Here is a 144,179-nt window from a genome sequence, read left to right as displayed (position 1 = left end):
CATCTCAGTAACTACAGTCTTTTTCAAATTTATCTTTTTGCCCCAACTTCTCTCTAACTTTATTTGACATCACAGTGCTAAATAATAGATGTGAAACTTCTACATCTATACTGAAAAAATGTGTCAAAATAAAGTTGTATAACGCCTCCAGCTATCATTATAACTGAGGAGCAGAGGACATTCCACAGTGTTTGGAGAAAGACTGCTGTGAGACATGCACATTTCGACAGTGGTCACCTCTTACAATGGGGATATTTCTGCACTTTCCAAGTTTTCTACAACCAGAATAAGTATGATGTATTTCAAGAAGTAGCTATTTCTCAACTATTTTTAATAAAATGATATGTCAAGTTAAGACACATTTAATGACGGTGGGCAATGCTGATAGTAAGAGGTGGCCCTAACACCCTCATGCATCCGGCCTCCCTGGGAAATGATTGGCACATTACTTTTAAATGATCACTTTCGTTGGTGTAGTGATATCACATCCCAGATGGCTTACAAGGAAAATCTTTTTAAATGTGGACACAATTTCATAAACAAAAAGAAATGATAATTACTATATCATTTATGATCTTGAATAATTCGAAAAAATTATGTTTTAGTCAACTTTGCTTCGCTATGACCAAATGACAACCTGACAAGAACAATGTAGAGGAGGAAAAGTTTATCTCAGCTCATAGTTTCAGAGGTTCAGCTCATTGTTGGCTAACTCCAGAGCTTTGGACCAAGGTGAAGTAAGACATCATGGTGGAAGGGTGATGGTGGGAGGAAGGGTGGTGGTGGGAGGGAGGAAGGGTGGTGGTGGTGGGAGGAAGGGTGGTGGCGGAGGAAGGGAGCTGAGGACATAGCACAACCAGAATCTGGAAGCAGAGAGAGCTATGCTCACCAAAGACAAACATGAACTCCAAAGGCATGGTGACCCGCTTCCTCAGCCAACACTTGCATCCCAGTTAATCTATATCAGTGAATCAATCTGCTGATCAGGTTTCAGCTCTCATAGTCTAATCGTTTCACCTCTGAAAATTCTTGCACTGTCTCACACATGAGCTTTTGGGGGACACCTCCTATCTAAACCATAACACTGTAAAGTATCTCAAAGTGATAAATGATTAAGTAAGTTAAAATATACCCATATCACGACTACCATTAAATCAGTACAAGTTAAATTTATAAAGAGTTTTCGTGCTGTGAATTGTATAAGAAATTGTCCAATTCCCATCATCTGGCTTCAGTGATTTTTAACACATTACCAAACTTACTAATCCATATTACCACTTACTATGACACTCTCATATTTTTTTGAGGCAATACTCTGACAACACATCATTGCATCTATCAATTCTCCAGTATATGACTTCTCAGGACATTATAGCAATATCAATAGACCACGTAAAAATTAATAATAATTCCTTAACAAAATCAAATATCTAGTCAATCTTCCAAATAATTCATTTCATGGCCTGGCAAATCACACATAATATTGAGAAAATGCCAGAAGTTAATCTGCATATTATCCAAATACATAAAAGAGATCATATGTGGGTCTCCTTAAATCAAATATCTGTAATTTCATTTTTCCATAAGCACCCCCCACCCCCAGAAGGACTTTTTATTCACGCATTTCCAGGCTGCCACATTTCTGACCTGGAGTCACACCCACAGCTGGGTACATGGGTGTGTCCATGGGGGTCCAGGAGGGGGCCAACCAAACCCACCTCCAGCTGGGGTCTCCCAAATTAGTGTTGTCCTCAAAACATCACACTTGTATTTGTTAAATAAGCAAATATGGGTATTTCCAACATTCTTGTGAAAATTTTTTCCCAAATGTCATGGATCTAGCGCAGCAAAATGTCTAGTAACACTTATTTCTATTGTTGAGATGATGCTTTCCAATTTATTTATTGAATGCCTTATTCACATTTAAAAAGCCAGAGCCAACACATCCCCTGCCACACTCAGCTCTTGTGAGACCGGAAGCATCCGTGCTTCCCAAGCATCTCCCCAAGTAGCTGAAGCCCAGTGAGCTCACCAGGAATGGAAGCAATTATGGAGCTTTGTGCCATGTTTATCTCTGGAGATAGAAGAATACATGGCATTGCCTTCCCACCTTGGAGGAAGAGACTGAGTAAATTTTATTCATTTTCTCTATTTGACCACAAATCTGAACATTACCATTTAAAGTTATTAAACTATATGACCTAATTATAAGCACGATTTAAATACTTGGATTTTCTTTCCTAAGCCCGTGGCCTTCCTACTTACATCCTTCTAACTCTTTCCAATCCTCCTTGTTCCTCAGTTACTCAAGAATTATTTGCTTGTTGTACATTGCATCCAAGTAGAAAATCTACCATATTATGTGTCTTCAAAATGAAATTAAAAGGCAGATGACTAAATAAAATTAATAAGGAGTGACTGGAAAATTTTTAAACCATTCTCCAGGTTTCTTCAACATCAACCCAAGTGATAAATGTTACTTCCTAATTATTAGTCATTTTAAGGAAAGATTTCTAGAGCTTCATATTGACATGCATCTGGCTACCCTGTGTCATATTGAAGAATATGAAATCTAAGGCACCTGGGATGCTGAGTTTGGATCTTATAAAAAGCCACGATTGTAACATAAGTAGGAAATAAAGTTTGTGTGCAGCTTCCTCTTTACCAGGTTGGTATAGAACCTCCTCTTGTGGTTTGGAGAGTAGTTTCCCCAAAAGCTACTGTTAATGCAGAAATGCTTGAAGGTCAAATGACTGGATTGTGATCGTTGTGACCTACTTAGTCCACCTCACTTTGAATGGACTGGGTGTGAGCAGGTGGGAGGACCTGGAGGAGGTGGGTCACTGGGAGCATGACCTGGAAGGGTCAATTTTTGGAGGGGCCTTCCCTTTCCCTCTGCTTTCTGACACCCACATCCAAGCAGCCTTCTTCCACTGGGTCCTTCCACCATCATGTGCTGCCCCACCTGGGGCCAGAGTAATGGATTCAGCCCTTTACGGACTGAGACCTCTGAAACTGTGAGCCCCAAATAAACTTTCCCTCCTCTAAGTTGTTCTTCTGGGGTATTTTGGTCACAGTGATTACAAAAAAAGACAAAAGAAAAAAGCACACTTCCAGTAAGCCATTCTCCTCTCCAGGACCTTTGACTCAACAGTGGTTGTGTAAGACGTTGCCACCTATTAAACACACTGTATTTGGATTATGAAGCAAGTCATGTCAAATGTAATTCATAAGACACTAGTGGTTCATAAATATGCTTTTTAAATACAAATTTAAAATTAGTATTTAAAAAGCATGTTCTTAACAATGCTTATAAATGGGAAAAAGGACTTACTAGCCAGCTATCTTCAGAAAGCATATGTGCTATAAATTATTTAATAAGAAATAGCTCCAAGGAGATAGGATTCACAATAAGTCCCCACAGGTGATGTGCACATGTGCATGAATGGTATGGGTATGCGTCTAACAGCGGAGGGAAAGAGGTGTTTAGCACAACCTCTTAGTTGAAAGAAGGAATGCATGGTTTGAAACTTGTGTGTTGTTTCATGCAACAAATATTGATTAAGTGTCCTTCAGGTCAAACACCTTTTTGGAGTAGAATGTGTGACTCCCCTATCTTCATACCACCCCACAAGGACACTGACTCCTGGATGGGCTGCCATTTGCCTTTGGAGGTGAGGGGTAGTATGTCTTGTGTTTACTCTTTATTTTTCCAAATTGCTCCATTGTATTCAACTAATTAAAAGCCTCTTTCAAACAACACCCAAGTAGACAAAAAAGGAACAAAACAAGGATCAAAAACTTGAGAGACTTTGTCAAAATTACAGAGTTAGCAGTTAGCAAAGGGAAGATTTGCTCCTCAGCCATCTGGCACTACGCAGCAGATGAACACACACACTTTGGACAGGCAGACAATTCTAGAAGAGAGTAAGGAAGCCATCACAGGGAGCGAAGCATGGCTAGTTCCTCCTCCTCATCAGGCGGGGAAGGAACCTACTCCCCTTCTACGGGAGGAAGTGAATGAGGGGCAGAGAGGAAAACATGTTGCCCAAATTCAGGTCCCTGCACAGAAAAACACGAGCCTGAGTTTTAAGGTTCCCCCCAACAGCACATACTTATTTTGTTGGACACTGATGCCCAGATGTGCACCAGAACCATGTGAGAGGCAAGGTTCAGTTTTGTGAATTCTTCCTAAAAGCAGGAATACATATTTTCTTTAGCCTCCTTGTCTATCATACCTGATTATGTTGAGTTAACTTCATACTTAAGACAGAGAAAGCTTTAGAAAATCCAAATGAGCTTTCTTGACCTGCCACATATAGGAAAGAAAACTCATGGTGCCTGTGGGTCTTCTCAACGTCTGCCCCCACCGTACATTGCGTTCAGATAACGTCTCCCTCCAAAGCCCAGCAGAGCACACTGACTCTCCCTTAGGACCCAATAGCTATGTTTAAGTCATCTCTCCCTCTTCAGAGGTCCAAAAGTGTGTGTGTGTTATTCCTCATTTCTCTAATTTTCATCAATATTTCCTACACTAAATTTCATACACAAGTCTGATTTCTTCTCTAAAGTCACACACACCCCACAATACATAAATAAGTGTTTTGGGCGATTCCATTACAATGGAAAAATAGTAAAATTGTTATTGTGATGTGTAAAATATGGGGATGTTCTATTGATCTTGCATTTATTCCCCATAATTCTGGCATTGGTTTCTCATCAACAACTATCCAGCTAACTATGAAGTCTCCAAGAGACAAAAAGAAAAACAAAAGCTGCTATCCCTACCAAGGAAGAACTCCCAGAGTCCCACATCCCAACATTTGGTACCATTAAAGTGGTCTCCACAAAATATACTGCATGAAAGACTTAAATGAAAAATAGTAATAACTACACAATTATAAAGTAATGAGGAGGGGTTATATCCAAAATTTTATAGTTCACTCCCATATTCCAGGGCTAAATGGAGGCTCTACCTGAACCCTATGAGTTTTCTCCTCCCTTGAGACAAAGTTACAAAGGCACTGTAGGAATCCAGCATGCGGCAGAACATCACACAGAACTGCTTCCCAAAGGCTCTCAGGTACACAGGGACAGGCTGCTGATGTTGTAAAATTCAGAAAAACACAGAACCTCATATGCCCCGATTTAACCATCCTACATGACTAGGGAAAATGGGGTTCATGCAAGGTGTTGCTTGATCAGTGTCTGCACCGACCTTCTCCATCACTGGCCAGCGGGCCAATGCAAGTTCTTTTTAGCACACTTGGTATCACATGCACACATACCACACATGGCACCTAAAATTGCCATTCAACTTTTTCTAAAATAAATAAGAACAAGTCAAAACCAAAGATTGTCAAGGAAAATTAACATGTTGTCATAATTAGGTGGTACTTATTTCAAGTTCCTTTTGGAAATTTTCCATAAACCAAAAGTAGGTTGAATCCCAAGATGAGATCCATGTTTTTCCCAAATTGATGATGCACAGGTGTAGCTACAGCCAGAGGGACTGGGTATCTTGCTGATGCAGCCAATCCCCCAGGAGTTCTATATTACACTCAGTGCCAAGTATTTCTCCACACCATTCCCAGAAATCCCCAGCAGCCCTCAGGAAAAAAAAATCACATAGCCTCTATCCAGTGAAAACATGAGCCAAACAATTAAGCATAGGATAGTAAATTTCTCTTCATTTCATTGCAAATTGAATGTAAATTTTTAGATTATCTAATAGATTAAATTCTTATTTGCATCCTTATTTTATCACCATGAATTTTGCCATTATCATTAGTATAATATGCTCTGGCATAGTTCTGCCAATATCAAAAAGCATAAAACTAAGAGCATATATCCTCTAAAATTAAAAATAAAGTTGCAATTACAATCCATCACTACAAATTCTGCCTCTTGTAAGAATGCACAATAGACTGGAACGATGTTAGTACACTTCAGTTCACTGTCCCCACTTTGCAGAGTCCTGTCAAGGCAGTATTCCATCAACATGGAGATCTGGGAGGAGGATGGAGAGAGAGAGAAATCATTCCCATGGCTTCTGTGACAGAAGGTAAGCAATCATACCTGCCCTTTGCTTGCAAGTATTTGTTGTTCCTTATTTGTGTGTGCATGTATGTGTTGAGCATATCAATGCATTTTCTACATATAATCCACACCTCCTTGTCCTCCAAATCTTGCAGAAGATTTGCAGGAGGGACCAGTCCATCAGTCACTCCCATAAGCTCTTCTGCAACACCAAAGAAGGTAGCCAAACGCAGAAGTTGCAACAGGCGTGGTCATCTGGGGTTGAAAAGCAAGACTTGAAGTAGCTCATAGAAGACTGCATTTCTAGACAGTGATCCAGAAGGATTAACAAGGGGAAAGATCTGAAGGGCCCTGCGGTGACACCGGGAAAGGTGCAGAAAGGAGATAAGTACAACTATTTAGAAAAAGGAGAAAAGTTACATGGTTCAAACCCTCCTGTGGAACCACCATGATTTTCACCACTTCTAATATTGCAATCGCCACCATTAGTACCATTATTATGCACAGTGGGACTGTACTGGGACACATTCAAAGCAAACACATGGAGGAAATGGGTTCTGAAAAGAAGGACTAATAAAAACAAGGCTAAAAAGCAGGAGGAGGCCTGGAAACCCCCAGTGACAGTGTCAGATCTTCACCTGTAGGTGACAGGAGCCATACGGGTTTTAGGCTGTAGATAAGGAGATGAAAGGGATGTTTCACAACTATTATTGGTGTGAGGTCAGGAGGAATTGGGGAGGGACAATGAAGCAACCTCACTCAAACAAGCAGGTGTGTTCATGCTAGTGCAAGACAGATTTTTTATCAATTTTCTACTTCAGTTTTGAAAAAGACAAATGGATGTTGACAAATCGAATCAAAGAAAATATGGAGCATCAGGATACAAAATATGTCCATAGTGCTTTTTTTTTTTTTAATCAAACAACTTAGAGACAGAACTGCCCTCACTAATTAAATGTTCATTCTCAACGCGTTCCATGCCGTCATTTGGAAATACCCAGCATAGACCGATATCTTCCCATTGGTGGAGTTTTCTGATCAATGATGTACTCAAGGAACTTCTCCCCAAACACAGTAGAGAAGTTGGAGTCAGCGCCATAGTACAACTGAGACCTGGGAGGGAAGCCCAGCAACGGTGCCCACACAGATGGGAGCAGAGCTTCTCCGAGATCAGCACGGCACACCCACACAGGCTGGAAGGAGCTGATAAACTGCGGAGCCCAAGATGCCAACGCTGGCAGGCCACGTTTCTCCCAGTTGGCTGTGACCCAGCTGGCACAGCAGGTGGCCCAGAGCTAAGATTTCTGCTGAGATCCCACAGACCAGGAAGCACCTTCTTATGCCAGAGCCCGGGCTCACCTACTTGCACTAGTACCTCCATTCTCCAAAGTGACCCACCAATGCTCCTCGCCTAGCCCAGCAAGGGGGCCATCCCACTGCCACCTGACTGCATCCCTTCAATTGTTAAAAAGGGAGTAAGCCATTTTTTAAATTAATTCCAAAAAATAATCAGTCATTTACACCGTCATCTCACTACATGGAGGACTTAAGTCAGCTTTCAGACCTATGCATAAGAAAGAAGGCAATAATAAATAAGTTGGGGACTTTAAGGAGAGAGAAGTCAAGGGGGGATTAGATGATGGCAATAAAGGTCATTAGAAGGTGGCTTCGGGTGTCAGAGTGCAGGGAGCATCAAGGCTCGGGCTCCTGGAGCAGCCTTGACAGTAAAGCCGTAGAAGTAGGAGACCTGGGAGGCAGGCTGAGGGGTCTCCGACCTGCCCTCAATGTGGGTTGCTGGAGCCCCCCCCCCCACACACACACACACAGAGGAATTGCAGAATCCACGCTCCTAGGACCAGGGAGCCCAGCAGCAGAGGCTTTGCTGCTGCTCACAGGTAAGCGGGATGAAGTGGATTTTCACTTTTCACAGGATGTCACTGGCCACCCAGTGAGGTCCACAAAGGGGAATTTAAGCTTAAAAATGTGCAAGTTTCACTTTGAACCTCTTGGCAATCAAGACAAAGTAAAAAGAAATATAAAACTTCAACAGTGTTTCTCAATTCTTATCTGCTTAAAGCTGTTCTGTTGGATCTTGACGGAAGTGTCACACACACACACACACACACACACACACACACACACACACAGTGTTAAGAAATGTTGACACATACAGGATTAAAACAAAAATTTTTTTTTTTTCATAACTGTGCTGACTGCATACAAAGGTACAGAAAGTTTTCCTGTGTACCAGTTACTGGACTTGTTCAGAGAAGCATTATGCAGGGCATAGTTTAAAAATAACATACAAACATCCAGGAAATCTGTAGGATTGCTCAGATATAAAGAGCCACAGGGCCCCACGAGGACATGCTGTGTAGAGTGCAGGGTCCATGACACCAGCCCTGCCACAAACATCCTGATGGGGTTGCTTTGACAGCATCTTCACATGCGTATGATAAAGGAAAGTTGTAAACGTCATTTAAACGAAAAGGTCAAAGCTTATTGTCTGACTATCCCAACATGTGGCTCTCTAGTGGTCTCACTGGATCTAAGAGTAAAATTTGTAACAGTAGAAAGAATAGATTTTTGTATATATGTCAACTAATCTTGAAGGAATGTTCCAAACTCAGGAAGTTCGTTGAGTTCAAGTTCCTTGGGAAAAGCTTACGGATAATTACACTGCCTGGCAAGAAGAGAAGGGCTCATATTTTGAGCACAAAATAAAGACTAGGATTTTAATCCTCTATTAAAAGTATTTATGGCCAAGTAGAAAACTAACACTGCATGCAGGCAGATCGACGCAAGGTTGGCAGAGAGGGTCCCGTTTTCTCAGTAAAAAGTACTTCATGCACTTCTTCTCCAAGTTCTGCTCTACAGAGCATATAAATAAATATCTCATCCTAGAGAATTTTTAAAGCAGGTATCACAAATTACTTCAACCATTTAAAACTTTTTCAATGTTGCACCCAAAGGACATTTAATTTTAACAAAGAAAGCTTTCTGATATATCTCAAAAAAAAATTGGATAAAAAAAATTTAATCCCAAGTAAATAAAAGAGTTAACTTCCTCCTATATCTAGGGTTTTAGCTCTATGCCAGTTATATTTGGAGAATGTCTGCCAAAAATAATGACTAGGTTCAGAGGAGTGGCTCTTAGGCGGTTCTTACCAATACATCTTTAAGAGCAGGACCACTCATCTAGGAGGTTTGTTCGGGTTTTGACAAGGACACCTCCCCTCCAGCGCTAGAAGGAGCCCCCTTTCATTCTCATATCAATAAAGCATTCAGCATCCAGAGCAGTGACGGGCCCTTAAGAAACAGGACAAAAAAGAAAGGAACCAAACATAGACCCACTTGCAGGGTCCAGGTGGGCACTGGTGTCCCACCTAATAGGAAGCCCACATGAACCCAGAGCCAGTAGTCAGAACCAGGACCCATCACGTACCTCTGCTGGGGACACCAGGAAGCTGTGTCCCTGCTCCCAACGTCCGTCCCACAAGGTGAAAAGGCATTATGCACTTCCCCAGACTAAGCCCAGCCATCTCTCAGGTTCTGTACAACTGCCGCAGTTTTGGCCCCTCTTCTATCAGAGTACCTGCATTATTATATTAGGAATCAAAAAATGACCACAAAAATAACCAAAAATTGATGCAGATGTCTGTAGCCAAAGACAGCAGACAATGATACTGGTGTTCAGAAGTGGTTTTTGCAAGTTGATACACTGAAATGTACCCTGAGACTTTCTTTGTTTTTGATAAGGCCCTTGCACTGCTGTCTGTCCAAGGTGCTATGCATCATTTCAAGTTTAGATTCCAGTCTTCCAACACCTTTTTAAAAGCAATCATGCACAATGCTCTGGGAGCCTATGTGCTTCTGAAAAAGGAGACACTGCTATACTGAGACTCTCCAGCGAACAAACTGCTACCCTTATACCATGCCGTCTTCTTTATCACACACAAATGCATTCTGCTCAAAATAAGCCAATCCAATGGTAAATCCATTTGGTATTCTGCCAGGTAAGGTCAAACAGAAGCAGGGGTCATTCTTCCCAGATACAAAGAGCTAAAGTTGAAGTTAGGTAAATAAATATTGGTTGGGATCCAGCCTTGGGCTCGAATCCAGGCTCCACCCACATATCACACTGGTTGTTATGCTTAAAGAATATAAGGTGTTTAGCATCATTTGGCCCAGAGTAACTCCTTGACAAATTGTAATTATTTTATCTGCAATACATTCAGGAAGTGAGAGAACTTTGATGGCTAATGTACTACAATAGCTGTTCCAGACATCCATCCACCTACCCCCTCTGCCCCCCCCCACAAATATATATGTATATTTATTAACATGCCAGTTAATTCTCATACTTCCCTAAAGTAGTGTTATTTACTCATTTTGCCTAAACAAGCTCATGGATTTGGAAAAGTTCCAGGGATTTATAAATACACTCTCTGGGCATGAACCCTGACTTTACCTAACCCCCAAACCTGTGCTCTTACCATCACAGAACACTGTGGCTATAGCCTGGAGCTATCATGTCCAATATGGGAGCCACTAGCCAAGGTGATGCTTTAAATTCCAATTCTAGTTAAGTTAGATTAAATGTCTTGCTCCTCAATTGCACCAGCCACACTTTAAGGGCCCAAAAGCCCATGTAGCTTGTATGCACCCTATTGGACAGTGGAGGTACAGAACTATTCTATTAGTTCAGAAGGTTCTAGTGGGCAGCACCAGCCCAGGTACAAGGACCAACAGAAGGGACTGTTTTTTCATTGTTGTTGTTGTTTTTTTCTTTTAAACAAGCCAAGAAAGCACTGGTATCTGGTAAGCTAAAGGCATGAGGAATGATGGTAAGTGACCATTCTGTGGCCCCCAGTAATGCTGCCATAGTCACTGTGAGCGTAATTGAGGACACGTCCAGACCTCCAGCTTTAGATCAATACTCTGCAGGAAAGGGAAGCAGTGAGACTCCTAGAAGTTGCTGTTATCTGCCTAATTAGCATGCTTCTACCAGCTCAGAGGTTTCCTTCAATTGAACATGCATCTCCATTTTCTTAGTTAACTGCTTCTACAAAAGAGAAAATGTGCGTGGGCTAGAGAGACCAAGGCTCTGGGAACCTTGGGGCAGGCGCAGGCCAGTACCAACTCCTCTGCTAGCCTATGTAGGCTGCTCTTTTCCTTTGGTCTTGCTTTGATGCCCTTTTTTGCTTTTTCTGCTTAAGACAATAGTGGAAAGGTTAGAGCATTTCAATGAGTTTCCTTCTGAAGAGCTCAGTTTACCCAACTTTATTTTTAAATGGATTATTCTATTTTTATTCATTTGTTTATTTAAGAAATATTTACCTATTACCTATTCTGTGCTTGGTACTTGCCTGGATGCTGAAGAAGGTGAATAAAAATAAACTGGGGGTGGGATGTGGTGGTACACACCTGTAAACTCAGTGATTTCAGAAGCTGAGACAGGAGGATCATGAGTTCAAGGCCAGCTGGGGCCACTTAGCAAGACCCCCACCAACTTACCAAGACCCCAACTCAAAATACTAAATAAAAAGAACTGGAGATGCAACTCAGTGATAAAGTGCCTGTGGGTTAAATCCCCAGTAGCAAATAAACACATTAATTAAATAAACTGGGTCCCTAACATGGCATCTGCAGTTTCCCTCTTCCTAGGATATTTATCTTTTAGCATACAAATGGAATTAATAGATACGAAATATTTTGACTGACATAATGCAGCAATTAATGACACATCCCACATACAAATTAATCATCACCGGGATGTAAAGTTATCACTTCTCATTTTCTTTCTTCTGCCTTATTATTCTTCTGCCTTATACTGAAATCTCTGTAAATATTACGCTTATTCTCAGACTGTGGATATAAAGTCCTTTTTTTCTCAAAGATAGGAAAGAGAACACTAGGTTCAACTGTTTGCTAATGTATACACTGATGGAGATCCTAGAAACAGGAATGGTGTCTGACAGAACAAGAGCTGCACAGTCAAGTTCTCTTTAAGAGCTATTGGAATAGAGATAGAGACCTCATCTCAGAACGAGGCTCAGCTCTAAACATAGCGTGGGTCAGTGGGGAGTCAGCCAAGGAGCAGAGTGGGGTCGGGGTGGACATCGCAGAGGAAGGGATAGAGATAAGCAAGACTGTGGCTAAATCAGCCTGGCAGAACCCTGCTGCAGGCAGGCCAGGGAGGGTAAGGGGTGAAGAACTGGATCTAAAGTTATGTTCAGATCTTTGAAAGCCTGTTTTCTAGGTCACTGCATTTAAATTATGAACAAGGGTGAGATTGCCGAAGCTGGATGACAAAGTAGGCAGACTCTAAAGTTCAGAATTCTTTCTTTTCATTCAAATTAGTTAATAACAATTCTTTAAAAATCCAAGTCTACAAAAAGCCAATGTGATTGAACACAGCTTCCTGGTCTATAAAGGGAATTCACCTGCCTCCTATGTCTTCCCTGTGGCCTAAAGATGAGCAACAACCATTGTTGTCTGGGCACCAAGAAACCATGCTGTGTCTAAATGCACTATAATAGAAAATTCCTCTGGAAAAACATCACAAGTCAACCCACAACAGTAAAGTGATATTAAAGAGACAGAGAAAGAATAATGTCAGTAATTTCATTTTTATGTAACGCTGATCTCTATAGCACGAAAAAGCAAATTGTCTAAGTATTTTCTGAAAAAATGAGGAAAATAAAAGAAACATGCTAAGCAAAAGCTAGCCCCATTAAGGAGATTTAGAACAGGAGCTGCTAATTCTAATGACATCCCTTCAAGGTCTCCATTATCTTGAGTTTAGTTCTAAGAGGTAAGAAAGTAAGAAGATTACACTGAAATAGGAAATCAAGTAACTATCCTACATTTCTTTCTTTCATGGGACCTCACTTAATCACACCAAATGCAGCCATCAAAAGGAGAACATTTTGGTATGGGGAGAAAATTCATCTATAGATAAAGGTGAGTGTATAGTTTGGAGAGAGAGACTATTAGTTATCTGAAAAATGCAGAACTTATGTTGTGTAAAACATAGCAACTAAAAGAGTTCCACCAGATCTCTTTCATTAATGATCTAATTATACTCTCAGTTTTTCTTTTATTAAAAAAAAACTTATTTTTTATTTTTCCTCTAAAAACTCTTGGTCATACATTTGTGGTTTTCAGTCAATACTTTGCCTCCTTATTCTCAAATTCACCAAACTTTAAATCGACTTTTAAAACTTCTTTCCATCAAATAACTGAGTTTTTAAATTCTTTCTTCCTCTGACCAATTAAACCTTTTGTTCCCAAATAGTTCCTACCACAGAACTTCGTACTTGTGTAGCCTTCCGGTCATAATCTCCAGTATTGTTTTCAAATAGCTCAAGTACAGTATCTATTTTTTCCCAAAAAGAATTCATAATCCATTTGAAGACAGACAGACATATATACATGGTGGTAACACCATGAACCAGCAAATGACACATTCACCAAAGGTCACCGAGATCCCCAGGGAAGTCTTTTTTAAGAGATACATGTAATTGGGTGCTAAATTAAAGGACCTCCTTCCACACAAACAAAAATAGAAACGATCCTGGAGGGCCAGAAGCAGCCAAGACAGCAGAGTATGGTGTTACTTAAGATAGTGGTAAACCAGTTTGGCTACAGGAAAGATTTTTCTCAACTATTAATCATTGAGCTTCACCCACACTCTGTAGAATCACCTCCCTCCGTGATTTAAGTATACTCAACAGAATTTGTCAGAGAAAATGTTTCTAAACAATATTTCCACATTTCAGAACCTCCACCATGCAGGTGGGAAGCACACAAAGACCTCATGTGCTGCACTTGAGAGTCACGGTGGGGAAACGCCCCACCAGGGTGAGCGACTTAGTACAAGGACCTTCCTTCCCAGCTCCCAACAGTTGCCTCATCCTGGCAATGACCCAGTGTCACCTTTAGCCCTTTGTAAGGCACAGATTAATATCTCCACTAATAAAAACAGATGAGGCGGCAAGGTTTGGAGAGGAGGCTGTAAATGGAGAGGCAAGTTTCTCAACCTGGTCTTGGGTCACCCTCATGCTCTGCCACAAACTCCTTCCTCAGTGAAGATCAGAGACACGGTCAGCCTCAGCAGGTTCCTCCCTAACACGTACACCCCAGGCTGTAGTGCAGAGCTGAGCCAGTCCTCCTGACTTATCACCAGTGAAGTAAAAATACCATGCTTCACTTACACCATACTGTCACTGTGTCCATCTCCTTGGCCAATGACATGCCCCATTCATGTCATTATTTAAAAAAGAAAAAAATGGATTGCCAAAATTCCCCACCATTGTAAGGGGAATGCAAGTTCCCCTGACTTGTAAGTAGTCAAGTTTTTTTTTAAATATCCGAAAATGTAAATGTAAGTACATTTCTACCTAGCAACTTGTTCTATTATTATCTTTTATACATGCAAAAGACCGTTTTTTGCATATTTCTTCCATTATGTTCAATATGCTGCAGTTCACAGCAGTTGTAGTTAGGGAACCACTCAAGTCTGCTACTTGGCAAAATGATTAAATAACCTCAGGTTTTTGAAAGACTCACCCAGCACACATTAGATTTCCTTGGATCTAAGCTTTTCTGGATTTTTTTTTTTTTAAGTGCTGGGGATGGAACCCAGGACCTCCTACATGTAAGAGCCATACCACTCTGCTCCATCCTCAGCACCTTGGTTTTTACCTTGTGGTCTACACAGCAAGGTCAACTCTCCACATAACACACCAAGTCATCCCTAGAGTCAATCTGGTCTGTATCTCCAAAGCACCGCTGGACATCAACAGTCAAGGTTGGTCACCCTCGGAAAATCTATGAAATAATTTAAGAGTGAGAAAGAGAATGGTGGATGCCTAATTAAAGTTTGAACGTTTCTGTTTCATAGCTTTCTTGAAGAGTAATCACATAGCAGAGCCCGATTTTCAAAGGGGATCATTAATTTTCTTTAATTTTAAACTAAATCTCAAAGTATATTCCATTCATATGCAGAACAGGATAAATGGAAGATCAAAAAAGCAATAATGCAGACCTCACCAGTGCCCAGCCCCTGAGGGAGGCACTGCACTGCATTTTTTATGTTAGCCAACCTTTTGCTTTTAGTATTCATGAAAACTTAGCAAATAATCACGCTGAATTGATTTCAGGGACATCTATCCTTTGCTTCCTGCCTGATTCACGAAGCTCAAGCACAGTTATCTGACTCAGAATGCCCTTTCATTCCATCTTTAGTAAAAGCAACTATACTCAACAAGTAAATGAGCAACCTGACAAAAATCTCCCATCCCCAAGTCTCACTCGCCTCACTATTCATCGTCCTCTATCTACACAGGGCTCTTGTTCTTCAAAGCAAGCTCTGGGGCTATGGAGAAAACTTTAGGTGCAATGCACAGAAACCACTTCACTTGTTAGACAAGAGGATATTTAAGGTGCTGAAAAATGGAAAGTTAATGCAGTAAACTATTCAGTCTCAGTAAATCAGCTTTAAGCTTAACATCTTAAAGGTCCTGTCGGACATCATGCTCCATCCTTGTATCCTTCATGAGTTTCACGATGACTCGCTGAGAAAAACAATACATTACAATGCAACATTGAACCACGGCTATTTATTTTCACTTTATAAGACAGACAGCTAAGAGATAACTTTTTCAAAGGAAGGCAAAAGACAATCAAATGTCATGGGCTCAAGATAAGCCAGCTGGCACTATCCACCATGCCAGGCAGGCTACCAATTTATAATTCAAATGTTGGAATGTTTATCATTAGAACGTCCAACTTCCTGGAGCAAACATCTATTGTTTGCCAGTGATAGAAGCCAAAATGTTATTATCTTCTGCTTAGGGGTTGCAAAAGGATAAAAGACTAAGTAACAAATCTTCAACAGACTCCCCATTTGTCCATGAAGGGTTTCACAATGGGGTGGCCACTTGCAAATAAATATGTGCTGTGATATGAGGTTAGGGTGTGAGATTTTATTTACTTCCGTGGCCAAGAGGCCTAGGATTCCTTTGACCAAAATTATTCTTCTAAGGTACAATTCTCTGGAGTTCCTTTTCTAAAATGGGAATGTTTATGCATTACTTGGTATGATTCATGGTGTACCATGTTAACAAGTATTGACCCGAGATCACTCACCAGAGCGGGAACTACACAATACAAATATTCAGGAGACAGAGTGCTTGTAAGTTTTGTAGTTCAGGATACTAAGGTGGGAGCACCAGGTGAACTGTTGCTCCTGGTTCTTGGGCAGCCAAGGCAGACTTCGAGAATATATAACTTGGAGCAAGGACACTCAAAGTGGATGATTGAAAAAAATTAAAACTTCTGTCATGCTTGGCCCATTTTTGAATTTTGTCCCACCCTATAATAATCATAAAATTAGAATTTCTACAAAACTGATTAACTGCAAGATTAAAAGGGAAGTATCATTCGCAGTGAAAAGAATGACCCCAGGTGGGAAATAAGGAGACCAAAAGAAAACAGCATGTCAGGCAATTGGAAAGAAAAATCCAGGAAATTCAACACTCACTGTTAATTTTCGCATGAATCCCTTATATTGTTTTCTTTTTTCCTCTCTCCAGCCAGCTGTGCTTTTTAATAGGACAATTATTTGCTATTCAGATGTATTCCAATTATTTCTTTATGAAAGGAAACTTCCATAGGATTATCAAGTTTGTCCTCACTTTTGATTGCCTCCTGCGGCATCCACAATGTGGTTTTGATTAGACTGACGTTATTCATGGTTATTAGTATCAACCACTTTAACAAGTGAAGATGTGGGTTGTGGATAGCTTCAATTCAAGCAGAGACAAGGGAACTAAATAAACTTGTTATGAATTGGAAACCAGCTACGGAGTAGGCCTAGGAAGGAGGAATTCCCAGAGGTCCAGACGCAGGAGGAGTAAGGTCACCTGATCTTTGTGGTCAGTCTCAGTGAGGTGCAGCACGAACACCTCCATTGAGATTGGTGTGTTCAATGCCAGCAAAGCCCCCAGTGGCTCATCAGCTGTGAGCACTCACAAGGAGCTGTCACCTTTATTATCACTGAAGAAGCAAAAATACTGTTTTCAATGTGATGTAACTGGAGGCGCTGATCTACTCAATAGATTTTTTTAGTGTAAATTACTCATTTTTGGTGAGCAGCACTCTTGAGTTTCATGTTTGTGTATGTTTTGTTTCTTAACGGCAGAATTCCTTATCAGCTAAGTATAATCAATGATAAAGATGCCTGATGACTTCACCCTGTCTTCAAAACTTAACTAATGCTGTCACATTTGTTCCTCATCATTCTCTTTGAATAGGATTACTTCCGCATGTGTAAAAGTGACTTACCCAGCTCCCTGCATTTTTACGTCTTCTTTAAATAAGACCTCAAGTCCCTAATGTAAACAGTGCAATGATCCTACGCTAATTAGAGCATGTGTGATATATCCATTATTCATCCCATTCTCTAGATAAATCCTGGGTTTTCTATTTTTAAAAGCATCCTGGAAAAGTCAGGTTGATTCGTCACAGGCCCTCTGTGCTTACCCGAAAAGCAGAAAACGACTTCTCACCACATATAATGGTGCAGTTTTCAAATCTCATTTTCCTTGACATTTTGGACCCACTGATCTGCTGTCCACCCTTTGCTTGCTGAGGAGACTCTTTGGGGCTGTTTGCAATCCCCTTAGCCTCCAGCCTCCCAAGAGCAGGACATGCAAGGCCCTCGCCCCCTTCCCAGCCCCTGTCCCTCAAGCTTCCCCCACGTCCAACTTTCTAATTCCTCTTAAACCTGTAAGGAAGCCCATCCTTAATTTAGTCTCAGTTACCTCCTGTGTGTGCCTGAAAATCCAATCTGTCTTGACAGCTCATCTTTCACCCAACTCTAGGGCCACATCTTTATCTTCCTATCACATAAATTTTCCAGAAAAAAAGAATGAGGTTGTCATTTCTAAGAGAACCACAGACCCACTGATTAGCTCCCCATGTGCGGTATCTTGCTGCAGCCCTCTGGGAAATGGTAGCAAACCAGTCAAACAGAGGCAGCAAAATCCAGTTTTGCAAGCAATTGGATGATGCTTTTGTCAGCAGTTGCCCTATTTTTTGATCAAAATTATTAAAGGTTCACAGGTGACAGTCCTTACGAATTTTTTTCACATGGGCCACATGCCCTGACACTCCATGTATCCTCTCCCTGACCTTACAATCAAGAATCCAGCATAAAAATATGGTCTTTTACATAGAACAGCAAGCTCAGGGTTACATTAACAAGAAAGCCTTCTAATTCTATCATAAATTAGAGACAGCTCTTAAGAGCATAAACTGCTGCCACCCCGTTCCTGGGAAGGATCAAGTGATCCTTTCTACCACCTCTCATCATCAGGAGCCAGAACTTGAGCAGTAACCCACAGGAGTTAAGGGCAGCCTGTGGATGGACCTGCAAAGGTTGCAATGCGTGCCTTTTCTGCAGAGTTGCACTCCTCCCAACGTAAGTCAGGAAAGGGCCTCAATGGGCACAATTTGTCATAAACGATCCCTTTCAATGTCCACCGAATTCTAGTCACAAACATTTACCGAGTAGGTGCTCAGGACTCGGAAATCAATGTGCCGAAGCCCCTGCAAGGTGCAGGCTCTCAAGGAGGGGTTGCCATCCCAGCCCCCTAATTCAGTAGCACTGTCACCTGCTCTTCTGTTTCAGGTGGAAACAATAGTACCTGGACCAGAGGCAGGGCTGTTCTAGGGTCGAACAGCTCATAAACTTGATATTACATTCTCTACCTCTGGAGGCCCTCGTGAGAACTGAGTGAATGTTGCATATAAACAGAGACGCCAATCTCCGACACACAGCACACACTCAGAATGCTGATCCTCGTCTTTCCTGTTATTTCCCAGTGTCATGAAGCCAGTGCACGTTTAAGCAAAACTCAATCCCAGGAACGGCAAGCAAGCATTCGGAGAGGTGCTGGGAGGCTGATATTCAGTGCCTCCACTCTGCCTGCCCGAGATCGAGGGTAGTGATAAAGGTGAAGCAGCCCTGGAACTGACAAAGACAAAATGAGCCCCATGGTCCAGCAGCAGACAAGAAGGGGGGGGGACAACAGTGTCCAGAGGAGGAGGCAAGAAAAGCATGCTGGGCGGGCAGGAGGAAGAGCCCAGCCTTGCTGGAGGACAGGGAGGGCGGATGAGTTGGGAGTCCACACAGTGTCCTCTTATCACACCATGTGGGGCTTTTTTTGGGGTGGGGAGGTAATGGGACACAGGCGAGTAACACAGGCCGGTCATTTTCAATCTGGAGAACTAAAGGGATCACAGTTGCACGTGGAGGGACCCTTTGGGAAACTCTGCAATGGCCCCGACAAGGCACCAAGGCAGCGGGGCCTGAGACACTTACTGCCAAGGAGGGCACCCAGGTTCCCCGATGTCCCGCCGGAGACAGACACTGGCACACCAGGCTCCCCCATGTCCCCAGTGGGCAGCCGGAGACAGACACTGGCACATAGGCCTGAGTCAGAAGGCCAGGCTTCTCTCTCTGTGACCCGGGACAGCACGGAGTCACTTTAGAGTTCCTGTCCTATGAAGGGAGTGTGGATGGACAGACGCACCCTGGGAGGTGGCCAGGCCTGAAGCGTGCTGTGTGGGGCACGTTTGGATCTGCTAAAGCCTGCACAGGAGAACTCACATTGCCTCCAAAGTCACACGCTTCCCCAGAATGATGGGTGACTGCCTCCAGGGATGGGGTGGGATGACAGGATGGCGGGTTAGCAGGCAGTGGCTTTTCTCACAGCTCCATGCAAACTACTTCTCTGGGAGGTGAGGGAAAGAGGAAAGCACTCCACTGGTGTTCAGTACTGGACAGAGAGCCTTGAAGTCTGGGTACCTGGGGTGCATCAGACAAGCTCAAGAACAGAACTGGAGCTGGGCTCAGGACGGGAGGGCGGGAGGGGAATACGAGGTCTGAAAAAATCTGAGTCTTGGCGTGGGAACCCCAAGATCAGAAGGGCAGCCCACCCGGCCCGACTCAGAGGCTATCCAGCCCAGCACACTGGTACACAAAAGCCACAGTTTGCAGCCCTGCACGGGAACCCCAGATGGAAACACTTTGTACCTGCCTGAGACAGTGGCAGGAACTCAGGCCGGGAACTTAGATCCCCGAGTTCCTGGCTGAAACCTGTACGTGAATCTGGCAAATCCAACCAGGAGATCTCAAGTGAGCTTAGCAAATCAGGAGAGTCTCTGGCTTGAGACCATGTTGCCTGGGGGTACAGATCAGAGAGGCCAGAGAAAGCTGCTCCCCTCCCACACTCCGCGGAACAGGCGGCTGGCAGCCTGCAGGTCCAGCGGCAGGGAGAAAGTGAACCTGGGGGAGAGATTGGGCCCAATCTTTAGAAGCCAAAAAACAGTGTCCCCCAAAAAGCAGAACGAGTGAAGGACCAACTCCTGCTTCCCGGGGTGACGCTCTGCAGGGAGTAGGGGGATTCAGTCCTAAAAGCACAGCCATTCACTAACACCCCAAGCTCCCCACATAATTAAACCAGGGGCAACACCAGACCCAATGCGACCCATGGGAGCTTCCCTTGCAACAACTCATCGCACAGAACCCAGAGACCAGCCCCAGGAAGTCAAGCTGGAGCCTCCTCCACAGCCTCCCCCCATCCGGCTGCGAGGGGAGCCGAGAGAAGGTAAGGCAGTTTGACCCAGACAGTGGGCAGAAACAATTTTGCTATATTTTGTTAGGTCTTGACTTGTTTTTCAATGTGTACTGATTGGAAAATGATGGACATTTATAGATTTGTACATATCTGTTTCCGCTTTTAGTTAGCTAATTTTTCATGCTCTGTATTTTGTTTTGTTTTGTTTTGTTTTTTGGAAATTTAGGTTTTATAAGTATATTTTGTATTGAGTTTCCATTGACTCTTTCACAACTGTTTTCCTTTGTTTCTACTTCTCTCTTTTCTTGACAGACAAATCCTATTGTTCTTTCATTCTTTAATTCTTTTATTTACATATTTTTGTTCTCTTATAAACACGCTGCCTCTGTGTATGCCCCACTAACCTCTTGAGTCTACAAACCCTTCTCTACTGCCCCATCTTCTTATCCACTTAGAGAGCTGTCTTTAATTGGATACTTATAATATTCATATATATTTCTTTTTCTCATTTATACCATTTTATTTGAAGGCAGTTATTTTTGATGGATCAATATTTGAGGACTAAGATATTTGATTAGTATATATCAATGTTGTTGAAAACTTATGCTTCTGTATTTTTCCTTTTTTCTTTTTTATTCTCTATTTTTATTGATTTGATTTTTGGATTCATTTTCTCCCACTTATCAGTTTTCATCAACTGTCTTTCTCTTATCTGCCACTGACAGCCAATCTCTATTGTTCTCTCCTCCACTCTTTACTTTAACCTCTTTTTTTCCTCCTCCTTTATAATCATTACATTCTACATCACTTCTGTCTTATCCCTGGTCATCATGCAAAATTATGAAGTCTTATGTAAACTTACTGTTTTTAACATGAGCAAAACTGATCATATCATTTCTGAGTATTGTAACAACATTGTAGATTTCATTGTAAGAGCTATTTGGTTTAATGTGATAAATTGTTTGTATCTGTTGTTATTATTGTCTGTCTCCCAGCAGAAACCTTCAGGGGCATTAATTCCAAAAGATAAAAACTCTACTGGCTCAAAATCAACTGACAGATGGGTAGACATACAAACAACATCAAAGGTCAAGGGTACAAATCACTTCAAACAAACCAAAACGTGTGAAAAACAGATTCTATTGACAACAATGAAGAAATGTCAGAAGGAATTTAGAATGTTGATAGTTAAATTGATCTTTGAGGTAAAAGATATAAAGGAGAAAATACAGGAAGCAAAAGATCACTTCAATAAAGAGATTCTGAAAAAAAAATCAGAAATCCTCAAAATGAAGGAATCAATTAACTAAATCAAAAATTTATTGGACAGTATTACCAGCAGACTAGATCAGTTAGAAGTCAGTGTCAGGCAATGAACAAATATATAATCTTAAAAATAAAGTTAACCATTAAAAAAAAAGATGTTAACAGACCATGAACAAAACCTTCCAAGAAATGTGGGATAAAATGAAAACAAAGTTAAGATTTGTCCAGTCAGACAAAGACTTGGAGATATAAACCAAAGGAATGCATAATCTTTTCAATGAAATAATTTCTGAAAATTTCCCAAACTTTAATATGAAATTGAAAATCAAATATAGGAAGCATGCAGGACCACAAATCTACAAAATTACAACTGACTCACACCAAAGCACATTATTATGAAAATGCCTAACATGCAGATTATGGGCAGAATTCTAAAGGCCGCCAGAGGAAAATCTCAAGTCACATTTAAAGGGAAACCAGTTTGGATCTCAGCTCATATTTCAACCCAGACCTTTAAAGTTCAGAAATTGCAATAACATATCAAATTGTAAAAGAAAAATGGATGTCAACCAAGAGACTATACCCTGCAAAATTAAACTTCAGATTTGACAATGAAATAAAAACATTCCCTGATAAAGTTAAATGAATTCACAGCTAAAAAGCCTGCACTATAAAACATTCACAACAAAATATTTCATGAAGAAACAAAAAATAGAAATAAAGCCAACAAAGGAAGGAATTACACTAGAAGAAGAGTCAATCAAAAGAAGGTTTTTCAAATTAAAAGCCAGAAAGAATTCAAAATGACAGGCAAAAAAGAAATTAATTTCACAACAATAACATTGAATGTAAATGGCCTAAAATCATCAATCAAAACACGCAGATTGGCAGACTAGATTAAAAAACAAGACCCAATAATATGCTGTCTCCAAGAAACTCACCCCAAAGGCAAAGACAGCCACAGACTGAAGGTAAGGTAAGGGAAAAAAAACTTACCACTCACATGGATTTCATAAACAAGCAGGAGTTTTTAATCCTCATATCTGATACAGTGGACTTCAAGTCAAAATTTTTCAGAAGGGACAAGGAAGGCTATTTTATACGGCTTAAGGGAATAATATATAACAATCAAATATTTAAGCCCCAAGCAATGGAGCATCTACGTACAAACCTTCAAAATCTGAAGAATCAAATAGATCACAACACAATAATACTGAGTGACTTCAACATACCTCTCTCACCAATTGAATAGATCTTCAAAATAAAAACTAACTAAAGAGCTATAGAACTAAAATATATAATTAATAACTTAGATTTGACATATATAGACTATTTCATCCATCAACGAATGAATATACTTTTTTCTAGTAGCACATAACATTCTCAAAAATACACCATATCTTAGGCCGCAAAGCAGCTAATAAAAAAATAGAGATAATGCCTTGCATTTTATCAAATTATAATGGAATAAAATTAGAAATCAATGATAAAATTTAAAATAAAAAAGAAGATGCTTTAATACCTGGAGACTAAATAATACACTATTGAGTGACCAATGGATAGCTGAAGAAGTCAGGAATGCAATAAAGAAGTGCTTAGAGGTAAACGAAACTACTGACACAGTGTATCAGAATATCTCTGGGACACTCTGACAGCAGTGCTAAGAGGAAAGTCCAGTGCATTGAGCTCATTCATTTAAAGGATAGAAAAATCACCAAATAAATAACTTTTCATCTCAAAGCCCTAGAATAAAGAAGTCCACCAAAAGCAGGAGACGGGAAATAATTAAAATCAGAGCCAAAACTAATAAAATTGAAACAAAAATTCAAAATAATGATGAAACAAAAAGCTGGTTCTTTGAAAAAAGAACAAAATGGATAAACCCTTAGCCAATTAATGAAGAAAAAGAAAACCCAAATTACCGAAATTCATGATGAAAAAGGAAATACCACCATGGACACCACTATAATACAGACAATAATCGAAGCTACTTTGAAAATCTGTACTCTAATACAATACAAAGTCTTGAAGACATCAACAAATTTCTAGAGACATATGACCTACCCAAATTGAATCAAGAGAACATAGAAAATTTAAATAGATCAGGTTCAAGCAATGAAATTAAAGATGCCATCAGAAGCCTACCAACAAAGAAAAGCCCAGAACCAGGTGGATTCTCAGCTGAGTTCTACAAGACCCTCAAAAGAACAACTTACACCAACATTCCTCAAATTATTCCATGAAACAGGATAAGAGGGAAACCTTCGAAGCTCATTCTATGTGTTAGTATCACCAAGATGCCAGAAATAGACAAAGATACATCCAGGAAAGTTAACTTTAGACCAATATCCCTGATAAACATTGAATTCAATAAACTACTGGCAAAATGCACACAAAAATGTATTTAAAAAATGGTGCACCGACAAAGAAAGGAACTACACTAGAAGAAGATCGTCAATCAGGTACATTCTAGAGATGCAAGGTTGGCTCAACGTACGGAAATATATAAATGTAATTCATCACATCAATAGACTTAAAGACAAGAATCATGATTATCTCAATAGATGCAGAAAAGCATTTAACAAAATTTGGCATCTAGTCCTATTCAAAACACTAAGGGCTGGGGATATAGCTCAGTTGGTAGAGTGCTTGCCTTGCATGCACAAGGCCCTGGGTTCAATCCCCAGCACCACAAAAAAAAAAAAAAAAAAAAAAAAAAAAAAAGAGAAGAAAACTAGGGAGAGTAGGAATATACTTCAACATTATAAAAGCTATATATGTTAAACCTAAGGCCAACCTCATTCTAAATGGAGAAAATTGAAAGCATTCCCTGTAAAAACTGGAATGAGGGTGCCCTCTTTCACTGCTCTTATTCAACATAGTCCTTGAAACCCAAGCCAGAGCAATTAGACAAAAGAAAAAAAATTAAAGGAGTACAAATAGGAAAAGAGCTCAAACGATCCCTATTTGCTGACATTGTGATTATATATAGAGAGAGAAGACAAAAAAACTACTAGAAAGCAGTTAGAATTCATAAATGAATTTAGCAAAGTAGAAGAGTATAAAAATCAATACCAATAAATCAATTACATTCTTATACACCAATGATACATCAGCTGAAAGAGAAATCAGGAAAACTCCTTCACAATAGCCTCAAAAAATAAAAAATAACACGGGGATCAATCTAACAGAAGGTGAAAGACCTCTACAACGAAAGCTATAGAGCACCAAATAAGGAAATTGAAGACGGACTTAGAAAAATGGAAAGATCCCCCATGTACTTGGATAGGCAGAATATTGCCTAAATGTTCATACTACCAAAAGTGCTATAAATATTTAATTCAATTCCTATTAAAATCTCAATTACATTTTTCATAGAAAAATAAAGAGCAATCATGAAATTCATTGGAAAAATAAGAGACCCACCCAGAATAGCCAAAGCAATCCTTAGTGAAAAAAGTGAGGCAGGAGTATCACAATGTGAGACCTTATATTGCAAAGCTACAGTAACAAAAACAGCAGCATGGTATTGGCACAAACAGACATGAAGACCAATGGAACAGAATAGAAGGCACAGACACCCACATAAATACAGTTACCTCATATGAGATAAGCCGCCATAAACATACATTGGAGACAGCCTCCCTTCAACAAATGTGCTGGGGAAACTGGAAATCCATATATAGTAGAATGAAACTAAACTCCCATCTCCCGCCCTGCACAAAACTCAAAGTGGCTTAGAGACCTAGACACTAGACCAGAGACCCTGCATGAACTAGAAGAAAAAGTATGCCCAACCCTACATCATATTGGCTTAGGAACCAACTTCCTCAACAAGACTCCTAAAATGCAAGTAGTGCAATTCTCGGACTATTCCCTGAGGACCTTAAAAGAGCACACTATAGGGATACGGCCACATCAATGATTATAGCGGCACAATTCACAATAGCTAGACTGTGGAACCAACCTAGATGCCCTTCAATTGATGAATGGATAAAAAAAATGTGGCATCTATACACAATGGAGTATTATGCAGCACTAAGAAATGACAAAATCATAGAATTTGCAGGGAAATGGATGGCATTAGAGCAGATTATGCCAAGTGAAGCTAGCCAAGCCCTAAAAAACAAATGCCAAATGTCTTCTTTGATATAAAGAGAGCAACTAAGAACAGAACAGGAAGGAAGAGCATGAGGAAAAGACTAACAGTAAACAAAGACGAATGGGGGGAGAGAAAGGGAGAGAGAATGGAAATGGTAGGAGACCTTCAATGATACATAAAATTATAAGAGGTTATGAGGGGCAAGGAGGAGGGGAAAAAAAGGAGAGAATTGAACAACAGCAGGGGAGGTAGAGAGGGAAAATGGGAGGGGAGGGGAGGGGAGGAGAGGGGGGATAGTAGGGGATAGGAAAGGTAGCAGAATACAACAGTCACTAATATGCCATTATGTAATAATGTGAGTATGTAACAGATGTGATTCTGCAATCTGTATTTGGGGTACAAATGGAGTTCAAAACCCAATTGAGTCTAATGTATGAAAGATGATATATCATGAGCTCTGTAATGTTTTGATCAATTAAAAAAAATCAATAAATGAGAAGGTATCAAATTAAAAAAGCTTCTTCACTGCAAAGGAAACAATCAATGTGAAAAGAGAGCCTCCAGAATGGGAGAAAATCTTTACTACCTACACCTCAGAACATTAATCTCCAGGTCATACAAAGAACTCAAAAACTTAACACCAAAAAAAGTAACCCAATCAATAAATGGGCAAAGGGATTGAACAGACACTTCACAGAAGAAATACAAATGGTCATAAAATATATGAAAAAAATTGTTCCAGATCTCTAGCAATTAGAGAAATGTAAATTTAAACTATGTTGAGACTCTACCTCTCTCCACAGTCAGAATAGCAATTATAAAAAATACAAGTAACAATAAATGCTGTTTAGGATGTAGGGAGAAAGGTACTCTTGTACATTGCTGGTGAGAGTGAAAATTGGTGCAACCACTCTGGAAAGCAGGGTGGAGATTCTTCAGAAAACTTGTAATGGAACCACCGTTTGACCCAGCTTGGTGTATGCCCAAAGGACTTACTGTAGTATACTCAGTATACTACAGTGATGCAGCCATATCAATCTTTATAGCAGCTCAATTCACAATAGCCAAACTATGGAACCAACCTAGGCATCCTTCAACAACAGATGAATGGAAAAAGAAACTGATATAAAAACACAATAGGATATTACTCAGCCATAAAGAATGAAATGATGGCGTTTGCTGGTAAATGGGTGGAATTGGGGACTATCATGCTAAGTGAAATAAGCCAATCCCAAAGAATCAAAGGCTAAATAGTTTTCTCTCATATGTGGATGCTAATTCACAATTGTGGGAGCTAGGGAAAATAGATGTACTTTGGATTAGATGGAGGGGAATAATGGGAGACATGTAAAGAGGGGAGGGTGGTGGTGAGGGGAATAGGAAAGGCAGTAGGATTCATTAGACAGTTTTCCCAGCCTTGTATTTGCATGCACAACCAGAGTAACTCTGCACCATGTACAACCACAGGAGATCCTGATTAAAGAAAGTTTTACTCCATGTATGTATAATATGCCAAAATATATTCTACTGTCATGTATAACTAAAAAGAACAATTTTTTTAAAAAAGTTAGGGGGTTCACACTGCTCCAGTGCTAGCAGAGTCTCTCCTGTCAAGCCAGAAACAAGTTTCTTGAAAGCAACCCCTTTCATAAAAGGCTCTCTTGCTTATCTTTCATTTCTTTCTGAAAGGAAAGGATACACCTTTGGCTAAGGAGCTGCCTGCCCCTGCTTGGCCATGCCTTGGGCTTGGTGTCATGCACCTGTGTGGGGGCACAGGCTGTTCCTGCAGGATCTCCCTTCCCTGGGTCATTTCCTAATTTCTGATCAAGCCTGTCAGCAGGGGACAGTGAGCACTGGACAGCGCAGCCATGTGTGGACTGGGTGAAGAAAGCCTGTGGACAGTGACTGGCCAGCTGTTGGGGAACAACACAGCACTGTGTCCTCAGCACTGTGCCAAGCCACAGGCCTTCAAATGACAAGAGTGCATCCTTCAGAAAACCACCCTTCATGGCTCGTTGTGCTTAGAGATCTTTAAATGATCATTCCTCCCTATTTTTGTGCTTCTGAAATACCACCAAAAATGCTCAAAGAAATCATTTTGGGATAGAACACCAATAATGGATATTCTGAGGTGTGACGGCAAACAGAGATGCTTTTCATGACTCAAAAAAAAAAAAATCAGCTTGTCAACCTGGCTCTCCCTGCAGCACTGACCTGCTCGTCTCTTAGCTTACATCCACTTGTCATTTCTCTGCTCAGGAGGCTGGAGCTGGGCATCCACAGCACTGTCCAGGGCTCCCTCGTCACCTGGGTTCCTGTGAGATGTCATCAGGGGCAGGCAGCAGCAGAAGCCAGGCCTGGATGGCGGGGGAGACCATTGTCTCTCTCCTCTCCCCCTCCCCATCCTGGCCACCCTGTCCACAGCAGTCTCTCTGGAAGCCCCTCTTCTGGGCCCTCTCCTCTGAGGTCCCAGCACAGGCTGGGTAACTCCTCGTCCTCCTTGGTGGTCCAGCCCTCAGGGAAGCCCTGGCCAGGAGCCTCTCTCTATGGTTTCAATGACCTGAGCAGAATCCCACCAACCTCAGCTGTGGCTGGGGCACCCGTACAGGTTTCTGCAGCCTCTGGGGGGCCACGGGTTGAATTACCACCAAAAAATGCTCAAAGAAGTCCAGCACTGGTGCGTCAGACCCTGCAAACACCCACTGCTTCGTTTTTTCCCCTGGGGTCTGTAGTGGCAGCAGCTGCATGGTGGTCCCAGCGCTGGGTCACCTTACCCCCCACTTTCTGTTCCTTCAGCTCTGCCAGTATTACTTTAGCTCTTCACTGGAGTCAATCTCCGTCAGGTGGAATGTCTAGGTTTCTGTTGGTTATAAAGCACCCTGACTTACGCAGCACTCAGCCCCAGCAGTGGCCCCAGGAAATATCCTTCAGAGCTGTGCTTTTAGTGCTCAGCCGAAGTCCTCTTAGAGACTGAACAATCTCTTTACTAGATATCTATTTTCCACTGCTAGTAAACTGTGGCTTTAAGTGGCATTGTAGTGACTTAGTTCACCTCTGGGATCTCAAAAAATATGTTCTACTGAAGGTCTGGCTTTTGGAAACCCAGTGGCTACCTCACTTAACTATAACCTTTAGTAATCATGGTTTAAAAGATTTGGGATAAGGGGTGCAGTTACTTCTGCTGCTCTACCGACACAGAAAGAAAGCTCAGGGTTTAATTTCTCAAAGAACAATCAGCAAAGCAGAGGTTCTGTTGCAGGATAGCTCTAACCAACAGAAAGAAACCAAAGTACCTCACATCCTATAGCCAGGGTGTATGTTGAGCTGAAAATCATGCTATAAATTAACTGGCAGAACAGAGTTGTGGGGAGGGGGTACACCGTGAGCCATGGGGACCTTTGGCAGTGATCTGCCAACTATCCTTTCCCCAGGAAAAACACAAGAACAGCAGAGTAAATCATTACCTGCTCCATCTAGCTGGAGGATCTCAAGGCCTAGGAGCAGAGATGGACGGGAGTGCTGACTTAGTCAGGGTCAGGCAGAACCCCTGCACCCACCAGCGTCCTTCCACGGGAAGAGACCATCTCCTCTCAGCCTGGACCTAGAACACTGCTGCTGGTGTGCACCGTCAGCCCTTCCCTGTTCTTCCTGAAAGGACCCAAGGAAGAGTGCCTCTGAGTGCCTGTCCCCCGGGGAAGACAGACCAGCCAGATCTTTGGGTTGCACCAGAGGCTTGCTCTACGTGGACCATGTTGTCTAGGGAATGTCACTGTAACCTGCTGTCAGAGAGGACAATGAAGATCTGAGCCAACAATGGCACTGGCCCGGTCCCTCCCCTGGAGGTCCAGGGACACACACTGCAGGGTTTCTGCAGTTCCTGGAAGTGGAGTCAATTACACACACTCAGCCACCACCGCAATGCTCCCACATCTTGCCGAAGCAAGAACCACAGTGCCTGCCACCAAACAGAAACACAAAGCAGTCGCATGCGTTTGGGGAAATGAGAACTTAATCACACCATGAAACGTCGTGAAGACTTGAAGGGTGAAGTCCAGCAAGTAAGGTCACATCCTATTTAATTCACCTCACTGGCCCAGGCAGAGTGGATCATCATGTAAAAATAAGGGATCATGTGCCTTCCTAGGAGGGTGCATTTTTTTGTAACTGGTGTAGCATGGAAGTTTATTTATAGAGAAAAGGCTCTGTATGGAATCCTAGTAGCCAAAAAGGGCAGGCGCGGTGTCGGCCTGCGGCTTTCAGACTCACGTGTGCTCCTGTGACGGGCTCCGACACTCGCACTCAGTCTTTCCCAGACTGCTGTGTTGTGTCTTGCTGTGAATTTTGTTACTGTTGGAACCAGGGGAAATCAGGAAGTCCGGGAGGGAGGGAACCTGTGTTCGGCTCATTCCCACACCGTCTCTGGGGCGGCTACATCTGTGATCCAAGCGTGTACAGTGGCCCCCAGCAGCCACGACTGGACACTTGGCCCCTTTGCTGTGATCCCAGTGCTGGCCAGGAGAGGCCTCCTCTCAGGCCACAGCACTGACTGCCAGCTCAGGGCACTTTATGGCACTTGCAGTCCCTCCACCAGGGTGGCTGGGGAGTTTTGCAAAACCACTGTCCCCCCTTTTGCCCCCTGAACTGACGTTCTCCGTCTCTGGGCTACACCACCCCCCCTACCTATTTTGATCCCTGATGCAGCCACCACTTTTCAACTTTCTTAAGTTCCCTGTTCCAAGTGCATAATGTCATGTGCCTTTTTCTGATTGGGTGAGGTTTCAGCCCGAGTCCACTTTCCACCCGTCTTCGTGGGATGACACACACATTCCTCCCCAGCCCACGTCTGCTGCCCTGTGCCTCCTGCTGCCCGCGCAGGGCTGGGAGTGAATTCTTATAGCATCTTCCCCCCAGTGTCACGTTTGTTCATTTCAAGTAGAAAGGAAATTGCAAAAATGCTCTGGTCAGAGAAAAACACTGGACTTGGGCCTTACTGCCCCTGTGATGGAAGACATCCTTAGTATCTTCCAGGTGTCACTGCAAGGAGCTATTTCCTCTGTCATTGCTGTCATTGATATTTCACCTGCCCAAGGGCGGGAACTTGTCTGCACATCCATTTGTGCCTCCACCCCACATTTCCAAGGGTCTGTTAACAGTACTGAGTAGGAGACGGAAAGTGTTTGTCCACAGAGCAGTGTCCCCCATCAAATAACTCCCTTCCCAGAGCAGCCCCCAAGGGGTGGTGCTGGGCTGCCCCCCAGACAGGTGCAGAGGCCAGGTCAGCTGGGGAGGGGGGCCTTCCCAGGAGGCTGAAGCACTCGGGCAGAGCCCGGCTCCTTGAGACCCGAGCACACGGCACTTCTGCTGTAAGTGTACACACTGTAAATAACACCGATACCTGTGTTCTGTACGTCAATTAGTGCTCTTGTGTTTCAGAGTGCAGACAAGCTGGACACCATGGGAAGGCACGAAAAGGCAGGATCGTTTTAGTGGTGTCTGAAAGGCTTTTTCAAATATCCTCCTGAAGCACAACTGGTATTTCACTTTAAGAATCTAATAAATATTTTAGAATGGCATTTCATTTGTTTTACAATGACATTTGGTATTAGAATGAAAGAGCTAGAAAAAGAAATATAAAAAGGTTCCCTCCACCCTTCACAGGAGTCCTTATATTTAGAGACCAAACTGATTTATAATGTTCATAAGAGTCACTTTAAATCACTGCCCACTGCAGTCGGGCTGACGCTGATGCAGAGGGGAAGCCCACTGAATCCTACCTGCACAGATCTAGGGTGGCTCCAAGAGGCTTTCAAAGTTATTTATTTAGCACAGACTGAAATACGATTCATTAGAAAATGCTATCTATTGTCATCTCATGGAGTGCCACTGAGAAGGTGCCATTTCACATGTGAATAGGAAATTAATGATTTAAATAGATCATATTATTTTTAATGAAGTCGTTTTTTTGAGGAGTTACTTGCCCCAAGTCCTTGAATACCCAGGAGATTCAATCAAAGATCATTCTTAGCAGGACACAGTCCCCAGCAGGCAGAAGCCAGTGGCTGTGGTGACAGGATTCCCAGGCAGATGCTGGGCCTGATGGTAAAGCGGTGGCTCTGCACGCCGACTGCACACGCACGTCACCCGGGGAAGGTCCTGCCTCACCCCGTCATTAAGGCATCAGCATTTACCAGAGTAAGAGACCAGATGCTCTCCTTTCCGTCTCCCCAAACCATCAGGGTTAGTGGATTACAATCTAAAGATTAAAAGCCTATTTTTCTGCCTGGAGTCTGCACCCTGAAGTTCATTACCCAATTTCCAAAGCTCTTTGGCACTCACATGAACTGGGAGCTTGTCCACAAAGCAAAATAACACAGCATTTGGGGAACACAACCTTTAAAAAAAAAATCATACTGGACATGCAGAGTCCAGCAGGCAACAATATCACAGTCGATACACAGATGAGTCGAGTATAAAGGGTATCACCAGTTTGAAAGGATAAAATTGAGAGAAGAGAACCAAGTAGATGTATTATATATACAAAATATAATAGTTAAAATGATAGCACACCAGATGGCTGACTTTGGGCTCCAGATGAGTCACATTTGGCTGAGTGGGACCTTTTTTAGGCATGGACCCAGATTTAAAACACATACATGACAGAGTTGGTGCAGATGCCCTTCTGCTATCAGCGTGAGAAGAATCTGTGCTGGGTGGGCCACCAGCCCAAGAGGAGAGCCAGAGGCAACAGAGCAGAGCCACCAGCCAAACCAGAGACACATGACTAGAACGACTGCTCCACCCCCATAGGCCACGGGAATGACGTCATGTATGTCCCTTTGTTAAGGTGATACCTGACACAGTAGTGAATAGATACAGCTGAAGGAAGCATTGATAAACTGGAAACTGGGATTCAAGGTAATTCTAACCACAAGTTCAGATCTTGAGTGTATTCTAACATCTTTGTAAATAGAACGGCCAAGATCCCACCATAAAACAGAACACTTCTGAAAATTGAATGCAGGGAGTGTCAAGTGTCCTGCCAGCTACTGAGACTTCACGTGACAACGTAAGAGCACGACACTGATGCAGGATGCACACAGGGGCCTCGGAAGTAAAGCAGCTCTCATGAGCAACCCCACAGATCCAGAGGACTCTGGCCTAGGACAAAGGTGACATCTGGGCAAAAGGATGGCCACCCTGAAAAGGAAGCTGGCAAAGCGGGGACCTGGAGAAGATTAAGGAGATCCTAATCTCGATTCATGCTTCAGAACCACAAGATACTTTGGAATTTCAAGTAGGGAAGGATTTCTTAAGATAAAAACCTATTGAGGCAAAAATAAATTATTCACAAATTTAACCATATTTAAAGTGTTGAGTTTCTTAAAGGAAAAATCACTTTTAAAAAGGTAAAAAGGTGGAAAACTGGGAGATTAAGTCAATGAAAAATAATCACATATGAGTAAATTCATATGGGAGTGACCAGCCCTTACAGATAAGTCAGAAGACTCCAAACAACTCAAAAGAAAAAAGCTGATAAGCAAAATACCTGAAGGGGCTCCTCACAGAAGAGAAAATGCTGGGCCACTAAGCAGAGGAGGAGATCGACACCATCAGAAACCCAGGAAGAGCGGACTGACGCCACAGTAAAAGACCCGCAGTTGGAAAACGTAGAACACCCTCTGATAACATGAAGTGTCCACTTAATGTGCATCGTATCCATTGCTCCTGGCAACAGAAATTGGCAACCCTTGAGAAATCACTCTGGTGTCACTTACTAAGATTGGACGGTCACAGGTTCAGTGGCCCAGCACTTCCACCTCTGCTTTCACACCAAGGAACTGTACAGAAGCAGGAGACAAGAACAGGAATGCTACAGCAGGGGTCCCACAGCAGAACTCAGAACCTGAATGTTTGCCAGTGGGGAAGAAGGGCGAAGAGGCGCTGGGACATCAGGTAGCAGTGCAGATGGTCAGGCCTAAACAGTACAGGTCGAGTTAGCAAGGGACTGTCGAGTTTTAAAAAGGTACCAGAAATTACATATAATATCCTCTTATTAAGCTAAAAATAATGAATATGGGTGAATGAACCTTTTAAGAAAACATTTAGTTGCAATAACAACATTAAAAAGAAAAATAAATAAATATAGGGTTAAGAATGATGGTTTCTTGGGCAATGGCCTCAAATTTTGAAGGGTAAGCTAGAGGGTTTGTTTTATGTATTTAAAATAGTATACAAGTGGGAAAAGCCAGGCATGAGCCAGGGATTGAGATGTTATCATTGTCATAGATTAAGATGAATTTGTTTCTGTGTTCCTAATTTTGTCAAGTTAGTAAGGCAAAAATCATTATTCAAGATAGTCAGAAAATGTCAGTGAAAGATAAAGGAGAGAGCAATAGGGACCAGTAGTGGAAGGACTTCTCAGAGGGGCGGAGCAATGGAGGGGGTGCCCCCACTCGGGTGACCATCAACAAACACTAGTGAAGGATGAGCAGGGATTTTTTTTTTTTTAAACAGACACTGAAACAAATGGTCTTTTAAATAAAGAGATCACACTATCAGAAGTGAGACTGTGAAGACAAGTTTATGGGGAGTCTTGAGGTCTAAGCAGATTTGAACCTATTTCATGCGAATCTGTTTAGGCTACTGGAGAAGAGGCTAATATAATTTTAAACACACACACACACACACACACACACACACTTTTATTGGCAAAGCAGCAAGATGGGTAGAAGAAATGACAATTTTGGGAAAGTCTGAAAACTGAGAAGTCGCTGTCGTCAAGGTAGGAGATAGAGACCTGGATTCGTTTGGCTATAATAAAGACAGCACCAACTTGAAATACACTTTTAAGAAGGAATATGCAACCTGCTACTGATGGTAAAGTATAAACCACATGAGCATAAAGAATAGTTATGACATTAGCAACAGACTTACTGAGACAAGAACTCACATTGTGGGGGTGAATGAAATCATCAGCCCACTCAAACACAGGCTGGTTATTCCACTAAATCCACACCCACAGAGCTCTCCAGTTGGGCAGGTTTGACTTTCACCCAGTTGCCAGTATCGCTGACTCTTCCTAAAACCTATTAAGTAAGTCCACTGAAATATAGATGGGATGGCCCCTAACAATGCAGCATTCTACATGCCCAGTTGTGGAGTGTTCTGAACCCAGCCCACATTTAGTGGACTTTCTTGGTCCACTAAAAACACCTAGTCAGACAAGATGACTAGGTTAAAAACACACAAGAAGCTGCCATTTAAAAAAAAAAAAAAACCTTTTTACCTAAACAGAATAAACGTTTCTTAGAATGCAAGCAAATTAACAGAAAGTCACTATGAAAACAACCAGTCATATGGTAATCTATCATATTACAATGAAATGATTTTAAAAATTAAATGTTTCTAATAATTAAAAAACTGTATGAGCTTCCATATGACCTAGCATACCTGCTCATTCCTATTTCAAGATGATTCTGAAATTTTATCTATCATAACTATAAAATGGTCAGACAGTGAGCTCATTTGAAAAGTTTGGATACTCTGAGAAAATGTTCCAGTAAGATCTATGAAAGTCCTTAAATAACACTCAGGTGACTTCAGATAAATGTCAATCAAAGCTCTTTCCTTTTCCATCAAATGTTGACATGTAGGCCTGAGAAAGGAGGAGGGGGTCGAGCTTTTCAGCGCCCTTCTCAGAAGCTAGGCCAACTCTCATCAGATAGCTCATTAGTGCAACAGGCTGATTGACAAGGTCACCCCAAACAGAGCAGGAGCCACGCAGATCATTCACATGTTCCATCAGTGATATTCTGAGCACTATTTGGTGTTCCCAGGGGGAAAGAACAACACCACTGCAATTTTCTCAATCATTAGTTGTTTAAAGGAAACGGCAGATTCTTATGATACTGAGGATGGTTAAAGCATTTCAATTTAAGGTAGAAAAAGTGTAAGGCTGTGTGACCGTGGAGCAGGAGGCCAGCTCCTCAATGATCTTACTGGAGATTCTTTCTTCACAGAAGCTTTTTACTGAGTTTGTCTTTAGTATGTTTTTATTGTAATGGAAATAGTATTTTTAAAATTCGTTGTCTTCTTTACATATAGAAACCAACAGATGTTACAGTGAGCGTCTATTCTGAACTTCGTTAAATTTACCTGTTTGCTCTAGTAAGCATTTTAAAATTTCTTTGGATTCTTTTTTTATGGGGACAATTTTCATCGTCAAAAATATTTTCACTTCTTTCTGACCTTAGTGCCTGTTATTCATTCTTCTTTCCTTACTTTACTAAGATCGCCAGTGCAAATTTGGATCAAAGGGACATGAATGAAGATCCAGGCCTTGTATCCAATTTTGTTGAAAATAACCAATATTCCACCGTTGATTTCAATGTCTGCCATCATTAAGAGATGCCCTGGGTCCCATTGAAGAAATACTCTCCCATCCTTCCTTCGGGTACCGTTTTTATAGGAAGAAGTGCTGGATTTTGTTAAATGCTTTTTTATGAATTTTTTGAAGAATCATTCAATGCTTCCCTTTCATGTTGTCAACTAGGTATCAGCCGCAGCTCATTTCTAAATGGCACTTCTGGAACTCAGGGTTTGGGTTGGAGAGTTCGTCTGTGTTTTCTCCTAACTCAACTGTCTTTTAGTTCATATTTATCTGGTAGGCAAAAGGCATGAGTTCCCATCCTCCTCCCTCCACTGCCCTGTACAAGTTTGATCTGTTAGAAGTTTACCTTTTGAAATGCAAATATTTCTCAGAAACTATAAAACTTTTTGTGAATTGTGTTTTTTTAAAATCAGGTCATTCAACTATAAAACATCCATAAAATAATGATTCCACGTGTGCCACAATTTTCGTTGGGAATCTCAGTCAACAGTGAAATGTTGGAGTGTCTCATGGAGTCTAATGGATGTTAACTGCAGAGGGAACACAAGCATCATCAAGAAGACAACTTCTAATTTGTCCATTTCCCAGAGGTCGAAACCATTTAAAAGTCATATTCCACTACTGTGGAGTGTATCTTAACATTTTATGTTAATTAAATTTCATTATGCTAGGAGTCAATCAAACTAACATTTATGGAGCACCAAGCGCAGAGACTGGGAGTCTTTTGGGGCTGTAACTCACAGCCTTCAGGATCTCACCCTGGGAACAGAAGACAGGGCCAACACACACACACACACACACACACACACACACACGTAAATAACGTGAAGAGCACAAGAGGTACATTGTAAATTTGATTTGGAATAGTGAGACCAAGAAGTTTCTCTTCACCCAAAGCACAGGGAAAAATCCTGAAAATGGTGTGACCATTTTATATTTGCATTAAATAAATAAGGTTATTAACCACAGACTAAACTGCTTCTAATTCTAACAGTTTGTGATTAGAAAGAATTATCTTAATTTCAAGATTAAATCTTTAGAAAGAGGGGAAATGAGGTGAGGTGAGCAGATCTCAATCAGCAAGGTTGCTGGCAATCTCTGCAGCCCTGGTTAGGGATCCTCTGGCTCTCCTCCATTTTCATAGGGATATTTAAGGAAAAAAATTAAGTTTCTACTATTAAACTATCGATTTCCTACAAATTCATTGTTTAGTGAATGGAAACAAAATACATATTAACCTCTACTGACAAAGACAATTGTAACAATATTTAAAGTATACAAACATTGGCTACTTATTCATTTATGTTAAACAGACTTTGAAGAATGTATAAAAATTAAACAAATGCAAAGAGTAATCAAAGGATTATTAAGTTCTGCAACCACTCACAATTTTTTCTCTCTAGACCCAGGATGATATTTTATATGAAGACACAATCCACAAACTCAAATGTTTATGTCAGACTCTGGATGTGACGATATTAACATTTTCTAGTGAGATAGGAAGAATCTCATGATCCAATGCTAAAATATAACAGTTAAAATGCTTGATTATTTTTCTGTCAGATCAGACCTTTTGCAAATACCCATTTTCAAAAGGTTTTTACTCAAAATTCAATGACTTTTTCAGAAATAGAAAACTATCTTCAAATTAACATGGGTTCTCAGTCACAACAATTTAAGAAAAAAAACGATCAAAGGTCACACACTTTGATGTCAAAACTTAGTACAAACTTATATAATCAAACAGCATGATATTGGCATAAAAGACAAAATACAGATTAATGAAATAGAGAGCATAAAACTAAACTCTAATATATACATTCAAATGGATTTGGACAAGAGTACCAGTATGATTCCTTAGAGAAAGAACAGTATTGTCAACAGTGTTGGGAGACTATTCATCTACATGCAAAAACAGAAATTTTGCAGTCTTACCCTGTATCATTCAAAACCCAACTCATTAATGGGTCAAAGACCTATCACAAGATGGAAAACCCTTAAAAGAAAAGGGGAAGTCTTTACAACTGTAGATTTGGCAATGATTTCTTGGATATGACACCAAAAGCAAAGAAAAATATCTAACATTGAACTTCATCAAAATGGTTCCAACGGTGGTTTCATTCCAAGATTTTTTGTTTTTACTTTTTGTTTGTGGTGCTAGGGATCAAACACAGGCCCTTGTGCATTCAGCATTCCAAGTTTTTTAAGGAACCTCCATACTACTTTTCAGATTGCTGGTGGAACTGCAAATTGATGCAACCAATGTACGAGGGTGCCTTTCCCCCACATCCTCAATGACACTTACCATTGCTTGTATTCTTGAAAATTGCCATTCTGACTGTAGATGAAATCTTAGAGCAGTTTTGATTTGCATTTCTGTAATCACTAGAGATGTTGAACATTTTTTTATATATTTGTTGATTGATTGTATATCTTCTGAGAAGTGTCTGTTTGGTTTCTTAGCCCATTTATTGATTAGGTTATTTGGGTTTTTTTTTTTTTTTTTTTTTTGAGTTCTTTATGTAACTTGGAGGTTAGTGGTGCTATCTTATGTGTGTGGTAAAATTTTCTCCAATTCTGTAGGCTCTCTCTTAACCTCATTGTTTCTTTTGCTGAAAAAGACGCTTTTTATTTTGAATTCATCCGTTTATTGATTCTTGATTTTATTTCTTGCACTTTCGGAGTCTTGTTAAGGAAGTCAGGGCCTAATCTGACATGATGAAGACTTGGACCTACTTTATCTTCTATTAGGCATAAGGTCTCTGGTCTAATTCCTAGATCCTTGATCTACTTTTAGTTTTATGCAGGGTGAGAAATCAGAGTTTAATTTCATTTTTCTACATATGAATTTCCAGTTTTCCCAGCACCATTGGTTGAAGAGGCTGTCTTTTCTCCAATATATGTTTGGAGTCCCTTTGTCTAGTATGAGACAACTGTGTTTATGTGGGATTTTCTGTGTCTTCCATTCTGTACCACTGGTCTATATGTCTGTTTTGGTGCCAATACCAAAAATGCCATTTTTGTTACTATGGCTCTGTAGTATAGTTTAAGGTCTGGTATTATAATGCCTCCTGTTTCACTCTACTTGCTAAGGATTGCATTGGCCTATACCCAAAGGACTTAAAAACAGCATACTACAGGGAAACAGCCACATCAATGTTTATAGCAGCACAATTCATAATAGCCAAACAGTGGAACCCACCTAGATGCCCTTCAATGGATGAATGGTTAAAGAAACTGGTATAAATACACAATGTAATATTACTCAAAAAATTTAAAAATTAGGGCATTTTCAGGTAAGTGGAGAGTTATCATGCTAAACAAAGTAAGCCAATCCCTAAAATCTAAAAGCCAAATGTTTTCTGTGATAAGTGGATGCTAATCCATAATGGTGGGGGGATGGGATGAGTGGAGGAACATTGGATTGGGCAAAGAAGTGAGAGGGTAGAGAAAGGAAGGGGAGGAGGAATAGGGGCAAGAAAGATGGTGGAATGAGATGGACATCATTACCCTAGAAACACGTATGATTGCACAAATGGTGTGACCCTACTTCACAAACAACCAGAGAAGTGAAAAATTGTGCTGCATTTGTATACCATGAATCAAAGAGCATTCTGCTGTCATGCATGATGGACTAAAAAAAATAATTCATAACACATGAGCTTTTGGGGAATACCTCATATCTAAACCAAGTGTGCATGGATGAGCGAATGGGAAAACAAACATGCTGAAGAGTAGAAAATATTGCTCAGTCTTCGAAAGGAAGAACTTCTGAGATGTGCTACCACATGGATGAATCTAGAACACATTATTCGAAGAAAAAGCAGTCAGTCCTAAAAGAACAGATAGTGTATGAGTCCTGTTAGATGGTTTACCTACAGTAATCAACTCATGGAGACAGAAAGTAGAAAGGTGGTTACTAAGACTGGGTATAGAAGACAATGATAAGTTCCTACTTCATATGCAGAATTTCTCTTTGGAATGATAACAATGTTCTAGACATTGAGAGTGATGAAGGTCACGCACAATGTGAATGTGCTCAAAACCACTAAACCATACATTTAAACACTGTTAAAATGGTAAGCTTTATGTTATGTATGTAAGCATAATAAAAAATATAAATTTTTTTAAATTAAATTCTTTTACTGTGATATGTCAGCTTCCTGGAGGTCTAGTTAAGATGTTAGCATTTGAACAGCATGTGAAACCTCAGTATTTAGACCTTCAGTTATCAGTTGAGATGTTTGACGGAATAGTCATGTGACTTTGCAAACTGACTTATTAAGTGGGAACTTATTTCTTAACTATCTCTGTTCGACTAATTCTTTTCTCTATGATTGCCATTTTCAGATAAAAACCTACACAAATAAAATCCTTCTTAAAAAAATTAAGATTAAGTTATTTTTGTCATTAGACCGATACAAGCACATATTTGGAGTAGTGGTAGAAAACTACCTGTCATTTGCCCTCTGCACCTAAATGCAAGACAGATAAGTCAATTTAAGCCAAAAACACTCTAATCAGAAAACCTGATAACACTTGGTAACACAAGAACTGTGCATGAAAAACTTAAGACATTTTCTCAATTGCATGATCCTTAGTTGCAGCTGTTTTCCTCAAAATGTCAGTGAGAATAAAAATACACATTGGTCCAGCAGTTACTGGTTTTCAAAGGATGATGCATACTTATAAAAATTCAAAAGTTCTACTAAATTAGCAGTTCTAAAAATTTTGAAACTTTAACTTTTAGGTCCATATCTTTGAAACTACTTGAATTCCTGCTACAGTGTTGATCACTTCAGTAGGTGGATAAAATTTATGGGCATTTCATATGTTGTTTCTCCTTTGGTAGTTCTAGGACATTTTAACAGAAATTGGAAGTTTCAGCGATTTTAAAATTCAGTAAATACAATTAAGAATCCATTATGAGCTAGATACTATTGTACAAAGAATGACATTTTCCATCTTGTATTGGTTAAAAGTACTTTTTATTAAAAAAATCCATGAAATTAAGGGAAATTAATATAATAAAGCAACTCTTGCTATATGAAAAGTGAAATGTAACAGTAACAGCTTTACTAGAAAAAATCCAATTAATTGCCTCATGTTTTGCTGTTTTCTAACTGGCCCCTCTCTAGTAAGAATGCCAAAGACCTGAAAAATAATCCAAAGATGAAAAGTCAGGAGCTAGGGGAAGAAAACAAAAGAACCTCAACCAGGCATTTAAGTTGGGATGAAGAATGTCTCTGAACTTGTTCATTGAGACACTTTTGTAGGCATTGAGGCAAGCGGCAAAGTTTTCTTTTTTTTTTTTTTATTAATAATGTAGAAGCTTTAGAAAGCAAATGCTTCTGACAGAGCAATACTTAAACTTGAAAGCACAAGTTCTCCTTTATAAATAAAAATGTTTCTCTCCTGCTGCTCTAGAAACACACAGTTTGGTTAGCGATTTCAAAAGGACATCATTAGGCCTCAGCACACTGCCTTTCTTCAAGTTCAGCTTCTCCCACAAGGATCCAGGGGCAGCGCTTATCTCTGAAGCCCCGGCCCCCTTTGACTTCAAAGGCCTTTAGGGAGCGTGTTAAAGGCTGCTGAAACTCGAGCCTTGGGTGAAGGCCAGAAATCCCAGCTCCGTCAGGTAACTTTTCACTCACCTTCAAATCAATCATCCTAAGTGTTTACAAATCCACAGAACTGGATGCATGTCAATCAAATTTGATTTTGATCACTGGTAAATGAGTTTCATGCATCTTCCTTCATCTATAATTTCCCCTCTGCCTCCACCCCAGGATTGTCTGCCTTATATTTAAATCTGCAAACGCATTGTAAACCCCTATGAATAGAAACGATAATTTCTTGTTTTTTAATTTTCCAATCTCATGGCTTTATTTTAAAATTTAGTTCCAGATGCCTCTTTATAGCATACATCACACTTTCCTTCAAACTTGAAGGGAAAAAAATCCATAAGAGTTCACCACATTTGGATGTTATTTTTTAGCATAAACTTTTGTTCTTCTATAAGAAGTATCTCTGGATTCAAGCCACAAAAATAACAATGAATGTTACATTCATTGTGTGATTTTTAACCTACAAATTGAAACGGTAATTTCTTAAATGATGATAATCAGAATTTATAGCTATTCTGGCAAGAGGCAAAAGGTTTGGTAATACAACAAAATGTGTGCCAGAAATGAGAAAGTGAGTGTTTTCTTTTGTTTCAAATATTAGCTCTTTGACCTGATGTCAAGTGTCAGGTACAAGAAGTGCAGTGATCTCACCAAGAAAACAGGTTCTCCCTACCGATAATTCCTAGTATCATTTTCTGCTTTTATGCCTTTGCGTCTTCATAGCAAGTGATTTTTAGGGAGCAACTTTGCCTTTTTCTACATGGCAAATTATTTCCATAACGTATTGGTTTAAAACTGCCCATCCGTTTTATCATATCTCGCCTGTGGTGAGGAACTAGAGTGGGGCTCCGTTCCTATGCTCCATGCTTCACTGACAACTAAGGTCCCAGGATGTTGGTCACCTGGCAGAGAGCGTGGTCCCAAGGATCCAGGACAATTTACTTCACTCACACATATAGAGCTTGGAGGGGATGGTCAGATACCGAGTGTAGCTGGACTGTCCACTGAGGAAGTTCTCTCCAGCTCAGCAGGGCCAAGATAGCCATGCCAGGAAGACTGTCCCATGAGCCAGAGGAGGAGGCTGTCATTTTCTTGAGAGATGGATGCTATGCCTGGTGAGCCATCTTTTGCATCATACTGCACTGGTCAAAGCAATCCAGAGCCGGGCTCTGTTCAAGGAGTAGACACCATCAGGACGAGCATCAGAGAACTTGTAGCCATCTTTAATCTGCCCCTTCAGCAAACTCTCCTGAGTACCTGGTACACACCCTGGACTTGCAAATTACAGTGCTTTAGATAGCCAAATGACTTCGTGAAGATTAAATAAATTACAAAGGCTATTAGTTTTAGTTCAAGAATTATTTTGGTCTTCTGTGAGTTTCTTCTAGTCCAGGAAGCAATGGAGAATATAAAATTAGAATTTTTATTATGCATTTGCTAATTCATAGAATGGCTATTTTTAATTTTTTTAAAAAAAATTTATTACCATGCCTTGACACTCTCATGATTAATATGTTTACAGCAAACAGAAATCATCTGATAAAGAAACATTAGTGTATTCTCAGATTCAATAAAACATTACCCTGCTGTGAGGTAGCATTATCTCTACTCCACGAGTTGAAATCTGAGGCCAATAAAAACCTAATAATTTCTCCAGGTCACCCTGCTGGCAGATGTCAGGGCTGGGACAAGCTCCCTTTCTTGTGTCGCCGCACATACAATGCATCTGTGCAACTGAATCGCATCAATATTTTAATGTAAAATCTACAGTGACATTCTGTGCCATTTATCCCAATTCTCTGTGAAACTTTCACATTCAATATTCAGAAGTTCTTATCATTGTGTATGCACAGTACTTCTTAAAAGTCTCAAGGCATTTATATTCAAAACCCCCCACCTGAGCCTTAAGGTCATAATAATTTGTATTTATGCCCTTTACAACTTGGAGTTAATTACATGGCAGTTGGGCTATTTTATTCTAACTATCACGCTGATGTTCAATAACTGCATATTTGACTATTTTCTAGCATCTAATTAGCAAAAAAAATCTTAATAAATGCAAACATCATGCCCATTTGATAGGACCAAGTTAGGCTATTTAAGGAGGAGGACAACTAATTTGCACTCAGATAACTGTATTGGTATTGGTTATAATATGCCAGTTAAACCCACTGATCTGGTTTACTTAAATCTGCAAAATAAGCTTTACCATTTATTGAGAACCTCTCTCTCTCTCTCTCTCTCTCTCTCTCTCTCTCTCTCACACACACACACACACACACACACACACACACACACACACACTATTGAATAATGGCCCTTGCAGAGCATATATTCAGTTGTTAGCATTCACTGAGGACGTGCACTCATGGTTTGAGAGATTACTGTAAGACTATGAATTGAGTATATATCCCTGGAACAAATCTAAGAAAATTAGAAACAAGAATCTATGAACTGAAGGAAGTTTGCACTTATATATGCATTGAAATAAAGAGAAATAAATAATTTATGGGAATAAAATCATGATTAACATGAATCAAAGTATCTCTGCAATTGGCCTTAAACTGAATAAGCAATATTAAGACATATCTAGCCAATTTATCATAAGTAAAATCTTTCAAAAATCATAAAAGCTATTTTGAAAATGTTTTCAAAATTAAGTCCCCCACCTCTCTCATATCCCCCCTCACCCCACCCAAGCATTTTTATACACAGAATTTGAGTAAACATTTTTATGTTTTTAAACTATTTACTATGGAAGCTTTTCTTGGGGAGGGCACATACCAGGGATTGAACTCAGGAGCACTCGACCACTGAGCCACACCCCCAGCCCTATTTTTTATTTTATTTAGAGACAGGTTCTCACGGAGTTGCTTAGTGCCTTGCTTTTTGCTGAGGCTGGCTTTGAACTCATGATCCTTCTGCCTCTGCCCCCCAAGTCCCTGGGATGACAAGCATACATCAGTGCATCACCGCACCCGACTACTATGAAAACTCTTAAATACATTCAGGGGAGGATGGCAGAGTGGCCTTCACCTCACCACCCCGAGTCCACACTTCAACACTTAAGGATCTCAGTTCCAGTACACAGATCCAACATTCCATATTGTTCCAACTCTGCTCTTATCAACTCCCCCACCTCACAGTTTTGACACAGATCTCAGATATTCTATTTCACCTGTAAATTTTAAGTATTCAAAAATTCATATTGTACTGACCTAGGATATCGTTGAAATTTAATAAACACTGAATACAAATTTGAAGAGGGGTTTTGAAATTTTTAGAAATGAATATTTGAAGTTAAAATATCTATTTTTATTTTCAAGCAGTCAGGGAGTATTACTTAGTAATATACAAATAATGCAGATTTCCATTAAACAGGGATGAGAGGTGGGAGGGAAAGGGAGAGAAGGGAAATTGCATGGAAATGGAAGGAGACCCTCACTGTTATACAAAATTACATGTAAGAGGAAGTGAGGGGATAGGGGAAAAAAACAAACGAGAGAAAGGAATTACAGTAGATAGGGTAGAGAGAGAAAATGGGAGGGGAGGGGAGGGGAGGGGAGATAGTAGAGGATAGGAAGGGCAGAATACAACATACACTAGTATGGCAGTATGTAAAAACGTGGAAGTGTAACCGATGTGATTCTGCAATCTGTACACGGGGTAAAAATGGGATTCATAACCCACTTGAATCAAGTGTATGAAATGTGTCAAGAGCTTTGTAATGTTTTGAACAAATAATAAAAAAAGAAAATATAAAGTAAGTCCTACATATAAATGAAAGCTGAATACAGATAGTCCCTGGCTTGCTATGGTTCAACTGACCTTTACCCTCTTCATTCCTGAATGTTGTATTTACTCCACTGGATAATATGACTCTATTAAAGTATTATGTACTCTTGGCTGAAAGAAGAAAAAATAATGCTTAAGGCAAGCATCACTAATCAATCCACTAATGACCCATTATTATTACCATAGTTTAAGTCACTGGATAAATTTTTTATTGTTTATGCCATAGCTCATTTCAAAATACTGCAACAGTTTTGTTTTTTTTTTTTTTTACACATTTAAAATACTAACGTGACAACTTTTTGTACATATACTAATTCCAACTGGTTCCCATTACATAGTATAAAACACTGTTAGCCTTGCCTAATTGCTGCCTAAAATTGTAACTGACAAAACATGAAACATACAACGTCTTATTTCCATTTAGTGAATTCATTCACTCAAGAACTCTTTACGAGACACTTATTATACATTCAATTTATTACATATAAAACAGCAAACCGATTCCCGACCTCATAGAGCTTGCAGTCTCATGGAAAATGGATAACTGAGAAATATAAGCACATCATCCATCGTGAGGCAATAACTGCTGTAAGGAAATCTAAAGCCAAAGTAAGCTGAGAGTGACTTGTGGGGAAGGGATTTGTTTCCTTCATTTTCATGTTTTTGTTAGTGCATTATAATCATAATTAGTGGGGTTCGTTGTGATGTATGCATTCTTAGCATAATTTACTCCATCTCATTCCCCAGCACTTCCCCTTACCTTCAGGCCCCCCACCCCCACCCCTTCTCCAGGGAGAGGGAATTTGGTTCTTAGGAGAGAATGTGTGGTGGGTGGAGTGAGCCAGCCTTCAGTAAAATAACAGAAGAACGGGGGCAAACACTTTGATTTGAGAACAAGATGGTGTCTTAAAGGAATTGAGGAAGGCCACTGGCAATCACATGGAGAGAGAGAGAGAGGATACTATTACAGAAAATGAGGTCATCCAGAGATGAGGAACCACATCTTGTAAGATCTGATAGGCGAGGGTATAGATGGGTTTTATGATAAATCATTGAAGGACCCTGAGGAAGGAAGGAAAATTATTTAATTGTTTTCTATGAAAGTCAAAATGATCTTTAAACTCTAACTATAGAACAAACTATATGGAAGAGAGGAGACAGGTTAAAACAGAACTGAAGGTATTGTACATTAGCAGGGTGATAGACCAATAGCTCAGGACTCCCTCCACCATGGGTGTACCAAATGAGAAGCTACATGTGAGTCAGTTCCCTCTAAGAAACTGGCTGAAAGACACTCGCATACTGCATGGTGACTCACATTTGAAGTGGATAGGAAAAAGCAGACATACAGGCACCCTAAGCCCCAGCAGACCACCACGTGGTTGACTGGAACTCCCATCTCCAAGCTTCCTAATGGGCCAATGTTTTGAACCACACATCTACTGCCCCCAAATTTGTAACTGTTCTCCAAAATAACTAACTACTAATTTGCCTACCTTTGGAAGACAGTGGAGAGTAGCCTTCATGAGACACCCACGATCATGGAGAACCAAGAGATGGTATTCAACAAGTGAGCACTTCCTTAGCCTCTTCCTCTGACTCAGTGCAGGGCTCACAAGACATGAAGCTTCCCTACCAGCTTCCCCAAGATCAGGTTGCACTGCACATCTGTTATCCCAACATTGCCACCTAATCCTCAAGGTTTTGACTTCTAAGTATCTGAAAGCCAACAGGGCAGACAAACACTAGTCCCCTGGCTGAATTCTGAATTCTTCAATGGTAAAACTAAGGAGCTGGATTACCCCTCTAGTCTCCCAGCTTTCCTGGTTGCTACCTGAGAAGCTGACCTCTAACCCACTATTATTTCAATGTTTGCTAGTTCCCTGAAGGTAATAGAAAGCAAAGATGCATCCAGGTATTTGTCACAGTTCCTTCCCTAGCTCAGTGCACAGTAAGTATGTGATAAAATCCAACATCTAACTTTTGCCTGCAAAGAAAAGGGACTGAACCACATACCTAACACATCAACACTTCCAGATTCTATTTGGGGGACTGAATTTTGTATCACCCATCTCAAAGCACTCTTGGGAATTGAGACAAGTCTCTTAGAGATCACCAAGAACAAAAATGCCATTGTAGATGAGCGTAACATTTCAGAAAGAAAATCCCTGGAATGATTGGTTAAGCTCATCTTCTATATGTCGTTATCTGAAGCTTTAGAGAAGTGACCATCTATTCAACAGAAACCAAGAGGGTGTCAAGGAAAATGAAAGAAGTTTAATGTGTAACAATTAAAGTAACTAAACATTATGAAAGCAAACCTAATGAGATAGAGATATGTAATTTATCCAACCAAGAAGTAAAATAGCATATTTCACTGTAAAATTGTCTCTATTAACATATTCACAAGTATTCTCTGTATCCTAGTGTTGCAACAAAGACAAATTAGTAATAAAAGATTTTTAAGGAACATCAAGACAATTTAAAAAGTTCACATAATATTCACACTTCATTTTTGAAAAAACAAAAATTGGCTTAAAATCTACAACATTTGCCTGTCAAGATATGGTAACAATCAAAGATGTTCATCAAGTTCAAGAGAGCAATGCATGAACAAATTGAGAACCTCCTTAAAGAGACAAGAAAGTAACAATCATGAACTGAAAAATACAATAACTGAAATAAAAATTATAGCTAAGAGGTTCAACAGATGAGTAGACTGAGCAGAAAATTAGTAAATCATGAAGCCCCATCATTGGAATTCATTCTGTCAGAGAGGTAAATAGAAAAATAAAAGAGATGCCATCAAAGAGACAGATGTGCACTTATTTTAATGAGCTTCTTCGTCTCCAGAGTCTGTTTTTCACTCAAAGCCTATTTTAATTGATGTATGTACAGCCTCCCCTGCTCTTTTGATTTTCATTTGCATGGAATCTCTATTTCCATCCCTTTAGTTTCACTCTATGGGAGTCCTTAAAGTCAACATGAGTCTCTTGTAGGTGGCATAAGGAAGTCTACTGGAGTAAAAGAATAGGAGAGCAGAGGTAGGATGAGAGGGGGAAAGTGGAGGATCATGAACTGAAATCGAATTCTTGGCATGTAGTAATTTGATTGTTATAGTTGGGTTCATCCTGACAAACTCTAACAAACCCATTTATCCACTCTGGGTCTTTGTATCAGAAAATTTACTTCATTTGTTCATTGTTTTGGTTTAAAGATGCTTTATTCCTTTCTTCTCCTGCTATCTTTGTGATTTGATGTTCTTCAGTGGAATGCTTTGATATATTTTATCTTTCTTATATTTTAAGTTTTTTCTTTCTGATCACCAGAAGGTTTACATTTAACATCTCAGAGTTATAACAGTGTATTTCAAACTGATAGTTACTTAATTTCAAGCACACAAGAACTATATTTTTATTTCTCCATTTTGTTTTTGAATTTACATCTTTTTATATTCTATATTCATTAATAAATTCTGAAGCTACAGATATTTTAATACTTTCTTTAATCTTTATACTAGAGTTATAGGTGATTTATAAGTGATTTACATAACCTTCCAGCATTCCAATATTCTGAATCCGATTATGTACTTTTGACACAGTTTTATACTTTTATGTTACTAAGAAGTATACTTTCATTTCAACTTAAACAACTTCCCTTAGCATTTCTTATTAGGCAGGTCTAATTGATGAACTGTCTCAGCTATCTTGGTGGTTTTTGTTTAAAGAGAAATATATTTCACTAGGTTAATTTCTAAATTAGAGTATTCTTGGTTAGCAATTTTTTTCATTACTTTGAATATATCACACACTCTCGTAGTCTGCAATATTCTGATTAAAAAAACCTACTAATACCATTGGGGTTTTACCTATATATTAATAAGACTTTCCATTTACTTGTTTATTTACTTACTTATTAAGGGCTTTCAAAACACTCCATCTTTGATTTTTGTGCTTAGATGACATTTTGAGTTGAAGTTGTTTAGAAATTGAACTTATTTTGGAACTTGGTGTGGCCAGGTGTTTATATATCATCCTCAATTTGGGGGAGTTCTCATTAATTTGTTTAAATATGTTTTACCCCTTTGTCTTTGTCTCCTCATCTGGAACACCCATAATATGAACATTAGTTCTCAATGGAGTCTCAGTTTTTTTTTCATTTTTCCCCATAAGTGAATATTTCAAATTAATACTTTTTTAATTCAAAATCTTTGTTTGGTCAAGTTTGGTATTGGTGCTCTATTGCATTTTTCACTTTGTTCATTATATTCTTCAGCTCCAGAATTTTTTTTTTTTTTTTTTACATTTTCTCTTTGAAGAACTTCTAATTCTGTTCAATTATCTTTTCCTGATTTTGTGGATTTGTCTATTTGTGCTTTCTTGTATCTCTGAGGAACCTTAAAACAGTTATTTTGATTCTTTATTAGGCACTTCATAGTTCTTCATTTTCTTGGTCATTCGCTGGCATGTAATTGTGTTCTTTTGGTGATGGAATGATTTTTCCCTTTCCTTGAAGTTGTGTATTTGGGTCTTTGAATTTGAAGCAGCAACCATCTCTTAAGATATCTAGTGATTGGTTTTGTAACATAAATATTTTCATTAGTCAGCCCAATAATGGATTCCTAGTTTCTCTGAGACCTTTCTATGAATGAACACACTCCACACCTTTAGGAAGTTTTAAAGATTGTATGCCTTCTCTCAATCCCATAAAACCAGGCCAGATGCTGAGAACCTCCCGTTTTCCCAAGGATGATGTCCTTAATGCTGGAGTTGCATGTCTTCTTCCTCAGTCCTGCAGAGTAGAGCTGTCTATCTTTGCAAAATACTTGCACTCTCAGTCTACAGGGCTGCACTCAAGGAGTCAGAAAGAAGATAGGGACATATTCAGAGCATTTCACTTGCTCATCAACCAATCAGGGATATTCTGCAGGCAAGTTTTCCCAAGTAGCTTATAAGCCAACTTCCTGATCAAGGTCACAGTTAATTTGGTCTTTTTCTTTTCTTCTCCAATCCTCTTCCAACCATTTAGCTCCACAGGTCACCTCAGTAATCTAGGTGAGTTGATAAGAAGTAGGCTTCTTGGGATGCATTCCATGCAGATGGAAGAGTCAGGTGCTCACTCACTATGGTCAGTTACTGTCAATCATAAGAGAAGGTATGAGCCTCACTTGGGGCTGAGTTGTGTTTCTTGGGAAAGAGTTGATGTGGGTTAAGCAAAGTTATTCTCCCTCCTCTTTTGCTCCAGTGCTAGAACTTATCCACTCCTCTCAGTGTCTCCCACAAAGGTATTCTCATCCATTTGTAGTTGTCAAAATCAATGCCTCTGCAGGGTTGTGTTTACAGAAAACATCTATTCTGTACCCTTGCTGATATCATTTTCCTGATAGAAGAAGTGATAAGCTTGAATGATAATAAGAATGATAGAAAGGATGAAAGTAATGATGCAGAAAATAAAGTGATTTAAGAGAAAATTCTTTAAGCAAGCTAAAAGATGTGGGCTCCAATAGCTTTTACTTGCTCACAAACTGCACGTCAGAGATGCAGTGACACTCAGAGTGTTATGTGCATCACTGTGGAAAAAATACCGGGAAGAACATCCTAGTGGAGGGAAGATAAATTTATTTGCTGGTGTCAGAGACTTGCTATGGTCTTACTTTCCATCATAGGCAAAGTCATGGGCTGCACTTAGCTCTGAGCTGCTGTGGGGCAGAAGTATCATAGCAGAGGGGCTTGGCAGAGCAAAGCTATTTATCTCAGGGTGGCTGGGAAGCAGAGAGGGGGGGGGGCAGGGACAAGAAACACCCTTCAGTGACCTACTTAATCCAAGCAGGTACCACCTCTTCAAATGTCCACCACCATTAATGAATTCACCCATTCATGATCCAGTAACTTGCCAAAATGCCCAACTCCAAACATTGCTACTTGGGGACTGAGTCTTCAACACATGAGCCTCAGAGGGATACTTCCTATCCAAACCATATCAAGTATACATAAGGAAACATACTACCTGCTTGCTTTGCCTGGCCAGTTAACCGCCATGATTCTCAATCAAGATATTATAAATGCAAACAGTAGTTATCTTTCCCAGGGCAGCCCCTTCTCCTTGGTCTCTGAAGGATGCTGCACGTTGCAGACATATGACTTAATTCATGGTTTTAAAAAGATTGTTGTTAAAGTAGGGTCCCCACGGCAAAAGAAGCAACATCCATAGATAACATTTAGAAAAACAATTTCCCAGACTTTACCACAGATCAGCTATATCAGAAATTCTGATTATGAGCCCAGTGATTTGTATGTTCATCAGCTCTCCAGGTATCCTGATGCATGGTAAAGTTTTAAATTCACTGTTCTGAGAAAAGTTACATAAGAAACTTCTGAAATTATTCCCCACCCCATAGTTTTCAGGCAATCACTCCCCCAAATTCATAGGCTTATGATTAACAGCCTCCATGTAGGCACCTCTCAGCATGAATCCACCTCCCCTTGACAGTCTTCATAGTAGATATTAAGTATCAAATACTATCCTTCCTGGTCTATTCTCTGCAGTGACCATAGTCATGCCTACAAATCAGTTTTGTTTTAAAAACCAAAGTTTCTCATTTTAATGAAAATCTAGGCAGACTGGAGTAAAAATGTACTTCAAAATGATTTTTTAATTTGTTTGCAAGTCAACTTCAGTTACCAATACACTTTATGCACCAGCGAAGTAAAATACATGCATGTTTCTGAATCTGAATATTAGGATTGTCCTTGTATAACATATCACTGTAAGTCCAGTTGATTTTTTTTTCCTAACACTCTTATTGGAAAAGGAAACGTTGAGGAATCAACTCTGGGGAAGAGAGTGGGCACTGATGACTCTCTCCATGACTTGGGGAGGAAGCCTGCATGTTGTTTTCCTGGGACTTCAGGAATCAATTCTTTGGAAGCTCCAAAGTCTGTATAAATCACGGAGCACAGGACACATCTGAAGTATGATAAGCTTATCCTATCAAGGTGGCATTTAGTTTTTATTCTGGATATCACTGGTTATCATTTGGATTCATCAGGTTTTGAATGTGAAGAATAGTCTTTCTCATTTTAAATGTTAAGACTCCTCTCAAAGGAAGTCTTATGAACTGTTTAATGTGTTCCCTTTATAACGTAAGCATCACCTTTGTCATATTAAAATCGATTCATTTTTAGTAAGATAAAATTAAAAAGAACTCCAGCCGAATATAATTAAAAACTTGGACTATATATCTTCTAAGAAACCAAGCGATTCCTGCACTGTGGGGAGTCCTGTATGCTTCCCCCCGGTGACTAAGTTCATAAGTGCAGTCAAAAGGATCCGTGCTGGTTATAATTACATTCTAAATTAGCCAATATTAGCACTGTGCCAAATAATTCACATAGCATGGTTTCCATGTTAGACAATCAATTACAGTTCAGATCAAGCCATATAAAAATCCATAATTTTTACTTAGGATCACCATTTTGTAATTTAGCATATTATTACAGCAGCACCTTCGAAAGGTCAGACAGAACAATAGAGAGCAATTTCTAGTTAGCAAGTGTTCCTTTATTGTCACGAGCAAGTGAGGAAACTAATGATATACACACGCTTGATAGGGTAAGAACTCTAATTTATTTTGACACTCACCTTACCATAGTTTTTAAAATACACAGCAATTTCATCCAAAGCCTAGTGAAAGTTCCCACATGTACCAAGATGACTTGTGCTTCTGATTTGAACTTTCTGTTGACCAACCCCTGGGAGACAGCAGAGTCGAGAAGACGTAGGAAGACAGCTGCAGGTGACTGAGACCGGCCTACAGGCCCAGTAAGAAAGAGTTTTGCATTTTTTCAAATTTGAGAAAATATGTAGAACTTCTAGGGGCAGCAGGATTCTAACTGTCAAAAGGGCAGAGTTAAATCAGAATTTTCTGGAATGAGCTATCTGAACCATACCAATGTATTTATTAGGCCGGAGAAACACCTACTATTTTTACTTGTGTGTATGTTGGGGGGTACTGGGGATGGAACCCAGGAGAGCTCTGCCTGAGCTGCATCTCCAGCCCTTTTTATTTTGAGACAGGTTTTCTATAAGCTGTCCAGGCTGGCCTGACATTTGTAATCCTCTTGCCTTAGTCCTTTAAGTCTCTGGGATTACAGGCATGCACCTCTGTACCTGGTAGTATCTCTCTTTTAATACATCATTTGGTTATTATTTCACTTTAGGTACTAAATTTAACTTTTTGCTTGCTAAATTCCCTCATACAGGAAAAAAAAAACAATTTTCCCCCCCCCAAACACAAACATTTGTATGTTATTTATCATGAAAGAATAACTTCACAAGTTTTTGTTAGGTCCCTAGACATTAGAAACTCTGTTTTGGTTCTAGGACTCCATTTTGACCCAAAACCAAAATTTATAAGGAAAAGAAACTTAAGATACCCTCTTCCCATAACAAAGCCCCACCTCCCACAAGGTCCATAAACAGAAAAAACTTTTGTTACCCAATGACCTGCAGCCACGGTCAATTCTAGCTTGCTCTTGTTCCTTGTCCAAGAGATATGTAAGCTTCCATTCAAGTGCCACTGCTGCCGGGCCTTGCCAAGGGGCAGCCTGGCAGATCCTCTGTCAATAAACCTTTGCTTGAGCTCAGATCTGTGTCTCTAGTGGATATTTACGCCAGCCATCCTAACGGTCTTATCTTGGATTTCAACATTAGCAATCGATGGAACCTTCCTCTTACCACATAACCTGAGAAAATATCCCCCCGCACCTCGACTATCTGTGTGTCCACTAGAAAGAAGACACCAGACAGTAAATGGATAGTTAAGAAATTAATTGGAATGTGCACGCTCACCCTTGGTGTCCAGTCCAAGACGGTTCTAGGCTACACACAGTTGTCCGACTCTCACTCCTTAACCTTCACTTATCAGAACCCCTCCTTCTGGTAAGGATCAGCTGCTTTCTAGAACTGCTTCCACGGAGGAGAAAGTCATAACCCCCCGGGATTATATCTGCTGAAGTGTTCCCTCACCATGTCCGAGAACCAGATCCACGAAGAAGAGGACAACTGTGAACACGTGGGGACAGGGAGGAGAAAAGGAACCAGCAAGACTGAGTTCCGACTGGAGCAGGATACACTCAGATGCTTCGTGAAAGCCCAGCCAGGGAAAGGAACGGGAGGTGATTCCCGACAAAGGCAGCCTGCTGCAAGGATAGATTCTAGGGCACCTGTTTGCTTCCCCTGCAAAGGGGGAAAATAACGACTCCCCGTAGATACACACTGTGCTATTGTGGAGACCAGATTGGTAAGGGCTTCCATCACTTGGTGACCACTGAAATACTGTTTGCTCCTGTTATGGTTCCCATTACCCCAAGGTGTCCTGTGACAAAGCTGACGACACACTTCCTGAGCTAGTGTACAGTGGAGAAAGAATGAGCACACGGTTCTACTTTGTCTTACTGCTGCTGTCATTTGGTTTTTCTGTGCAGCATCATGATCATTAATTAACCCCAGGACTCCATATTCTCCTGGAGGTGGGGGGCGCCAAGAACCGGGTAGAAAGGTGGCTTGGGCATCCTGGGCAAACGCTTCTCTCTGCTCTTCCTGCAAACATTCCTGCCACGTTGTGTAAAAAAGCAGCCACCGCAGCTCAAAGGGTGCCTCCCTCAGCACTGAGCTGCTAGCAGGGAGTAATTTGGGTGCTGAGAAGCATTAGGCTCATTAATTGCTCAAAATTACTAACTAAGATCTTTTTTCACTCTTGGCTTGTTTCTTTTATTAGTGTTTTTATTGTTGTTGCTTCTTTGGGAATTTGTCACAGAAAAGAAAATAAATGTCAAATGCTTTAAAAATATTTCCGTAAGGGGGCTGGGGATGTGGCTCAAGCGGTAGCGCGCTCGCCTGGCATGCGTGCGGCCCGGGTTCGGTCCTCAGCACCACATACCAACAAAAGATGTTGTGTCTGCCAAGAACTAAAAAATTAATATTAAAAATTCTCTCTCTCTCTCTCTCTCTCTCCTCTCTCACTCTCTTAAAAAAAAAGAATCCCTGAAAAATCTCTTTAAAAAAAATATTTCAGTAAGTTCTAGATATTTAATACACCATTGTGCCTACAGTTAACAATACTGTATTGTGCACTTAAAAAATCTGTTGAGGACAGATTTCATGGTTAAGCATTCTTACTACAATAAAATAGAAGTATTTAAGAGAACTAAATTAAGAAAATGAATACTTTTTTAGATTATAAATGGTTAGTCAATAATAAGTATGTAAAACAAATAATTTGTAATAAACAAGGAAGTCTTTTCTTCCATAATCCCATCTTTCAAAAGCAAATTCAGAAGAAATGCATTCTTCCTAGCTATGAAGCACAGAGCCTGTGCCCTCAGGATCTTATGTTCTTGGGTGTGTTTTTGCACGGGTGTTGGAGACAGAGGGATGACGCTGGAATACAAGAAGCAAAATGAATAAAATACTGAATGTGACACATGGTGACAATGGATGTTGAACAGGCGGGGGGAGGAGAGAGAGTTGTATGAAGGGAGGTTGCAATTTTCAGCAGGAGGAAGTAAGATGTGTCAGTGAGAAGGGTCATTTGAGCCAAAGCTGAAGAAGATTGTGGAGGAAGACAGCAAATCTGGACGTACACCCTAGAACAGGCACTGTCTCGGGGTCAGGGAGCCGTCACCAGGGCAGAGTGAAGAAGGGAGACTGTTAGGGGCTGAGGTCACAGAACCCTGGGGCGAGTGCCTGCTGTGGGGCCTACTGTGTCCCCTGAAGGACACTGCCTTATCTGAAGGAGGCGAGATGCCAGAGTTGTGGAAGCAGAGGGGCCATTGGACAGTCGTTCTGCGGGAAGGGGGGCAGCCAGTGTGCAACGTGGGGAAACAGGAGAGGACGTTCAGCCATGCTGGGAGAAAGGGTGAGGGATGTGGCACGAAGCTGGAGCTTAGATGAGGGCCATGGTGGAAGTCGGTGGACATTGTCCTCTGACTTTCCATGTTCTCAATGAACTCAAGCATGGCGACCAATGCAAGTCGACATTTATGCTAAGAACACCCAATAACTTACATGTTTACACAGGCACCCCAGGAAAGCCTATGTATCCTGGAGAAAAGCTAAACACCAGCAATACAAGGTAATGGGTTGATAGTTATGGCTTGGATGTGGAGTGTCCCCCAAAGACTCGGGTGTTGAAGGCTTCGTCCCCAGCTGATGCAGCTATTGGATGGCAATGGGGCCTGGTAGGACAGGGTGGGCCACACTGGGGGTAAGCCTCCGAGAGGTTCACTTGGCCCTTGTCCCTTCTTTCTCTGACTGCCATGAGGAGAGCTACTTGTCTCCATCACGTGCTCCCTACCATGATGTTCAGCTTCACCACAGGCCCAGGAACATCACAGCCAAGTGACATTGGACCAAAGCCTCTAAATCCATGAGCCAAGTAAATCTTTTCTCCTCTAAGTCATTTTTCTCTAGAACTTTGTTACAGTGATGGAAAGCTGGCTAACACATGAAACTAACCTGACCAACAATCTGATCAGTAAATCCTGTTTAAGCTAATAGTAAGACAGCCCCCCAGAAAGAGGAACAACAGATGGGTAGAAATTTTCAAACAGCAACAAGCATATGTGATGAGAGAGGCATATTTAGTCTAACGTGTGTTCTTATTATCTCATTGCCTTTCTTGAGGTCTCTGGGTATCAGAATATGGGATATGAATCATACAAGATATTATTGAGTAGTAGTTATTTACTAAACAACAAAACATGACTAAAAGCCATGGAGTAACTGTCTCCTTTAAATACTGCAATGCTGCTATTATAGTCTTAGAGGAAATTCTATAAAATCATTCAAAATATGCAAAGTTCAACATGGTTTCTTGAGTTCGACCCCTATGCAAAAGCATATTTTCTCTCTCTCTCTCTCTCTCTCACACACACACACACACACACACACACACACACACAAGCATAGCAGGTCTGTGTGTCTGTCCAGGGCCACCTGCAAATCACGGAATTGCTATTTGCTACATTGTACTTAGGTGAGCTCAATTTTTATGAGGAGCTTTTTTTCCCCCCATTCTCATATCAGTTTAAACAGAATGAGGAGGTTTCCTTTTCTCATTTGTTCTCCTAACTTCTTACAAAGAAGGTACAACAGGAGAAACCGCAAGTTTTTCCAAAGGCCCTTGTGCCTATATTCTCGCTGCATGCTTCTTTAGAAATCAGCCTGCGGAGGCACTTTCTCCTCGCCCTGTTGTTAAGAATCGCTAACCGTCTTCCAGGTGGTCTCATTTGACCATGTTCCAGCTCCCACATGGTCAAATGGTCTGTGTGGCACTCCATGCAAAGTCTGCTAGCAACTCTTTTTGCCACCATCTTTACATGGAGCAAGAGTATTCATATGTATCACCGAAGGTCTCCAGATATAATTACACACTGCAAATTGGTCTTGTGAAGTCTGTAAGGTTTCACTGTGTGATCTAACACAGTCCTTGAATGTTTGCGCCCTGAAAATTAATCAAGCCATTGCAAGAGGAATTATGGGAATGGTGGTTAATTCATTGAATTAGTACATATAACCCACTTGCCACATATCCGGGATATACATTTACACCACAGAGGGATGGGACTTTTTATAAACAGCATTATCTCCATATCACACCTTATTAACTTCCCCCCTTTTCATCACCATCATATAGATTTAAATCAAACCGCAAAATATCTGATCTCCCTCATCTCATTGATGGACCATCAAGTTTATCTTCAAAAGATAAAATGATTAAAGTGTTTTCTGCTGAGGCTCCAGGAAAATAGGATTTGAAAATAGATAATTAGGTAACCAAATAAATCATGGTGATGATTTCAATTTTTTCTTTGCCCATTAATGAGACTAGAAATAATTGCCTTCCTGGCTTTGTCTACATAATTAGAAATGTTTCCAGGCTAACAGCAAAGCTCTTAGGCAACATTTGGGTCCAGTAAGGACAGAATTTTGGCATTTTTAAGGTCAGAATCAATGAACACATAAAGGCAGAGCAGAGTCAAAGGCTCGATCCAGCGGTTTCGATCTGTCAGTCTTTAGAGATGACATCTTTTAAAACACCGACCACACATTTGTGCCAGCAGAGAGTTTTAATTAGCTTTCCGGCTTAAAGTAATAATGGAAGGAGCAGACTTGGGTCACCACTTAGTGTGTTTGGATCCTTTGAAAACTGACTTTTGTTCTCTTCTGAGCCATGGCAGTGACTGCCCTGCATCCCTCCATGGGAGATTTTCAGAGTGACAAATCAGCCATGGCACAAACAGCTTCTAATTAGAAGAACAGGATATTGACTGGGGTAACCGTTGCTTGACAGAGGCGACAGTAAAGTTTCAGGGCTGTGAACTTTCCGTGCATTCTGTGAGCATGCCCTCTGGATTGCAGGGAGATCGGCACATTTCCACCACAAATATCGGAAAAACCCCTATCAAAAAAACCCACTGATGTGGCTCAGCTGGAGGAAACAGATGAAAGATCACTGATCAATGATCATTCTTCCCATGAAATGGCCCCGCTATCGGAGTCTTACACCACCCGTTAATTGCTGGGATGAGCAGTCGCTGGACAGCTTTGAACCTCTGTCCCCTCACCAAGGGCAGCTTCAAACTATCAATCCTTCTGCCCAGGTTTCTCCTATGTTTTTAGACACAATTCTTAAATAATGAAATGTTGCTATTAAAAATAGCTGAACATTTCCCTGGGTCTCCCAAACAGATAGATCACTCCAGGTCCCTCAGAGCCAGCTACTCTCCAACAAATCGAGTCCCAAGACATTTCTCAAACCCAGAGGGAACATCAAGTCTGCTCACTACAGCCCACTTGCCAAATATGGATTATTCAACCTTTCAGAAGATATTTTATTGGGTTTTTTTTTTCTTTTAATTTTTATCAATACAAAATAAGAATTAAGACTCCAACCCCAATTTAAAAAAAAACTAGTCTATCCTAAGATGGTCCAGAAGTCATCTTTATTCCTGAACACCACTTGGAGCATGAGTTCTGTATCTGTGCTTATCAAGCACTCGGGCTCTTCCCAGGACAGAACAGGAGGCGTGGAAACAGAATGGACGTCAGAGACATCACTTTACTCCAAGAATCCCACGGGTGATGGAAAACCCCCTTGCCATCAGCTCCCACAGGTGCTTCCAGTCAGAAGGACACCACTTCAGTGGACGACAAGGACGATGGGCGTTTATCAGCCACCTGCCCAACAGTGACCTACGCGCATGGAATTCATGTACTACAGTTGAGGTGCAAGGAGCGTCCACTAGTAAAACATCTTCACTGTTCAAAGAAAATGTCTTAAGACGACTTGTACAAAGAGGACATACTCCTGTCTTAACCTGTCACAAGGGAACTGTTCACCCATTAGGAACACAATGTCACCTAGGCCACAGACTTCCTCCACCTATTAATAAACCTTGGGCCTCAGAAGCAGAGGAGGCTTTCAGTACTAAGTTCAATACCCCAGTGGTACTTGAATCCCCTGCACAGAAGAGAGAATCTCAGAGATGGAAGGAGTCCAAGGACAGGAACAGCAAAGGAAGAGGTCCCAACGTAGGACTTGCAGTGACTGCTGTGTGTAAGGAACAGCAAGGAGGCCAGGTCGTCAGCGTGGAGTGTGTGAGGGTAAAAATGAACTCCACAGGGCTAGTGAGAGGGCCAAAAAGAAGTGGAGGAGGGGCATGCGAGGCTTTGTAAGTTGCAATGAGCAGCAAACCATTAGTGTAACCAGGTGGAAGAGGAGGGCTCGGGGAAAGAGTAAGACTGACTTAGGCTCTTCCCAGGGTTGTCCTGGCTGCTGTGTTGAGCATGGACTGGAGGGGACAAGGCCAGCGGCAGGAGGCCTAGTGAAGAGGCAGCTTCAACAATCCAGGCCAGGCTTGGTGAAGTCCGGACTCGGTGTCAGATGACATAGTGAGTAGATGGATACAAGAGACAATTGTAAGTAGAATTTCCTAATAGATGAAATGTAGTTCCTGAAAGAGAAAAATGAAACTGAAGGTTTGTCCCCAACAGCTGGGAAGACAGGACTGCCCTTTACTGAGCTGACGGAGATTTGAAAAGAGACTTTGATTTGGGATAAATGATGTTTCAGGTGCTTAACCAAGTAGAGAGATGTAATCTGGCATTCCAGAAAGATTTCAGGCTGAAGGTTTCAATTTGGAGTCCTCCAAATGGAAACGGTGTTTGTAGCCATGAGGCTAATGAGGTCAGCTTAAGGTAGGTGAGGGAGAATAGACCCTGGTGCCATGGCCTCCACTGTCCTGGAGTGAGAAGCCAGCCAAGGACACTGAGAAGGAATGGCCCATGGGTCAGGAGGCAAATCCATGTTAGGATGAGCACTGTGTTCTGAGGGCCAAATCATCAGCACCTCTGTAAAACATGGCTCTACCTAAGAAACCAGAGAAGCAGTGAGGACGCTGTCCAGTGGTGGTCAGTCACAGGGTCTCACGAGAGCAACAGTGATGGCAGCAGTGACAACAGAGCAGGAGTAGGAAGAAAGAAATGGAGCAGCCAGCCATGGAGCCCACTTGGACCACACTTTCCAGAAGATGTGCTGAAAAGGGAGTCACTCTGACTTTACAGCGATTAGACTGTCGATAGCAGCCAATGCAGACAATGGAGCGTAAGGAAACAGAGGTTCTAAAAATCATGTTTAGCCTCCAAGGTTAAGCTGGGCATGGTGGCGCACATCTGTAATCCCAGCAGTTTAGGAGGTGAAGGCAGGAAGGTTGTGATTTACAAGCCAGCCTAAGCAACTGAAAGCCCCAAGAAATGTAATGAGATCTTGTCTCTAAATAAAATGTGAAAAAAGCTGGGGGTGTGGCTCAATGATTAAGTACTGCTGGATTCAATCCCTAGTATTTGGGGGAGGTGGGAGAAGACACTGAAGTCACTTTTTGCAAACTTATCATATTTACTGTTGGCAACTATTATCATACCATTTCTATTTATTGTGTCAATTAACATTGAGATGTCACCATAGGAACTAAGTATTTAGATTAATGCTGCATATTGTCTACATTGGTTCTTACCATTTAGAGGGAGAAAAAAAAATGACAAGAAACTTTCAGAGACACTAAAAGTTCACAGGATAGAAGTTCTGCTGCCTCAGATTCATATTAATAAATGGGTAGACACAGAAATAATATGTAAAAGCAAGGAAACAAACCATCCCAAACAAACCAAGATACCTCAATAACAGAATCCATTGATAATACAGTAGAGGAAATGCCAGAGAAGGAATTTGAAAAGTTCATAGTTAAACTGCTCTGCAGGGTAAAAGATGATATAAGGAGTGAAATCAAAGAAAATACAAGAAGGGAAACATCCATTCAATAATGAGATAGAGATTCTGAAAAAGAACCAAACAGAAAACTGCAAAAATGAAGGAATTACTAAACCAGATTAAAAATTCATTGAGAGCATTACCAACAGTCTAGACCACTTGGAAGATAGAGTTTAAGACAATAAAAATGACATATATAATCTTGAAAATAAAGTTGACCATGAAGAACAAATGTTAAGAGACCATGAATAGAATTTAAGAAACATGAGATAAATCTTAAATTTGGCATTTTCAGGTTATTAGAGTAGACAGAGTCTCTGAAATGCAAACTGAAGTAACATACAACCTTTTCAATGAAATATCAAAATTTCCTAGACCTTTGAATTAAATGGAAAATCAAATACAGTAGACATACAGGACTCCAAATATGCAAAATACAACAGACACACACCAAGGCACTTTATGAAAAATATCTGACATACAGAATAAGAGAATTTTAAAGGCTGACAGGGAAAAATGACCAGTTACATTTTGAGAGAAACCAATCAAAATCTCAGCTGATTTCTCAGCCCAGACCCTCAGAGGTAGGAGGTCTTCTGAAAGAAAATGGATGCCAACCAAGAATATTATACCCAACAAAATTAAACTTCAGAATTGACAATGAAATTAAAACCTTCCATGAAAAACAAATGTCAAAAGAATTCACAATTAGCTGGTACTACAAAACATAATTTTATGAAGAAGAAATTAAAAATTAAATTGAAAACCAGCAGACAGAAGAACTACACTAATAGTCAATCAAAGGAGAAACTTATAAAAATTCAAAACTAGAAATAAAATAACAGAATAAAAATTACCTCAATAATACTGGCCTAAACTCGATCAAAAGGCTCACACTCCCAGATTGGGTTAAAAAACAAGACCCAACAATATGCTATCTCCAAGAGACATAGGCAAAGACATACACAGATTAAAGGTAAAAAGATGATAAAAACACCTATAACTCACATGGATCTCAAAGAAACAGGGGTTTCTACATTCATATCAGAAAAATTGGACTACAAGCCGAAGTTAATCAGAAGAAATAAACAATTTCATTTCATACTGCTTACAGGAATTACAAAAAGAAGACATAACAACCTAATATTTATGCCCCCCAAAATGGAACATCTATATACAAACAAACCCTTCATTATCTCAATAATCAAACAGATCCCAACACAACAATACTGGGTGACTTCAACATACCTTTCTTATCAATAGATTTTCAAAACAAAAATTAAAGAAGCTATAGAACTAAAAATACAATTAATAATTTAGACTTGACATATGTAGAATATTTCATCCATTAAAGACTGGATACACATTTCTTAACAGTATTATAAATCATTTGGTAAGATGACCATATCTTAGGCCTGAAAGGAACTCTCAATAAATCAAAAAAAAAAAATAGAGCTAATACCATGCATTCTATGAAATAATGGAAAGCAATTAGAAGTCAATAAGATAAAAAATAGAAGGAACTCTAACATCTAGAGACTAAATAATATTCTAGTGAATGACCAATAGCTAGCAGAAGAAATCAGGATGAAATTAAAAAAATACATAAAGGTAAATGAGAATAGCAATACAACATGTTAAAATCTCTGGAACAGTGGTTCTAAGAGGAAAGTTCATAGCACTGAGCTCATTCATTAAAAGAACAGAAAGACTAATTATCACATTACATCTCAAGGCCCTTGAAAAAAAAACAAATCAAAACCAAAATTTAAAAAATGCAAGAAATAATTATAATCAAAGCCAAAAATCAATGAAATCAAAATTTTAAAAATTAAAAAAAACATGAAACACAAAGTTGGTTCTTCAAAAGAAATTAACAAAATTAATAAATCCTTAGTCAAGATAACCAAAAGAAAAAAAAAAGATTATTAAAATTTATGAGAAAGAAAATATCACCATTGATACTACTAAAATACAAATGATAAGAATTTTTGAAAATTCATACTCCAATAAATTAGAAAACCTCGGAGACATCAACAAAATTTCTGGAAAAATATGACGTATCCTAATGATCCAGGAGGACATAGAAAATTTAAACAAATCAATTTCAAGTAATGAAATTGAAGATGATTTCGAAAGCCTACCAAAGACAAACCCAGAACCAGGTGGATTCCCAGCTGAGTTCTACCAGACCTTCAAAGAAGAACACCAAACCTCTTCAAATTATTCCATAAAATAGAAAAGGAGGGAATCCTTCCAAGCTTATGCTATGAAGCTAGTATCACTCCGATACAAAAGCCAGACAAAGCCACATCAAGGTATAAAAACTTCAGACCAATATTCCTGATGAATATAGATGCAAATATTCTTAATAAAATACTGGCAAACCATATACAAAAACACACTAAAAAGATAGTGCACCTGATCAAGTGGTCTTCATCCCAGGATGCAAAGTTAGTTCAACATATGGAAATCAATAAATGCATTTCACCACATAAACACATTTACTGAGATTAATCATATGATTCTTCTCTTATTACAGAAAAAGAATCTGAAAAAATTCAGCATCCATTCATGTTTAAAACACTAGAAAAACTAGGGCTTGTAGGAACATTCCTAAACATTATAAAAGCTATATATGCTAAACCCAAGGCCAACATTATTCTTAACAGAGAAAAAAGTATTCCTTGTAAAATCTGGAACAATACAAGTATGCCCTCTTTCACCTCTTCTATTCAACATAGTCCTTGAAACTCTAATTTCTTCCTTCTGCCTGATTGCTCTGGATAAAGAGATATGAATAGGAAAAGAAGAGCTCAAACTATCCCTACTTGCTCATGACATGATCCTATCTTTAGAAGGCCTAAAAAACTCCACAGAAATTCAAGAAATTAATGCAAAGTAGCAGGATACAAAATTAAGATTCATGTATCAATTGTATTTCTATACACCCATGAATCAGTGTAAAGAGGAATTAGGAAAATTATCCTATTCAAAATAGTCTTAGAAAAATAAAATACTGGGATTCTTCTGACAAAAGTGAAAGACCTCTCAAATGAAAACTACAGAACACTAAGGAAATAAACTGAAGACCAAGACCCTAGAATACAGAAAAATCTTTAATAGACTAAATTACTCTTGTCAAAATGATGATACCACCAAAAGCACTATACAGATGTAATGCAATTCCTGTTAAGTTTCCAATGACTGTCTTCATAAAATAGAAAAGGCTGTCATGAAATTCATTTGGAAAAATAAGAGACCCAGAATAGCCAAAGCAATCATGACAGAGAAAAGCGAAGCAGGAGACATCACAATAACAGATCTTAAATTAACCAACAGAGCTATAGTAACAAAATCATCATGGTATTGGGACCAAAACAGACATGAAGAACCAATGGAATAGAAGACAGAGACAAACCCTCATAAATGCAGCTATCTCATACTAGACAAAGTGCCAAAAACATACATTAAAGAAAAGACAGACTCTTCAACAAATGGTGCTGGGAAAGCTAGAAATCCTTATGTAGCAGAATGAAATTAAACCCGGATCAATCACCACGCACGAAACTCAACTCAAAGGATATCAAAGACCTAGATATTAGACCAGAGACCCTATTCCTACTAGAAGAAAATGTAAACCTAACATTTCAATATTTTGGCATACCAACTGCCTTCTTCAACAACCCTCCTGAAGTACAAGTAAAATCAAGAGTCAGTAAGTGGAAATGGTATTAAACCAAAAACTTCTTCACAGCAATGGAAACAATTAAGAATGTGAAGAGAGCGCCTTCAGAAATGGAGAAAATCTTTGCCATCTGCAATTCAGATAATATATTAAAGTTTTCAGGATGTACAAAGAATTCACATACTTAAAACCAGGAAAAAAAAAAAATCAATAAGTTGACAAAGGAACTAAACAGATACTTCTCAAAAAAAAATACAGTCAACAAATATATGAAAAAATGTTCAACATCTGTAGCAATTGGAGAAATGCAAATTAAAATTACACCGAGATTCCGTCTCACTCCAGTCAGAATGGCAATTATCAAGAATACAAGTAACAGTAAATGTTGGCAAATATTAGGGTACACGCTAATAGTATTATTGACAAGCTCCGTTTTCAAAGTGTACCCAGGCAGGAATACCGTGCATGTAGGCCGAGGGGCAGTGTGATGGGGATCAAACCCACACACAGCCTCGTAAATGCACTCTACCAACTGAGCTATATCCCAGGAGTAGTTTGTTTTTTTTTTTTTTTTTTAATTTTAGGAAATTTTTATTTTTTAAAGGAAACGGCAACCAAATTTGAAAACCAGAAGGTACTCAGTGGATCAACTTTTCAAAGAATCATGTCTCAAAAAATACAGCTTTGATTTCTTAAAATGAGCTCCGAGGTCCTGCCTTGAAATATATATCCACAAATTGAATTTTAATAGAAAAATCAAGGGTGTTTTTGAAAGACTCTTGAATGAAGCTTTGAAAACTATGAAGACAGAATTATCAGCTTGTTTCAACAAGTATCCACTTCAGCCCCACAACTTCATTTTTAAGTAGCAAAGGATATAACCCCAAGGACAAATGAAGAAAGCAGCCTGTTTAGACACTGGAGCTGGAGCACCCCGTTCCCCTATGGACTTCCCAATCTGCCTTCCAAGCCACGAAGTTCACCACCAGACCTCAGCTCTTAGCCATGCGTTCTCCGTCCACTTCAAAGGAGTTGGTTCTTAATAGTTGTAAAATTTGTCTTTTGATTAAAAAGTTGAAAGTGGGAGGTTTACCTCCCCCCACGTTGTGTTCAGAACATTCAACACAATAGAGTTTTCTTCTTACCCATTTAACATGCTATTCAAAATATAAAAACATGTGGGTTTTATGTACATTAAATCTCTCTAAAATACACTGTGAAATTTGTACTATTATTAATTCCATGTACAAGTGGAGTCCCTGAAACTGGGGGCAGTGCAGTGACTGGCAGGGACGTTCATCAGGAACGAGCATCAGCTGTACATCTTCTCTGCATTCTGTTCTGCTGTGCCATCTCTCACATGGATCCATGTAAGAGGGGAAGAAAAAAAAATACAGAATTTCAGACCAAAGCAGTTCTCTTTACTGGGGAAAAATACTGAAAAAGTAAATAAGAGAAAATTGAGAGTAATCACTCAAAGTCCCAGAAAAGTTAAATGCCTAATCTCTGAGTGCATGAAAAGGAGTTAAAAATCAGCATTCTACAGCGACTAGGGCCACATCTATGTTTATAGCAGCTCAGTTCACAATAGCTAAGCTATGGAACCAACCTAGGTGCCCTTCAATAGGTGAATGGATAAAGAAAATGTGGTGTATATACACAACAGAATATTAATCAGATGTTAAAAAAAAGATTAATCGTATGACATTTGCTGGTAACTGGTTGGATCTGGAGACCATCATGTTAAGTAAAATAAATCAATCCCAAAGCACCAAAGGTCAAATGTTCCTTCTGATAGGTAGATGTTAGATCTTCCATTATCCCATCCCTCATCCCTTCTAATCTGCTCCCCTTCTCTACTTCATTGATCTTCTCTTTCCAAAATATATTTAATTGATTCTAAAGTATATTTGGAAGATTTGCAAAATCTAGCAAAAGATATGAAAAAATGTTCAACGTTTCTAGCAATTAGAGAAATGCAAATCAAAACTAGTCTAAGATTTCATCTCACCCTAGTCAGAATGGCAGCTATTAAGAACACAAACAGTAAGTATTGGTGAGGATGTGGGGGAAAGGCACACTCATACATTGGCTGCACCAATTTGCAGTCTCACCAGCAATCTGGAAAGCAGTATGGACATTCCTTGGAAAACATGGAATGGAACCACCAGTTGATCCAGGTATCCCACTCCTAGGTTTAAACCCAAAGGACTTAAAAACAGCATATTACAGTGACACAGTCACATCAATGTTTATAGCAGCACAATTCACAATAGCTAAATTGTGGAACCAACCTAGATGCCCTTCAAAAGATGAATGGATAAAGTGATACACACACACACAGACATATACACATACATACACACACTGGAATATTATTCAGCATTAAGAGAGAATATTATTCAGCATTAAAATGGCATTTGCAAGTAAATGGATGGAATTGAAGAATATCATGCTAAGTAAACTAATCCCAAATAACCAAATGCCAAATGTTTTCTCTGATATGTGGATGCTGATCCATAATGGGGATGGGGCATGGGAAGAATGGAAGAACTTTGGATAGGGAAAAGGGGAGGAGGAGAAGAGAAGGGGAACAGGGGTAAGAAAGATGGTAGAATGAGATGGTTGAATAACCCTAAATATATGTATAAAGACACGAATGGTGTAAATCTGTATACAACCAAAGACATGAAAGTTAATGCTCTGTGTTTGTACTATGAATCCAAATGCAATATGCTGTCATAACAAATTAGAATAAATAAATTGAAAAACAATTAGTGATTCATAGAATGCATATTTATCTTATAAGCACTTCTAAATAATGTACATATATACACAAAATAAATTTCTAAGTATAAAACAAAGGTTAGCAAGTAGATAATGAAACATACTAGAAATCTAGGGAAAGACTGGTATTTAAGGAGAAATTTAATATTACAAAAGTGGTACTTTACCTTGATGGTAAAATAATTTAATTAAAAAACATTGGAACAATCGACTATCCATTGGGGTAAAGACAACTGGATCACTATGTCAAACGCAGAAAAATAATTCCAATAGTTTGAAAACCAAACCATAAAAGCGACAGAAGAAAATATAGATAATATCTTTAAAAAAGATTATTTTTCTAATAAAACAGGTTAAAGAGAATTTTTTAATATTTATGTTTTAGTTTTCAGTAGACACAACATCTTTATTTTATTTTTATGTGGTGCTGAGGATCAAACCCAGCACCCCGTGCATGCCAGGTGAGCGCCCTATGCTTCCCCAGCCAGAAATATAATTTTTAATTAGGGTAATCAATTAAGTGAAAATACAAATGATTACTAAAGATTTGAAAAGCTGCTTAACCTCAATGGTAATCTATGAAATTCCGAACAGAAGTATGCAGACTGGGTGAAAATTTAGAGCCTTGTTACAGGACCACCCACAACAGCATGGAGCATGGAAATGCATACACGCTGCGCTTGGGAGCATGAAGAATGATACTGCTCAGGCACAGGCAGCTACACCTTGGCTATCAGAGTTTCGATGTGCAACCTTTATGACCAAATTCTCACACTTAAAAACAAGGCCTAATAGAATCACCAGTGTCAGTCCTAAGATATCCAAAATACCTCTGAATGATATATAAACAGGTAGATATATGTAAGAAACTATCAGTAGGGATATGTAATTAGTTAAATAAATAAATTGGGAGTATTATGCAAAAAGAGTGAAACCTTCCCAAATTTTGTCTACATTATATATAGGTGTTCCAAATTATGGAGATGACCTTTACATGTCAGGTGAAAGTTCAAACTGGAATAAAAATACAAAGTCAATAGTACAGTCCACATTTGCAAGGAAGTAAAACATTTGTAAAGAAATAAAACAACCTATATGGATCAAAATTTATGAAGATATTTGTCCAAGTATATTGTTTGTCGGCATTTATGTCTGTAATTAACATGGACTTTAGAAACATTATGAACTGATGGAGGTCAAACCGTTAAGAGTGGCAAAACGCAGGCAGCGTAATTTTAGGCATAACCTGTCAAGTTCACATGTGTGCATTTAAATATCAAGTAATCTACAATAACACTAATCCTGACCTACTTTCCATAGAGCTTTATTGTGAAGATAAAATTGTATATAGTATTTCTCTGCAATATTGTCTCAAGTGCTAAAAAATTCAGAGTATTATTAATATCCTTTTAGAGTAAATAATGTTTATGAAATCCCTTGAAAAACAAAGAAATTAAACTAAATAATGGTACATAAATAAGACTAATCAGATCAGCTGATCACTCTGCCCACTGATTGTGGAAGGGCATTAGCATGTAGTATTCCTAAGAAATTAATAATCGGTGTCATTCCAAAGCTGCTTGGTCTTCACTCATTTTCAGCCAATGAAAATGATCATTCTATAAATTGTTAACACTATAGAAACTCTTATGAATAAATTCTAAATCCCTTCTTGCCGACTGCTAAATTCTTTTGGCAAGACTTTCATTTCGTGTTACATTCACTTACAAATTTCTCACTCTGAGGAGGGCCATCTACTCACTTCACTTTCAGCTTCATCCTTGGACCCTAAAATCCATGCAAGTTTCATGGAAACACAGCAATGAGTTATTGTGTATGTGTATTCGCGCACACAAATGCACAAGCTATCTGACCTTTGACCTTACTGCAGTTGAGAAGAAACCAATATGCTTCAGTAATGTGTTTCTGAAAATTAGTTTTATCGAGGGCATAGAAAAAAGTAAGAAATCAATACTGAAGTGATGGTATAACTCAATGTGCAGCTTGTCACACGTGTGTATAAATTAGAGAATAACCAGTTATCCTGCTGGAATTTCTATTGCTACTTAGACTTTGCAGTAGAGGCTTTTAGCTCATTTTGCTTTTTTGATACTTTAATTTGGATAGATAGAATACTAGAGAGGCAGTTGGAAGTACTATAGCAATCATATTTTAATTTTGAAATTGTCAAAAGAAAAGCACGAATTTATTCTTAAGGCAATTATAAAATCAAGACATAATTTTCTGTTCACATGACAGTTATTACCAAGAGAACAGGACCTGAGATGGAAGCTTCTGTGTTTTTTATCAAAACACTTTTGCAAGTTTTAGCATTGTTTTCTGAACATATCTCATACCATTTTCTAATTTCTCAAAGAATTGTTAAAGTAGAACTGAAAAATGCAGTTTAAATTTCTTTCATTCTCAAACATCTTTGAAATTAAATCAGAAGGTCTAGTCAATGAAATTGTTTAAATAATCTTATTTACTTATTTGGAGATTACACACACACACACACACACACACACACACATACATTTATATACTTTGAGAATGTAAGTTCTCTGAGATACCAAAGTTTTAAAAAGTAGAATATCCACAGGATTCCAGAAGAGAAATAAACCAACGCGGATATCTAGTGCCTGAACCCCTGGAGCCCTTTGTAAGTGTGATTCCCTATTTGTTTGCACGTCTGAACAGAAGACTGCGGAAAGTATCAGATGACAAGCTACAGGATTTTCAAGCTTTAGATCTACGTGACAGTCAGGAGACAACAAAAAGACGGAACCTTCCCCGGGAACAAAAATGCACAGCTGATATCTGAACTACAGAACTGCCCTTGGGAAGTGGGGCTCCAAGGCTGAGTGAAGCAGGTTCCTTCCTACTGCCAAGCCCAGCACTCAGATGGGTTACTGAATTGCTTAATAATGAATAAAATAGTGGTTAAAAGATCACCCAAGTATGCCTGGATGTCCATGGGGTCAGGAATAATTTGAATATTGAGGCATATTGTGACCTACCAAGGACAACAACAAAAAGATATTTATCCAAAGGCTGAAGATCCAGATGTTGGACAGAGTTGAATAACCCACCACCACTGCTCCTAATAGTTTCCCTAAGGACTCAGGACGAGGAAGCAAGAGATGGACCTCATTGTTAAACTTTCGTAAGTCAAATCTATGTTTGGCTTTGCTCGATGCAATTCTATGGATTCCCTTCTGCAGGGAACTAGAACTAGCTGTATTTTAGGAAAGAGTCTTAGTCGTTCAAAATCTCACTGTGGAAACAGTTACCCAGTGTGCAAGCCTCCGTGACGGCCTTGTCATTAGTAGTCTATGAATCCTTCTATTTGCATCTCATGGTCAGTTCCACTCACTGCAGTGGACAGTGTGAAGTAGGGAGTGGAGACCATGCAGAAACCAGGATGTTGTTAGGGATCAGAGGTCGGCCGCACCTCAAGCAGAGGAGAAGTCTCGTGGATGACCTCCAGGTCAGAGGAAACCACTGGGGATCTCGGAAGATAGGGGCCTCTGCAGGGCAGGAACACAACCCGGCTCAGCACTGGTGAGAATGCAGTTGTTGGAAAAGCTTTCGACTTCAAAGCCATCCAAAAATATAAGTTTCATTTGAGGGGGAAAAAAATTGTTCAAACGAAGCACAATAATTGAAAAATTTTTAAAAAAAGATCAGAAACGAATCTAGAGGGTTAGAAATAGGAATGAAAAATTTTGGAAGCATAGAACATGAAGAAATATGAAAAATTTGAATACCTTTAAAATAAATATCAAAAATACTTCAAAATTTTAAAGGAAAAATAAAGTGAAAACAAGTCAAATACAGGTTAAAACGAGTCATGGGAAAGGCTTGACATGGGATATAAACTTTTGTAGAAGAAATTAAAAATAGGAAACCGTATTAAAGGACCCCATGAAGTAGGTGAATAAAAAAAGCAGAGAAAAAAGAAATCGTGGTAGAAAAATGTCCGATTGTAAACCGATTTATTTAACTTTCCAAACTAAATATGTGAAGGCACAGTAGTATGCTCCTCAGCTCTACAGATGCTGTGACCAACGTAACGGACAGCTTACAAGAGGAAAGATTTATTCTGGCCCATGAGTTCAGGGTGGAGTTCACGGTGGGCCTTCTCTCTCCACCACAGAAAGTGCATGGCGGGGGACAGCTGCTCAGCTCTTGGCAGCTGGGAAGCAGGGAAAGAGCAAAGAGCCGGGACATTCTGAGGTATGCTCCCATGGTCTCTTTCACCCAAGAGGTGGCACCTCCCCAGGGGCCACTTGGCTATCAGTGGATTAATTTGATGGTCTGATCCACTCATGAGATCAGAGTCTTCATGATCCAATCATTGCCCAGAAGCCACACCTCTGGGCCTTGCTGCATGGAGGGCCATATCTGCAACCCAGAGCTTTTGGGGGACGCTCCCGATCCATACCACAACTACCACGATCAAAGAAAACAGTGTTTCAAGGGTATGCATCTCTAAGTTCCAGGCTGACCAAATCATCTTTTAGATGAAAGACAGAGCACAGCTGAAGGCTGGGAAAGGGAGAAACCTGGAAAACACCAAGTTGAACGTGTGCCCACAAATGCCCCAAGTTCAGCCAGCCTTCTCCCTCTGCACGGAACCCAGGGAGCCTAGCACAGAATGCATGCAGAACCCGAGCTTTCCTCTCTACAGTGGGCACCCACCATGCCCCCAAACACTCCCGTCAATTAAGAGAGCAAATGCCACAAGGAAATCCCAGGCTGAGCAGTGAGCAGACACAAATCACCTCCACAGAGGGCACAGCCCAGAGGATTTGACAGCATCATTCATGAAAAGGAACATTGCAAACAACCCAGCACAGCAAAAGCTTCATATCAGGCTCCTCTGAGGGGCTGCCTTGGGGATCATCCAAAAGATCAAGGACTTTCACACACTTTTTTTAAAATCTGTACCAGTATCAAATATTATTCATGTAAAAATGCAAAAATATTTTGTTTCAATAACACTTGTCAGGAGAAACCCAGATAAGATTTCTATCATATTAAATGAAATCTCTAGTCCATAATGGCATCCTAAATTCAGGGCACTTTGAAGGTCTTTGTGTAAACCCACACATATACACATGCATACACACACGCCACTCCTATGCAAAACTACTGTGAACATGAAGATAAAAACACTAGGCCCTAAGCCAAGCCAGACCCGAGGGAGCGGGTGTGCACAAAGCAACATAGGTAGTGTTTTGGGGTTGTCCTTTCTATACACAACTTAAATATTCCCACTGAGTCAGGAATGAAATACATACAGACTCAAAATAAAAACATAGTATGTGAAGTATTTCTCAATCTACATGCACTTCACTTTAAGATTTAATCATCTCCTCTATTCAATAAGACACACTGGCATAGCCTTCAGTGGAAAATTATTTTTCTCAGTGACTATATATTTTCTGTAAATGTCCCACTATTCCATGCAAGAACCTTAGCATGCAGGTGAAGTGATGACTTTCCATCCTCTTGGGAGAACACATGGGAGGGAAGATGCAGAGCACAGTCAAAGTGCTGGGTCTCGGCGCACTCACAAAGATTGGCCATTTTAATTTTCCGGCACTTCAAGCCATTACTCTCAAATTTCTCCTATTTACTTTTTCAGTTTTTCCCACTGAGAGAGAAGCTCTGCTTTGGCCGAAAATTGTGTTTTTATCATCTTGGTTTTTATCCCTCCTATGTGGCTTCCAATGAGAGATGGCAGGTTCCAAAAATGGACGTACAGCTGATGACCATTCCTGACAAACGTCCCTGCCAGTCACTGCACTGCCCCAAGGTCATACAGCCCCCCAGTTTCAAGGACTCTACTTGTACATGGAAATAACAGTGCAGATTTCAGTGTATTTTAGAAAGACTTTATGTCCATGAAACCCAATGTTTTTGTATTTTGGATAGCATGTAAAATGGGTGGGAAGGAAAGTATCAAGATTGTGTTCAATGTCCTGAACACAACGCAGTGGGCTAAACCTCCCACTGATGACTTCGTAATCAAAAGACAAATATGTGATGCCAACTATTAAGAGCCAACGACCACTCCTTTGAAGTGGATGGAGAATGCGTGGTTAAGAGCTCAGGTCTGGTGGTGAGCTGAGCGGCTAGGCGGGCAGATTGGGCAGTCCACAGAGGGGAACGGGGTGCTTCAGCTCTAGTGTCTAAACAGGCTGCTTTCTTCATTTGTCCTTGGGGTTATATCCTTTCCTACTTAAAAATGAAGTTGTGGGGGTGAGGTCGATACTGTTGTAACAAGCTGATAATTCTGTCTTCATAGTTTTCAAAGCTTCATTCAAGAGTCTTTCAAAAATACCCTTGATTTTCCATTAAAATTCAATTTGTTTATATGTATATATTTCAAGGCAGGACTTCAGAGCTCATTTTAAGAAATCAAAGCTGTATTTTTTGAGACATGATTCTTTGAAAAGTTGATCCACCGAGTACTTTCTGGTTTTCAAATTTGGTTATTGTTTCCTTTAAAACATATAAATTCCCTAAGATTAAAAAAAAAAAAGTATTCCTGCCTAGGTTCACTTTGAAGACAGATCTTTTCAATATTATTCTTAAAATGGCAAATTTATCTTTCAGCCGATCCAAAGAATTCAAAGGAAGTTAACATATGCTTTTTCAAGATCATAAATGTTTCTTTTTTCACACAAGGTTCAGAAGAAAATCTTGATTGCCAAAAATACTTTCAAAATTCGACTATGTATGTATAGATTGTGGGAAAGAGAAAGGTCAAACTCACGGAATTTCTCACAAGATAAAACAGATGAAAGAACACACCCCAGATCCACAGCAGTTGCGGTCACCATGGCACATTAAGTGCTCTGATTGAATGTCACTGGACACTTGGGTCACTCTTTATTTACAGAGCTGTGCTTCTTCTGTAGGATTCATAAAAGCAAGCCAACACCTCCAAATGGTCCTTGGTCTCAAGGATTCTTCAGGAAAAAATACCAAAGAGGAGGCTCACCTTTTAAGAAAGGTAACAAACCTACACAGAGGTATTTATCCAAGTGGATTTTTTATTTCTCAGCCCCAAAAGGCAAAAATCTTTACTTACAGGAGTTCCTGCAACAATAACTGGGCTCCCTCATGGTCCTGCTTGCAACCAGCAAACTCTAAACATCCCTAGAAGGCAGTGGGGGAAATCTAAATACTGGCTGGAGCTGGACCATATTGAGGAAGCATTGTTAGTTTTAGGTCTGAGGATAATGTAGCAATTTTTTTAAATAGAACTTTCCCATTAGACATATATACTGAAATATCTATAGAAGAAGTGACATGATGTCTATTATTGCCTCAAAGTTTTCTCCAGGTTGGGAAAGCAGGAATAAAGTGTTTGGGGATTTAGATGGAACAAGAGTGGTCATATGCTGATAATCATTGAAGCTGAGTAACTAGGGGTGGCTCACCATAACAACGTCTCAAGTTTTATAGCTATTTGGGAGTTTTGTTAATAAAACAAATTTTTATAGCAGCCCCTCATCATCTATAGTCTCGCTCTCAATAAACCAAGTTTCCTGCAGTCAACCATCATCTGAAAATGTTCAATGGAAAATTGCAGAAATAAACTTATAACTTGAATTTGTATAGCATTCCAAGTAGCATAATGAAATCTCACAGCATGCTACCTTCAACCTGCCCAGTATGTCAATCATCCCTTTGTCCAGTATATCCACATGCTATACACTACCTGCCTATTAGGCACTTTATAGTTGTCAGGCAGCTATCAAATTGGTTGTCATAGTATCAAAGTTCTTGTATTCAAATAAACCTTATTTTATTTTATCATGGCCCCAAAATGCAAGGATAGTAATGTAAAGGAGGCATTAAGGCATTAAACATGGAAGGACAGATTAACTCTGGTACTGTGACTACACAGCAGGCATAGAGGGAAAAGCAGAGCATATGTAGGGTGCACTACTAGCCAAAGTTTAGGCATCTATAGGAGCCCAAGGGTAAGGGGAGAATACTGTATACACACTATCCTTTTTCTAACACTTTTCCCTGCGACAAACGCCATGAGCGATGTTGAAAACACTAAATGTAGTTAATGATTTAAATCCTTTATGTGCCGGAGGGTAATTCTTAAATACATCATCCTTTATATGACAATTTACCATTCCTAATATAGATTGCAAGAAAAGATTTGCACTGCTCTCACCTTTATAAATTAACCTAATATTTTCTCATCATCACAACAGATGAAGCTGCAAGCACATAGTTTACTATACAGCTAATACAGTACATTGCATGAACTAGAAATCACAATTTGAATATTTTTTGTATGTAGGGATATATTCTATGATCTCTAAAAATTGCAATTTCTGTATAAGACATGCAAGGGGATGGATGGCTTGGGTGCCATTCTCCAAAAGTCCAGTAACCACAAACTCTCACCCTGAGCTTCACCTTCTCATTTCGTCCTCCACAGGGTCAAGGTTTTAGACAAGACAGTTTCACCAAGAGCTTTCTACCAGGGTCTTGTTAGACTTTCTGATGCAACTTCAACACTCCCTTTGGCAGTTGATTCCATTTTTTTTTCCATGAAGTATAAAGAAAAAGTCACAGGAATGGGGCTGGGGAGCTGTCCCCTCGCCCTTGTGAGGGTGTGAAAGCCCCACACAGGGGGCGCTCTGTGGGGAGCTGGATGAACACACAGCATCACCATGGAGTGGGCTGGAAGAGAGGGACAGGGCAGCTGCTTCTATCCTGTTGGCTCTTCATTCACCTCCCCTCCTGGTCATGCTGTGACCCTGTGTGTGCTGCTCCTTCCCAACCAGGTTCTCATCCAGGGTCACTGTACTCACAATTATATCTAAAACCTTAAGCAATAAAAATGATGAAAAGCAGCAGGAACAATTGGGAATGTGACTAAAATTGAATATCATCTATGTGCTACTGAACTACATAGGAACTTCCAAGTTATAAATATTAAGCTATTTCAAAATGTGTGATTTTTTTCCTCCTATTTAAGGATAATTTTACACTTTAATGCTGCCATTGGGGGAAATCCTAGTGGGTACCATTGCATATTGAGATCAAATTAAAACCAAATAAAGAGGATAGTTGTCAAGTTGAACTTAAAGTCCCAACATTTCACTGGTATGTTAAGTATATGCTCTAGTTTTACTTTGTTTCAAACAAATTATTTCATCATGCAACTTTCACATGTATGAAAGAGAAGGAATTGATCATCTGCTTAGCTCAGCCCTGCTGCAGTTCGCGTGTGATGTAACCTTCAGAACTCTGCGTAATTCATTCTACCCCATGTTGCAAGCAACCACAGGAAGCAAGCTACTGGGATTTGCGGTGTCTCGTACGTTAGACCTCAGCACCTCTCTGCAGCTACAGCACATTTAATCCCTGTCATTGCCCTATGTACTTCTGGAATGTACCATGTACTCCTCCATAAATATTTTATGCTCCTCTTTAGAGGTTTGCTTCTATTACCTCTAGAATACCAGGGAAATTGGGTTTTAATTGTTCCTTCCTTTTGTGCATCCTGGTAAGATGGCATTTATCTTCTACCTGAAAATTAATTTCATTTTGTGATTCTCAGTTTAACATACACATAGAGGGTAATTTTTATTTTGTCCCTCTACCTGATCCCCAAGTGTCCCCAAAGTGGCTTTATATTGCAAAAGAAAGAAAGAAAGAAAAGTTTCGGTAGTGTTTGAATTATTAACCGCTCCTCAGAGGAGTTGCCATAATGGTTTTGTTGTTTAAGACTGTCTTGTCACATCCATGCTTAAAGGGAGAGTAATGAATATGGAAAGAACAAACCTGGTCCCTTCACAAATGTTTTTCCTAAGTGCCTGTCAGGCCCCAGCAAACAAATAAACCTGAACCCACACAAAGTTAAAGTAAGATTAAGTCTAACTGGCCTTTTGATTTCAAATAGTCCAAGAGTAGCAGAAACAACTTTTTTTTTTTAACCAAAAAATGTGCTTTCTCAGATCAGAGCTCTCTGAGTGGTGTTAGCATATGATTGACCATGTCTGCTGTGAGGTGAATCAACTCCTGCTGGCAAAGCATTTTGAATTTTTCTTTAACAAAAAAATCTAAAGTATTTCTATTTCTTGATGTAAAACCACACAAAATTATTTTGCTTGATAGCTATTTTGAGGTAAATTAACTAAAATGGCTGGTGTACCTCAACACTTTTTTTTTTTTTATGAGCCCCTTCACCCTATACTGAATAGCTGAGGAAAATACAAAGCCCCTGATTTGTTAAGCTCAAAACATTGTGGGTACAGCAGGATGGGGTGACAATTTACAGAGCCCAGGAAGGCACACTTTACAGCCCAGACTTGCAGCTCTTAACCCCGAAACTCAACAGCAGAGGCAATTCTGTTTTACTTTGTTCCCCTTCAAATGCGAAAGAAAGCAATATCTACTTTGTTACAAAACAGAGCAGGCAATATTTTATATTGCCATAGTCAATTATGTGAGCCTGTGTAACCTTTCCCAGCTATTATAGTCTTCACATCTTTCTGTGCTAATGTTGCCAACAATGCAGAAGCAGCTTCAAAGCCTGGCTGCACTGTTAGGAGAGGAGACAGCTGGCAGGGCTTACAGATGCAGCCGAGATGACCAGATTTCTAATTTATAAAACTGGGACAGCACGCGTCAGGAGAACATCATCAGGGGTTTGTGAAGGTATCTCTCCAGCTATTTCCCTTTGTCAGGTAAAGACTTGTTTACTGAAAAAAAAAAGAAAAAGAAAAATATCTAAAAGCTTTTGCTGAGAGAAGCAGACAGGACAAAGAGGGGGGGAAAACTCAATTAAAAAGAATGCTAGGAGAGTTAATATTCAATTCAAAACAGTGTTGCTCTCCAAGGTGCTGATTGGAGAGAATTCCATTATGAAGGCACAGGAGAGATCTGGAACTCCTGGGTCTCACCTGCAAAAGCCATTTGACCTTGGATATAGTACAGCATCCATTAGGAAGAGGAAGTAATGCAAATGTGAAAGTCCTGGGCTTCGGTCACCCACTGATGACTCTTGGGTATTTTGACAACTGTTCTCCATCTGATATCTCCTGTCAGCTGGCACGTGACTCCTGATGGCACCAGAATATTAATATCTGGAAGAAGATGGGTCCTGTTCTGCTGAAGTGTGCAAACCACATACATCAACCTGGGGAGGAGGTGGGCTGTGGGAAGCAGGGACAACATGCACTGCCCATTAACTAAAACAACTCACACTCCTTTCAACACTGTCTCCTTCATTCTTCATTGTTTGTAGACCTATTTTCAAACATGGGCCCATCTCATTGTCCGATTTCACAACTGGGAAAAAAATAATTTGAGTAGATAACGAGTTTCTCCATTTCAAAAGGGAAATTTGGCTTCAGAGAGGTCATGACAGGTCTGAGGTCAGAGCCAAAAAGTAGGATTGGGCTGAAAATTCTCATCTTTTAACCCTTACAATGTTCTTTCTTCTCAATATTTCCAATAAAGCTTGGGGAGAACAAATAATATGATTAACCACTCACAATTCTTTAGGGCTTCATATTTCAGATTTTTCCAGGGGAAAGCAGAGGGAAATGGTGCTACATTGTGTATGAATCAGAATGGAGCTTTCCTAGAATAATTTCAAGCTGTTTATACCATATTGCTTTGTTCTTGCAGACACATTACTTACAACTTATATAACAATTCCCCAGATCTTTAGAAGAAAATGGAAATGTAAAATATCCATCATGAATCATACATACTAAAAGCTCTGTATTAAATGGCAATGCCTAATGCAGTTGTGCTTCAGTTCTACAATATGTTCGTGTTCAAAGGCCTAATTGAGGAAATAATTCTTAACATAAGATAGATTCACACTAGGGGACCAAACAGATAAGCTTTTACTTAGCCCTTAATATTAGAGTTTCCACAAGACATAGTGAAATAAGCCAAGAAGCAACCGTGGCCTGAAGAGAGACGCTCCTGAGTAGTAATGCAGACATGGTTCCTAGAGGCTTCCTCTGCTTTGGCTTTGGTTGGTTGCACACAAGCTGGGGTGGGGGGCGCCTCGACTACCACAGTAAGGTTTCTCGGGCAGCTTGTCCTGTTGACAGTGTTCTCCCTATTCTGTAGGTCACACTGCAAAAATATGAACACTACCTGGAAACTGGTTGTGGGTCCACATACAAATTTCTGGCACCTCATCTTGATAACCCAAGATAACAAGTGAATCCTTCAAAGCCTTTTCTTTGTTCTCGTGTCTTACATTTTTGTGACCTTCAAGGAAATGATAAATCCTTCAGGTAAATACTGACCCCAATTTCTATGGTATGTGAGGTCAAAGAGACAGTCCATTCACAATCTACCAAAACGGTTGCCCTCCACATGCACACGTTCTGTATCTGTAGACTGAACCTAGTACAAGTGGAAAATAATTGAAGAAAATTGCATCTACACTGAACCCGTACAGACGTTTTCCTTGTCCTATGCCCTAAATAGAATGCAAGAGCTATTTACATAACGCTTCAGGTTACATAATGCATCAGTTATAAGAAATAGAGAGATTTTTAAGGTATACAGGAGGATGCACACAGGGTAGACGCAAACACTATGTCATTTTATATAAGGAACTCGAATATCCTGGGGGAAAGAGGATCCTGAATCCAGTCTCCTGCAGATTCCACATGTACTTATGGAAGCATAGTAAAAAGTCTACAAAGAACATTGACTTCTAGTTTCACTACATCCTTGACTTAGAAGAACCACTGCTACCAAGCCCCATTGTAAACATGAGAGTTGTCAGCTCTTATAGCAACTTACTATAAGAAAAAGTTCATCTGACTATGAAATCTGATCGCCTTTGTAATGTTTTGAACAACCAATTAAAAAAAAAAAGAGAAGTTAAAAAAAAAAGAAATCTGATCGCCAGGTTGGTCTGTCCCTCCACCTGGTGAGCTTCCTCCTTTACCGTTTCCTGGTCATCCTCCGTGAATTGGAGTTCGATGACTCTGTATAAACATCTTCTCACTGCTTTTGACATTCATCAGTTTAAATTGTTTTAAAATTTGGGGGCTGTAATTGGAATTGAACCCAGTGGCACTTTACTGTTAAGCTATTCTCCCAAACATCTTCAAAAAAATTTTTTTATATATACAGAGTCTAAGTTGCTGCTGGCCTCAACCTTGCAATCCTCCCGCCTCAGTTTCCTAAATATCTGGGATTACAGGGGTGCACTACCACACCTGGCTTGAAATTCTATGTAGTATCCACCAATGCAGCATTATTGTTAACAGGTGTGCCACTGTGTAATCCAGAACATGAGCCTTTCCACTTCACAAATGAACCCAGACTCATCCTTGGATCCTGACAGTAACCAACTGAATATCCTAGTATAGCTAGAATGATACAGTCAGAGGGGATCAGGATTTTTACCCCATATCTTTCTGATATCCACATTTTCACCCCACCCACAAGACTTTCAATATCTACAGTTTCCTCAGTTTATTTCTTCACCAGGTATTCCAAAGCTTTCCAAGCAAAACTTAAATCCCTCAGCATCTACCTCAGCCACTCTCTCACCCTCCACCATCTGGTCATGGGAGACTCAGAGATCTTTTTCTATTCTCTTTGCTTAAAGATAAAATGATTCTATTTCTATTCTGCTAAAGCACAGTGTTGAAGTGGCAAGCAAAAAATAAATAAAAAAACAAAAACCGCATTCCATACTTAACTCTTACGCACCACCTGGCACAAGTCCAAGGTGAAGCCTCAGATTCCAGAAATGGGTTCCGTCAGTGGAGGCCCAGCCAAGCACCTTCAGAGGTGTCCACCTAGGAAGGCTGGCTTCTCCTGCATCATCATCCTCCCCCACCTGGGAAGATGGGCTCCTCTAGCACCAGCTGAGGCGTACCTGCTGGGCATGCTATGGGTGCAACTTCAAGTGCACTCACTCGGCTTAAACAAGGGGGCCTAGAAACCCCTCATTTTTTCTGCCTTTTACATGCACACTTCCCCTTTCAAGTGAATCCCTGATCTCACTAACCTGATACAGATTTTCTGATTAAAATGCAAAAAAAAAAAAAAAACCCACGACCAACTTCATTCTTGAACTTTAAGCTTCCCAATGCCCTGAGATTTGAGGATGTCTGAGTATAGTCTTTATTGCATCTGTTTCTTCTGCCAGTGCCTAACGTTCAGTAGACTGAAACTTTATTTTATTCTCTGAAACTAACCTGGTCCTTGGGTTCTCAAAAAAATTCTCTCAAAGCTCTTACTTCTGCTATGAACTACAAAAGTCTATTTTGAAACTTGAAAGCTAAGAATTTCTTTCTCCTTATGTTTCTGTGGTACCACTATTCAGTGAACAATCAATGTGGAATTCATAGGAGGATAACTGTTTTTTTTAATTAGCAAAGAGTCAATAAGACTGTCCTCATGTGTCATTGCATATTCTGACTTTAAATGTTACTCTGTTGTACAGTCACGTTCTATAAAACTGGAAGATCAAGGATCACGAGAGAGGTTTAACAGTTGTAGCTTGATCTATTCGTTTTCCCAAATAAATCAGTCACCTGACTAACAAGAAGCCTCCTCATCGTCCTGAGGTCCTCATCTCTCCCTGCACATTTCAACTGTCCAGAACCACAGGCCTCACTCAGTGCAATGAGATCCGAGTCCTGGGCCCAGACACCAGCACCAAGCCCTGGAAACAAGTGAGTGTGGTCCTGTTGTGCTCCTCCTCGCCACACCACATGGCTACCACAAGTGACCTTCTGCCACCCGCTGTGTGACCCTGCCTGCAGAGACTAAGGTGTCCATTCTGGTCATGATGCCAGGACAAGCCCCCACTGAGGGCCATGTGGGATGCTGCAGCTCAACAGTGTTTTCATTCACCCTCATGCGCAGGGTGGTCCTCACAGGGTGACTACGGTGTTCAGCTGGCTGAAGTAAGGACATTCTCCTGTTGTGTGTGTTGGAACCTTCATTTCCCAAACTCCTGCACCATGCCCTGAGTTCAGGTCACCAGTCTGGACTCAGTTTCTTAAATGGAAATTGCATTTTAAGACATTTCATTTCCTTTTCTGCCCGTGAACTTCAGCTAGTATTACCAAAACCCCACCAATCCATCTTCCAACTGATCTTGGGGAGTTTGGGTGAATTAACCACCCTGAAGACTATGGATTAATAAGTCAAACTGATCCATTTCCCCTCATGATTATCCTCATACCCCCCTCCAACAAATGGCACTCCAGTAAAGTCCCAAGGAATGTCCCTTGCATCCAACCTCCCCTTCAAAATTGCTGCTAACTTGAAAACCTCAGCATGACCCACAGACAAGTGCCCAAAAAATATTCTCAAGGATGCAAGTACCACCTTTCCCAATATATGGTCAGAATGAAGAGCGTGAGAGTCTGAACATGTTACAAGGTTTTTAGAAAAGAGACTCAACGGAAAAGATTCATGAACCTAACACTGGCACGTACAGTCATGTAAGTAGCCACTCCTAAACCTGCCCAGAGAGAAAAAGACTTTTTACCAACTGGGGAGTGAAGGGTTCTGATTTCACCTAGTTCTGCATCTGGAACCCCTCTTATTTTTAAGATCCATTCTAGCCCCACACTCTGGAGCCCCAGAATGTTGTCTAGCTTGTTCACCGACAGCTGTTTATGACGTCTTCCATTTCAGGGACAGCAGGCCAACACATATTAAAGGAGCCCCTTCTTGATGAATGTCCTTAGCTGGCCTGAAATTTGACCAGCACCATGGGAAGACCATTTTGAGGCAGAGTGGCCAAATTCAGGGACCAAGTAGACAGGACACCACGACACTGCATACAGGAAGTGGCGGTGCTCCATCTCAGGCTGGAATAGGAAGGGGCTTTTGCTGTATTTGGACCCTTTTGATACTCTTTTGCAGCTTTGTACTTAATCAAAAGGAGAAGCACTTCAGCTAAGCTCCAAATAACTATTTCATGGCAGAGTTGCATGAACACCTGACTTACTATCTTACAGGAAACGTGTAAGACAAGAGGAAATCTGTGGGGTCACAGGAGGACAGACACTGGAAGCCTACACTCCTAGAACATGATGCATTAAAGAAACCAACATACAGTCTGTCTACACATTAGCCACTGCCATGGGCCACTGAGCTGCTGTTGAAATACCACCATAGACTGGGTAGCTCATAAATAAGCTGAAGGCTCAGAAGGCCCAGGTCAGTGTGCCAGAAGACTGGACGAGTATCGAGAACCATTTCCTGCCTCACAGGGGACACCATCTCCCTGTGTCCCCACATAGAAGAGGACATTGATCCCACTTATGAGTCCCCTCCCAAAGGGCCTCACCTCCTAAAACCATCACATTGGTGATTAGGTTTCAACGCATGAATTTGGGGATGGACGTCAACTTTAAGATCACCACAAAATTTAATCTTTAATGATTTTTCATCTCCCCTTCCACATGATAAACATCCACACAAACGTGCTCCCCGGATCCCCATCACCACTCACTCGCACATCAGGACATATTGGTTATGGAGAAATAGCTTACAGAGTCACCTCTAGGCCTCTGTCATACATAATTAAAGTTAGGTTTGTGCTGAACACCATTAACAAAAAATAAAGTTCTATACAGTGCATATAATTGGAGGAGAGAAAATTAGAAAAAAATAACTGCCAAACACCATAGCCTTGGAGAAACATACTATTGGACCTCTATTTCCACAGCATTCATTTTACAAAAGCCAGGCAACCGGGGGGAGGGGGGGGGGAACGGACTTTCTCTCCCCTGCATGACCACTTGCATCCTCCTTCCTGGCCTACATTTCACTGAAAGTCTATCTTGCCGCAAGCTGAGAGGAAGAGATCATCTGTATTCATGTCACTATTGCAATAATCTAAGTGCAATTTTTATGTTTTAAATATTAAATATGCTAAATGATCTCTGAAAAGGGTACACCATGTACTGCATTATACTTTATTTTTTAAAAAATATGCAAACCCAAGCATTCAATTTAAAATATATATATGTATATATGTCTCAACTGCAAATCTGGAACACTGGAAGTCCTTCATTTATCATGCACACTCAAAAGATTTTTTTCTTCTTTTGACACATACACACAGGAAACCTGGCTCTCATTATCTCACGGAGCTGTGTGCTTTCTTTCAGATCACCCCGTGCCTACTTTTATGGCAGTCACATAAATAAACACCACTCAGCCTCACAGGAAAGTGATGGAAGTTTTGTCAGCAGAACCTCATGAAGAACATTGTCTTCTGTTGAGAAAAGGAATCATAATTAAGAAGTAGAGCCGAGTCTGCAGCGGAGTCCTGCAGGAACACAAGGCTCTCCTGCTGGGTCCTACGGCCCTTCCAGCATCACATTTCCATTCCACCTTCCTTCCTGTTACTCTGCCTCCATGATGTCCAAACTCCTGTCCTTTGAATCCCAGGTGAAATAAAGGTTTTCTAGAAGAAACAGTCTGTCTAAATTAAGTATAACAAGGGAGGCTTTTAGGAAGACATGAACTGTAAGATCTGCTGACCAATTATTATGGCAGGGAAGACAAAAAGCATTTTGACTATGTCACACAGGCTCTTGAGGGTGCACAAACACCAGACCACACCATTGCCCTGGCTCGACATCCTGGAACTTATTCAGAACACAATGCATTCTGGTCAAGGAGGCTCAACAGTCAAGCATCCTGATAGAACTGAATTTTATATACATTGTTGAGCCGTAATTCCTGTTTTCAGAGTAGAAACATCACTTTCTTTGTTGGGGGTGGGGGCAGTGGGTGACAGGAAGAGTTCTGACTCACTAACAGGAGGACTATCAGGCATTTGGGATATATAATATTAATATATGTTATATAATATTATAGAATATTACTCAACTTTAAAGAATGAAATTATGGCATTTGCAGGTAAATAGATGGATCTGGAGACTATCATGCCAAGTGAAATAAACCAATCCCAAAAAACTAAAGGCCTAACATTCTCTCTAATATGCTGATACTAACTCACAATGGCGGGGGGCACACTGGGTAGGAAAGAATAGAAGTAGTTTTCAATAGACAAAAGGGAATGAAAGGAAGGGAGGGAAAATAGGAATAGGAAAGACAGTATAATGAATCAGACATAACTTTCCTATATGCATATGTGAATACACAACTAAGGTAATTTTGTATCATTTACAACCAGAAGAATGGCAATTTATGGGGCTAGGGTTGTGACTCAGTGGTAGAGTGTCTCCTTGCACATGGTAGGCCCTGGGTTCCATCCTCAGCACCACATAAATCAAATAAAGATATTATGTTCAACTACAACTAAAAAATATTTAAAAAAAAAAAAATAATGGCAATTTATAATATATATATAAAGTGTTGAAATATATTCTATTGTCATGTATAACTAATTTTTTAGAAAGCTATCAAAGATGATGAATTAAGATCTCGTGATAGAGATTATTACTTTCTGACAAAGTATACATTTACTTATAATTTGTAATGTAAGTGTATTTTTCTTTCTTCCCCAAGAAAACTTTTCCTTCTTTGGCAACAGAAAGTTGATGTAGAGAGAGAAATCTTGTATTTAGGACAGGAAGATATACAATGCCAACTATTTTACTAATTTATTTTCTTTATTCCATGTGTTTTTCTCTTCCAATTAAAAAACCATTTCCTAGATTGTAATTACTTCCAAAAACAAACACATCATACTACTCCCCCTGGGTTAAGCAATCTGCAAAATTAAATTTCATAATGTTGATTAGAGGGCTGGAAACGGTACGTGTCCATAAATATCCATATACATTTATATATAGAGAAAATGCAGTTTTACTCATTTTAAAATATGTTATTTTGGTGTGATCAAATAATCTCAAGAGTGTCTTATTACCCAGAAGGAGGAAATAAGAAAATCTGGCTCATACACCTCTGCCACTGATGTGGTCATTTCTACGGTTCCAGGATGTGATATGTGTCACTAGACACATTGGGTCCTTTCACTCTCAGTTACACTACAGAAAACAAAGTGGTTCCTTGAAAGGGGGCCGTCTATGAGGTAGTTGTCACATGTGAATTGTGTCCCCCACAAGATGCACACTGTAGTCCTCATCCCCAGAGTAACAGCATGTGGAGGTTGGCCTCTAGATAGGTAACCACAGCTAAAGGTCTAGAGTAGAGCCCTAATTGGATGAATCTGCTTGTCCTTACAAGAGGAAAATACAAAGCGTTCCCTCTACCTCTTTGCAAAAACAGAGGAAAGACATTGTGAGGCCTCAGCAGGAAGACGAACAGCTCTCTACACTAAAAAAGAAAGCTTCAACCTGAAACCAACCCCACCAGCACCTTCACCTTGGACTCCAGACTGAAGAAATAAATTTCTGTTGGTTAACCCTCTCAGTCAGTGGTACTGGGTTATGGCAGCCAGCGCTGCATGCCTGGGCTGGGAAAGGAAGAGACATTGGCTGACATTCTTGCAAAGAATGATGTGTGGGGAATGTTGATCCACTCACAGCAAAAACACATCAAAATATCCCAAACAGGAGTGAGATCTGACCTCTTATTCCATGTTGTTTACACAAGGAGGAAAACAGAACAAAAGCAGGCCCAGTAATCTAGTTCCTTCTGACTTTAATACTTCTTGGCAAAGCAGAAAGTCACACAGAAACTTAGTGGAAATTTCATAGGTGTATAAATTGAGGCCAGAATTAGTTATTTTGGACATGAAATCCATTATTGGAAGAGACAAAAATTCCGAAGAAATTTAGAATGTTTCATTTAACCTAAAACTAAAGTTCCTCTATTCAATTATTTAATCTTTCTTTCTTATTCTAAAATAAATGAGGAAATTGTTCATGGACTTAAAAAGAAATGTTTGATCTTGCTTCCGTTTTTAATGTTGAAAGTACAAGAAATATCAGGAAACGGAATTCAACACCACATCACAAATCAAGGCATCGACAATCACATAGCTATGAAGAAAAACCCATCATCTTGAAGTAGTTGATCAATCCCTCCTTTCCTTAGGGACCCGACTCCCACACACCATGTTGCAATCCAAACACTCGGGCAGCTGCCCTTTGGTCTGGGGACCTTTATTTTTTTAATGGCAGTTCATACAGCATTTTTGTGTTTGTAATTTTACTTTAGTCACATTTATCTGAACAATTGGATGATTCCAGAAAACCTAGATTTTTACCTTCTCGTTAAAAAAAAAAACCTAACAACTATTAGAGCTGACCAACAACCTCCCTTTGTTTGGGCCTGACACACACCCCCCATGCCCCACAAAGCCTAGCAAGACCACTTTCTCTCATTTCTGTTACCTTTCTTATTCTTCAGGCATTTGTGTGTATAGTTTCTGTAATATTGGGAGATTTTTTGTGTGTGTGTGTGCAACGATCAGCTACACTGTTCTTCCTCCCCATCCATATATCTCCTTCTCTGAGCAGCCCCACCATAGACGGCAACAACTGGCCGACAGCAGGAGCAGGGGAAAGAAGAGCCAGCAGTCATAAAGCTGACCGGACAAGTACGTCCTGCACAAGGACATTAAAGTGGAGGAGTTCAAGTGGGAAGAAATACAGCAATGCATATTCTTTACTTAAATTTTTATATGGTCTATATATATGTTCTGTGGTGCAGCATCTATTTGCAACATCAGGGAACAGGAGATGTGGTTAGAACATACCGCCTTCCCACATCAAAATCGTCCTAGAGGAAACCTAGGCCTGGGGTTGGGCTAGAAGATACACACCCCAACCCGACACCCAGCTCCTGTTTGAGAAAGATTCAGTAGCACCAGGTAGATGAGAATGGGGCCCAAGTCCTGAACGCCACCTCCACACAGAGCATCGGTCTCTCCTGATGTGGAAATGACAGGAGAAAAGGTGGGGTGGCCATGGAGAAAAATCCTGGAGGGGCTCACAGAAAAACTGCAGAAATTTGGAAACAGTTTCCAATGTGGAAAGGGAACATCATTCCAAGGATTCTGAACACAGACCTAAAAATAACACAAAAACAGAGGCAATAGCCAAGCACCATGGCGCACGCCTGTAATCCCAGTGGCTCAAGAGGCTGAGGCAGGAGGATGGATAGCTCAAAGCCAGCCTCAGCAAAAGTGAGGCACTAAGCAACTCAGTGAGACCCTGTCTTTAAATAATAGGGCTGAGGATGTGGCTCAGTGATCCAGTATCCCCAAGTTAAATCCCCAGTACCAAAAAGGAAAAAGATCAGCCATGGTGCATTGCTGAACAACCCTCAGCCATCTGGAAGTCTGTCTTCTCCAACTGAAGCTCTGTGCAGATGAAACGTCTCTCCCCTGCTCCTGGCAGCTACCATTTCTGCTTTCTGTCTATGAACTTGACTACCCTAAGGACCTCATAGACGCAGAAACACATAATATTTGTCCCTTTGTGACTGGCGTATCTCACTTGGTAATTTTAAATGGAAAAAAAAAGGTAAACTTTATCCTATATTTTACCACCACAAAAAAAAAAAAAAAAGACTCAAGAAACCCTCTTCTCTTTGAAATAGGAGTAGAAAGGCCTAAGTGGGAAATTAAGCAGCAATAATACGTGTTGATAAAGGCCATCCGGACAGAAGATGGATAGGCTAGGCAGAATGGCAAGCACATTTTAGCATGGAAAAGAAAACATTCAAGTTGGCCTTGGAGTTGGCAGAGATTTGTGGGACATGACACAAAGGCACCAGCAATGAAATACAAAATTAGATAAGTTGAGGTTCATAAAATCCAAGGCTTTGTGCAATGACAGTCTCTCAGAGTAAAAGAATTAAAAGCAAAATTTTAAGGCATCTTTCCAATAAGGTATTAATAATATTCATAATACAGAGAGAATTCCTACAACTCAACCACAACCAAAGTCATTGATCAAACATGATTAAACAATGAACAAAGTCCTCAAAAGGCGTTTCTCCTAAGAAGATACACTACAGCCAATATGCATGTAAACAGAGGCTCAGCCTCCCCATTAGGGAAACAGACCAAACCACCATGAGACGCCACCTCACACCCACGAGGAGAGCTGTTATCAAAAAAAAAACGGAGAACAAGTTTTGGTGAGAATGCTAATAATTGGAAACCCTGTATACTGTTTGTAGAAATACAAAATGGCACAAGCTGGGTACCTTACAATCCAGTCATTTGGGAGGCTGAGATGGGAGAATCACAAGTTCAAGTTCAGCCTGGCAATGTAAATAAAACTAAAAATAATTAGTTAACTAAAAGGTCTGGGGATGTAGTTTAGTGGTTAAGTGCCCTGGGTTGAATGCCTGGTAGAAGAAAGGAAAAGAGGAAGGGAGGAAGGGGAAGAAATACAAAATGGAACAGCTACTGTGGAAAACACTATGGTGGTTCTCTGAAAAATTAGAAATAGCATGAACACACGATCCAGCAACTCCTCTGTATGTCTATATAAAAGTAGTGCCTCAGAGATATTTGTACACCGAGATCCATAACAGCATTATTCACAATAGCTCAAAACATGGAAGCAACCCAAGTGCTCATCAGTAGATGAATGGATAAGCAAAACCTGACATGGGCAGACAGTTTCTCAGCCTTAAAAAAATTCTGACATTTCACAACAAGCATGAAATTTTAGGACGTTATCCTACATGAAATTAGCCAATTAAAGACAAATGCCATAGGATTTCAGTAAAAATCTGAGTACTGGTCAGGGGATGGGTGAGGGAGGATGAGAGTTGTTGATTTATAAGATGAAGAGTCCTACAGACAGATGGTGGTAATGGTTATATCACATTATAAGGGCTTCAATCTCTCTGATCTGGATGCTCAAAAATGATTAGCTAGATAGTATTTTGCTTGTATTAAAAGTTGACTAAATATTACATTGTAGGTAATATACAGAGGCTGCTTTAGGAAATGGAATATGGCAAAAAGGCGAGAAGCAGATGGGCCAGAGGGCCAAGGTGGAGTGATCCTGGCAGGAGTGGGCAGTAATTAACAACTTTACAACTCCCTGTAGGGAGGGACAATGCCCGAGTCAGGCTACCTTAGCAACAGGTTGGAGTAAGGCAGGCTATCTTGGCAAGAGTGGAGGAAGGACTCTCAACATGTCTGTACCTTTCTCTGGATCTGACCCTTGCCTATCCACCTGTCTAACTTGGACTTGAATGGTATCTAGGGGCTTATCAGATTATCCCCCTATTATCCTATCCATGAGCAGGGGCTGAAATTTTACATAAAGAATTTTAAAAAGAAAAAATAATGTGTATGGATGAAAAAACCAAAATTTAGGATTAGAAATAAAATAGTTATCTTACTGGTTTGGGGTTTGTTTCGTTTTGTTTTTGTTGTTGTTTTGGTGAGTGTGATACTGAGGGTTAAAGATACGATTGCTCTACCTTTTGGCTACACCTTTACCTTCCATGTTTTATTTTGAGACAGAGTCCCTCTAGGTTCCTGAGGCTGCCCTCAAACTTGGAATCCTCCTGCCTCAGCCTCCCATGCTGCTGGGACTACAGGCATGAACCCCTGGCCTGACTCTGTACGACTGTTTACCTTTCCACAATCAAAAAGTTAAAGCTCAGGTTAGGAAGAGAAATGTCTCCATGAAAGTCCCAGGGTACTGTAGTACCTAAATCAGGTTAAATATAAAGACTCACAAAATTATCAAAAACTATTGTTTTGCAAAACAAAGGTAATCAATTTGTCCTTCCAGATAGAAAATGTGAAAAGTAAATAATCATAAATAATCCAGGGAAAAATCACATTATTTGAAGAAAATAAAACAAAAATCTATTTTTGAACAAAACGTGTTTAAAGAAACAAAATTATGCTCAAGGGGAAAAAAATAGAGGAAAGAAAGTTAAACCTTTTAAAATAAGGTACTACTTGAATAATGGAATGATTACTGTTTCCCTTCTGTGTCTTCACTTTCCAAACTGCTTTTAATAAAATAACTTATTCTTATAAATGTTAGTTTTTAATAGCTAGTCTTTCTCTTGCACATACCCAAATTTTTTTCTAGTGAAATGATACTGCATTTTTGTTTCTTTATTCATACCCCATCTTATTAAATATAAATGTGTTCTTCTGAAAATACTTTGGTATCGAAATAAACTGGATACAAAAATATCACCAACCTCATTTCTTTAAATCCAAAAATTTCACCAAAAGGGGTCTCAGTGTTGCCCATATCAATAAGGTTGATTATTTTGTGGATCACAATTAGAAGTTCCATAAACCATGGAAGGTTTAATTTCTGCGTCTCCATTTTATTATTTTGGTGCCATTCTGGTTATTACTGAAAATGTAGTAATTGTGTTTTTAAAAAGCTTTCGGGGGCGGGCGGCGGCGTCTGTTCCATAATGAGAAGCCCTCCAGAATCCAGACCTGGATTTCCTATGAACACTCACAGTGTAGCCTCTTTCTTAATAAAGCATCTCTATGGTTTGCCTCAGACTTCAAACTATTTTCTTGTTACACACTTTTTAATCTCATCACTGCTTCTCCTTGTAATTGTTTCTTGTGCTGCTGTAATTTTCCGACTGGCCTTTTTAACTCCATCCTGTGCGAGGGGACGGCACACCTGGCCTTCAGAGCCTCCCCTCACTCAGCAGGCAGCTCCGGCACCTGCATTCTTCCGGACGTTCCTTCCCAGGATGATTTCTAGCCTTACTGTTTGCAGCTCTTCACTTGGTGCTCTGAAATGATTTATCATCCCTGTTGTCCTCAAGAATCACTTTTGTTCTAATTGCAAAGCTAAGTAAATTGGATTCCATCACTGTCACTTTGGAAACTTCTCCCCCAGTTAAACATCTCTAATTATGGCCTAGACAGCTTGGAAAAAAATAAGGTCAGACCCACTCTATTGCAAGAGCCTTGCAAAGTATCATGAGCACAAAGGGAATCTTTTGTAGGCACAAATAAACCTTTGGCTAAGCTGACTCCTATAAAGGTTTTTCATGTGCATTTGAATATTTTGGTTCTCACCATTGCTACCCTCAAAACTGTGACACACTGAATACAAAAAAATAGACAACGGTGAGGCCATATATAAAAACAGAACTGACCCACAGTCTGCAGCAGCCAGCCAAAGGAGCCAACCTATTAACTACCAGATGTTCAGAAGGTCACACCAGTATCTCAAACAGGAAGCCAAACACCACCCCTGAATTAAGTGGTCCAAAATGTGCAGGCCTTGATTATCAACGAACAGCTTTCCTAGTTTCTGCCCTCACATCCAACCTTTCTTTGGCCAAAGCCAAATATGCATCCCTTACCACCCCTAGGATGCCCCACTTCTAGTCACCCCACCCCACATTCCTCCAATTAGGGTGTCCTGGAGCCACCCTTGTTCCCACTACAAAGTTTACCACGCCCTGTCTGCCTTGCGTCTTGTCAAATGCAAGTGATGATGGCCAGCTCCCCTGCTAGAGCGAGCTCTGGATAAATCACCCCGCTGGTTCTCATTTGGGTGTTCTCCATTTATTTCCAAATTAGCTTTCCAAAACTCTGGTGGAGCCTCATTTTTAGGTATGTGAAGACTAAAATGTCCACCTGTTTTCCATTTTATTATTCCTGGAGGTGTAACATGAACACATCCAAGTGTTTGCTGTATCTTTGGTGGAAATCACACTTATTATCGTCGCGTACTTTACATAAAATAACTACTGACTTTTTAATCTAAGGCTTATGTACTTATGAGCTCGCATGGAACAAGGGGCTGCTCTGTGCCAGGCGCTGGGGAAGCAGAGATCACCAAGGTGGGACACTAACTAGAGGTGGGACACTAACTCGGGTACCTTCCTCATCCAGCACTACTTCAGGGAGTGGCAGAGCACGGTCGTGGCCTTCACATGCCAGATTTAGCTCAAGGGGTGGGACTATTCTCTACCTACCAGCCAAAGAAGGGGGTTCTCCTCGGGTTGCACCAGCTACCGCCTGGGGAAGTAGTTCAGGAAGATCAAAGCCAGGCAGCCTTCCTGATGACAGACTCTAAAAAGCTCAGTTTTCCAGAAATAGTGGTCAGAAGGCTAAGGGAGACAGCAGAACACCAGGTGCCGGACGGAAACAGCCTGCCTTGTGCTTCTAGGAAGCTTCGTTTTCATCCGAGCCAAATGTAGGGCTATCCTTTGAGTCACCCACAAAGTCAAAGCAGAGCGTGGATCAAAGCTCAGGACAGATTGAAAGCACCAGAGGAAAGCCCTTCTGGACCCATAACCTTCCCCATCTAACTGGCAGATGATGCTGGCCACTTCGGGGGGTACCATCTCCCCTGCAGTAGCTCAGCCAGCCTTTCCCCGGGTTACCCCGAACGCAAAGAGAAGCCCACCCGTATCATTGATGTGAGCCCTTGGCCCCGGCGCTTTGGCTCCTGCCTGAAGTGTGCAGGTGTACAGATCTGAGTTAGAACCCAAAACGCCCATACCTCCGTCCCTTCCCTTAATTCTCCCCCCATTAGAGAAAAAGGGCTATTTCTCCATACAAATACACACACCCACCCTACATACGAATGCATATATATGAGGCCGAGATGTATGCGACAGCAGCCTCCAAAAGCAAGGTTATTACAGAACAAGCCGTATAACAATGAGGTTGAAGGAGTCTTGGAAAAGAAAAAATCATGACAATTAAGAGGAAAAGTTATGTGGCAAAGTATCACGCCGTTCAATGCCAGGCTCCGCCAGGAGCTCTGATACCAGAGAATTACTAATTAGCCTGCGTGCTCAGTTCCCTCATTTGTTTTGGTCTCCGCTTAACCTGACTGGAATGCAAAATTCCCTGTTGGGGGCAGCTGCTAAAGAAAAGCATGAGAACTTCTCATCATGCATCCTGTAGGATTTTTCCCCCCAAAAGCTATACTTCCAGGGGCGTGTGCTGCTGGCTGTCTAGCTGAAAGGAGATATTTGTAAATCTCACTATTAGACCCAGCATGAGCATTCAAGAATATGCTAATTTCAGGCCCTAACCTCTGTGCGCTTGTCAAGTAAGGGCATAAAACTCACACTGGAGGCAGATTCTAAAATGAAAATATTATACAAAATATTTCAATTACTCACTAACTCCTGCAGCTTCTCTGGGGGCATCTGGAAGGTGTATGTACAGAGATTACCTAGGTGCAGGGATCCTAATCATTAATACAGGGCTGGAAGACACTTGCAGTAAATATTTTCCTTTATCCCTTTCCAGATGAATGACAGTGTCCTTTATCTTTCATAACTCCTGGGAAGAGCATGCCAGGTACCCTTGGTGATTCTTCCTCTAACCCTTAATATATATACCTTCCCACTGTTTGGTTTTGCTATCAGTCCATGCATCAAGAAAAAGGCTTCCAACCTATAAAATTAGGACATGAGTTGTTTAAGACGGTCCACTTAAACACATATGTATCCTAACTTGAAGGGTTTCATTATACATCCCTTATACCCGTAAACAAAATCAGAATGAGATATTCATGACTCCTGCACAAGAAAATAAGGAAACCTCATCTGAAAGTCACTTGCAGGTATCGTGTGATTTCTAACCTCGCCATCTTAATGACTCTGGGCTGATTCAAACTTCCCTTCCACTGAGCTTGCACCAAAGCATTTCATGTTCTTCCAGATTTTTTTATAGGTTCATACTTGGTAATTAATTCCCCAAGTGTAATATAAAGCTTGGCCAATACAAACATCCAGGCTCCTGGAAGCAGCCCGCCGAGCAGGTGACGCAGGTGAGCAGATCAGCCTCGAGGATCCGATTGGAAAACGGGGCTGAGGCCGAGGGGCTGGGGAGGAACAAGGGAACGAGGCTGCAAAAATCAACCAAGCAACCCTCCCATTTCCAGAGAAAGCAGGATTCACTGGCTAGATTAAAAATGGCCAAGAAATTTTATTGCCAGCTTATTTCCACAATGTAAACATTATTAAATGAAAAGAAACAAGAACCCAATTCAGCTCCAGTGTGAATGTAAATAACAATAACAGCGCAGCAGCACACCACGCCTGACCTCCTGGGTCTCGGGCTCATAAACCTCCTTGGCTTATGAAGACAAATGCTCCCGGGTAGGCTGTGCCCAGGACCCACGAAACCACACACAAAACTGAACAGCCCCCAAACCACGGCTCTTGTTCACTGTGCAGATGGGAATGAGATGAGGAGGCTGCCTTCACAGAGTGGCGCTCCCATTTCAAATTCTTTCCCAAAAAGCAACTATCTCGACTATAATTTATTGATTCAGAAAAAAAAAAAACTGGAAAAGTCAGTGCTCTTGGAAATCTTAATTATTTTTTCAGATTTGTTAGAACCAAGTAAATTGGATCAACAAGCTAAAACCAATTCCAGCCCATGGGCCTAAGAACAGCTACTAGAGCAAATGCTCACCCAACACCACAATCTCATGACTCAATCAGTTGGAATAGCCTTAACGTTGGTCACAGGCCTCAGGAATTGTATAAAGTGGCAAGAAAGCGAGATTTACTTAAAAAAATAGAGATTGCACAAACACTTGTGTAAATAGAGTACAGGATGATTTTCAAAGAAAAGGGAAATGGGGAAGGAAAGGAGTTTTTAAGAAAGACATTTATGTGGGCAACAGGGACTCCAGCTAAACTGAAACGAGCAAGACCCTGAGAAGAGGCAGGGACATACTCCAGCTAGGTAGAGTGGCACAGGAAAGTGCAGGTCATAACATGGCTGCACAAGTGAACAAGGAAAGCACCTGTCACTTTCTTACACAGGCGGAGTAATTGAATAAACAATGTAACAAAGAATTCTACTCAGGAGAGCCACAATTTTTTTTTAAATAAACTTTAACACTTATAAATTAATCTCTTAAGAAGGGTGCAAGATGCAGATAAACATTCTGAAATGTTTAAACATTCTCAACTACAAGCTGAGTGAGTGGAGAGAGAAATCCATTCCTGTCTGAACCAACTCAGGGCTGACACTGTGGATGACTCTCCTTAAATTAATTCATGTGTTCAGTGCGAGTTCAGTACATGTCCTGATTTCTATAGAACTTTACAGAATTTGTCAGGCTAATCCTAAAAGTCATGTAAAAGAGAAATGCAACAGAAAGAGCAAAGATGTTTTGAAATAGGAGAAGGAGGAAATGTCTGCTGTAATAAAGCAATGCAAGAAATTAAGTGTCATGGGTAAAGGTGCTGCAAAGGACCAACAGATCAACGGAACAAAACAAAGTATTGAGAAACAATCCCAGGTATTTAAAGCTGAAAGTATTAAAGAGGCCTTTCAAATTAGTGGAAAAGGATGTACCATTCAACTTGCCCCCTGAATGTTGGAACCATTTGCCTATAAATTAGAAAAAAAAATGCAAGTTTAAATTCCTGTATCTCATTAATAATACACATCCATTCTTGAAGCACTAAAGGATGCAGTGTGAAAATCAAGACTCTGATAGTGTGGAGAATTGTTTACAACCTTAGGGAGAGGCAAAGAGCTTTCTTAGACCCAAAGCAAAGGAGCAATAAAGAGGGAAAATGGAGAAATCCAACCACATAAAATCAATCTCTCCCTCCCCCCCCTCCTCTCTCTCTCTCACACACACACACACACACACACACACCCCAAAATAACATCGGAAATTTTTAAACGGCAGAGGCCTCTCCTCCCTCCACCCAACTTCCCAGCATGAACATAGTTCTTCCCTTCTCCTGGTAAGAGTGGGGGACAGTCCTGAGATGAAAAGCAGCAATGCAGAAGGCAGCAGCCTGGAGAAACAATGTCACACTTGAGAAAATGCGGGACACAAGCTCAGGGCAAGAGCTAGATCCATTTCCTGTCCCGCAATCCCGAGAAAGAGATTGAGCTGAGCTGCCAGAACAAGGTCCATTGGACACAGTTTTGTTTTGTTTCACAAACTAGATGAGGTACGGCTACAACCAAGTCATATTTTTCAAAGCAGAGAAAAAGAAAAGAGAATGGAATTCTTCCCTAATATCCCTGTGGGAAAACTGCAAATAGGTGGTCCAGGAGAGCCCAGTTCATTCAGAGTGGAGCAAACTAGATGAAGGAACTGGCAAGATGGTGCCATGATGCAATAAGGAATAGGGAGGAAGAGGTAGATGAAGTCTATTGATAAATGAATAACATTCACCACAGGAAGGAAAAATGTAGGCAAAGAACTAAAAATCTGTAACCAATCTGAACTTAATGTGTAATGACCCCAATAACTAAACCACAGGAACAGGAACTTTATAGCATCCAAACACAAAACGTGTGCACATGCACACATACCAAAAACAGAAAATGGTGGAGACCCCATAGCAAAATGCTTTTTAGCATCTCTAAACCAGACAATGTATCACTGATGAGAAATTTGGTCTTCATTCTTTCACATCAATAACTATGAAGGAGAGGGATTCAAGATAGTGGCGAAAAGGCAGCTGCATTCCTAGTCACTCCATGGCTTCTCCGAGAAATGGGTTAAAGAGGGATTTCACTTAAACAATATCGGATACTCAGAGTGTCATAAATACTCAGAAAATGGAGTGCATTAAACAAACAAAGAAACATTACAGTTGCAGTAGCCGTGGCTGCAGTGATAACGGCGCTGGTTCAGCACAGGGCAGTGGAAACAGAAACAATGGACAGATTTAGTATGGAAAAACCTCATCAGAAAAGCAGCCTATGCTTAGCTGATCAGCGGCTACACTGTGTACTGGTGTTTAAAAAGTGCCTGGTGTTTCCCAATCAGCCGTGGAGAGCCGAGGTGGAGCCACCTTGAGGTAGCCATGCTGCAGCTGCTACTGTGAAGCCAGGAGATCTGTGCAAACACGGCTACACGGCCCTGGCAAGGGTTTTCTGTATAGCGTAGTGTGTACCTGGCAGGACAGGAGCAAGACAGGCACAGAGTATTTCTCAGAGTATTCAAGTTGAAAAAACAAAGCGGAGCCTAAATCGCTTCCTCCCTTTGGTCTGGTGGCTCACATGACCAGCTCAAGTGAGCCTCTGGCTCAGATCCTTATCTGAATGGGCAGGTGTCAGTACACTCAGGAACTGACACAGGAACCTGGAAAGGCTAGGTTCATGGGCAGAAAATAAGGTGAAGGATGGGCTTCCCCTGCCCCACACAAGTAGAATTCTAGTGGGGCTGCTCCCGATACCTAGACTCCCAACAGAGATCTGCGGCTGCCAAGCCTTAGCTTATGTTGGTCCAATCTCTCCAGAGCAGGCACCACCCAGCGAACCACTCAGAACTTGGTACACACACACACACACACACACACACACACACACACACGCGAGCGCCTACCCCCTAAGGACTGCATCGGTCTGGTCTGTGCAAATAAATTTCAACTGAAAGCACTTTCCATCCCACTCTACCTCATACTGGGAGAAGAGAAGCTGAGAATTATTTGAACCAGGTTCAGTTTTTTGCCACTCCAACTGGGGTTTGGTGAGCAACACAAAAAAGGAAGGTGTTAACAATCCCAGCTTGAGTTCTTGCTCTCAGTACCTGGCTCTAGAAAAACAAGACAGTCAGACAATGATTATCTATTCTCATCGACTATTTTGACCATCTCAATGAAAATATTTTTTCCTTAAGGATCTTTTGTTTGAGGTTTGTGCGAGTTTGTGTTTGCTGTGCCGAGTGTTTAATGGACATATATACATATGCATATGTATGGCTTCTCTCTCACTTTTACCAGTTTTTAAATGTTATTTTTCCTTGTCTTGCCGTTTGAGGTTTAGGATTTTTGATCAATATTGATTTGGTTTTGCATTGTTTTTCACTTGTCTGGTTCTTTTATTATTTTTTCTCCTTACAAAATTCTGTTCTCTTTATTCTCACTTTGTTACTTCATTTTTTTTCTCCTACTTTATAACCATTGCATCCTGCATCTCTTCTGCATTCTCTCTTCACTTTTTGAAATTATAAACTCTTTTCTATCTTCCTATGACATTTCGTTTCTCTTAATTAACTGTAATCTTACCATATTTTAGCACAAATTGGCTTGTATAATTCCTGCCCTACCATCAATGTTGTTGTAATTATTGCTGCTGTGGATGACAGTTTATGCCTGTTTGCTTTAATGCCGGATATAGTTCCATGGTTACTTCTTGTTTTTGCTGTTGGCAATTATTGATGCTATCATTTGTGGGTTTTGTGGTTATTAACAATGTAGATGTTATAGTAGAAACCAAGCCTTTAGTTTAATGCTATATATCATTTGCACTGGTTGTTGCTGTTGTTTCCCCCTGTTCTGTGAGTGTTGGGAAACTACAGGGATACTACAAGTTCACAGGATAGAAATTCTGCTCCTGAACTAAACCAAGAGACAACACAGCTTGCTCCACACACAAATTAATGATACTCAATCTTCAGCTATACTATAATACAAAGATACAAAGAATAGAAGAGATAAAAACGCAAGATAATGACCAGACCCCAAGTAGAAATAGCTAGGAGTGGGCCCCCAGGCTCCACCTATGGACATCCATTGTTATAGAAAAAGCAGAGAGAAATAACACAGTCTGAATATCAAGCCTCTAAGGGTGTCTCAATCCAGATCACACTAGAACACTTTGGCAAATGAAGAGTGTGCCCTACAAAGGTCCAAACATAGGAGTGAAAGAGAAATATCTCCCAACAGATACATAAAACCCAACATATGAATACAAGAAATATGAAAAACACAAGCTAATACAATCTTCTAAAGTTGTTAGTTCACCAGCAAATGGCCACCAAAATATTTAAGATGAAATATTAGATAAGGAACTAAAAAGAATCATTTTTTAAAATGAGTGAATTTCAAAGGAATGCAGAAAAACTGAATGAATTAAGAATGTCGGTACACAATATGAGTGAGAAATTAAATAAGGAGACAAATATTAATAAAACAGAAATCTTGGAAATGAAATACACAATAAATCAAATAAAATGTTCAGTTGAAAGTCTAATAGAGTAGACCATGCTGAAGACAATCCCAGAGCTAGAAGATAAAGTGACCAGCCCTGAAAATTCAGACTATATTAAAGAAAAATAAAAAACTATGATCAGAATATAAAAGAATTTTGGAACAACATGAAGAGACCCAATTTAAGAATCACTGGAATTGAGGAATGTTCTGAGGTAGGAGTGAATGGAATGGAAAAACTCGGGGAAATGATAACAGAAAAAATCTGAAACTGTCAGAATGAGATGGACATTCAGATCCAGGAGGTAGATATATTCAAAACCCCAAACAGACAAGACCATAAAAGAACCTCTCCAGAACATAACACATTATTATCAAGATGTCTCAATACAGAACAAAGGTAGAATTTTAAAAAGCTTGGGGAAAATGTCATGTCACATTGAAAGGCAAGCCAATCAGAATCATTACTAATTTCTCAATACAAACTATCAAACCAGGAGGGCTTGGAACAATGTGTTTCAAGTCCTGAAAGAATAACTGTCAACCTAGAGTTCTATAATCAAAGCTATTGTTCAAAATCAAAGATAAATAAAAGCCTTCCCAGATAAGAGACTAAAAGAATTCATGATTACCAAACCAGCACTATAGAACTGAAATACTACATACAGAAGAAATAAAAATCCAACCACAGAGATCACAAAAAATAAATCTTATTTGAAGAGTAGCTAAGCAAATGAGAAACAAGACCAAATTAAAAATAAACAAATCAAAATAGCAGGAGTAAACATCTCTTTATAATAACATTGAATGTAAGTGATCAACCCTCTAAGACATAGGCTGGTAGAATGGATCAAAAAAAACAAGACCCAACTATATGTTGTTTTCAAGAGACTTACAGACAAATACAGCTACAGGCTGAAAATAAAAGGATATAACTTGATATACTGTATGAATGGTATCCAAAAACAAGCAGAAGTAGCTTGTATCAGACAAAGCATATTTTAAACCAAAATTAATCAGAAGACACAAAGAAAGTCACTTCATATTGGTAAAGGAAACAATCCAACAAGAATATATAACAAGGGGCTGGGATTGTGGCTCAGTGGTAGAGTGTTTGCTTAGCACATGCAAGGCTCTGGGTTCAATCCTCAGCACCACATAAAAACAAACAAATAAAATAAAGATATTGTGTCCAACTATAACTAAAAAAAAATTTAAAAAAAAGAATATATAACAATAGCTTGGCATGGTGGTACACACCTGTAATTTCAGCAACTCCGGAGGCTGAGGCAGAAGAATTGCAAATTCAAAGCCAGCCTTAGCAAATTGAGGCACTAAGAAACTCGGTGAGACCCTATCTCCATAATACAAAACAGGGCTTGGGCTGGGAATGAGTTCAGTGGTCGAGTGACCCCAAGTTCAATCCCCAGTAGCAAAAAAATAAATAACAGTAATAAGTATTTATGCCCCAAACATGGGTATAAATAAAAGACACTTCTCAAATGGAACCTCCAGCTAGACCCCAGAACAATAATACTGGGTGATGTCAACACACCTTTCTTACCATAAGATAGGTCATACATAAATTCAGTAAAGACTCTTTTGAACTGAAAAATATTATAAATAAAATGGACCTAATAGACATTTATAGAATATTTCATCCAACAATTGCTGAATACACTTTCTTCTTAGTTGCTCATGGAACCTTCTCTAAAATAGAAGATATTTTAGGCCACAAAGCAACTCTTAGAAAATACCAAAAAAAAAATTGATATTATTTGCATCTTAACAGATCATCATGGAATGAAATTAGAACTCAACATGGCCATGAAACTATAAACACAGAACTTAAATGCTACACAGTAGAAACTATATAAACACATGGAGATTAAACAATACACTTTTGAATGATGAATGGGTGATAGAATAATTAATAAAAATGTAAAAATTCTTATAATCAAATGATAATATAATACAATATGCCCTAACCTCTGGAACACTATGAAGTCAGTTCTAAGAAGAAAGTTTATAGCTGTAAGTGCCTACATAAGAAAATCAGAAAGATCACAAATATATAGTCTAATGATGCATCTCAAGGCCCTCAGAAAAAAACAAGCCAATTTCAAAACTAATAGAGGGAAGGAAATAATTGAAAATCAGAGCTGAAAGCAATAAACCTAAGAATAAAAAAAAATACAAAGAATCAATGAAACAAAGAATTGTTTCTTTGAAAAGAAACAAGGTTGATAAGCCTTTAGACAAACTAATAAGAAGGAAGATGTTGAAAAAGAAGAAATCACCACAGACATCTCAGAAATAAATCCAACAGATCATCAGGGACTATTTTTAAAACAAGTTCCAACAAATTGGCACACCTAGAAAAAGTGGATACATTTCTAAACAAATACAATCTGCCAAAACAGATTCAGGAGGACAAAGAAAACCTAAATAGACCAGTAACTTGTAATAAGATACAAGCAGTAATAAAAATTCTTCTAATAAAGAAAAGCAAAGGATCAAAGGTATACTCAGATGAATTCTAATACATCTTTAAAGGAGAACTAATGCCAGTACTCCTCAAATTATTCCATGAAATAGAGAGGATTGAATACTTTCAAATTCATTCTATGACGCCAACACAACACTCATACCAAACTAAAGACACAAAGACAGAAAACTACGCCAATACCTTGATAAACTTAGATATGAAAATACCTTATTTAAGTAGTAAAAATAGTAATAAATTATGTTCAACAAAATATTAAGATGAGAAAGTTGTTTTTGTTACAGAGATGCAAAGATGGTTTAATAGATGCAAGTCAATAAATAAGTCATTGCATTAACAGAATTAAGAACACAAGATAATTTAGTAATCTCAATAGATGCAGGGAAGAACTTTGAACAATCCTATCACCCATTCATGATACCACACTGAAGAAACTGGGGATAGAAGGACTCTACCTCAATATTATAAAGGCTATTAATGAAAAACCCAAAGCCAACCTTATAGTAAATGGAGAAAAACTGATTGGATTCCTTTTAAAATCTGGGACAAGGATGACCACTCTCACCACTCCTATTTAATACAGGGCTACAAATTCTAAGCAGAGCACAATTAGTCAAGAGAAAGAAATAAAATGGACAAAAATAGAAATGTAAGCAGTCAATTAACACTGTTTGCAGATTATATAATCCTATACCTAGAAGATACAAAAATCCTCCAAAAAACTGCTAAAGGTGCTAAACAAATTTTGGCAAACATGCAAAAATAAAAAGCTTTTCTATCTACCAACAACTAATCTGTTGAAAAAGAAACCAGTAAGACAATTCCATTCACAATAGCCTTAAAAAAAAATCCAGGAATATCTAACCACAGAGATGAAATTCCTCTACAATGAAAACTATAGAACATTAAAAGAAAGAAATTAAAGAAACTACCAAAAGCAATATATAGATCCCATGCAATCCTCATCAAAATACCAGTGACATTCTTCACAGAACTAGAAAAGTCAGTACCAAAATTCATTTGGAAGAAAAAATGACCCAGAATAGGTAAAGCAATTTTAAGCCAAAAAAGCAAAGTTGGGGACATCATACTATATGACTTCAAACTATACTCCAAAGCTATAGTAGCAAAAACAGTATGGAAATGGAATAAAGACAGACCCATGGTGCAGAATAGAAGACACAGACAAACCCACCCATCTACAGTCATCTTATCCTTGACCAAAGTTGCCAAAAACATACATTGGAGAAAAGACAGCATTTTAAACAAATGGTGCTGGGACAACTGATTATCCAGATGTAGAAGAATGAAACTAGAACCTTATCTCTCACCCTGGGGAAAAAAAAAACTAAAAATGCAAAGACGTATGAATTAAACCAGAACCTATCCAACTCCTAGAAGGAGACATGGGGCCAACTCTCCAGCTTTTAGGCACAGGCTATGACTTTCAATAGGACCCCTAAAGCTCAGGAGATAATGCCAGGAGTTAATAAATAGGATGGCATTGAATTAAAAAGCTTCTGCACAGCAAAGAAACAAGAATGTGGAGAGAGAACCTACAGAATGGGAGAGAAATCTGTTAGCTACTCTGACAGAGGATTAATATCTAGAATATATAAAGGGCTCAAAAAACTTTACACCAAAAATCCAAATAACCCAGTTAATAAATGGGCAAATGAACTAAAGAGACTTGTCTCAAAAGAAGAAATACAAATGGCCAACAAATAGATGAAAAATATTCAACATCATTAGCAATTAGGGAAACGGAAATCAAAACTACACTCTGCTTTCACCTCATACCAGTCAGAATGGCAGTCAGCAAAAATACAAATTATAATAAATACTGGAGAAAACATGAATGAACACTTACACTTAAACTGTTGGTGGGACTGCAAACTAGTACAACAACTATGGAAATAAGTAAAGATTCCTAAAAAAAAATAAAAAATAGGTATGCAACCCCCATATGACCCAGCTACCCTACTCATGATCCTAAAGAACCAAAGCAATCATACTACAGGGATGCATGCACAATGCACACCCAGGTTTATAGTAAGAATTCATAAGAGCCAACCACGGAGCCAGCCTAGGTGTCCACCAATGGATGGATAAAGAAAATTTAGTACATATGTACAATGGAGATATATTCAGCCATGAAGAAAAATGAAAGTATGGCATTTTTAGGAAAATGGGTGGAACTACAGACCATGACGTTAAGCAAAATAAGTCAAACTCAGAAGGTTAAGGATCATGTCTTCTCCCATTTGTGGAAGCTAGAGAGGAAAAAGGAAAAGAAAGGTGGGAATGGAACTCAAAAAAAAAAATAATCAAAGGGAGAGCAGTAAAGGAAAAGGACCAAGAGGTGGGGAGAGGAGGTGCTGGGGACTGATATTAGCCAAACGATATTGCTATATTGTGTGCAGGTACAAATATAGTACAACAAATTCCATCCACGTAAGCAATTATAATGCACCCATCAAAAAACTGTGGAAAAAATAAACGTAATCTCCGTAATACAAAAAATAGAGTAAGATAATTAGAAGATTTTTTTTAAAAAATCAAGTATATATTTGAAAATATTAAGTTAAAAAAGCACCAAGAGGTCAGCCGTAGTCTGGTGGGCAGACTCCATGGCCTCATGGCCCAGTATCCCCTCCGTGAGTTACATAGCCACTGGGGTTACTCATCAACTGACCCTCACAGAGGCAGAGCATCTTGGATGATACTCAGCAGGATCACACAAGCCTTTAGAAACATGGCTTTTCCCAGCTGAGGGCAGAAGTGAAAGCAACGCAGAGGACAGGAAATATTGAAAACCTGACAGAGACCCGAGTCCTGCTGGCTTGAGGATGGATGGAGGGAGTCCCATGGGGAGCCGAGCAGTAAGTTAACTCCACCAAGAAGCCTTGAGGCTGAAGAGAGACCGGGCCCTGATGAGCCTCAGCTGCAGGATACTTCGATTTCAACCCTGCCAGTTCCTCGGCAGGGAAACAACCGAGTCCAAAACCTCTGACCTTCAGGACCAAGGTAATAAAGGGTGCTGTTTTAAGGTGCTAAATGTGTGGAATTTGTTAGACAACATCAGTAGATATGGTTACCTCTGAAAAGAGGTATAGGATATATTGGGTCAGTAGAGATTCAGAAAATACGTACTGTTTGAACTTTTAACAGGAATATATTTATTGCACATGCTAACGTATCTTAAAATGATAAGTAGTTACCTCAGGGCAGGAAGAAGTGTACAATCTGGACATTGTAGGTGAGAAGAATGTAAGCAGAATATGCGAAAATGAGATAAGTATTTCAGGGTTGAAATGAAAATAGATAATTAGGTTTTTTAGGTTTATTTACCCTGCTCAGAATCTATTGCTAAATATAGGGATTCTCCATAAATTTGAAAACTGGATTGATCTTTAAATGAACTAGCCAGATTTTCCTCACAATTTATATCTGAGCATACTTGGTAGTATGGGAGATATTTCATCCAAAGAAGTAAAAATATCAATAGCAATAAAGAGACTTGTCTTTTTTTCCTCCCAAAGAGTCAATGAGAACTGTAGGCAGTGATTTATTTGAACACTTTTTATAGAAAAATGCTGCGAAAGTAGAAATAGTTACCCTTGGCCAGCATATTCTACTGCCATGTAAGTGATCAGCCGCACGCAGATCTGTCTTGGTAATCAAAACTGGCATTTTTTTTTAACATTTTCATACATTTTGTACTTGACCAAGTCTCACTCGCCTGAAATTAACCATCACCAGTGCCATTTCAAACCTTCAGTGCAGTAGGAATGTTGACAGTGTTGAAGCCTTTGAGATTTTTAGCTCAACACCCATGGCATATAAATTTTTATAGCTTCAATATATAATGTTTTACACAAATTAAATTTTGTTTGTAGATTTGAATGACCCTCACATTTCGTATGTTCCCATTTATAAGTAGCCGATTCAGCTTTTCGAAAGTCACATGCTACTTGACTGCATCGAGTCCCTTACCCCACTGGATTCTGACTTCACACATTTTCTGAACAGCAGATTCCCAAGATTCCCGATAACGACCCTTTAGATTCAATCTCATTTTTTTTTTTTTTTAGTTTTAGTTGTAGATGGACACAATACCTTTATTTTTATTTATTTATATGTGGTGCCTCACATGTGCTAGGCAAGCACTCTGCCACTGAGCCACCCCCCCCAACCCCACAATTATTCATATTTGAGTTTTGTCCTCACATTATGATTTAATATGCTACCTGTTCAGCACTGTATTTTTCTTACACCAAAATGCCAATATATACATAAGATCACAAACAGGATAAAAGAAAAATGCCACTTCTTTATGTGACCTTTTAAGTTCCATTAAACAATAAGCCAGAGCTAAGAAAAAAAAAGAAAGATAATATTTTAATTAACCTGTTAGCAATGATCAAAAATATAGGCAAACATATGAAGACATAATATGACTAAAATAAAAAGTAATAAACTAATACAAAGTATACCCTAACTCTGAAATTACCCTAACGCATTAAGATGAATAGTTGAATAGCTTTGAGTTGCCCTTATAGATATCCTCCACCTCCTGATTAATTTCATGACTGTTTACTTGGGGAAAATTAGTTTGATTTTCTTTTTGGAGGAACACACATTCAAGGAAAATCTATTTTTAGAGGTATTTTACGTTTTCTGGGTATTTAAGACTATATTCAATTCATTCTTGATAAAGTCAAGCTTGTTTAGCAGTTGGTATCTGGTAAGCACTTAGTAAACTGATACTTACATGAATCTAATAGACATTCTATGTTTCTGAAATCCAAAGTCAGAACTTTAATGTCAGTTAAGGGTACCTGATCAGGAAATAATATTATTCTTGTTTTTGTTTCTGACTGTAATCTCACTAAATTCTGAAACTAGATTTTAAACGATGCTAAATTCCAGTTAGAAAAGAAAGTACCAAGTGTCCTTTATATCACACACACACACACACACACACACACACACACACACACACACACACACACCAGCAGGGCCACCCTGAGGCTGCCAGGGTCTAGCTTTGTTGCCTCCTTGGCTGGCCTCCTTTGGGTTCCATGGCCCTGTGCATTGTACCAGCTGCTCTCAAGCAACTCAGAGAAGGTGAGTTGGAGCTGAAAGATCGAGTGGGGCCTTAGGCTTGGGTTGGAGAACACACATCCTACTCTTAAGAACTAAGGAAGAGGTTTTTTATGGGCAAAAGAATGAAACTAGACCTTTATCCCTCACCCTTTCCCACTACCAAAAATAATTGATTAAAAATGGACCAAAGACGTATGAATTAAACCAGAACCTACCCAACTCCTAGAAGGAGACATAGGGCCAACTCTCCAGCTTTTAGTCACAGGCAATGACTTTAAATAGGACTCCTAAAGCTCAGGAGATAATGCCAAGAGTTAATAAATGGGATGGCATCAAATTAAAAAGCTTCTGCACAGCAAAAGGAACAATTAGAAATGTGGAGAGAGAACCTACAGAATAGGAGGAAAATCTTTGCTAGCTACTCTTCTGACAGAGGATTAATACCTAGAATATATAAAGAGCTCAAACTTTACACCAAAAAAATCCAAATAACCCAAAAGGCAAATGAACTAGACATGTCTCAAAATAAATACAAATGGCCAACAAATAGATGAAAAATGTTTATCACCATTAGCAATTATGGAAATGCACATCAAAACTATGCTCAAATGTCATCTCACACCAGTCAGAATGGCAGTCAGAAAAAAAAAAAAAAAAACAAGATAATAAATGCTGGAGAAAATGTGAAGAAAAAGGAGCACTTTTACACTTGTATTAGTTTGCAGTCTCACCAATAGTGTAACAACTGTGGATATCAATATGAAGATTCCTCAAAAAAATAGGAATTCAACCACCATACGACCAGCTACACCAATCATGATCCTGAAGAACATCACTACACTTCAGTGATGCATGCACATCCAGGTTTCTAGCAGCACAATTTATAAGAGCCAACCTGGGTCCATCGGTGGATGAATGGATGAAGGAAATGTGGTACATGTGAACAATGGAGATTTATTCAGCCATAAAAAATGAAATTCTAACATTTGCAATAAAATAGATGGAACTAGAAAACATTGTGTTAAATGGAATAAGTAAAACTCAGAGGGCCAAGGGTTCCATTTTCTCTCATATGTGGAAGCTGGAGAGGAAAAAGGGGAAAAAATTGTGGGCAGGTCTCATGAAAATCAAAATGAGATCAGTAAAGGAAAAGGGTCAAGGGGTTGGGGCTGGGGAGGGAGGAGGGAAGTGCTGGGGAGTGATGCTGGCCAGATATTGTCATGCTTTGTGCATGTTCACAAACCCATCATCATACACAACTATATATAACGTACCAATAAAAAATGTGGCGGAGGGATGAAATATTTAAAGGGAGGGAATTTACTATAGAAGCTTAACCTGGAGGTTTACAAACATTAATAAAAATATGTATTAACTCTTATTAATTCTAATAGCTTAAAAAGCTTTCCCCATTTGCAACAATGTACACAAGATAAAAATCATCAGCTCCGCCCTGGAAGAGTCCATCTCCACACTGAGTGGGATGTCAGAGGCAGTCAGATGCACAGATTTATAGTCAGGGAAGTATTCGTGCTGCAGGAAAATTCAGAGATACAGGCAAGCAGAGAATTCCTGATGTCTTGCTCTGAACAGAAAGTAGAGGAGGAGCTGGTAGTAAAGGAACAGGAAGCCCAGGGTCAAGCCCAGGTGTGCCCAGCGTTCCAGACAACAGGAGAGACCCAAGGTGACGCTGGAGCAGCAGGGTGGCTGTGGAGAATGAAAGGGCGGGCTCCAATTTTACAAAAGCAGCCTGGGAAGGTGTTTTCAAGGCGGAAGCCATCAAGCATGTCCCACACCGCAGCGAGGCTAGGAAGCCAGCGTGGGGAAGCGCTCTGGGGCTGAACCATGGGAGAAGGCTGACAAGTTTGACCAGAGCAGCTCAGGGAGAGGTAGAAATGGAGGCCAGACTGAGGTAAATTGCAGAGCTATGCCTTCCATACCACTAAACCTTCTGCTCTACTTCCTGTTTGCTGCCTCTCATTTCTTCCCACAGGACTGGCCCTTTTCTGGTGCAGACAATAAAGCACCTGAACCACATCTTCACAATTGCTCCCAGTCTCTCACAACCCTGCTTCTCCACTGCCTTTCCCTTTAAGGCCCCAACCCTGGGTCCATCCCACAGTCTGCCTTCATGGCCCATGTACCCTGGGCTCTGGGGCCCTGCCGCAGGACACTGCTAAGATACATCCATCATGAGGTATTCCCATGGTCAGGGTCACACTTGACCCTCCTCTGTGTCCTTTGGTAGGTCCAATTCCCCCTGCCCCCTATCAATCCTCCCATCTCCCACTCATCATCATCCTTGATGTTTCTATTTCAGGAAGAAAACTGAGGTCATTTAACAAACTGCATGGATCCTGCCATCCGTACATCTCTACAAATTTACCTGTATCTGCCTCCACACTTTCCTTCTACCAGAGAGGGTATGTCCCTCCTGTGTAAGCAGTTCATCTATGCCTCCCTTTTATCCCATTGTTATGGTGTAGATATGAGGTGTCCCCCCAAACTCCTGTGTTAATGCAGAGATATTCAGAGGTGAAGTGATGGGATTGTGAGCTGTAACCTAGTCAGCCCATCCTCGTTCAGATGGACTGGGTGGTAATGTAGGCAGGTGGAGCATGGCTGGAGGAGGTGGGTCACTGGGTGCATCTTCCCTGTTCCCTCCTGGAGGGACCCCTTCCCCACTCTCTGCATCCTGGCTGACACAAATGGAGCAGCACTCTTCCACCACGCCCTTCCGCCATGATGTTCTGCCTCATCTTGGGCCCAGAGCAATGGAGTCAGCCGTCTATGGACTGAGACTTTGGGTACTATGAGCCAAAACAAACTTTTCCTCCTCCAAGTTGTTTTTGTCAGGTGTTTGGTCACAGCAACAAAAAGCTGACTAACACACCCATTTGTTCTTTTTTCTCTTAGACCTTGTTCTTCCTATAACCCTCTCTTCAACATCTCAGTTTCACCATAAGATTTTTAGCCTCTTCCCCTTATTACCTCCCTTCCCTCTTTGCTTTCTCACTATTTCTCCTCAGCTGAACATTTTTAAAATCAGCCTATATTCCCAGTTCAGTTTCCCATTACTGCTCAGGCCTCTCAAACCTGGCCCTCATGTCCACCATGCCCATGAGAGCACCTGCACATGAACCCTTCTTCATTCTCACGTAGTTTCCTGATGCACTTGACTTGATCTCACATCCCTGAGGTTTTGTGCCGAATTCCTAACACTCGTGTTTCCTTCTGCTCTCTGGTGGCTTCCTCTTGCTTACACCTTGGTGTTGGTGTTCCAGTGTTCTGCCCTTGGCCCAAAACTCTCCCCTCTCTCGGCTATTCTTTGAGCTACATTATCTACTCTGTGGCCTTGGTAATCACATACACACTGAAGTTTCCCAAATCAATCTGTGCCCTGGTCTCTTTTGTGACTTCCAAAGCATAGACCAATTATCTGCTGAACAGCAAATGTAATGACCCAAACAGAATTCTTTCTCCCGCCCAGATCTGATTTTCTGACATTCTGTACCTTGGATGGGGGCTTAACTAATGAGCAAGGCACAGCCAGTCTGAACATGTAGTCTTGGCCCCTCAGGGAAGCTACAGACAAGCCGCCAAGCTCCCTAGAGGTTATTCCCATAGTTCTCCTCGTTTCTGGCTTCAGTTTAAAATCACTTCCAGTATGGCTGTCTGGTCCCCTAGTTCCCCGGGACACTGAGCTGATGACATCAGGCAAGTGACAAGCCAAAAAAAAAAAAAAAAGAGTGGGTTCTAGCGATTGTTTTGAGTTTCAGTGAAAACCTGGAGCTGGTTATCTGCACCAAGGGATGAGGACATTCAACTTTGTCACTCCCACACCAAGGAGATGCATAAAAATGTCAAGGTCCACAAATAGAAAGTACAGAGAGCTGTACTATGCTCCAAAAGACTAGTGACCACATCTGTTCGTAGTCTCAAGACTGAACACGTTGGCACCTGTAACACCTGCCCTGCAGCCTCCCTTAGTGATGCAGAAAGTGCCCTGGGGTGCACACCAAGTTTCTGGTCACCTGTCCAAAGGAACAGATAGAGAAGGTCAGAAGATTCTATAAAATGCCTGCTAAACCAAGAAGTAGGGGGGAAAGGGGAACTGAATCCTTTGTTTTGGAGATCCAGGACAGGTTGAGAGTTGGTGTCTTTAGTCAGCTTGTGCTAACACATGAAACTGGGTAATTTATTTAAAAAACTCATTTCCCATAATTCTGGGGGCCGGGAAGGCCAAGATCAAAGGACTGGTCAGTGTCTGGTGAGGCCTGCTGCTGTGCCCACACATGGTAGCAGGTTGGAAGTAGCAGGTTGGAAGGCCTCAGTCGTTCTTCGGAGCCACTTCCGTGGGCACTAATGGCATTTATGAGGGCAGAGCACTCCTGACTCAGTCACCTCCTGAAGGCCCACCTCCCAGACCATCATGTTTCCACCGTATGAACTGGGGCACACATACAGAGCAGGTGGGTTCAGATCCTGCTGAGGCGACTCAAGTTCCATGAGACCTGAAAAGCCTCCTGATTTGTGGAGAAGATGCAACTGATAAGAAAAGTCATGAGCAAAGGTATTGGACACCTTCAGAGACAGGCTAAGGCCAGGATCCATATCCCAAGTTCAGGGTCGAATCTAATTCACAGATGCCAAGGTGAGCCATAACAATAATTCCACTATTAGTACTGCCAATAAATCAAAAGCTTTGGGAACTTGCAGCCCCATAAGGCTTATCAGGCTCTGGCAAGGCCATGTGTCAGAGAGCATGGAGGTTTTCTGCCACTGTGGTGGGCATAACATATGGCAGCAATACTGTGACCATCAGGGAAAAGTGGGTGTGGGTGAGCAAGCCACCTCTTCACATGACCAGGCTCCACACTCAACAACTTAAACTCCCTCTCTCCAGACCCATAAGACCATGCGCAAAGTCACAGGTGAGTTAACCCCAAGAAGAATCTGCTCTGGAGTCGTGGACAGTGAGAACAAGCGACTATCATCTTCCTATGAAAAACAGTGTCCTCATGACTTTCAAAAACAGCAGGGTTTGGAACTGGTGGGCTTAATACATGAGCTTCCTGAGGAATTAGGGATTCTCAGAGTAAGTCAGGGGTGTAGCAGCAGGCTCTGATCCAGGAGACCTGTCAGAGGGGCCTTATTTCATGGGCTGGACCCTCCAGAGTGTTGCATTTGCACTAAACCAAACGCTGATACATGGTGTCATGTCACTGTAGCCAACACACCCACTGGGAACCAGCCCTGGGTGAAGCACAGGACGGATGCTTACACTCACCAGCCTGGAGATCCACTTGGGGAGTGGATGCTTTCCTGTGCTGTGACCTTAAGCTTCACTTCCTTGGAAGTGTTGGTTCCCAGCATGATCATTACTTCCACAAGAAGTGTTCTCGTTCCATTGAATAGAAAGCGAGAATTCCCATGTAGCTACTGTGACTCTTCATGCCAACAGATCAAGAGACAAAAAAGGACATGAGGCTTTTAACTGTTAACAGGACTTTGTAGCAACCAGTCCTGGGAAGGAGAGAGAAAGCACACACCACACAACGGCCCAGAGACGAGCCCCGAGTTATTTCATGGGTCCAGGACACACACCCGAGTTGTTGGCCCGTGATGAGATATTCCAAAGGAGAGAAGAAAGAAAGTGGGGCTTCCAGTTGTGGTCTGAAGAGTGGCTTCAGCAACTAGATCTGCAGTGGCTTCTGCTAACCACAAGTAGTGACTCGTTTCAAGGCAGTGCAGCTGGCCACTGCTTTGAGACGAACTCTGAGCAGACAGGAGTGGATGGCAGTGGGTGTGAGGGGCAGGCGAGTTGTGCCGGCACCCCATTCACCACTAGCTCCAGCACCTGTGGCAAAGGCAGGGGCCCAGCAATCTGCAGCCAACTCGGCACAGGTGCACAAGGCAGGGCCTTGCACAGGGCCCCTGCTGCATGCCTCTCCTTTCCTACCCAAGGATGCCAGGGCCCAAGCCAGGGGCCAGGTCTCTGAAAAGGTTTCTGCCAACTAAATGCATTCTGAAGTTTCACTTGGTGTTATCAAAGTTAATCAGAAGTTATTGTGACCCTGCCAAACTCTTCAAGGTCCTGACCTGAGGCTGCACCAGAATGTTATCCAGGAGGACGGTGCTGTAGATATTTTTGAGATGGGAATGGAGGCCTGGCTTCCGCTCAGCTGCAGAAGCTGTTGGAAGAGAACTCTGATCATGCTGCCAGGCCCAAGATGGGCATTTTATATTCTGGCTCTGCTGACCAGTTGTTCTCCCTTCCTGTGTCTGCCCTGAGAGCTGGGGGTCATCCTGGACCCACAGGGAGATGGGAATCTTAAAACCTGTCATTAGGAGCAGCGTTAGAGCTGACTCAGAATGCTATTCATGTGAGGGTCAGACAGTAGGTGTATGGATGAGGGGCGTTCTCCGGCTGAGACTAGTGAGCAGCCGTTTACAATCAGGCTTGCCAGGGCAGAACGGGTGCCACAGAGAAGAAATGTGCGACTGTGCAGACACCAAACCTCCATCTTTACACCAAGACCTGCAAGCTCCAGCTTGCTGCATCATTCAGAAAAGGGTTACAAAGGGTAAGCACAGAGTTGGATGCCCTTTAATGAGGCATTTGGCCAAAATTTAGGATTTACCCCAAGAAGGATTATGTGTTATTCAGTTAGTGTTGCAAAACAGGCCAAAAGCTCAGTGGACAAATCCCAATCTTGGGAGTCAGGGGAAGACACAGGGCATCCCTGGGTAGCACTTCACGGCTGAGCACCCCGCTCCAACGTGGGCCGCACCTGATGCTGGTTAACGGAATGCTGCTCTATAAAGCACTAGAGACTACCGAATTCTTTCTCTTGCCATGACTCCATGTCATTGGAACTAATTCAAGCCCCAAATGGCAGAGGATGTTAAAACTGGAGGAACATCTAAGACTCCTCAGAAGGGGAGTGTTTAAAGAGGCAGCTTAGCAGGGGCCACTGAACCCAGCACCCACTAGAGTGTGCTACATTTCCTATCCCTGTCTCCAGGCAGGGACAACTTTGTCAATACTCACAGTGATAGATGGCTGTGTTCACTGCCCAAGGGTATCCCAGCAAAGCACAACACCTCCATAGCAGGCCAAGCTCACTATGAAGATGCTCGTCAGGGTGCAAGCTCCCCACATAAATCTACTCGGGTCAAGACATACAGTGCCGACTGGATGTCACCTGCAGCATTCCACTGGACAGAGCTACAGAAACACTCGCCCTTCCAAGGGTGGATCAACTATAGCCAGGGGCTGTTTCTCAGCAGCTGATGAGCTATGAAAGGTTTTTAAATTTTTAAGTGGTTCAGGAAAAAAAAAATTAAAAAAGAATATTTTATGATGTGTGAAAATTATATAAAATTCAAATTTCAGTGTCCATAAATAAAGTCTTATTGGAAAGCAGCCACAGTCACACATTTTAGTACTTCCTGGGCAGCTTTCAGGCTAAATCAGAGAGATACGTAGCTGCAAAAGCTTAAAATATTTAGTATCTCTCCTGTTGTACGCTGAATTGTGTTCCTTCAGAATTCATATGTTGAAGCCCTAATCCCCAGTCCCTCAGATTCCACTGCCTTTGCAGACAGGCCTGTAAAAGGTAAGAGGGAAACCCAGTTAAATGGGGTCACATAAGGGGGCCTTATCCAAGGGGACTGCTGCCTTCAGAGGAGATCAGCATGTGGACATGAGCGCCATGTGATCACAGCAAGACGACAGCATCCAGGAGCCCAGCAGAGAGGGTTTGGGAGGAACCAGCCAGGCCCACTCTGTGACCTTGGACTTCAGACTGCAGAACTGTGAAATAGTTCTGATGTTTCGCCCCACCGTCAGTGGCATCTTATATCAGCCTGACCAAACTAGTACAGAACCTTTACAGAAAAGATGTGCCACCCCTGTCCTGTGCTAGAGTAGCCTTCCGACATCCGCCAAGCCTGAGTGCAAGGCTTTGTGAATCTGTACTGTAGCCCACTGATTCATCCAGGGCCCCAGAGGTAGAACCTGGTCCCCTTCATCTCCTTCTAAGACCAGTGGAGAAGGCATGGGGGTTGCTGCCTTTCATAGTGGGCCATGAAGGCTGGCTACTTACAGCCACCCACGGGGGGCATACAGACTACCCATCAGAGGAGAACAGGAGCTCCGGCTGCCCACAGATGACATCTGCAGAGCTCTGGACACAGGCAGAGACAACCAGGACCGCACAACAGCTTCCCATCACGACGCATCTGGCCCACAGCTCTGCCCAGTCGATTCCAAGCCGTCTCCCTCAGCAGCTCCAGAGTATCCTGGTTCAGAAACATCTCCTTGGCTGTAGCATCTAATCCTCTTACAACTTTTATTGTGATGATGCCTGGGTTCTGCGTCCCTTTCCCTCCTCTCCCAGAACACATAAAACATCCTGGGTTGTTTTGTTATGGAGACCATGCCTCTCTGCATGTCTCATTTTAAAGAATACACTGGGTGGTTTGACCCTTTCCTGTTCTTGCTAAGAGGACAGTTTATCAGCATCCACTGGCATTGCTGAAACGTGCTTCACACATGCAAAGGTCCCACTCCAACACCCAGTCCCTTCAGAGTGGCAGCGGCCTTTCATGTCAGTGCCTTGACCATCAGCACCACCACCATCAGCCCAGCCTTTTACCAAAGCACATAAAGCGTCTCAGCATTCCCTCCATCCTCCCTGGCAGGGGACGGGCACAGACCAGTAACGCAATCCAGGAAAGCTCGGAGGTATTTGGTAAATTCATAGACAAGACCAATGGCACATGTCATTTATAAGGTAAGAGGTGTTTATCTACATTTTTAAATGATATCACATGCATATTTAAATGCCAAGAAAGACCAAGTTCTTTTCCCTTAACCTTGAAAACTCCAAATAACTGAACGGCCACCACAGTACTCTGGGATTTTAGATATTTACCCCTATGAGAGCGGCTCAGGAGACCGAGAGCGAGGTCTGCAGTCAGCCCCAGCGAAGGCCTGGGCTGGGTGGGATGGCGCTGGGGAACAAGTATTCCCTGGAGAACAGTGTCACCTATGCTGTGCCTTGATGACTGCAGAGGATCCGGCTAAGCCAAGATGAGGGAGGGTCCATCCAGAGAGCGCTAGACCTCCACCTGAAGTGACGCGTTTCCATGGCGACAGGAGCACTCCTCCTACCCGACATGCCAACGTGGAAAGTGAAGCCCCTGGTCTCTGCAGCTGGAGGCGCCTCTGGAATCGCCATCCCGCTAAGGCCAGCAGGCACTCAGACCTACCCACCCCCGGGCACCTCCTCGGCTCTCTCCATTCTCCAGGCACTCAGCAACTAGTGCTTCTGTGCACCTACTATGTGCCAGGCCCTGAAGATACAGGAGAACATAGTCCTGCCCTTCAAGAACTACAATTTTGCCAAGCTAAAAAAATAAGCATAGATAAGTCAGTATTTTAAGAAAATTGAAACTTCTCACATTATAAAGAAAAATTCATTTGGATAAATCCTGAAGACAAATAATAATCTTCCTGTTCAACAGGTATCTGCTCACAGGATATGCTGATCATTACTACCCAAAGAACATGCACGAAGACACAAATTGGTGTGAATATACTGTGTATACCACCAGAGATATGAAAAATTGTGCTCTATATGTGTAATGAGAGTTGTAATGCATTCCACTGTCATATAAATTTAAAAAAATAAAAATTTAGTTAAAACTCAAGTAAAATTTAAAATTCAGATCCTCTATCAATTAGAGAAATTCAAATTAAGACTACACTGAGATTCCATCTCACTTCACTCAGAATGGCAACGTCAAGAATACAAGTAACAATAAGTGTTGGTGAGGATGTGGGGGAAAAGGCACACTCATACATTGCTGGTGGGACTGCAAATTGATGCCACCACTCTGGAAAGCAGTATGGAGATTCCTCAGAAAACTTGGAATGGAACCATCATTCAACCCAGTTATCCCACTCCTCAGCATATATCCCAGTGACTTAAAATCAGCATACTACAGAGATGCAGCCAATCAATTCACAATAGCAAATCTATAGAACCCTAGGTGCTCTTCAACAGATGAATGGACCAAGAAAATGTGATATATAAACACAATGGAGTATTACTTAGCCATAAAGAAGAATGAAATTATGGCATTTGCCCGTAAATGGATGGAGACTGGAGACTATCAGGCTAAATGAAATAAACCATTCCCAAAAAACCAAAGGCAGAATGTTCTCTCTGATATGTGGATGCTAACAACACACAATAAGGGGAGAGGGATGGAAGAATAGAAGTTCATTGGATTAGACAAGGGGGAAAGAAGGGAAAAGAGTGGGACTGGAATAGGAAATACAGTAGAATGAATGGGACATAACTTTCCTATGTTCATAAATGAATACACAACCAGCGTAACTCCACATCCTGTACAACTACAAGAATGAGAAGTTAACTCTGTATGTATAACATGTTAAAATACATTATACTTTCATGAAAAAAAAAATTCAGATCCTTAAGAGCACTAGCAACATTCCGGGCATGCCCAACTCACCTGAGCCTAGTGGATATGCAGCACACACAGCAAGTTAGAGAGCATCGTCATAATTTTGAAGGCGCCATTGCACAGGGCTGCACTAGAACACCTGTCGGGTCTGCACACCCCTAACTGACAAGACTGAGCAAGGATTTGGTCGGAGATACACCAACCGACAGCCATTGGTGTACAGATTCCTGAATCAAACTTTCATTACTTTTAAAATTCAATCAAATCACAATTCTTTAAGTCACACTGTCACCAAAGTAAGACACGGCATACTTTCATCGTGCACTTACACTTTGGACACAAGACTGAGGATGCACTTTCATCGTCTCCATTTCTCGGACTTCATCAGAATGACAGTAAAGGGATGAGAACGATCCACAATAATTTTAGGAAGTAGATTTGCAAAGGATTAAAGATGAGATGTACGGGGACAAGAGTGAAGGAGGACAGGAGGAAAAGTCACCATCTGAATAACATTCAGAGGGTCTCAGGCAACGTGCCAGGCCACAGGGAGACAGGGAACCAGATGGCCTGTGAATGGTTCCCATCCACCCAACTCCACGTGGAAAACCTGGGAAGCCAGGCTTTCAAACACAAGCCAAAAGGGACACTCTTCATTCATGATGTCAGACACACTCACGACGTCACAAGCTGAGAAGATAAAGGACAGCCACCACGGGGACCCAGCCCTGAGCAGAGCCAGCTATGGCTCAGTGTTTGGGAATATGTCCAAAACCAGGCGACACAGGATACAACACAGGGTTCCCACACAGCCCCCTGTGCCCTCGCTGAACACACGGAGGACCTGATGTGTGCAGTCTCATCTCTCACCCCGACATTATAGACCTCATTCTTCACAATGAGTGCGCACCACACATCAGATAGCTGAGGAAATGCTGTAATATAAAGACCATTTGAAGAGACCAAATAAAGACCAAGATTAAAAAAATAAATTGATCATAATAAGGGGAAAGATGCAGGAAAACAAACTTTTAAAAGATTCTAATATTAAGAGACCTCTAAAGAGATATTCCATTCACAAATGATAATTTGCTATAAAAAGGGGGAAAATCTGAGAATAAGATTCTTAGAAATTAAAAATATGATAATCAACTTCAGTAATCTAAGAATATCTTGGAGAAAAACAGAATAAAGAGATAATACCTATTTAATAAGATCAGAAAACAAACCCAGGGTTTTTCCCCCAATCTAACAGATCCCAGAAATAATCAACAAGAGTAAAAGGAAAATAGATAATTTTCAGAACCCTTAGGGAAAAAAAGATGGTATTTCGGTTTCCAGAGAAGATGGAAGATGACGACTCCCTTTGCCTTGGGAGGTGATTTAACACGGGATGGTGGATGACAAAGCAGAACATCTTCAGAGTTTTTGTAAGGGCTGAATGAAGACATTTCCAAACACTAGGACGCCTCTCCCTCTTTGGAAAGGGATGAAGGATATATTTCAGCAAGAGAAAGGACTAAAGAAAGAGGAAATGACGTAGCAAAGAGTGGCTCCAACTGAGGAGAGGTGTGCAAGAAAGTCCCAGGGGGACAGCTACACAGCAGACAAAGCAATGGCTTAGGTTCAGAGAAAAAAATGAACTAAAACAACAGAGGTAAGGCTATGGTTGAAGGTGAAAAAAAATAAAACCCAACGAATAGATGGTACAGTGTTGTTACTGTAAGATGAGGTTATAGTAAAGATGACCAGTTCAAGGTGAAAAGCAAAAGAAATTCCAGGTAAAACAAAGAGTTCAAAAAAAGTCTGATTATCATGTACTACACAGCCCTCTAATGAGCAATGATTGTCTAAGCAGATCAAGAAAACCATTTTCAAGTTCTCTGAAAACAATGGACAATGAAGACAATTACAATTAAAGAATGAACTGAACAGGCACTTCACAGAAAATCAATGATCAACATACGAAAAAATGTTCAACGTCTCTGGTAATTAGAGAAAACCAAGTTAAAACTACACGAAGATGTCACTTCACTCCAGTCAGAATGGCAATTATCAAGAACACAAATAATAATAAATGTTGGCAAGGATATAGGGAAAAGGGCACATTCACACATTGCTAGTATGACTACAAATTGATGGAACCACCCTGGAAAGGAGTATGGGGATTCCTTAGGAAACTAGGATGGAACCACCATTTGACCCAGTTATTCACTCCTCAGTATATTCCCCTTTAAAAAAAAAAAAAAAAAATCAAACTACAGGGACACAGCCACATCAATGTATATAACAGCTCAATTCACAACAGCTAAGCTATGGAACCAACCTAGGTGCCCTTCAACAGAAGGATGGATAAAGAAAATGTGGTATATATACACGACGGAATATCACTCAGCCATAAAAAGGAATGACTTCATGACATTTTCCAGTAAATGGATGGATCTGGAGATGATTATGTTAAATAAAATAAGCCAATCCCTCCCCCCCCACTAAAAAAAAAAAGGCCAAATATTCTCTTGACATGTGAATGCTAACACACAAGAGGCAGGGGAACAGATGTTCACTAGATTAGACATAACTGTCCTATGTTTGTTTATGAATACAGGACCAGTGTAACTCCACATCATGTTCAACCACAACAATGGGATCCTAGTTAGAGTAAGTTATACCCCATGTATGTATGTATGTCAAAATACACTCTACTGTCATGTGTAGCTAAAAAGAAATTTTAAAATGGAACGGAAAACACATTTTCTATGTGGACATGAAAACGAGAGTTGGAAAACAGGAAGAGCTAAAGGAATGTCACCGATATCCTGATGTCACATAGTAAAAGGATCAAGAAACATTGCCTAGAAAGAATGAATTAATAATGATTAGAATACTGTAACAGACCTTTTGTTTCTTAGGCAGGAAAATAGAATAAGCTTTACAACTAAAGAATTTGCTTAGCAAAATTAGAATATTTTAAACTTCTATATACATGTTGGCTGGTTAAATTTTCTTTTGATGTACTGCTTTGGATTTTAAAGTGTAATTTAAGATTTTAACATTAGGGGCTGGGGATGTGGCTCAAGCGGTAGCGCGCTCGCCTGGCATGCGTGCGGCCCGGGTTCGATCCTCAGCACCACATACCAACAAAGATGTTGTGTCCGCCGAGAACTAAAAAATAAATATTAAAAAAAAAGATTTTAACATTAAACATTTAAAGTGATACAAAAGAAATATTGCCTATATTTGATCAGATAATCAATAAAAAGTAAACTATTAGAGTCTAAAAGTATTCAATAAAGGAGCTAAAAAATTGTAATACAATTATGCTCAGATGGAGATGGAGAAGATTGGCTTATTGGTGCCAGTATTCCTCTCATAAAATACATGGTTAAAATTGATAAATCATCAGATAACAGTTTAAGTATATTATTTCACAATATGGAAGCATACACCAGATAAAATGGTTTAAAGATTTAAAAAATGGTTTCCTCCGAGACGTGGAATTAAAGAAGATGTTGTTGCTCTCATCATAAATGCCTCTGGACTATGGGATTTTAACCACACTCATTACTGTATATCAAAAACAATAGTAATTTTTAATCACTGACAAAGCCATGATTTCGAGTTCAGTAGTCTGGCTCTAGAGGCCTCAGTCTTATTAAACACAAGTTAACTAGACGTCTTCAGTGAGATAGATTTGGCAAAAGGAAATCAGAAAAAAATCAAATATGTAGCATTTTATAAACCAGAGAACTCAAAGGCTGAGTCTCTGGCCTTTGTGGTCAACAATACCTAGAAACCTGGAAGAAATGTGATCCAAGTATTATGTGCATATGGTTAAAAAAAATTCAATCTTCTCCCACCCAAGACACACTGAGTCAAAAACTGTGGGGGATTGACCCAGAAATCCGTTTAATAACCTGTGGCACCATCGATGCCTACTAACCTCTAGGTCACTGTGAAGGGCAGACTAGACACATCACTGCTAAGGTTTTCAATGAGTGCTATTTATCTGTGTGCAGATGTATGTGTGGCAAGTTATGGAAAGATTCCAGAATCAAAGTATTCATTTAAATATGCTTAGATTCCCAGAAAAAAAAATGATAAGTTTTAGACAGACATGATCTCCACACACTGCAAGACAGATCAAGGTGAGTGGAGCCTACACACAGTTCAACAAGCAGACCAGCCACTGCAGAGAGCCCCGAGGCCCCGACCCTCTCCAGCAGGACAGTGTCCACGTGTCCAGCAGTCCTAGGCCTCGATGCAGAGCCACCTGGCAGCAGTGTCAATGAGCAAAGTAGCTTGCCTTCCTTCCCCAGGAACCCCATTCCAATTCTAGCTGAAAGAGCCCAAATAATTTTTAAATATACTTATGCTGCTAATCATGTTTGATTTCCATGAATCAGTGTAAATCAGCCTGTTCAATCACAGCCTTTCTCTTCGGCGAGTCCACTCGGCTCAATGCTCTGGGGACATCTTCTCAAGTAAGAAGACCTTCAGGTTAGGAGCGTTCTCAGTACTCAAGATAAAGGCTACTCGTGTACAAAAAAAAAAAAAAAATCAGAAAGTATATATAAGGGGGGAGAATTGAAAGAACTAAAGCAAAACAAGGAGAACACAGAAGAGTGGACAACTTCCTGTGATTTAAGTTCAAATTAAAGAATAAAGCAGATGTGGAAAGACAGGCAGTCTGCCCATCATCCAAGAAACCTGGTGCATCCATGGAATGAAACGGGCTGGAGAAAATGGAAACTTAAAAGCCGTCATTACTTCCGATTTCCATCACCCCGCTGAGCTGCCTGTTAGAGGAGCATGGGGTGCAGCTTCCAGCCACTTCTTTAGTCGTTCTGTTTTTAGATTTATTTCCAACCTCACGTGAGTGAAAAGTCCATAGCAAGATCGCAATGCCAGTGCAGACTGCTCGGGATCCAAATTCTGAAAAACTCTCCTCTTGGAAGAGCAGGAAGTACCAAGATTTTAATAAGAATTTTAAAATAAACTATATATTGTAGCAAATCAAAATAAATCCACCTTAACTCCCTAGTCCATAGCATATTAAATGTTTTTTTAGATTGCTCCCTCTTCAGGTCATGAAGAAATTCAATATAATAATTAAAATATATGTAAGTTTATATAGTGTCCAATGAACTCTATTACTAATAAAAAGTCGTAAGTCAATAAACATTAACCTCTGTAGGGATTAGGGACATTGGTGGCTTCTCTCCCTTTAGGTGCACAACAAATCCTTCCTGGCCATACACATTAGCACATCATGCACTGACTATCTTTGTCATTAGGATTAGTTTTGAAATTTCAATTCAGCATCCATATCTATCACCACTTAAAAGCTTTAAAATATAAGCATTCATTTTGAACAAAATTGTGACATTAAATAAGTCTCAAGTTGCCTTTGATGATTTAATTAGAATTACCCATAAAGCTCCCATTTCCTGCTCGACATTTTACAAACAAGGACATTATATTAGCTTCTTGATGCAGTAACAAGCCCCTGTGCCCGACTCACAATGGGACCCCAGCCCCAGCTGCCCAGGATTATGCCCTGATTCATAAGACACGTGCTCCCGGTCTGCTTCCGTGTCTCCTGCACCCCATGAGGGTCTCGCTAATTTGCCCAGGCTGCCTCCAGCTCCAGCTCCTTGCCCGAGGCCTGCCCAGTAGCGGGGATCACGGGCCCAGGTCACAGCACACCTAGTGCTATTCACGGGTCATTAGCGAACAAAGTTCCCTTGATTTCCCAAAGAGCCTCAGGTGTCTCAGCAGCAGCAAACAAGATCACTAACACGTTTCTCTAGTTTTTAAGATCCTTCTAGTTTGGCAGAAGCCAGACCCGACTATTTTGAAATAAAAATGGGGCAGGTAGCTGCATCTGAAGTCAAAAATAAACTTCAAAGTTAATTATAAACATAAGGGCAGGGCAGAGCAGAGACAGGCAAATTGAAAAAGATGGCTCACAAATCGCAAGACAGCAACCCAACTGCGTGCTTACAGTTGGTTTTACTGGGTTCACTCTGAACGGCGGCTCTTCTGTCCCAGAAGCACAGAGCCACCGGAGTCATGGGCTCACAATGACAACGCCAGCCACCTGCAGCCCCAGAGGAGAACCTTAGCCAACAGGAGCGCCAGGGTTCCCTGGGAAAGCATCTTGGGGAGGACTGCCCCAAACACTCGGGCACCTAAACCCCGTTGCTCAGATTCACAAAGCTCACCCTTCGGTTTTCTGTTTCCCGTTAGCCCCTTGGAGTTTGATTTTACAAACACTGGGTATCATAAACCCGGTTCAAGAACCTCACCAAGGGGACACCTTTTTTCTCAGGACGCTGAAAAGAGTGGATTCCTGGCCCTGGTCTCTTGCTCAGTGATAAGGCCAAGCCAGTCAGGCACCTTGGGGACAAAGGGAAGTTCCCCCCCACCCCGGGTGGTAACCTCTTTGTTCCATGACCACCTCGAAGGTCCTCAGCTCATCCAACCTTACTACACTGAAGGAAAAACACATGCTTTCTGTCCCTTTTTACAGATTAACTTTTAGAATTCTAGGGAACTTGAATTTTCCAGAAGAAGAGGTAATGTCAGCATGGGAAACAGCTAAGACTCAAGTGGCCTTTCAGCTCCCCAGCAGCGTCCACTCTCAAGGGCCAGATGACTGCACTCAGCCCCTAGCCCGAGGCTGGCGGGGAAAGCGTGTCACTCACCTACCAAAGGGGCAGCGGATCCAAACACCAGCACCGTGCATGTGGGGTAGCCAGGTCCCCAGTGGCCAGGAGTGTCGCTGAGACCTGCTGCGTGGACCTGAAGCTCGGTGTCTCAGACACCGGGCAGGGAGAGGAACACAGCCCCGGGGGACAGTCTGCCCGGCAAGTCGGCCTCCGTCCACGGCTCCTCTGCTCGCAGTGCCAGCCCCTCTCGGCCCTCTGCCGGGCTCCAGAATAAGAAGGCTCCACCTACTGAACCTGCCCGCCCTCCACACGGGCCTCCGGGAGGGTCCAGCTGCAGCTCCTTTGAGATCAGAGGCTTGGGCCTCAGCTACCCAGAAAGCAAAGGCTGCGTGGACCTCGGGCATCCTGATTTAATGGTCTGGGCGAGCTGGCCTTGCTAGCAGCCCCAGGTGGTCCCACTTGCTGCCACAGCCCTAGATCACAGAACACAGAGCCACACTCACACTGGGAGCAGTCACTGGCTCCACGGGACCCAAACGGAGCCATACCAAGTGTGTTTGCAGGCTGTCCACACCGTGAGCAGCTGCTTCTCCCTGTGAAGCTAAAGTAGTTCCATAGACAAGGACAGATGCTATCCAGGCCTCAACCCTCAAGGGACCTTGAGGTCACTGGGGACAGCAGACCAGGGCCATGAGATAAGTGTGGGCACCAGTGAGACTTGTCAAGTCAGAAGGGTGTGAGGAGAGAGGAAGCCCTTCACAGAGAACCAAGTGGTGACCCTGGAACTCAGGGCACCAAGTCCAGTGAGGGACTTTCTGGGTGGCAGGCATGACCCCATAACCAGCATGTGCCCAAGTCTAGCCTTCCTGGCTTGGGAGCCCTGGCTCCTGCCAGCCCCACCCTGCAAGGGACCCAGCCAGGGATGAGGGCCAGACAGAGAATGAGAGGTTCACCTGCTTTCTGCATCGCCATAACTCAAAGTGCTGTGACCTCCGTGTCCCCGGCCCGCCACATGGCCTCCCGTCGGCAGGTAGGGGTGCCCACAGTATCCAAGACACACCTCTACTGAAAACCATATTCTTACAAAGTTCAACAAACTCCCACCATGTGACCCAACAGTCACACTCCGTGGTGCTGACCAAATTAGAACCGTGTCCACATTGAAAACCTGCACTCTCGGCCGGCCCGAGAATCGGTACTGGGGTGGACCCCGGGGTATGGGAAGCCATGAGGAACCCCAATGCCTACTAGGAAGTGAGCGAAGCCAACCTCAAAAGACACTTACTGCACAACGCAACCTAATGACGATGTTCTGAAGGCCAGAAACGTGGCGTGGGCAAGCTGGGGGTTGCCAGGTGTGTGGGAGGGAGGGGTGAACAGGCAGGCACAGAGGAGTTTCATGGCGTGAGAATGCTCTGTGAGATGTTGTCATGGTGGACACGAGCCGCCACGAATTTGCCAAAACCACAGAACACACCCCACCTGGGGGCAGCCTGATGCGTAAACTGCGGAGTGCGGGCTTGTTGGTTGTAACAGTGTCCCCTCGGCTGTGGGATGCTGGTGCGGAGGAGGTCGCGGGGACAATACTTTCTGTACTTTCTTATTTTGCTGTGAACCTAAAACTGTTCCTTAAAAAAAATGTTGTTAAAAATAAATATATATATATATATGTATATATATATATGCTTTGTTGATCTGAAATTCAATTTTAACAGGGCATTCTGTATTTTTATTTGCTAAATCTGGCAACCCTGTTGGAAGAGCACTGAAATTTCACATTATACAAACTACAATGGACATTTGAATTAGCTGGGCATATTTTGAGCCTCCTTCTCCCACTCAGCAGTTGTCCTCATTTCCTGCTCAGCAGGGACACCCCATTGAGTAGAGAGGGGTGCGGAAATGGCCTAAGTACCCCAATATAGAGACAGTTCATCTGACTCAGTCCGGCTCCCTCTAATGAGCCCAAGAATTAAAAGGCATGTTTTTACACTGGTTTCTGGCCTCCTAAGTGAATAATACTCTTTGTTTAGAAAAGGTATACACCTATTTGAACCCAGGCTTTTTTGGTTTACCTGGGTGTGACCCAGAGCTTTTATTGAAGTCCATGAAATCAGAGTGACCTCAGTGCCCCCCAGTAACCAAAAGTGACAGCCAAGAAACCATGCTTCCTTCCCACAGGCTCCTTGAGTTATCCTTCTCCTGCCTCAGACAGTTCCAAAGGAGTACCTCTGACCTTTACTGTAACATGCCTGCTTTGCGTTAATAGGGCTGTCTCTTAGAGACTTGTTTACACGCCATCAGTATAAATTTCATATTTTATTTATTCTAGAAGCAATCCTCACCCCATCTTGCCGAGCCACGATTAGAATCTCTGTATTTCTGAAGTCACCTGTCGACACAACTGTGGTTGAATAATTACATTCAGCCGTCTGAAACCTCGGGCCATTCCAGTAGCTTCAGCTGTGTCCCTGCTGAGATTTTTTTTTTAGGAATCAGCACGTCACCAAGATAACAATAAAGCTCATGAAACTAAACCTATTATCTGCCACACACATCTCTGAACGCTCGCGTCTTGGAGAGAAGTCCATTATAGAGAGAGTGACACGCATCCCACCCTGTCGTCCCAACATGCTTGGCAATATTATTATTGATGGTAGGCTCCAACTAAGGCTTGTCATCAACCATAATCGGCTGATCTGCCTGGGACAGGTTTAATTTACTGACATAAAAAGTTCTCACTTCCTGACTGCCCAGGTTAAACAGATGCCTGACCGATCTCAGAGAGCCCTAACTCCCACCCTTGGGGGCCGACCCTTGGTCACTGATTACAAATGTGTTTGCTACAACAACAGCAAAAAAAAAAAAAAAATCTATTATGAATATGAAAGGACTTTCAAGCCATTCCTAGACTTTCTTAGAAGCTTTTATTAGAGGCTTTTCCCAAATCCAAAGCCAAGATAAAATGCGCAGCATAGCATTCATTTTTAATGACTCTCAAGCATAGAATGTAAATCCCTGTTCGGCAGGTATTAACTCTCCTCAGGATTTTAACAACTGGCCTAAATCTTGCCTTTGCCCACGCTGGACGGGAATCAAAGCCCAGCCTGGTGGAGCCAGACAGGCAGGGCCGAGAGCCACAGAACTCCCAGCCACCGATGGAGCTGGGAAGGAGCACGAGCCAGAGGAGGGAAGCCAGGCTGCCCGTCACTTCCAGAGCCCTGGGACAGCCCTCGCCACTCACTCACCCCACAGGAGACAACTAGGGGCCTCATTATATATTCTCAGTGAACAGAGAAACCCTTAGGGGAGTAAATGGGCTGTCAAACGCTGAGAACAAGGGGTGCCATTAGAAATTGGAGTTTGGGTCTCAAGTGACTATTTAAAAAAAATCCTCTAGAAGATACATATTGTTCTTTAGCAAAATCTGAGAATTCAGACCCGGCTCTCTCATTCATATCTCATCTCACTTGGAATAAAATAGAGCAATGCCCAGAAATAAAATCAAAAATTGGAGACCCCATGTTAGTAAAAAATCGATTCAAATACAATAAATGACATTTCTTATGAACATGATCCGTGACGTGATGGCTAGCAGAGTGAAGGCAATGATCACCCCCCTTACCTGGCAGGACCCTGAAAATATGTGTTCTGCCTGTGTGCCTTTGGACAGTGCCCATGGGTAGATGAAAAGTCCAACCAGAGGACAGAGCACATCGTAAAGATTACATGGATATTCTATAGCCACTCTGCAGAAAGAAAGCATTCTGCCTTTCCTGGCTCACTTGCCCAACCTTGCTTCAGTGTGAGTACATTAGGGTGCACAGTACCCTTGCACGTAATGCAACTTCAAATTCACACCCTAGACATTCGCTGCTGGTGGAATCCCCTGCCATGGGACGCGACAGACTCTTTGGGACTTCTCACCTCGTTTGCTCTGTGTAACTTTTATGAATTCTCTACAGTGAAGTTCTAAGACAAGGACTCAGACAACAGGATGGGATTGTTCCTGAAACACAGGCTGCTATTTACGAGGGGGAAGGGGAAGCTGGTTTCTGTAGCCGGCCATGTGACTGTGTTAACTACCATCAGCCAGCACGCCCACGTGGACACCCCTAGCTGTACAGGTGGGACTGAGGCCTGAAATTCGACTCCCAGGTATAAACTGTCTTGGCATCCGAGGAAGCCCAAGGCCTCCAAGGCCTGACCAGCCAGCTCCCTCCCCACTCTGCTCCCAGGGCAAGACCACAGGCCAAGCCACGGTCCTCATGGTGGACCAGACACGCCCCTCCCTGAGCAGAGAATGACTCATAGAAACCCATCACGTCCACCTGGGGCCAGCGGTCACCCCACTCCCTTACTACTACTCTAAGGACACCTGCCCAGACCCTGGTTGTCCACTCTGTGTCCAGTGCCACTGCCACATGTCTCTGTCTGGCACATGGTGTCCCCTCTGCCTGTGGGAATGTGCAACGCCGGCTGCTGTCAATCTCAGTTGTACAGCATGGAGGCTGGGGGTCCACCTCCCCAGAGCCGTAGCAGGGAACCCCTCCTTTGCCAACAGGGGAAAGGAAGCGGTGTAAAGGCCACACCTTGCAAATGAGAAGTCCCCAAGTCCCTCGGGCTCTCCCATGTGAAATCTGCGCACCCCGACAGGTGGCCCTGCCTCCCCTCCGTGGCTCCACAGATGGAGTAGGGATTACTACACCTCGAGTCTGTGGGCTGAAGACGCAGGGCAGTGACCGAGCGCCTGCCCAGCAGTGCGAGGCCAGAGCGTCAGCCCAGCTCCACAAACAAACAAAATAACAAAAAACAAACTTTTCCTCTTCTTGAAGAAGTAAACAATTCCTCTGAAGGCAGAAGTCTCTGGAAGACTCACTTTAGCTCTATTCACAGAATCCGTTAGCCCAGGTGCCTTTCAGGTTACATCTACCACAGTGTCTTGATCCTCCTCTTGTCTGCTTATAATCTTGATTTGAATTGTATCCCCCACCACCACCACCTACGGCGCGAATCAGGTCCCCTCCACCTGGCCTCTGACTGTCCTAAAGCGTCTCCTGCAGCCGCCCCTCAGTCACAAACACGTCACTGCCCTGCCTTCAGCCAGACACACCATGGCTAGAGACTTGTTGATGGGGATCCCCAGGGACCCAGGATCATCATCAGGGGCAGTTCTTCCTCCCCCCACTCTCCCCTCACCAAGATGTGACAGTCACCACTGAGCTGTCTTCTTAGTAGCAGTAACAAACAAAAATGCCTGCCAGCTGAGGTGCCACCGACCCGAGTCACAGGCCAGTGCAGCCCGTGGGAAGCCTGCCACAGCTCTGCAGGCTCAGCTGGGGAGACTGTCCCAGCACCCCCTGAACCTCGGGGTTCCCAGAAGAAAGCGAGCTCACGGGGGTCACTGCCAGCAGCTTTGAAAACTCTGGCCTTCAGCAGTTGCTACAAGGAGTGCCGCCGCAGCCGGCCCAAGGGTCGGCCCTTTCCACTCTGCCTGCTTACACACACATTCACTGAGGACTGGTTCTCCACCAGGGATTGTCACAGATTCTAAATCGGCAGCCATGGGAGTCAGCAGCTCTCCCCCAATGGCTCCAGTAGTAGGAGCACAGGAAGGCGGCTACGGGAGGGGAGAGCTCATGGACCAGCATGGAGCTCCCTATCCAAGGCTGAAATGAGCCATCGAGCCATGGGGAGACACGGAGGAGGGAGGTGTCTAGAGGCTGCCAACTGCAGGACATTCTGGACGCAGCAAACTCCAGAGAGGTGAAAGGACCCAGAGCTGCGATGAGCTGGCAGGGAGGGGGGATGAAAAGACAGCCTGGGGGGGGGGTCCTTAGAGCAAGGAGAGTGCAGGGCACAGCATCCTAATGGAGGTGCGTCAGTGCTCACGTCAGAGCCTCGGAGGGGGCAGCACCTGGGTGGCCACTCGGTAAAGTGTGGCCCCTCGTTAACAACCAGGGTTGACCCCGACTCATCAGTGGTTGACAATGTACCCCAGCCACTCAGAATAGAAGAATGTACGCAGCCGAGGAACGTCTGGGAAACCTCTGTCGCTCAGTTGTTCTGTGAACCTAAAACTGTTCTAAAAAACGAAGTCTCATAGTTAGGAATTAAAATGTATATAGAAAAACCCAGTTTTAGCACCAATTCTGACTTTTAACAATAACAGGCTATTTAACAATTTTTACACACAGGCAAGACTTGATCTTCGCAGCAATCTGTTGTCCCCACTTTGCAAAGGAGAAAACTGAGGCAGCGAAGGCAGGTTATTTACCTCGATTTACAAAGTGTGCTAATGGCTGGCCCAGGTCAGTGACTCCCAGGCCCAGAGCTCACCACAGCAGCTCATCCCCTCTCCCCACGGGTCACCGTGAGCTGCTGGTGAAAAGAAGGAACCTCTGGCCCTGTGGGGGCGGGATCCCTGAGACCTGACTACATTAGGGGGATTCGTGGTACCTCCACAGTGGAGTCTAGTGGACTGCCCCTCCTGCCCCAGAGTAGCTGAGCCCTGAGCTGAACATCAGAGGTGACCGGGCGGGAATCCTTCCCAGTCACTGCTGATCTGGGACAAAGCAAGGAAAGTCTTTCCTAAAATAACAATAATTTACAAGCAACAATCCCTTTTAATAATCACTTTAATGACTCAAAGTAAATTTTAGAGCATCAAGCTATGACCCCTGTTCCAAGGTTGCCATTAATCTTTCTGGCACTGTCTGTATCAATATTTTGCCTGCTTATAACAAAGGATACTCAAGTAATTCCAATTCCAGTAGACTTGCCAATCTGAAGCAAAATGGAAGGCGCAAAAATGCCATTAGGTGATTCTACCCGCATAAAGACGTGTGGTCACAAGAGGGCGCTGCACAGCAGGCTGCACAGGTGCGCTCACTCAGGCCAACAGAACTGAGGAGCAAACCTTAATCCACTTTCCAACTTTAAAAGATAAATCGTGATTTTATCTAAATCAATGACTTCACATATATTTAAATCTTAACACCTTGCTATTATTCAATATTATTCAGAATAGAATTATTTCCCTTAAGGATTCCTTAGTAATGTTTAATGGTATTAAACAAGGCCAAATTTTATTCATATAGCTCAACTTCTTTTTTACCAAGCAATAAACATCATAAATAAAATTTATGGGTGAATTGAGCTTGGATCACAGCATCAGAGAATGTCTCGACTTTGGTTCCACACAGCAGCTATCAGAGTACCACTCTTCACTTAGCAGGAACTTGTACACAATGTACCTGATAAAGTAGTAAGAGGTCATCAGAACCCAAGGTGCAGCTTGGGATAGTGAATCCTGTGTACAAAAACTTTTTTTTTTGAGAGTTTTCCCACTGTGAGAAACTGTTAATATGATGGAGCCTCAGTCCCCAGAGACTATTAATTCTGTAAAGGTAATGACACCAACACTTATCACATGGATGGATGGGCCAGTCCCAGGCATTCCATGCAGTCAGTTTAGTTTGCTCCTTAAATGAAAAACACAAATGCCATGCATCAATACTCGGTGCCAGACAGACTAACCCAGGGGTCCCCACATTGCCAAGTTCAACCAAGTGCAAATGGGTTCAAAATCATACCTTTAGCTGGGGATGTAACCCGGTGGAATAGTACCCACCCAGCATGTGCGAGGACCTGGGTTCCATACAAAGCACTGAAAAATAACAACAACAACAACAATAATGAAATTATAAATAAAAATAATATTAAAAAATAAATCATGCATTTAAATTTTCTTAATGGGGAGATGACAGGGAATAATATGCTTTAAAAATATTTTAGACTCTTCAAATCCATAGGGGTGAAATATAAATTTAAATACTTTGAAAACAGATATAAACGGTTGTACAGAGCCACAACATTTTGGTACTATTCAAACACTAATATCCATGTCACTGTTTAAAAGAAAGTACTTAGAAGTGGGCGTTCTATCATTAGCTTATGATTGAGAGAGAGTCAGACCACAAAATGAAACCAAAGGCATTTTCAGGAGAATTTACAAGCCAAGCTGTAATTTACATTACAATGTGCTGCGTGCATTCCGGGGGGTGGATTTGAGCATTATGGGCAAGTGCTCTAACTCTGAGCTGCACCCCCAGCACCTTGGTCACCTGGGATTATGCAAAAGTCATATTACCACTTCAATTAATCTAGCTGCATTCGTAACCGTGTGGACATGGGTGTATATGCAGACAGTGTTTCTCTTCTTCAACACAGAGGGAAATTATATCATTTCAACTAACCTTCTCTCCACAGCCATCTTTAAGTTTGGGACATATATTTGTGTCTGAAGCCCAGCGCCAAAGCACTTGCAAATGCCTTAATTAGATGGTAAAACAGGGAACCTGAGGCTGTCCAGCCTGGAGACCGTCAGTGTGCAGCGCCCTCTGCTGGCCAAATTATTAAACATTGTGCTGCAATTTCTGTGTCTTGTTCTTCATACTGGTAGGGCAGTAGGAACTAGAAGGATTTTTGTTAGTTTTTCAACTACTGTCATAATTCCAATAATCACCACTCACTTTTTTAGTTCTTTTGTCAGACAAACATTTGCCTTTACGGAACAAAATAAATGGAAAGCCACGTTATACAAATATCTATGGCAAAAAAATAGAAGACATTTAGAGAAAGATTGTCGTGCCTGCTCAATTTCAGATCAGGAGTTAGCCCATCCAAGATCTCTCTCTCATGTTAACTGCGCTTCCTCAACATTCCACAGCTCCACAGTTGCAGTGAGCATCCCTACCGTACCTTTTAGCTTTGTCTTCCCCCAGGAACTGTGCCCTCCGCACAGCAGTGCCAAATAATGTCTTTCTGGTTTTGTTCTGTTTTGCTACAGAATTATCACAGAAGTAGAAATATTGCAGTCCACTTCCTAGTGCTGACTTTATAAGTTGTCCTGAACCCCAAATTATAAAATTTTTATTCACAAAGGGTGGTGAAGAACACAAGATGAGAAGCATAATGAGCCTTTGTTGATTTTGGAAAAGAAAACAAGTCGAACGTTGCTGCCAAGACTTGCATAGGTTCTGCACATGACTCTCATTGAGGTTCCAGGTCAGAGTCTGATGTCCAGAGGCCACCAAGCGGGGACAAAGCAAGAAGGCTGACCTCTGGGACAAGGTCAGAGCAGAAGGAGCTGACTTCTGAGACAAGGAGAAGCCACTGTGGGCTCAAAAGGACTCGGTTTTATCCAGAGTAAAACAAAGACATTACTCTGCTAAATCCTCGAGACTTGGACTTTGTAAGGTGGTACAGGGATGCTGGGGAGATGGAGAGACCAATCTTTGTCAGTGACAATTTAAGCAATATACCTGGAGCCCTTTCATGTGAGGAACAAATCCAGAAATTATAAAGATAAAATGTACAATGTGACTACATCACATTGTAAAAATAAAATAAGTTTGCTTTGCAAAAAAAATATATATATTAGCTAAATGTCAAAATACAGGAGACAAACCAGAGAGTGTGTGTATGTAGAAAACACACGGAAAGGCTAAAGTCCTTGCCCTTTAAAAAGTATCTATGCAAACCAGTAAGAAAACCCCAAAGGATTAATAAGACACACATGAGCAATTTTCAGAGTGGAAGGAATAAAGTTTGCTTTTAAGTAGTTGTCAAAATACTCAATCCCACTAATGGTTAATAAAATGCAAGTAAATAACTTTTTAGTCTAACAACTCTCACATTGGTAAAAATAAAAATATTTTGTGATCTTAAGTATGGGCAAATAAGTTCCCAAATATATTGTTGGCAAGAAAATAAATTTCTACAGCTTTTGCGGGGGACAATTTGGCAGTTTTATCATAATCGATTTTGCAATTAGGACCACACATATCTAGGCACTTGCTCTGTACATCAGTTCACCTTGGCCCAAGGGTGTTCGTGGTACTATAATTTTTTAAAAGCAAAAAACTTGAAAGCTGCCTAAACGTCCATCAGAGGAGTGTGAATAAATAAAAGTCGGTGTGCCCCCACACGGGTGCTACCCACAGCTAGTGGGAATGGAGGTGGGTGGGTGATGGAAAGTTTCTGGGGCACAGTTGATTGGGAAAAGGTGCCGACTGAGGTTCCTGGCCCCCACTTGGTCTTTCCAAAGCAGACATCATGCTGTTCGTCTCGGGGACCACCCTGCACCCTGCACCCGGGAAGTCAGCGGGGAGGATCCACCAGAGGGAGACTGTCCCAGCCCCTAGTTGTACTCCATACTGTATTCTTATATGGCTCCTTCAGAAATACAAACTTTAAAGATTATATTAAAATGAAAACAGAACTGCTCCCCCAGTTTCATCTCGGCAACGTGAAATGAACAGTAACGATGAAGTCCTTCGGTCACGTGCCACACGGAGTGCAGGGTGTCAAGCTTCCTGGGCAGGGGCTCAGGGTGGGTTCAGTGAGAGCTCTGGATCATAGACAGGTGACAGTGTCCACACTACCTAGATCATAGGCAGTTGGCAGTGTCCACACACACCTAGATTGTAGACAGGTGACAGTGTCCACACTCACCTAGATTGTAGACAGGTGACAGTGTCCACACTACCTAGATTGTAGACAGGTGACAGTGTCCACACTCACCTAGATTGTAGACAGGTGACAGTGTCCACACTACCTAGATCATAGGCAGTTGGCAGTGTCCACACTCACCTAGATTGTAGACAGGTGACAGTGTCCACACACACCTAGATTGTAGACAGGTGACAATGTCCACACTCACCTAGATTGTAGACAGGTGACAGTGTCCACACACACCTAGATTGTAGACAGGTGACAGTGTCCACACTACCTAGATTGTAGACAGGTGACAGTGTCCACACTACCTAGATCATAGGCAGTTGGCAGTGTCCACACTCACCTAGATTGTAGACAGGTGACAGTGTCCACACACACCTAGATTGTAGACAGGTGACAGTGTCCACACACACCTAGATTGTAGACAGGTGACAGTGTCCACACACACCTAGATTGTAGACAGGTGACAGTGTCCACACACACCTAGATTGTAGACAGGTGACAGTGTCCACACTCACCTAGATTGTAGACAGGTGACAGTGTCCACACACACCTAGATCGTAGACAGGTGACAGTGTCCACACTACCTAGATTGTAGACAGGTGACAGTGTCCACACACACCTAGATCGTAGACAGGTGACAGTGTCCACACTCACCTAGATCGTAGACAGGTGACAGTGTCCACACTCACCTAGATCATAGACAGGTGACAGTGTCCACACTACCTAGATCATAGGCAGTTGGCAGTGTCCACACTCACCTAGATTGTAGACAGGTGACAGTGTCCACACACACCTAGATCGTAGACAGGTGACAGTGTCCACACTCACCTAGATCATAGACAGGTGACAGTGTCCACACTACCTAGATTGTAGAAGGTGACAGTGTCCACACTCACCTAGATCATAGGCAGTTGGCAGTGTCCACACTCACCTAGATTGTAGACAGGTGACAGTGTCCACACTCACCTAGATTGTAGACAGGTGACAGTGTCCACACACACCTAGATTGTAGACAGGTGACAGTGTCCACACCACCTAGATTGTAGACAGGTGACAGTGTCCACACACACCTAGATTGTAGACAGGTGACAGTGTCCACACTCACCTAGATTGTAGACAGGTGACAGCGTCCACACTCACCTAGATTGTAGACAGGTGACAGCGTCCACACTCACCTAGATTGTAGACAGGTGACAGTGTCCACACTCACCTAGATTGTAGACAGGTGACAGTGTCCACACTCACCTAGATCGTAGACAGGTGACAGTGTCCACACTCACCTAGATCGTAGACAGGTGACAGTGTCCACACACACCTAGATCGTAGACAGGTGACAGTGTCCACACTCACCTAGATCGTAGACAGGTGACAGTGTCCACACTCACCTAGATCGTACACAGGTGACAGCGTCCACACACACCTAGATCGTAGACAGGTGACAGTGTCCACACACACCTAGATCGTAGACAGGTGACAGTGTCCACACTCACCTAGATCGTAGACAGGTGACAGCGTCCACACACACCTAGATCGTAGACAGGTGACAGTGTCCACACACACCTAGATTGTAGACAGGTGACAGCGTCCACACTCACCTAGATTGTAGACAGGTGACAGCGTCCACACTCACCTAGATTGTAGACAGGTGACAGCGTCCACACACACCTAGATTGTAGACAGGTGACAGTGTCCACACTCACCTAGATTGTAGACAGGTGACAGTGTCCACACACACCTAGATTGTAGACAGGTGACAGTGTCCACACTCACCTAGATCGTAGACAGGTGACAGTGTCCACACTCACCTAGATCGTACACAGGTGACAGTGTCCACACTACCTAGATTGTAGACAGGTGACAGTGTCCACACTCACCTAGATTGTAGACAGGTGACAGTGTCCACACTACCTAGATTGTAGACAGGTGACAGTGTCCACACTCACCTAGATTGTAGACAGGTGACAGTGTCCACACTACCTAGATTGTAGACAGGTGACAGTGTCCACACTACCTAGATTGTAGACAGGTGACAGTGTCCACACTACCTAGATCATAGACAGGTGACAGTGTCCACACACACCTAGATTGTAGACAGGTGACAGTGTCCACACACACCTAGATTGTAGACAGGTGACAGTGTCCACACACACCTAGATTGTAGACAGGTGACAGTGTCCACACTCACCTAGATTGTAGACAGGTGACAGTGTCCACACTACCTAGATTGTAGACAGGTGACAGTGTCCACACTCACCTAGATTGTAGACAGGTGACAGTGTCCACACTCCACCTGGGGACAGCAGCGGGAAGCAGCTCTCTTCTTTTCCATCTGCCCGCTGGTGGGGGGTTTGGTGAATGGAAGGATCGCTGAGTTGTGAAATTTTAAGAAAGTTCATAGGATTTGTTTAAACAAATCAAAGTCACATGTGAGATCACTTTCTCATCCAGCAGGATGCGACCCGCTGGGGCACTCTGAGGCAGATCCACGTGTCTCTGGAGAGGCAGCAGCTGCTTGGTGACTGTCACCTGTTCTGTACACCAACTCGACCGTGGTCCTGATGCAGGAGGTGTAGGAGGTCTTGGCTAAAAATCACTGACCGGCTGGGAGAGATGGTCAGGGGAAGCCTCTCATACTCAAAGGCTGGATGTGGGACCCATGCACACTCAGAAAACCACAGCTAGTCCACTCCTAAGCTTCTTGGATTGGGGTGGCCCTGGGGGTACTTCCTTGGCTTCTATGGCAGTATGAGGATGGGGAGTGCGGCTATTCCAAAAACACCTGGCGGACTCTGTCTCTGCGCAGGGACCTTGCAAGAGCCACGTTCCCGGTGGCTGAGGGACATGTGTATCTGAGTTTGGTCTTTTACCTGGGCAGTAGGCCAGAGACCCTCACCTACTAGAGGGAAAAGTAGGCCCAAATCTCCATCATATCAGCTTAGGGAAAAAACTCCTTAACCAGATTCCTAAAGCACAAGAAGTAAGATCAATAAATGATATTAAACTAAAAAGCTTCTCCACAGCAGAGAAAACCATCTAGAACATGAAGAGAGAGCCTACAGAATGTAAGAGGATCTTTACCACCTGCATCACATATAGAGCACTAATCTCCAAAACAATCTCCGTGATATATAAAGAACTCAAAAGTTAACATCAAAAAACAAATAACCCAACCAACAAATGGGCATAGGAACCAAAGAGACACTTCACAGAAGTACAAACAGGCAACAAATATATGAAAAAATATTCAACATCTCTAGCAATTAGAGAAATGCAAATTAAAACTACACTGAGATTCTACCTCACTGCAGTCAGAATGGCAATTATCACAAGTAGCAATAAATATTGGTGAGGATGTGGGGAAAAGGTTCACTCATACATTGCTGGTGGGACTGCAAATTGGTGCAACCACTTTGGAAAACAGTATGGAGATTCCTTGGGAAACCTGGAATGGAACCATCATTTGACCCAGCTATCCCTCTTCTCAGTTTATACCCAAAGGACTTAACAATCAGCATACCAGTGATACAACCACATCCATGTTTATAGCAGCTAAATTCACAATACTAAGCTATGGAACCAACCTAGGTGCCCTTCCACAGGTGAATGGATAAATAAAATGTGGCCTATATATGCAATGGAATATTACTCAGGCATAAAGAAGAATAAAATTATGGTATTTGCCAGTAAATGGATGGATCTGGAGACTATCTTGCTAAGGGAAATAAGACAATCCAAAAAAAAACCAAGGCCATATATTCTTTCTGATATGCAAAAGCTAAACCACAATAAGGGGGGGAGGGAGGAATAGAAGTTCAGTGGATTAGACAAAGGGGAATAAAGGGGGAAGGAAGGGTGGAAAAAGGAAAGACAGTGGAATGAATCTGACATTGTGGTAGTAGAAGCAAATGTGACTCCATTTTGTTTTATGACTTCATCCTGTAAAACAACAGGCCAAGTAGAAGGGTCCTGACTGGGGCAAGATGTTCTTCTCCTTTTGCTATAGAAACCTTTAAGAACACGGAACTACCTAATGGGGCATTGTTTCTGTAACTAGGGTCACGGGGCTCTGTTTCTGTAACTGGGGTGACTGGGCTAACTGTGATTGCTTAGGCTTCCCTCCGTTTGACTGCACTGTCCCACTTCTGTAACCTGGCTTGCTTGCATTGGCGGGATCCCCTGAACATCCCTTTTGCGGTTTTCAGGCTTATAAGGAGTGCCCTTGCAATTGCTGATCAGGGGAGAGCTTTATGTTCTGGTCAGCCGCCACCGGTGTGCTTCAATAAAGGCTTGATTCAATTATACGTAAGTGGTCTGGAAGTCAGTTTATGAAACCCCAGGACGAAGCTTAAACTAAACAACATAACTTTGCTGTGTTCATATATGAATATACCACCATGAGTCTCACCATCATGTATATACATAACAAATTAATTTCTGGGTGAATGGCAGAGAGATCAATAGAGGGAAGGGAGCAGGAGCTTGGGAGAGGAAGGGAAGGAGAGGTCCTGGGGTCTGGAGATATTTCATGCTTTACATTATGTCAAAAGGGCTCTACCGTCATGGATAACTAAAAGGAACCAATTAAAATTTTTTTAAAAATGTGGGTAGTTTAACAAAACAACAAGGTGATAGTACTTTGTTTTAAAATAATTCAGAACTATGATGTGTTGCTGACCCATTTTGAAAAAATTCCATCCAAAGTGGCACATTGCACTGATCATGGCTGAATGGATTATAACTTAAAAAAAATCCAGTTGTCAGGTTCTCACACATGGCCTTGGAACCGCTTGTTTAAAATCTTGACACTCGGAGGCAACAGTGGTCAGTAAGCATAAGCCTGCACCTGGCTTCCCTGCAGTCCTGTTTACTTTGCATTTATGAAATTATTTTGGCTTTTAACATGCACTTTGCTGCCTGCACCATTGCCTGTATGCTTTGGTGGAGCGCTTGTTAGCCTTTGATCCACTTTTGTGAGCGATGAGTTGAGTCTGATGAAATTCAGCCCCAACAGTCCAACAGCCGGTTTTAAGACCCAAGCAATACCACACAAGCAACGTGAAGATGCGCCTACGCGATAGGCCAGCCCAGTTAGATAAGGGACAGAGACCAGGGCCAGCCTGGACATAAGGACAAGGTCATAAGCAAACCAACGGCCATCACTCTCAGCAGATCCATAATTTGGTGCTGAGACAAACTGTAAATCAGTTAATAAACAAAAACTATAACACATAACAAGTGCTGTGAAAGGAAGGCTAGAAGAGATGCAGGCTTCCTAGGGGTGGATCATCTAACGCCCGCCCTTGTGGCACCTACCCCGTGCACCACCATGTCATCTTCTTCAACAGTATCAGGAGACTTGGTTCTCTTTTCAAACTTTGTCGCCGGCTCCCTGGCTTTACCAAATAAAACCAAAACTCCAGACACTCGAGGTCTTTCAGGATCCAGGCTCAAACACCTGTGCACTCTAATCCCTCAGAGCTTCTCTACAAACCCCAGCCCAACGGAAATACACCTCTGACTCCTGTAGATTGCCTGAGGGTACCCGCAGCCAGGCTTGCCCTTCTCACTCCTGTCTTCACTGGGGAAAGACTGAGCCAGAGGCCCAGGGCTTCAGGGCATCTCCCCGGTCCCCAGGTCTCAGGGCATCTCCTTAGTCCCCAGGTCTCAGGGCATCTCCCCGGTCCCCAAGTCTCAGGGCATCTCATCAGTCCTCAGGTCTCAGGGCATCTCCTTAGTCCCCAGGTCTCAGGGCATCTCCTTAGTCCCCAGGTCTCAGGGAATCTCCGCGGTCCCCAGGTCTCAGAGCATCTCCTTGGTCCCCTGGTCTCAGGGCATCTCCTTAGTCCCCAGGTCTCAGGGCATCTCCCCGGTCCCCAGGTCTCAGGGCATCTCCTTAGTCCCCTGGTCTCAGGGCATCTCCTTAGTCCCCAGGTCTCAGGGCATCTCCCCAGTCCCCAGGTCTCAGGGCATCTCCTTACTCCCCTGGTCTCAGGGCATCTCCTTAGTCCCCAGGTCTCAGGGCATCTCCCCGGTCCCCAGGTCTCAGGGCATCTCCTTAGTCCCCTGGTCTCAGGGAATCTCCTTAGTCTCCAGGTCTCAGGGCATCTCCTTAGTCCCCTGGTCTCAGGGCATCTCCCCGGTCCCCAGGTCTCAGGGCATCTCCCTGGTCCCCAGGTCTCAGGGCATCTCCTTAGTCCCCAGGTCTCAGGGCATCTCCCTGGTCCCCAGGAATCAGGGCATCTCTTTAGTCCCCAGGTCTCAGGGCATCTCATCAGTCCCCAGGTCTCAGGGCATCTCCTTAGTCCCCAGGTCTCAGGGCATCTCATCAGTCCCCAGGTCTCAGGGCATCTCCCCGGTCCCCAGGTATCAGGGCATCTCCTTAGTCCCCAGGTCTCAGGGCATCTCATCAGTCCCCAGGTCTCAGGGCATCTCCTTACTCCCCTGGTCTCAGGGCATCTCCTTAGTCCCCAGGTCTCAGGGCATCTCTCCGGTCCCCAGGTCTGAGGGAATCTCCTTAGTCCCCTGGTCTCAGGGCATCTCCTTAGTCCCCAGGTCTCAGGGCATCTCCCCGGTCCCCAGGTCTCAGGGCATCTCCTTAGTCCCCTGGTCTCAGGGAATCTCCTTAGTCTCCAGGTCTCAGGGCATCTCCCCGGTCCCCAGGTCTCAGGGCATCTCCTTAGTCCCCAGGTCTGAGGGCATCTCTTTAGTCCCCTGGTCTCAGGGCATCTCCCCGGTCCCCAGGTCTCAGGGCATCTCCCTGGTCCCAAGGTCTCAGGGCATCTCCCCGGTCCCCAGGAATCAGGGCATCTCTTTAGTCCCCAGGTCTCAGGGCATCTCATCAGTCCCCAGGTCTTAGGGCATCTCCCCAGTCCCCAGGTCTCAGGGCATCTCCCCGGTCCCCAGGTCTCAGGACATCTCCTTAGTCCCCAGGTCTCAGGGCATCTCCCCGGTCCCCAGGTCTCAGGGCATCTCCTTAGTCCCCTGGTCTCAGGGAATCTCCTTAGTCTCCAGGTCTCAGGGCATCTCCCCGGTCCCCAGGTCTCAGGGCATCTCCTTAGTCCCCTGGTCTCAGGGCATCTCCCCGGTCCCCAGGTCTCAGGGCATCTCCCCGGTCCCCAGGTCTCAGGGCATCTCCTTAGTCCCCAGGTCGCAGGGCATCTCCCTGGTCCCCAGGAATCAGGGCATCTCCTTAGTCCCCAGGTCTCAGGGCATCTCATCAGTCCCCAGGTCTCAGGGCATCTCCTTAGTCCCCAGGTCTCAGGGCATCTCATCAGTCCCCAGGTCTCAGGGCATCTCCCCGGTCCCCAGGTCTCAGGGCATCTCCTTAGTCCCCAGGTC

This window comes from Spermophilus citellus, assembly GCF_964194105.1.
Source record: "Spermophilus citellus genome assembly, chromosome: 12".
In the NCBI taxonomy this organism is placed as follows: Eukaryota; Metazoa; Chordata; class Mammalia; order Rodentia; family Sciuridae; genus Spermophilus; species Spermophilus citellus.
The sequence above is the reverse complement of the archived record's forward strand: the minus strand, read 5'-3'. Positions refer to the sequence as shown.